A 101870-nucleotide genomic window follows, 5' to 3' on the forward strand; every position below is an offset into this window, starting at 1 on the left:
TGATGAATTTTTATTTAATCTTGCATCTTTCCCTGAAAAACAAGCAAATTTTAGCCTGGTATGCTGTCACCCTCGGCCTTTTGTCAACTCCCTAGGGATTAATCATCACTCAGAGCTCATCTTTGCCTCTTTGTATTAGCGGTAATGAGCTTGCAGAGAGCATCTGAGAAGACTGATTTTAATCGGCCACAGCAATACTACTCACAAATAATCTTGCTTATTGTTGATTGTGTTAGGTAGGTCAATGCTCAGATTGTCTGAATAAGAATAATTGTGTACATATTATATATAATATGCATGCATATTATATAATATATTATGTATACATAACCTATAACTATATAGTATTATAATATTACATATATAAGTATATCTACACATATAAATATATATGTAGTATATATATTCCTGGGTACCTATGACCCAGTGAGTCAGCATCTGTGTGTGTGTGTGTGTGTGTGTGTGTGTGTGTGTGTGTGTGTGTGTGTGTGTGCTAGAGCTTGAATCAGGGCCTTGTACTTTATTTCTGTTTTGGTCTTTTCTGTTTATGTGGTACTGAGGAATTGAACCCAGGGCTTCATGCATGCTAGGCAAGCACTCTACCACTAAGCCACATTTCCAGCCCCTTGTACTTTATTTCTTTTAGTTTGTTGAACACCAGCTCAAGGCTGGTATTCAATACCACTTGAGGCACCCCTATGAATCAGTATCTTTACAGAGAGGCTAGGGGCCTGTAATTTAATCATCTTTCTTCAGGATTCTTTTCTTTTTTTTTCTTTTTCTTTTTTTGTCTGTGAGCTTGAACTCAGCCTGAATCTGTCCCTGAGTTCTTTTCCTCAAGGCTAGCACTCTACTAGTTTGAGTCACAACTCCACCTCCGATTTTTGAGTGGTTAATTGGAGATAAGAGTCTCAGAGAGACTTTTCTGCCTGGGGTTGGCTTTGAACAGATTCTTAGATGTCAACCTACTGAGTAGCTAGGATTATAGAAATGAGCCACTGGTGCCCAGCCTCTTCCTGATTCCTAGTTACATAAATTTAACATCAAATGGATTCGAGATTTTTAGAAAGTTTTCTTTGCTTTTTATTATGAAATAATCAAGTCAGAGTCCTGCATTGTGGCTTATACTTGCAATCCTAGCTACAGTGGAGGCTGACATCTGAGTATTACTATTCAAGCTAGCCCAGGCAGAAAAGTCTATGATACTCTTATTTCGAATTAACCAGCATAGATAAATAAATAAATAAATAACAGAAATGGAGGTGTGGCTCAAGTGGAAGAGCACCAACTTTGAGTAAAAAAAGCCAAGTGAGTAAAAAATCTTGAGTTCAAGCCACAGTACTGGCACACACAAAAATGAATCAAGTCAGAAAGTCAGCAAAATCCCTGGACCAAAATATAGAAAAATTAGTAACAGAGAGAAGAGAAAGAGAAAACAACAAACAGGAATTATTTTAATATGGCCTAAGTAATTCTAAGGAGTCCAGTGACTTAGCCTTTGGTGATGACACCTCATAGTTTTCAAGCTAGTTCCGATTTCAGAGGCCATATCCTAGAGGCTAGGAGTTGGCTCACTGGTAGAGTGCTTGTCTAGCATGTGCAAGGGAATAGGTTTGGTTCCCTGCATCGCATACACAAAAAGAATTGTGTGATAGTAGCTGAGGCCATCCATCAGCAAGTATTCATGTCCTTGTTTCCATTCCTGTTTTTTTCTCTTTCTTTTCTTTTCTTTTCTTTTTTTATTGGTCATGGGCCTGAGCACTGTCTTTCAGCTCTTCAGCTCAAGGCAAGCACTCTACCACTTGAGCCACAGCGCCATTTCAGGCTTTTTCTGCTTATGTGGTACTGAGGAATGGAACCCAGGGCCTCATGCATGCAAGGCAAGCACTCTACCACTGAGCCACCTTCCTAGTCCCCCATTTCTTATCTATAATATGAAAATAGAAATTTCTGTATTGTATACTTCATAATGATTTTTGTAATGATGAATCAAATAAGATACCATATGGGAAATCAGTTTACAAATGATAAGTGCATTCTTCTTTCATTGACTTGTTCTTTTTCTGTTGTTGTTTTTTAATCAGCTACTAATTTAATATTCTCCTTTGTGAATTAGGGCCATGTTTTTGAGCTATGAGTGAACTATGTGGTGGCACCATGCATTCATTGTTCAAATGAATTAACTATGTGGTAATTCACACTGATCGAGGAGACATTCAGATAAGAGTTACTGGGGCCATCCATAACTATATAGTAGACACAGTCTAAATCCTCATCCCTCCCATCCTTCTTTCCTTACTTGTCCTTCATGTAAAATTTTCTTTTTTTTTAAATAAGTAATACAAATGTATACAAAGGAGCCGGGGTACAGGTAGCTCATGCCTGTGGTCCTATCTACTCAAAAGACTGAGATCTAAGAACTGAAGCTTGAAACCAGCCCAATAGACTCTATTTTCCCCAGCAAAAAAAATGTAGAGATGGAGATGCGGTTTAAGTGATAGAGTATCAGCTTTGAGCAAAAAAGCTAGGAACTCCAGACCCTGAGTTCAAGCCTTAGTACTGGTACACATACAGATACACACACACACACACACACACACACACACACACACACAAATGTGTACAAAGCTATCAAAGAAAACATTGTTTTCTCCCTCCCTGTTTTACCCATCCAGGTAGTTCTCATTTTCCTTTTAAAGCCCATCACTGTGATTGGTTTCATGTCCATAGTTTCAGACTTAATTTCATTTAAATACCAAAGGTATCCATGTATATCAGTATATCAGCTAGGAAATGAATCAGGGTATCATGTATGCTAGGCAAGTACTCTACTAGTGAGCTATACTCCTTTTTGTTGTTGTTGTTGGTGGTGGTCATGAGGTTTGAACTCCAGGGCTGGACACTGGCCCTGAGCAATTTTGCTGAATACTAGTGTTCTACCACTTTGAGCCACAGTACCAGTACAGTGATTAATTAGAGATAAGAGTCTCTGACTTTCCTGCCAGGGATGGCTTTGAACCATAATCCCCAGGTCTCAGCTTCCTGAGTTGCTAAGAGTACAGGTGTGAGCCACCTGAGTTCCTTTTTTTTTTTTTTTTTTTTTTTGACAGTCTCACTACGTAGTTGAAGCTTGCCTCAAACTCACTGTGATTCTCCTGCATCAGCCTCTTCAGTGCTGGGATCGTAGATGTGTACCACCACACCTAGCTCTTTCTTTACCTTTTAATATGAAGGTAGCATATTGCATACAAGTCTTGCTTGCTTCATTTAACAATGAATCTTGGAGACATCTTCTTAATAGAATGTAACATTTCCTTGATCTTTTCTTTTTGTTTCTTCTCTCTTGCTTTTGTAAAACAAGGTTTCATTGTGTAGCTCAAGATGACCTGGAACTAGCTATGGAGCCTAGACTTCTTCAGTCTCCAAAGTACTGGGGTGAGAGGTGTGCACCACCAAGTAAGGCTCCTGAATATTTTTATGCCTGCAGTGAATTCATCATATAGATAGATATGTCATCATTCATATTTGTGAATCTTAAATGGATCTGAATTCTAATCTTTTGCTATTATAAATGGTGTATAATAAACTTGAGCCTTCATTATACTCCCATATGTGCTAGTACACCTGTATGGTAAGTTACATGTGGCTTGATTTCAAGCCTTCAAATGTTTTGCATGAGGGCTGGGAAGGTAGCTCAGTGGTAGAGTGTTTGCCTTGCATGCATGAAGCCCTGGGTTCGACTCCTCAGAAAAAGCCGGAAGTGGTGCTTTGGCTCAAGTGGTAGAGGGCTAGCCTTGAGTTAAAGAGCTGAGGGACAGTGCCTATGCCCAGAGTTTAGGCCCCAGGACCAACCTCCCAAAAAACGTTTTGCATGAGTCTTTTGGACAATTCCCATTATATACATCTTTCTTTTTTTAAAAATAAGTTTTTTATTGTAAAAATATGTACAGAGGGGTTACAATCACACGAGCAAGGTAATAAGTACATTTCTTATCAAGCATTGTTGCCTCCTCCTTTGTTTTTCCCCTACCATCCCTTACATTCCTTCCCTGTCCTCCCCATACATCTTTCTTGTATTAGGAAAATGAAAATTGTGTTCAGTACTACGTGGATAATCTTCACAGGGCTGAATATAGCAGGATTGTGCTTTTGTCTTTTTGATCTTGCAAATCAGATATGTGAGAATTGTAAACATTTAAAACACAGCCTAACAGCTATTCCAGAAAATAAAGTTTATTAAAAAAATAATGACTTAACATTGCCGAAGAATATTAAATCTCTAAGCATCATGACTGCTCATTACTTTGCTGCTACTGCATTTTAGATTTCTCTTTGTTTTGAACACATGTTCTTTCTCTGGGCTTTTATCTTAATAGAAGTATTTGAGTAAGGCCAAAGCCACATAATATACAATAATGACTGCAACTATAAATAGGAAGTAGAATGGGAAAACACTATTTTAACTGTCAAGAGTGCATGGTGGCTGGACACCAGTGGCTCATACCTGCAATCTTAGCTACTCAGGAGGCTGAGATCAGAGGATGTGGTTCAAAGCCAGTCTAGGAAGAAAAATTGAGAATCTTATCTCTAAGAAGCCAGCAAAAAGCCAGAAGTGGACTCAAGCAGTAGAGCAACAGCTTTAAGGGAAAAAAACAGCCCAAGTTCAACCCCAGGTACACACACATGCACAGAAAGAATCTTCTCACTATCAGATCATGTATCTCGATTTAGTTTTAGAAATTATAGTCATCACCACACAAATACAGAATATTTGTGGCCCCAAATTTTGTAGCATATGTCAACACTTAAGGCATCAGTAACTGCTTATGAACTTCCAATTTTCCTTAATGCTAATTAATATTTAATTATTCTTATGACTTGGTAGCAGGCAGAAATAACTGCTAATTCTAAGCAATCTGAAGTATTTATAAAACATATGGTATTTGTTTTTGGGTAAGAAGTAGAACTTAGCTGGGTGCCAGTGGCTCATGCTTATAAACCAGCTACTTAGAAGGCTGAGATCTGAGGATCATGGTTCAAAGCCAGCATAGGCAAGAAAGTCTGTGAGACTTTATTTATTTATTTTTTCCAGTCCTGAGGCTTGAACTCAAGGCCTGGGCGCTGTTCTTGAACTTCTTTGGCTCAAGGCTAGTACTCTACCATTTGAGTAACAGCCACTTTTTAGTTTATTGGGATTAAGAGTCTCATGCACTCTCCTGCCCAGACTGGCTTCAAACCGCTGTCTTCAGATCTCTTGAGTAGCTAGGATTACAGTTGTGAGTCACTAGTGACCGGCTTCTGTGAGACTCTTTATCTCCAATTACCTACCAAAAAACTGGAAGTGGAGCTGAGGCTCAAGTGGCAGAGAACTAGCCTGATGAAATTAAGTTTAGGGACAGTGCCCAGGCCCTATGTTCAAGCCCTAGGCTGGTGTGCACATGCGCATGCATGTGCATGCGCACACACAGACACACACACCTTATATAACCAACCTAAATAATTTGCCTTAGTTGTCTCACTATGATTTTCTATGTGTCTTTCTTCTTCTTTTTACTCTCAAATGCCCTTTCACCAGGATTGCTCAAACTGGGCTAAACTTGAAAAAAGGCTGCACTTTCACTTCCTCAAGGGAATAGAAGGTTAGCAGGTTGAGAAACTAAGACATAGGTCTTGGACAATATAGATGGATGGCTGAGAGCTGACTTTGGTTTTTATCAGATAGTTCTGCACTTAAATTGGGGATGACACATAATGTAAGTGAGGCTAGGAAACAACAGATCTCAAGGTTGAATACCTAAGACAGTTTTGTAAAGATCTAAGCAAATTGGTGCTTATCTTTTTCTACAGAAGGCTGACAATTTATCTTGTGGATGGTAACACTAGCCTCAATTAAAATCAAGTTTTACAAAAAAAATGTTTATTTTCTTTTGTAATTTAAGAATATAGTGGCCAGGTGCTGGTGGCTCATGCTGTAATCCTAGCTACTCAGATGGCTTGAGACCTGAGGATCGTGGTTCAGAGTCAGCCCAGGCAGGAAAATCTGTGAGCCTGCTCTTTCTTTTTTTCTTTCTTTCCTTTCTGTCTGTCTGTCTGTCTTTCTTTTTTGGCAGTTGTGGGGCTAGTGCTCTACCACTTGAGCCGCAATGCCATTTATGACTTTTTCTGCATATGTGGTGCTGAGGAATTGAACCCAGGGCCTCATGCATGCAAGGCAAACACTCTACCACTGAGCCACCTTCCCAGCTCCGAGATTCTTTTTTTTTGGGGGGGGGGGGGGGGGTCCGGTCGTGGGGCCTGAACTCTGGGCCTGGGCGCTGTCCCCCAGCTCTTCAGCTCAAGGCTAGCACTCGGGCTGGGAAGGAGGCTCAGTGGTAGAGCTCTTGCCTTGCATGCTTGAGGCCTTGGGTTCGATTCCTCAGCACCACATAAGCAAAAAGCTCAAGTGGTAGAGCGCTAGCCTTGAGCTGAAGAGCTGAGGGACAGCGCCCAGGCCCAGAGTTCAGGCCCCACGACCGGACCCCCCCCCAAAAAAAAAAGACTAGCGCTCTACCACTTGAGCCACAGCGCCACTTCCAGCTTTTTTCTTTTTGCTTATGTGGTGCTGAGGAATCGAACCCCGGGCCTCTGGCTTGCAAGTCAAGCGCTCTACCACTGAGCCACCTTCCTAGCCCAGCTCTGAGATTCTTATCTCTAATCAACCACCACAAAACTGGAAGGGACACTGTGGCTCAAAGTGATAGAATACCAACTTTGGGTGAAAGAATTTAGGGACAGTGCCCAGGTCCTGAGTTCAAACCCCATGACCAATTCCCTCTGCCTGTCCCCCCCCCCCCCAACAAAAAAAAGAATATAGTGATACCAGTTGTTGGTTTTGGATATGAACATGAAAGATTTCATCCAAGAAGGGGCTCTGTGTCTTCTAATTTGACAAAAGTTAAGAGAATCACAATTTAATGATTCACTACTTGTCCCTGTGAATTTTAGTGATAAATACACGTGTACTATTGAAAAATGTACTTTGACACTTTACATTTGCAAAATGGAGTATCGATAGTGTCTGTTTCAGATTTTTTTTTTGGGGGGGGGGTCTGGTCATGGGGCCTGAACTCTGGGCCTGGGCGCTGTCCCTCAGCTCTTCAGCTCAAGGCTAGCACTCTACCACTTGAGCCACAGCGCCACTTCCGGCTTTTTTCTTTTTGCTTCTGTGGTGCTAAGAAATCGAACCCAGGGCCTCATGCATGCAAGGCAAGCACTCTACCACTGAGCCACCTTCCCAGCCCCTCAGATTTTATATCTAAAATATCTGGCTTAGATATCCAATGGTGCAGATTTTAAAGATTGTAAGAACCAATTTTGTCAAAATGAAAACTTGCTTAGTTTTGTAACCATGTGTACTTTTGAAATAAAATCAAGAAAGCAGTTTTTAAAAAAACAGATCTAAGCAAATTGACAAATAGATGAAGAAGTAGAAAGCCATTCTTTCCCTATTCTTTATTTTAATTTTTATTTTTACACAAGCGGGGGGGGGGGGGGTTGGGGGGGGGGCATGTACTACTGGGGCTTGAACTCAGGGCCTGACACTGCCCCTTAGCTTTGTATCTTAAAGCTAGTGCCCTACCACTTGAGCCCAAGTTCTACTTTCAGCTTTCTTGTGGTTAATTAGAAATGAGTCTCACAGACTTTCTTGTCCCATCTGGCTTTAAAGCACAATCCTCAGATCTCAGCCTCTTGAGTAGTTAGGATTACAAGTGTGAGCCATGGGAGTCCAACTTCTTTCCTTAGTCTTGAAGGCAGAAATCCTTAGACCTCCTAACCCAGAATTCATAAATCTGACCTCTTACATCCTGAAAGCTTCAACCTTAATCTATCTAGGGCAGCAGCCAAGAGCAAAAGATGAAAAAGAACCACCAGAAGAATAACTTTGCCTTGAAAGGATTGGTTATTATGCCATACATCAATCTTTATCACATGAAAGTGTTACAGTCTTTTTATCTGGTGATATGAACTTGATCTTGTGACAGTCAAGTAACATTCTCTCACACATATCAGTTCTCCATGAATGTGCTTTATAGTTTTCCTCTGCACTTCTATGTAAATATTCCTATCAGATTTGAAAGGTACACATATCATCAAAGAGTAATTGTAAAAATTGGTATGCAATTTGAAATTATTATATTGAACCTTCACTTTGGTCTCCCTCTTAAAATCCCTTCTTTCAAAGCAACCTGATATTTTCTTTTTTACTTTCACCTGTATTTTTCAGTATGCATCTTAAAGGGGAAAATGAAATTTTATCACTTCAACTATAACATATTGTCCCATTAACAAAAATTCTTTTTAATATTCTCTTTCCCTCTCTGTCTCTCTGTCCTCTCTCTCTCTCTTTGTTTTTTTCACTGGGCTTGAACTCAGTGCCTAGGCTCTGTCCCTGAGCTTTTTTGCTCAAGGCAAGCACTTTGAGCCACAGGACCACTCCTAGTTTTCTGGTGATTAATTGGAAATAAGAATCTCACAGACTTTCCAGCGTGGGCTGACTTCAAACCATGATCTTCAGATCTCAGACTCCTGAGTAGCTAGGATTACAGGTGTGAATTACCAGTGCCTGGTTCTTTTTCTCTTTTAAATTGTTATGATAAAGATGATGTACAGAGGAGTTAGAGTTATTTAAGTCTAGTAATGAGTAAATTTCTTTTTGGACAATGTCACCTCTTTTCTTGATCTCTCCCAGTTTTTCCCTCCTGTTCCCACCCATATTTATTTTAATTTTTATTATCTTTAAGTAGCTGTACAAAAGGGTTTCAGTTTGACATACTAATTTATAAGTACAATTCATCTTGCTCAGTGTCACCCCTTTCATCATTCTCCCCCATCTCTCCCAGCCCCACCCCTCCCCTCAAATTACCTGGTTCCGTTTTCACACATCTACATTGAATATTATGACTGTTTTCACCTACCCTTCCTCTCTCCATCCATTTACCTCCCTCCCCACTTTCATTCCCCTTCAGACAACATGTTTCACTTCCTGATATTCATGTTTTTAACTTAAGTTAGTTGTTTAAAGGAGTTAGACCATTTCAAATCTTTCCTGAGAATCACATACGTTAGACAATGTTTATTTATATGCATATGACTCTGTACTTATAATTATGTGTGTTTATAATTTAGATCTATCATCCACATATAATAGAAAACATGGGCCCTGAGGTTTTTATGTTTTTGGTTTTTTAAAAACAAAAGTTCTTAAGTTGACATCAGGTGCTGGTAACCCATGCCTGTAATTCTAACTACACAGGAGGCTGAGACCTGAGGATTATGATTCAAAGCCAACCTGAGCAGGACAGGCTGAGATCTGAGTCTCCAATTAGCCATCACAGAGCTGGAAATACATCTGTGACTCATATGGTTGAGTGCCAGTTTGATCAGAAAAGCTAAGAAACAATGCCCAGACCTTGAGTTCAAGTCTCAGTACTGGTACACACACAAAAATTTCTTTTTTTGGGGGGGGGTCCGGTCGTGGGGCCTGAACTCTGGGCCTGGGCGCTATCCCTCAGCTCTTCAGCTCAAGGCTAGCGCTGTACCACTTGAGCCACAGCACCACTTCCGGCTTTTTTTCTTTTTGCTTATGTGGTGCTGAGGAATCGAACCCAGGGCCGCAGGCATGCAAGGCAAGCACTCTACCACTGAGCCACCGTCCCAGCCCACAAAAACTTCTTAAGACAAGTTTTAACTCAATATTTTACCATGCTCATATAAATAAGTGTATGAATATCAGCACAGCACAGATGATATCAACTCTGCTTTTTAAAAAAGATCTGGAGCAAATCTAGACATTCAGAGATTAGTAATATCTGAAGTCGGGACAGTGCTGTTAGTCACTGCATGGTGATGAATGCCTTGTCTAATCTGCAACTCACTGCGAACACAGCAAAAGCCAGCTGCCTCTAGTAGGGCTGGAAAGAGCTCAAGTCTTCTGCAGCCTTCATCATATAAAATGGAACAAGGGATTTTTAAAAGCTGATGTTCAAATATGTTTCTGGACTGCTGGATGCAGAACTCTTTTTATCTCAAAATAGTACAGGCATCATCAAAAGTCCCTGCAGGGCAGGCATCCAGGGCTGTTTTGAATGCTGCTGACTGTGCTTTAAGGAGGCCAGCCAGAAAATGTGATCCGGAAAGAGTTCTCCTAAGAAATCAGGAGACACAGCCACATGAAGAGCTCTCCAGAGTTTGAAGACCTGAGGTTTAGTCATCTATAGAAGTGTTTTGCATGGAAAAGCAGAAAACATTCATTTCCAACAATAAAATATCTGGTTATGTTGAAGCAGTATGTGTCTAGATTAATGCTTAAGAGAGACTGTGTTAAAAAGAGGTAGAAAATTATTTATTCTCTCTAAGCCTCAGGGAGTTGTTCTGAATATGAAATTAAAAGTTAAATATACAGTTTCTTAAATACCTTACTATTGGGAAGAAATCCTTCAAGTAGCTACAATGACTATTCTGGTCTCCTCAAATCTTTAATTCCATTTGATGTACTCTATACAGCAATTTCTTTTGTGTTTGGCTACCCTGAGATTTTATTTTATTATTATTTTTAACTATTATTTTTTTGTGTCAGTACAGGGGCTTGAACTCAGGGCCTCAAGCTCTTCCGTGGCTATTTTGCTCAAGGCTGGTGCTCTACCACTTGGGACACAACTTCACTTCTGGCTTTTCACTGTTGAATTGGAAACCAGAGTTTCATGAAATTTTCTGCCTAGGTTGGCTTTGAATATTGAACCTCAGATATCAGCCTCCTGAGTAGCTAGAATTATAGACATAAGCCACCAGTGTCTGGCTAGCACCTTATTTATTTATTTGTTTTTTTAAATTTTATTTTCTTGTAAAAATGCTGTACAGAGAGGTTACAGCTACATCAGTAAGGTAATGAGTACATGTCTTGTCAGGCATTGTCTTTGTTTTGTGCTAGAGTCTTACTATGTTGCCCAGGGCAGCCTTCAAGAATTGGAATTATGGGCATGATACCTACTTGGCATCTTTCCCCTAATTCCTATTTGATTTGCATTTGGTTTTCCACCCTACCCCCACACTGTCCCTCCTCCAGTTCCCGAAAGGTCCTGTATGGCTTAAGTATTCAGCACTTTCACCCTCTCTTTCTACCCTTAGGCCTTGGTTATTGATTCAAGAGTTGGGGATATGATTTAAGTGGTCAGGCCACAGAATCTGAGGAGTCTTATTTCGAAGGTTACACCAAAGCTATCTTTTCTTCTGAACATTTCCTGAACAGAATAGACTAGGACTTCGAACTATATCAAAGGGCTCACTGTTAGCCTGTGGGTGGAAGTACTGCTACATCAGGAGGACCAAGAAAGTCAAGAATACATGAACTGAGGTTCTGATTGGAAGGATTATTGTTATTTAATCAGTTCAAGTAGACCTTTTGATTATATAGCCAAAAGGAAAAAAATCTAATGAGACAAAAGCTGTTTATAATTTGAATAAATTCACTGTAAATGAGTTAGGAAAATGTCCGGCTAGTAAGATGTTTTAACAAGAGTTAATTATAGTAGCCAAGTGCTTGTGGGTTTTGATTGTAGTTCTACCTACTCAAGGGACTAACATCTGAGGATTGTGGTTCAAAGCTGGCCCTGGCTGAAAAGTATGTAAGACTTTCATCTTCAATCAGCCAACAAAAAGTGGAGGTATGTCTCAACTGGTAGAACACCAGCCTTGAGTAAAAAAGTGAAGAAAGAGTAAGAGGCCCTGAGTTCAAGCCCCATTGTGAGCACAAATACGAAAAAAGGAGTTATAATTTATTATTAACACTTCCATCAAAAGTGTTAGTGTTTTAAAAATAAAGACTGTACCTATACAGGTATGGTTAATAAAATAAAGGAAAACAGTAGAAGTGAACTATGATTCCTTACATTATAAAAATAACATATATCCATGATAGAAAAATTGAAAAACACAGAACCATATTAAGAACAATTATTTAAAATATCCTCATTATCCAGAAAAAATATTATATTTTCCCCTAGTCTACTTTAAATTCATAATTGAAATTATTCTATATAGGCAAATTGCATTGTTTTTTAAAATTTGCCATATCTCAGATGCATTTTTCATCATTTGTTCTCATTTTGGATTACTTTCCTAGGATGTGGTCCTACAAATTAATAAAATGAGACTTTTAGAGTTCTTTTGAATATTGTTAGATTATTTGGACTTTGCCAGAAAATGATGTAGGCATCCAGGTACAGAGAGCAAAGAAAGGTTTATCACCGGGAAAGGGGCCAGCAAGACCCCTTCTCACAAGGGAGAAGTGAGAAGAAGCACTGCATATTGTCTGAGGTGACCTATATAACCTAGGAGGTTTAGGAGGGGCTAGATGGGGCTAGGAGGTGGAGACCCTGGTGTGGATGTGAGGGCCAGGGCTTCATTATGGCGGACTAGGATTTATGGCTGCTGTCCAAATAGTAGATGAGGGGCTTTGCAGCTGCCCAGACCTTCAGGTCACTCTAAGGGGCTCTTGCTGCCTTCTATGGTGGTAGCTGCCCCAGAGGTGTGCCATCCCAAGGTAAAGGGGGTTGGAGGCTGATTATTTACTACCTTTACTAAATGGGCCTAGTGATGCCTAGGAAGGGAGCATGCTATGGAGAGGGGAAGGAGCATACTAGGTTATGAGAAGGGAACTCATTGGGCTAACAAATATGAAATGAGATACTAGACATAAAAACAATTGAAACCACTATCCAAATACAAACTATTACTATGGTGTTGTCGTCTCTTTCCCTCCAAACTTACTCCACTACCCCAACAAATCAATCAGCTATCCAGCCAGTCAACCAACCAATCAGCCAACAAATCAACCAAGTGCTTAGTCCTATACTAAGTACTTACTACACAATACTCTGTGCTGAACTAAATACTTTCTCCCTCATTGTATTTAGCCTTTATAAGATCCCGGCTTTAAAGGGTGATATGATAGCTGGGTGCTAGTGGCTCACATCTGTAATCCTAGCTACTCAGGAGGCTGAGATCTAAGGTTAACTGTTCAAAGACAGAGCAGGCAGGAAAGTCTGTGAGACTCTTCTCTCTAACCACTAGGAAACCAGAAGTGGTGCTGTGGCTCAAAGTGATAGAGCACTAGCCTTGAGTGAAAGAGCTCAGGGACAGTGCCAAGGTGGTCCTGAGTTCAAGCACCATGACTGAAGGAAAAATTTTACAAATAGAATATTGACCGTCAGTGAAGATAAAACTACTGAAGAGCAAACAGCCAGAAATGGTAGAACAAGGACCAAACCCTTGGCCTGGTTCTGAAGCTCACACAATGTTTGCGGCTCCACTCTGCCTTCTGTATGGGCTCTAGCCATAACCCTTGCCTTTTTTCTGCATCCCTCGAACGAGGGTGTGGAGCAGTTTGTAACCTCTATGCTGCTTCACATGACTCCTGTCCTAATTCAGGCTGTCAGTGGGTTTCCCTGGATTGATGCAATTGTTCCTTGTCTGGCCCATGTTATTTGGGCCTCTAGCCAACAGAGGGATTTTTTTTTTCTTCTAAAAATGCACATCTGATTGTCATTTAGTAGCTTCCCATAGCTGTCAAAATAAATGACAAAGTCCCTCAGGTTTCCTCTTTTCTCTCCTCATTCCCATCAACGTCATGCTGTTTCATGCTCTATGTCAAGAGCCACACAGCTGCCTTTGTGCTGTTTTGGATTCCATGTTTTTAGAGGCTCATGGGTAAATTGGAAACCATACAGGGATTATAAGGATGACCAGAATCCCAGGAAACGTTATAAGCAAAATGATTACTTAAGTGAGCCTATTTACTCTAAAAATTTTGAGTGTTACCAGGCGCCGGTGGCTCACACCTGTAATCCTAGCTACTTAGGAGGCTGAGATATGAGGATCACAGTTCAAACCCAGCCCACACAGGAAAGTCCGTGAAACTTATCTCCAGTAAACCACAAGAAAACCAGAAGTGGCATTGTGGCTCAAGTGGTAGAACGCTAGCCTTAAGCTGAAGAGTTCAAGGACACCACCCAGGCCCAGAGTTCAAGCCATGACTGACAGGAAAAAAAAAAAAAAAGATTTTGAGAGTGTAGAGATGGAATAGAAAATAATGGCAAAAAAACAAAAAAGAAAGAAAGAAAATAATGTCCAACTTGATGTATGTCACAGAGATTTTTTCTATAGAAAGACAAAATATCTAGCTAAGGGAGCTCTGAGTTTCTCTCTTTTTTTTTTTTTTTTTTGGGTCCGGTAGTGGGCCTGAACTCTGGGCCTGGGCGCTGTCCCTCAGTTCTTTTTTTTTTTTTTTTGTCGGCCGTGGGGCTTGAACTCTGGGCCTGGGCGCTGTCCCTCAGCTCTTCAGCTCAAGGCGAGCACTCTACCACTTGAGCTACAGCGCCACTTCCGGTTTTCTGGTGGTTTATTGGAGATAGGAGTCTCACGGTCTCTCCTGCCCGGGCTGGCTTTGAACCGCGATCCTCAGATCTCAGCCTCCTGAGTAGCTAGGATTACAGGCGTGAGCCACCAGCGCCCGGCAGTCCCTCAGTTCTTCAGCTCAAGGCTAGCGCTCTACCACTTGAGCCACAGTACCACTTCCGGTTTTTTCCTTTTTGCTTACGTGGTGCTGGAGAATCGAACCCAGGGCCTCATGCATGCAAGGCAAGCACTCTACCACTGAGCCACCTTCCCAGCCCCGGGAGCTCTGAGTTTCTCTATTTTTTTTTTTTATTACAAGCAATATAACTTCATTTTTGTCTTTTTTTCCCACTCAGTATAGTCTCAAGTTTCTGGACTTTAGTGCTTTTCCCATCTTAGACTACTGAGTGGCTGAGGCTAGAGGTATGTATCACCAAGTCTAGCTCCATTATGGATACTACAGAAACAGCCTTCTGCACAGGTTAGAAAGGTGATTTGAATACCTTCAATTTTTTTTTATTAAGGACATCTCAAATGCAGTAATTTCACATCAGTGTACTGTATCATAATACCAAGTGCCATTATTATTCACCAAGAATAAGAGCTTAGAATGTAGGCAGTTCCTGACACCAAGGTTTTAAATGATCATTTTATGTTTCTAGCACCAAAGGTAAAAGAACTCATCCCAAGAAGGACCAAAGGAACACTGGGGGGGGGGGGGGGGGGGAAGAGGCATTACTACAGGCAGCTGAGAAAATAAGCTCAGTGAAGCAGCAGAGACAAAGCAAGTACAAAGAATGGGACAGCTTCTTTCAAGTAAGACTTGGGTACAACAGTGGCGGAAGGAAGCTAACTAGGCAGGCTCCAAATACAAAGGCAACTCCTCCACAAAACTATTTGCAGCCACAGGCAGTTTTCTACAATATTAATGAGCATTAAGCTTCATTCAGACCTAGCAATCTCACCCAAGATTGTCCTGACTAAACCTGTTTCAAGCCTGTAGACCAGTTTATCAGGAAAACAAAAAGCATATTCATACACAGTATGGATAAAAGTACACCCCCCTCCCTCCACACACACAGACCAGCATTTGATTTCAGACATAGGATGTACCTAGATTAGAATTATTATCTTTGAAAACAATACTCTAAGGCATCAGATTTGGGGGCTAACCATTGATTCTTTAGTCTACTTGACTTGTTTAATAAGTCTTTGTTTTAGTTTAGACCAGCTGGAATTAGAAGAAAGGCTTTGTAAATTGCAATCTTTAAATCTTAATTATCTATTCATGTGGGAAAGGTGTGAGTCACAGATGGAAAAACCTGTTCAGCTTCAAACAACTGTATTATTTCCCTGAGAAGTAAGGCTACCTGCTCTGCCTCAATGGTGGACAGTATGCAAGAGCCTTTTAAGCAGGAGAGAAAGATGAGAAAGCCGAATAGCTTTCTGACTCTCCGTGAGTCATCTTATTAATTAGCAATAGTCACACCTTGGGGAAACCTCACTGCTTATGACACTGCCACTGTAAAGCTATGAGTCACATTTTTTTAATGGCTTCTCTGTTTATTATTAGAAGAGTAATTGTTACAGAATATCACAAAGTCATATTGTAACACAAGCAAAAAGAATGGAGAACCACTAGTATATTTTCATGGGTCAGTTGTGTGACTTAGTAGACTATTTGTGGGAGGGGGGCAGGGGGCACGTGTCCCAGTACATGAGGCTTGAACTCAGGGCCTCTCACTCTCACCTGGCTTTCCTGCTCAAGATAGAACTCTATCACTTGAGCCACATTTCCACTTCTGGAATTTTGATGGTTAATTGGAGATAAGACTCTTGGACTTTTCTACCTGAGGCTGGTTTTGAACTGCAATCGTCATATCTCAGCCTTCTGAGTGGCTAGAATTAAGGATTGAGCTGCTGTGCTGGCGAGACTATTTTCTGATAAATCAAAAAGAAAACAGGGATAGGCTGGGAAGGTGGCTCAGTGGTAGAGCCTTGCATGCCTGAGGCCCTGGGTTCGATTCCTCAGCACCACATAAGCAAAAAGAAAAAAGCCGGAAGTGGCACTGTGGCTCAAGTGGTAGAGTACTAGCCTTAAGCTGAAGAGCTGAGGGACAGCGCCCAAGCCCAGAGTTCAGGGCCCATGACCCGACCCCCCCCCCCCTAAAAAAGAAAAAGAAAACAGGGAACATATTGGAAGAAATGGTTACTTTTGTTAGCTGAAGAGCTACTTGAACTTTCATTTAATTCAAGTAGTTTTTTTTTTTTTGTGGGGGGGGTCCCTCAGCTCTTCAGCTCAAGGCTAGCACTCTACTACTTGAGCCACAGCACCACTTCTGGCTTTTTTCTCTTTGCTTATGTGGTGCTGAGGAATCGAACCCAGGGCCTCATGCATGCAAGGCAAGCACTCTACCATTGAGCTACCTTCCCAGCTCTCAAGTAGTTTTTATCCTTACAAAGAAATTACTGATGACCAAGTTCAATGGTTCTCCCAAGTTTGTTTTTTGCCTTTGTTTTGCCAGCCCTGGGGCTTGAACTCATAGCCTGAGCACTGTCCCCAAGCTTCTTTTGCTTAAGGCTAGCACTCTACCGTGTGAGCCACAGTACAACTTCCAGCTTTTTTTGTTTATGTGGTACTGAGGAATCAAACCCAGGGCTTCATGCATGCAAGGCAAGCACTCTGCCACTAAGCCACATTTCTAGCCCCAGTGGTCTCCAAGTTTAGCAATCCTTTCTCTGTTCTCATACAACTTGACCTTTTCTAGTTTTTCTACTCTATGGTATAGTGATAAATATTGATTTGATAGAAAAAGAATATAATCTTTCTGTTTCTTTCTGCCTTTCTGGGGTAGGGCCCACTAGTTATTGTACAGGTTTAACTAGTAACCATAGGGTAGGTAACTTCTCAATCCCTTTCCTCCTTTTTCTTGTGCCAGTACTGAAGTTTGAACTCAGAGCCTTGCACTCTTTCTTAGTTGAATTTTATTCTTTTTCAAAAAATGCATTTTATTATCTTCAAGTAGTTGTACAGGAGGGTTACCATTCAACATGTCAGTTTATGAGTACAATGCATTTTGGTTAATATCATCTCTTTCATCATTCTCCTCCAGCTTTCCCAATGCCTCTCTCCCCTCAATTTTCCAATGCTTGACTTTTTTTGGGGGGGGGGGTCCAGTCGTGGGGCTTGACCTTTGGGCCTGGGCGCTGTCCCTCAGCTCTTCAGCTCAAGGCTAGCTCTCTACCACTTGAGCCACACAGCCACTTCTGGCTTTTTTCTTTTTGCTTATGTGGTGCTGAGGAATCAAACCCAGGGCCTCATGCATGCAAGGCAAACACTCTACCACTGAGCCACCTTCCCAGCTCCCCCCCCCCTCCCCTTTTTTTTTAACTTAAGGCTGGCATTCTAACACTTTAACTATGCCTCCACTTCTGGCTTTTTGGTAGTTAATTGGGAATAAGAGTCTCACAAATTTGTCTGCTGGGGCTTGCTCCAAACTGCACTCCTTAGATCTCAAACTCCTGAGAAGATAGTATTATGGCCGTGAGGTGTCAGCTAACTCCCCAAGCTTGAATTCTGATTTCAACGTTTCTCTGAGTTTCTCCTCTAAGTAATTACTAAGCATTTCATGCATAGCACTGAGATTTCACATCTTCACTTTTCCCATCACCATAGTGCTTGTCTTACTTATTTCTGCTCATAGCATCATTGCCAGCATTCTTTTAGGCACTTGTTTTGACACTTGAGGTTCTTCTTTTTCCTCCTCCTCTCTGTCTGAAGATTCTCCAGGCCAGTGACTGACCATGACAATAGATTTTACCTTTGCAGTCTCCTTCTCAATCTCACTGCACTCTCAGATCTGCCCACGTTTACTCTTTGTCCATGATCACAGCAGACTCCAAGATGCCTCCTCGCCTCCAGGCTCCAGTTCATTCCTCATATAGTTGTCACATTCATTCTTGTCAGCAAAATATCCCTAATTATGTTCTTATCTATGGCTTCTTTAGATAAACCCACCAACCATCCTACCTTAACTATGTATTACAGGCTCTGCACCCCAATTAAGTGAAATGCTCACTTATTCCTTTACCAGTTTTGTATTTTCCCAGTACTTTACCTGTATTATTTTTTTCCCTCCATATTTCTCTTGTTCTTTCCTGAAACTGCTTATACACATCCTGTAATTTATCTCTTTTATGATCTTTGCCTGGGGTCCTTAACACAGGAGGAAGAAATCTACTTCCTTCTCTTGTGTACATTGGAAAATTTTTGGTTCTCCTCTTGGGCCACTTATGACTTTCCATCTAGTACTATTCTGGGCGTGTATATGTGTGTGCATGCGCGTGCGCAAGGGCACACGCACACATGAATACATGCACACAGGTGCTGGGGCTAGAACTCAAGGTCTCAGGCTTTTGCTAGGTTCTTCCACCCCCCCCCCCTCAAAATTGGAGCTCTCTACCAATTGAGCCACACCTCCACTTCAGGCCTTTTGATTGTTAATTGGAAATAAAAATCGCAAAGACTTTTCTGCCTGGGCTGGCTTCATACCACCACCTTCAGATCTGGGTCCCTGGAGTAGCTAGGCTTACAGGCATGAGCTATCAGGACCCTGCTCTAGTATGCATGTACAAGATGTCCTCTCTGCCAGATTGTACAGCTTATTTATTTATGATGCCTTCATTCAACATGTTGTTGTTGTTGTTGTTGTTGCTGCTGCTAGAGCCTAGTGCTTCACACTTGCTAAGCATATGCTGACACCAGGGTGTTATATCCCCAACTCAGCAAATATTTTTGATTATCCACTAAATACAAGTATTGTTGTGGAAGGAGACTCCCTTCAAGGAACTTATGATACAAATATAAGAATAATATTTAGTATACAAATATTGTGATTGAGGTGTGTGCAAAATGGGAGGAAAAAAGGGTGCTCCAAATTCAGCCTGGAAGAAAGAAGAATAGAAAATTCCAATGAGCAGATGACACCTGAACAAAGTTTTATATGCTGAGTTTGTTGAAGATGAGCAGAAAAGGGGGCTGGGAAGGTGGCTCAGTGGTAGAATGCTTGCCTTGCATGCTTGAGGTCCTGGGTTCAATTCCTCAGCACCACATAAGCAAAAAGAAAAAAGCTGGAAGTGGCGCTGTGGCTCAAGTGGTAGAGCGCTAGCCTTGAGCTAAAGAGCTGAGGGACAGCACCCAGGCCCAGAGTTCAGGCCCCAAGACCGGACCCAAAAAAAAAAAAAAAAAAGGTGAGCAGAAAAAAGACAGTCTGGATTGAAGAAAACATATTTCAAGGCACATAATGGATTCACATTTATGTCCCTTATTTCAATGGTTTCAACGTCTGTGTTAAACAGAACTTTTCTAGTAGCTCTAATATCTGTATTAAGTCAAGACTTTTTCATTACAAAGTACTCACCATTTTAATTTGTTTTGAGAGGAACATGGGCAATGTAGGGAATTATTTACAAAGTTATATTGCCAGGCACCTTCACCTGTAATCCTAGCTTCTTAGAAGGCTGAGATATGAAGATTGCAGGTTCGAAGTCAATGGGGCAGACAAATCTGAGAGATTCTTTCTCTCCAACTAGCCTGCAAAAACCAGAAATAGAGGTATGACCCAAGTGGAAGAGGACCAGCCTTAAGTGGAAAAAGCCAACCAAAAGCTCTGAATTTAAGCCCCAGTACTGTCACAGAGTATAAAAAGGTACAAATCCTTTTTTTTCTTTCTTCTTCTTCAGTACTGATTTTTGAAGTCAGGGGCTTCCTGCTTGCTAGGTAGGTGCTCTATCAGTTAAGTCAGGCCCCCAACCCTTTTGGTTTTACTATATGGATTGGATTTTGAATTGAACTGAGGCCATTGAGCTTTCCCTTGTCTTTTGTTTTGGTCACAGCTGGAACTCTTCCAGTTCTGGCTTTTTGCTAGTTAATTGCAGATAAAAGTCTTGCTGATTTGTCTCTCTGGGCTAGCACATTCTCTGATCTCATTCCCAACCCTGATCATTTTAAGTTAGTTGTTCTAACTAAAAATGTTTTTTTGTAGCTGGGCACTGGTGGCTCAAGTCTGTAATCCTAGCTACTCAGGAGACTGAGATCTGAGAATTGCAGTTCAAAGCCAGCCCAGGCAGGAAAGTCTGTAAGATTCTTATCTCCAAATAACCACCAAAAAAATGGAAGTGGAGTTGTAGCTCAAAGTGGTAGAGTGCTGTCCTTGAGCAAAAAGAGCTCAGGGATAGCACCTAGGCCCATAGTTCAAGCCCCATGGCCAACCAAAAAAAAAAGTTTCTCCTGTCCATGATATTCAAGAATTAAGTAATTACTACGTTAAAGCAGTGTTTGTCAAAAGTTCTAGCTATCTGGGGTTTGAGCCAACTAGTAGAGTATTTGCCTTGTAAATATGCTCAAGGCCCTGGGTTCAATGACCAATCATACATACACACTCTCACATATGTGTGTGTGAAAGTCCTAGTGGATTAGGATTCTTTAAAGACCTTTAAAAATATACTATAATGATTCCCTTAGATAACCCCAGCCTTTAGAGATTCAAAATTCCTGAGGTTAGAGTTCTTTTTAATTCTTCCTCCTCCTCCTCCTCCTTCTCTTCCACCTCCTCCTATTCTGCCTGTGTGCGCCCACTTGGCTTTTTCACTCAATGCTGGTGCTCTATCATTTGAGCTATAGCTTCACTTCTGGTTTTTAGTTGGTTAATTGGAGAAAAGATTCTTGTGGTAGGCTGGGAAGGTGGCTCAGTGGTAGAGCGCTTGCCTTGCATGCATGAGGCCCTGGGTTCGATTCCTCAGCACCACATACACAGAAAAAGCTGGAAGTGGGTGCTATGGCTCAAGTGGTAGAGTGCTAGCCTTGAGCTGAAGAGCTCAGAACAGTGCCCAGGCCCAGAGTTCAAGCTCCACGACCAGCAAAAAAAAAAAAAAAAGATTCTTGAGGACTTTTCTGCCTGGGTTGGCTTTCAATTAGCATGCTTAGATCTCAACCTCCTGAGTAACTAGGCATTAGTGCCAAACTAGAGCTTGTGTGTGCATGCGCGCGCGCGCGTGTGTGTGTGTGTGTGTGTGGTGGGGAGGGGTCATGGGGCTTGAACTCTGGGCTGGGTGCTTGTTATCCCTGAGCTCTTCAGCTCAAGGCAAGCCCTCTACCACTTGAGCCACAGCACCACTTCTGGTTTTCTAAGTGGTTAATTGGAGATGAGAGTCTCATAGACTTTTCTGCCCAGGCTGGCTTTAAACCATGATCCTCAGATCTCAGCCTCCTAAGTAGCTAGGATTACAGGTGTAGCCACCGGTACCCGGCCAAGCTAGTGCTTTTTAAAATCAACTTTGTAGTTGATTCTGAAAAGCATCCTGACTTTGGAGCAACTATCCTAGTCAGTTTATCTCTCTATGTTATGCACAGCATTACATAAATTTGTGCAAACAAATGGAGAATGCAGCTCATATATATATAGAGAGAGGAACATGAATTTTGCTTCCCTGGAAAAAAAATAGATGCACATATGCTAAGTACACATGGAAGATAATGTTTTAGAAGTATACTTCATTCTTTTTTTGTTGTTGTTGTTGTGGGTTGTGGGGCCTGAACTCTGGGTCTAGCTCTTCTGTCCCCCAGCTCTTCAGCTGCAGACTAGTGCTCTACCACTTGAGCCTCAGCCCTACTTCTGGCTTTCTCTGCTTATGTGGTGCTGAGGAATCGAACCGAGGGCCTCATGCATGCAAGGCAAGCACTCTACCACTGAGCCACCTTCCCAGCACCTATACTTGATTCTTAAGACTGTTGTTCAGAAAGAAGATTTGTAGGGCTTTATTAATTTTAGGATAGAAAATTTACTAAAATGAACATGCCATACTTGTTTGTTTGTGTGTGTGTGTGTGTGTGGCTTGAACTCAGGACCTTGATTCTGGCCCTTAGCTTTTTCAATCAGACTAGGTGGCTTACAACAACTTGCCCCTCAGCTCCACTTAAGGGTTGTTTTTCTTTTTTCTTTCTTTCTTCTCTCTCTCTCTCTCCTTCCTTCCTTCCTTCCTTCCTTCCTTCCTTCCTTCCTTCCTTCCTTCCTTTCTTTCTTTCTTTCTTTCTTTCTTTCTTTCTTTCCTTTCTTCCTGGTGGCTTTTTGGAGTTAAGTCTCACAGATTTAGTTCCTGTCTGGGCTGGCTTCAAACTGCAATCCTCAGATCTCAGCCTGAGTAACTAGAATTATAGGCTTGAGCTACCCATGTCCAGCAGAAAATAACATTCTTTTTGTTGTTGGTGATCACGGGGCTTGAACTCAGAGTCTGGGCACTCTGGGCACTGCCTCTGAGCTCTTTTGCTCAAGGCTAGCACTTTGAGCCACAGTGCTATTTCCAGTTGTCTGGTGGTTGGAGATAAGATTCTCACAGACTTTCCTGCCTGGGCTGGCATGGAACTTTGATCCTCATATCTCAGCCTGAGTATCTAGGATTCTAGAGCCACTGGCACCTGGCTGCTTTTCACTTTTGCAAATTCACTTTTCATTAACTCATATAACTTGGTGAAATGAAATATGCTTCTATAGTCACATTTAATAGAGAAGGAAGTCCTAAGCAATGAAGAAATTCGGCTATTGTTATTAGACTGTGTTAGTCAGCTTCATTTGCTATAACAAAATACTATATATCAGGTGGTTTAAACAACAGGAATTCATTTCTCACAGTTCTGAAGGTTGGGAAATTCAAGATCAAGGTGATGCTTTGGTTGCTCAGTGATAGCAAACTATCTAGCCTGTAGACAGAAGGGAGAGAGAATGGAGAGACAGAGGAGGGAGAATGGGAGAAAGGAAGAAAAGGAAAGGAATGGGACAAAGAATACTTCTCTGGTGTTGTCTTTGTCTCTACTTATAAAGGCACTAATCTCATGATGAGCTCCAGTGTGACCTCATCTAAACCTAATTACTTCATGACATCTGTTCACAAACAAACAAAAAAAAAAATTGTGGGTGGGAGGTGTCAAAATTCAGAGCTAAACTCAAACCAGTTTCAGAACTAGGACTAACAGCCAGGACACTGAACAAACATTTGCTGAGGCCTCCACTGTGAGAGGTGCTGCAGCCTGACACACCCAAGTCTGGTCAGTGGTATAATAAGTAATAATAAAAAGGGAGGGAGTGTCACCAAGGGAAACAGCCCTCTGAGTGTTCTGAAGTGGATGGAAGGACATCTACATGAGGAGAGAACAGTGAAAATGTTTGCATAGGTAGATACTGAAGGTTGGCTCTGCAGGCATGGAACAGTATTAGGAAAGGCTGAGTGATGGAAAGGTGCCCATAGTCTCTGAGAGAATGAGGCAGAGCCAGTTTAACCACAGGGAACTGCTCACGTAGAAGCAAGGCGCAGAATATGACAGAAAAATACTGGGGCTCTTAATGTCTCGCTCGGTTCACTGAGTGGTCCATGTCAAGTTTCCTGGGGATAAAGACCCTATTCTCTTATTAGTTGAACCCAAAGAAACTAGTCCAGGTCTCTGCAGGTGTACATAAACAAGACGCTACTGAAAGGACACAAAGCCAGGGAAGCCCTCTGATGGCCAGGCACCACCCTCCGGGTGCTAGTTGTGACACGGGCAGCAGACAGCTTTCCCAATGAGTGGAAATACAGGGTAGCCAGAAAAAAAGAGAAAAAGCAGGTCTCTTTGCTAGTTATCTTAAATGGAAGAAAATAAAATCGGGATTTGTTTCCTAAAACACAGGAGGAAATGGGCCTGGTCTTTCAGCTCTGGGTCTCACACCCCTGATTTCCAGGCCTGGGTTGCGGCCAAGAACGAGTAAGGATGAAGCCTAAGGACCAGTGGTCAAGAGCGAAGGTTCAGGGACGGGGGAAGGGCGAAGCAGTTTGGGGGTGGGGAGCATCCCGTGCTGGGGTCCCCGGAGCAGAAAGGCTGCCTGATTAATCCCCCTCCTCGGTCATCGGTTCCAGGCGCCTAACCGTTTATCTTGTTTTCAATTAAGACTCGTTTTCTCCTCCTCTCCAAAAGGGCGGGACCCAAGGATTCTGAAAAAATACCCCGAAGGGGCGGGAGATCGGGGTGTGCCAGCATCTGAAGGCTGCAGGCGGGTGGTACCCGCGCCAGTCTGACAGATAACTGCGCGTGTGCGTCCGCCCCCACGGTGCCGCGGCACACCGCCCACCCCGCGCGCACCCCGCGCCTCGCGACCGCAGGGTCCAGGGCGGGGGCGGGGTCGGCGACGGCTGGGGGCGGGCCGGGAGGGGGGGCGCGCGGCAAGGCCGGCGGGCGGAGAAAGCTCTTCCATGTTCCGATTGGGCCTCGGCTGATCAATGGGCGGTGTCTTGGGACAGTTCTACGGGCCGGCATTGGGTGTCTTAGACAGAGGGCGTGGTTTTGTGAAGTCAGTTCCGGTTGGTGTAAAACCCCCGGGGCGGCGGTGAACGGGCTTCAGATGCTTCTGGGTCGCGGTGTGAGCCGCGTCTCTGCTCTCCTGTCTGTGTGTAGTGGGGTGAGCTTCGGATCCCAGCATTAGAGCGACCCAGCTAGGGATGGGGGCCACTGGGACCGCGGCCGCTGCGGCCACGGGCAAACTCCTGATCCTGCTGCTTCTCGGACTCACGGCGCCTGCTGCGGCGCTGGCGGGCTACATCGAGGTGAGGACCGGGCGGACGCCGGAGCGCCGTCTCCTCTGACCGCTGGGGCAGCGCGGCCTGCGATCCGCGGGATCTGCGGCCGGCGGGGCTGGGGGCGCGGCGCGGCGGGGTCCGGCGCTGCGGCTGGGCTAGCGCGCCCTCCCCCTCCCGCCCCTGCTTGGCGCAGTGCTAGTGCTGGAGGTCGGGCTGCCTCCGTCGCCGCAGAGGCCAAATGAAAGGCGTCGGGGGCTGCGGGCTGCGATGGGGTGCGGGGGGCGGCGGGCAGCCTCGGCCGACCCGGCCCCCAGCCCGCCCTCAGGCGCCGCCGCATCCTCCGGGGACCTCCGAGTCGCCCTGACTCCCGCCCTGCCCTCCCCGGGGACGATGCTGCCCGGTGCTCCCTGCGGCCCCGCGGGCGTTCGGGTTGCTGCCTTCCCTCCTGGGGGGTCGAGGGGAGGCCCGCCGGGACCCTCTCGCTGTCTCCCGCGGCGGCCGGGCCTTGCTTTCCGGCTTCCACCTGCCGCCGGCGATGGGGGCCAGGTGGGCCGGCGCCGGAGGGGTTGCAGCCGGAGCTCCGGCCCGCGGCGAGCCCAACGCGGCGGGGTGCCTGCCTCCCCGCCTCCGCCTGGGCCGCGGCCCGGGTCGGATGAAATGGGGAGCGGTGTCTCCGGTGCTAGCCCTTTTGGGGGAGGTGGGGTGGGGGAGGGCTCAGCCGGGAGGACAGGTATCCCCGAATCCGTCGTGAAAACTGCCTTCTCGGCCGTACTTCTTGGGCGTCCGGATCTCTGCAGCGGTGACCCCCCCCCCTTCCGCCCCCCGGTAAACATCTTTGTGCCGCGGGGTGGCGAGGTGGCCCGGCGCCCGGGCGGTTGGCGGGAGTTCAGGCGGCTGGGGAAGGCTTGGGTGGCGGGGGTCGGGCGCCAGATCGGGTCCTGCCGGGGTCGGCACCGCACTCTCCCCCGGGGGGCCTCCGGGAAGACCTGGGAAACTCTCGGGATCGTGCTTGGACTGTTGGCCCGGAATGTGTGTTTCTGGTGTAGTTCCTTTTTTGCGGCGATTCGCTCTCTTTAAACATCACTGTTGGTTTTTCTGCGTGTGGAGCCAGGTTTCAGGGAGACAGGCATCTGGATTTGATTAAATCGCCATCGCCTGACAACTTTACAATGAAAAAAAAAAATAAAGCCCAGTTTAGGATGTGTTCATTTATGCAAAATGGATAACTATTTCCACCGGTAAAATACATCTAATAAGGGAGGGAAAAACCCCCCTCAGACCAAACTCCATAAACCTTTATGATCATCCGGCTTAAAGCTGTGTGACTTGGAGAGTGCGGGTGGTGGAAGAGTTAAATTTTCAGTGGAAGTAGTTAATGTTTATATACGCGGGCTTTTAGACAGATTATTTCAGGTTCCACACAGTGGGTAGGGCTGTGTTTGTGATCCCTGGTAAGATGTCGCAGGAAAATGGCTCTGTCGGAGGGATGGGAAGGGAGGAGTGGGGTGGGGTGGGGGGGAAGGTTTTGGAAAAGGATTCTATCTGTATGATAGAACTTCATCTTCATAGATCAGACCTTACTTCATTTTCCAGTGAGGCACAGTTAATTCCTAACAAAGGACTTTTTTTAAAGAATGTGTTACTACACATGCCTACAGAAAACAATACCAGTTAGTTGTTGTGGATTAAATTTGATAGCCACACACTCTTCTGTTGAAGTCTGCTGAACAATTTAAGATGTAAACATTTCTGCAAACTGCTTTTAAGATGCTATTTTATGGTCAGTAATGCCTGTTCTTTGAAAGTATGTTTTTGTCATACAAGTTATTTTTCAAGAGCCTTTTCTTTTTCTTAGCTGGCAGAATTCACTGTATATAATTTAATTTGTTGTCAAGCAAAGGATTGCTTAAGCCTTAATTTAGATGAGAATGGCCTAAATCAGGATGTCTTTGGGAAGGCCCTTACTGAGATTAGCCAAGGGGATTCTAGCCAAATCCCTGTCAAGCTGCTTGGCACAGAATTATTGATTGGAGGATCTTTAGTGTTGTTTGGTGTTGACTAAATTAATCTCTCACACCTGTTTAAAAAGAAAACCCCACCTCTCAGGGTCACTTCCTTTCCTCTCTTCAATCCAAGGCAAGTTCTCTTGTGTGCTTGCTCCCATTTTGGAATCACAAGAATATGTGCACAAAAATCCTTCACCCTCCATAGTGGATATTAGTCTTCTGAGTCAGAACTTGAATTTGTTCTGCCACATCTGAAAGTAGGAGCCATTTGTTTGCCAATTTTCAGGAAACCCAAATTAAGTATGGCAACTGAGGCAAAGGGAGAGAAGTCTTTGTGTTCGTATTCTGAGAGATGATATGGAGATGTTTAATGTACCTGGGAGAAATACCTTGGCAGTACTTCTGTCCTGTGTTTAAAAGTCTGTTGGGGTCTGGTGCCAGTGGCTCATGCTTGTAATCATAGCTACTCAGGAAGCTGAGATATGAAGATCAAAGCTCAAAGCAAGTCTGGGCAGGCTGAGACCCTTCTCTCCAATTAATCACCAAAAAACAGGAAGTGGCACTGTGGCTCAAAGTGATAGAGTGCTAGCCTTGAGCAGAGAAAGCTCTTGGACAGTGCCTCGGCAGAGTTCAAGCCCCCACATCAAACCAAAAAAAAAAAAGTCTGTAATAGGATTAACTGAGGTGCTTTCACCCTCCCTCCCCTCAGTCCTGAGGCTTTTTGTTGAAGGCTGGTGCTCTATCACTTGAGCCAAGTCTCCACTTGTATCTTTTTGTTGGTAAATTGGAGATAAGAATCTCAGACTTTTGTGTCTGAGGTGACTTTGAACTGAGTTCTTCAGTTCTCAGCCTCCTGAGTACCTAAAATTACAGTCAATGCCTAGCCTTGAACCTACTTTTTAAACTTCGTATGAAAATTTAGCTTCTGAAGTGAGATGCAATGTAAAGTTTAAAATACATTTAGATTTTAAAGACAGATTAAAAGGTAAAATTGACATCTATTTTTTTTTTATATCTTATCTATATGTATTAGTGGGACTTAGAGCCTTCTGCTTGTTAGGCGGGTGCTCTACCACTTGAGCCAAACTCCCAACCTAGAAATCTCCATTTTTATATTGATTGCAGTGAAAAGATATTATTTTAGACATTTGACTAAATAATATGTGTGAAATCCTCCAGTTTTTTAAAGAATAAGGCTAATGTAGCTACTAGACTGTTTAACTGTGCATATGTGATGACATTATATTTCTGCTAGACAGTACTGATTTCAAGTTTTTCATGTGTTAATAACAATGCAGTTAAAAAGAAATATACAACTATATGTTTCCCAATAAAGTCTATCTCAAAGTTGGTCCAGCATGATCTTCAGTGTTTGTTGTTTTGTTTTTGTTTTTGCCAGTCCTGCGGCTTGAACTCAGGGCCTATCCCTGAACTTCATTTACTCAAGCCACAGCACCACTTCTGGCTTTTTCTGCTTATATGGTAATGAGGAATAGAACCTAGGGCTTCATGCATTCTAGGCAAGCACTTTACTACTAGGCCACATTCCTAGCCCCAATTCAGTGTTTTTTGTTTTTTTTTTTAATTAAGGAAAAAAATGTTAATTTTTCCCTGTTACTCTTAACAGTTAATTTCTATTTCTATTTCTCTCTCTCTCTCTCTCTCTCTCTCTATATATATATATATATATATATATATATATTTATTTATTTATTGGTTGTGGGGCTTGAACTCTGGAACTCTGGGCCTGAGCTCTGTCTCTCAGTTCTTCAGCTCAAGGCGAGCGCTCTACCACTAGAGCTACAGCACCACTTCCGGTTTTATAGTGGTTAAGAGTTTCACAGACTTAACTGCCCTGGCTGGCTTTGAACCACGATCCTCAGATCTCAGCCTCCTGAGTAGCTAGGATTACAGGCGTGAGCCACCGGCGCCCGACTTTCCTTTATATTTAGAAATAACAAAGCTTATAAATAATGCCAACTTTGTGTAAACAGTTCTAATAGCATTTACTCACATTCACCATTAACATTTCCCACATTCATGATTTATTTTCATAGGTTCAGGATGGCAGGGTTGGGGGAGATGGATTGGAAGATGTTGATCAATGTTACAGAGCCCTGGGTTCAGTCCCCATTACTATGCTAAAAATAAGTTGCTGTATCAGTCTCTTATCATTGTATTTTTGCTAAGGGATATAAAAGTAGGTTATGAACATTATTCCCTTTACCCTGAAAACTTTAGTAAAGACTAAAAGATACTTTCTTACACAGTCTTGTACTCTGTGTGTGTGTTTGTGTTTGAATTCAGGGCTTAACCTTTTCGATTTTTTTTCCCCCCCTTAAAGTTGACATTCTATTACTTCAGCTGACCACTTTCTCTACTTAATAGTTTTTTGCTAGCTAATTGGAGATAAGATTCTCTGGGGTTCGTTTGCCTGGTCTGGCTTTGAACCTTCAGCCTTAGATCTTAGCGGAAGTTTAACGTTGGTAAAATACTTCAGTGAAGCTCAAGTGTCCTGTCTTACATAAACATTTTTTTTTTTTTTGCCAGTCCTGGGGCTTGAACTCATGGCTTAGACACTGTCTTTGAGCTTTTTTTTGCTTAAGGCTAGCACTGTACCACTTGAGCCTCAGTGCCACTTTCAGATTTTTCTGTTTATGTGGTACTGAGGAATCCAATCCAGGGCTTTGTGCATGCTAGGCAAACACTCTACTACTAAGCCATATTCCCTGATTTTTTTTTTTTTAATGCCAGTATTGGGGCTTGTAGGACCTAGGCGCCGTCCTTTAGCTTTTTAACTCAAGGCTGGGGACTCTTTCTCTTGAGCCATACCTCCACTTCTGGCTTTTTGCTAATGGGCTTTTCCTGCTCTGCCTGGCTTGGAACTAGGATTCTCAGATCTTCTGAGTGGCTAGGATTATTAGGTGTGAGCCATTGGCACACAGGTAGCATGGGTATTAGTAAAGTTATTAAGCTATTGAATACTTAGCAGTAACATATACAAGGTTATTTCTTTATTTTTAGCATTTTTGTGGTAATTCATTTGAACTTGGGACTTCACACATGCAAGGCATGTCTCCAGCATGGTTATCTATTTTTCCTAAATACAAAAATCACATTTTTTTACTTGTTTGATATTGTTTATAGAAAAGAAGACAAGGGCTGGGAATGTGGCTTAGTGGTAGAGTGCTTGCCTAGCATGCAGGAAGTCCTATTCCATTCCTCAGTACCACATAAACAGAAAAGGCTAGAAGTGATGCTGTGGCTCAAGTGGTACAGTGCTAGCCTTGAGCACCAAGAGGCTCAAGGACAGTGCCCAGGTGCTGAGTTCAAGCCCCAGACTGGCAAGAGAAAAGAAATTGGAAACATAATTTTTCAAGATAGTTTGTATTATTCACTCTGTGAATTCTCAAGCTTTCTTATTTTTGTTTCTGAGATTCTGTCTCAAACAAACTATACTCACAGTATAGCTCAGGCTGAACTTGTGATTTTCTTGTGTCTCTTGAGTGCTGAGATTACAAGTGTGTGTCCCCATACCTGACTTGCACTTTTCATTTTAGAATAACAGAAGAAAAAGTCTGTAGGCTATGTATTCACATGGTAAGAAATTTTAAAAAATACAAACAAGTGAAAGTTAAGCCAAAGTCATATCATCTAGGGAAATATCACTATAAACATTTTCATGGTGTTCATCCTTCTAGATAGGTACAGAATTAAAATAGCACATACTAAATTAAAAAAAAATATATAGCACGTACTGCCTAGTGCCTGTGGCTCACACCTGTAACCCTAGCTACCCAAGAGACTGAGATCTGAGGATCATAGTTCAAAGCCAGCCCAGGCAGACAGATCTTAGAGACTCTTAACCTCCAATTTACCACTAAAAGTGAAGCTGTGGCTCAAGTGGTAGAGTACTAGTCTTGAGCAAAAGAGCTCAGGGGCAGCACCCAGGCCCTGTGATCAAGCCCTAGGACCAGCACACACAAAGTTGGTACTATTTTTTTTCTCCAAATATAGTGTGTGTATATATATATAATATATATTATATATATATAATATGTTTTTTTCGGGGGGGGGGGTTGGTTGTGGGACTTGAAATCTGGCCTGCTTGCTGTCCCTCAGCTCTTCAGCTTAAGGCTAGTGTTCTACCACTTGAGCCACAGCACCATTTCCAATTTTCTGAATGGTTTATTGGAGATAGGAGTCTCATAGGCTTTCCTGCCCAGGCTGGCTTTGGGCCACAATTCTAAGATCTCAGTCTCCTGAGTAGCTAGGATTACAGGCCTGAGCCACTGGCTCCCACTTCCAAATATTTCTTTATTGAGGTTAAGTGACTATATAAAGTTTCATAGTACTGTTACATAGTTATACTTTGCTAAAGTCACAAGCACATTTTAGCCTTCATAATGATCACTATCATCTTAATCTACAAAGCTTATAAACTCTCTGAACTTTAACAATAAAACTATTTCTTACAAATCAGGTGATATGTACATTTCTTTTGCTTAGTATCATCTGTTTCCTCTTACTATTTTAAATTGTCTTCAAATGAGCTATAGAGATAAAAGTACTCTTTCTTGAAGTGACAAAAGTTACAGGTAAATTTTTGTACAGTAATTGTAGTTGCTGTGGAGGGGCCAGTTAAGAGAGAATTGTAAATTGCCAGTAATTCAATTTTTGTGAGCTGTTCTTCAGTGAGATAAACTAGGTTGCTGTGAAACTTAATTATATTTGGTATACTGTACCTTGGTTTATGGCTTAAGATGGAAAGTAGACGGGGTAGCTGCATTGAGATAGGAATAGGACCCAGTTCTTTGTATCTAGTACAGGTCATAATTACTTCTACCATGGGATTTTATTTCAATTATTTTGCATGGGCCATGCACATTAATGATACAGAAGCCTTCTATCAATGAGTTATAGTTGATTTCTTTTTTAAATGAAGTCATTTAGATATAACTAATTTTTTTATGAAAAGGTTAGAAAACTCACTTTTAAAAATTTGTTATTCATACAACTAGAATTAACCTATTGTGTGGTTCTGTGCTAGACATTAAATTGTAGCAGTAAACATAATGTGGATAGTAGTACTCTACAAAGTGTTCTCACATGTGATGTTGAGTTTCAGAGGTTCCCAAGTGACTCTTAATAGGCAAGTAGAGGAAAAACAAAACAAAACTGTAGCAACAGTCTGGTAAAGTAGGCATTCTTACCCTTACCCGAAAAGGGAGTCAGCAGAGGCCAAGGGTTGAAGGTTACATGGATTGGCAAGGGTTATTTCAAGTTCTTTGCTTTTTCCTTCCTCTGTCATGGTGTTTTCTAATATTTACTGTTTGCCTGTAAATTTCTCCTCACTCTTGTTTACATTATCTTTCTCACTATTAAAAACTTGATAAGCCAGGCACTGGAGGCTCATGCCTGTAATACTAGTTATTCAGGAGGCTAAGATCTAAGGATCATGGTTTGGAGCCAGCCCAGGCAGGAAAGTCCTTGAGACTCTTTTCTCCAATAAACTACTCAACAAAACTGGATGAAGCTGGGGCTCAAGTGGTAGAGCCCAGGCCCTCAGTTAAAGCCCTAGGAGCTGCTTAAAAATAAGCTTGACATTAGGAAGTGGTGGTTGTTGCTCAAGTGATAGAGGGGAAAATGCCAAGGGAGATTGGAAGGCATTGAGTTAAAGTTCCAGTACCAGGGTGCACAGTAAATAAGCACACACAACCTAATATGAATATTTTCTTTAAAAGGAAGTAGTTTTGTGCAGAAAATAATATATGGTGAACCAATGTGTATCAAATGTGACAATGACTGTAGGGTATAACTGCAGAGACTGCCATTTTACATTTTCTACTTTTTAAAAAAGACAAAACAGCTTTTTATGCCTTTTTGTATAGTGTGCAAATTCTAAATACTAAACTTGTTTTGTCTTTGTATTCTGAGCCCCTTCTCCCTAAACATAGACATAACCTACAACCCAGCCATACCACTCTTAGGTATCTACCCTGAGCAACAGGACCCAGGGCAAGAACACCTGCACTTCTTGTTCATTGCTGCTCTGTTTACAATAGCCAAGATATAGAAACAACCCAGATACCCCACTACGGATGAATGGATCTAAAAATTGTGGTACCTATATACAATGGAATTTTACACAGCCATTAGAAAGGAAATGGATGGAACTAGAAGAACTAGAAGAAGAAATCATGTTGAGTGAGATAAGCCAAGATCAGAGAGAGAAATAACGCATGGTCTCCCTGATATGCAGATGTTAGATTCAAAATGCAATGAGATTGGACAAAGTATACAGAACTAAAGATACCCATACTCAGTGAAACCAAAAGAGGACAGTCCTGGGAGAGTAACACTAAGTTGTAATACCCAAGCACCTCTTCATATGTGCATAAAATAATATACAGACTGAAAAGTATCCTTAAGACAAGAAAACTAAGGACTTCTTAATTTATCTTATTGTTTTTAGATGACTATATTCTTTTTTTTGGGGGGGGGGTCCAGTCGTGGGGCCTGAACTCTGGGCCTGGGCACTGTCCCTCAGCTCTTCAGCTCAAGGCTAGTGTTCTACTACTTGAACCACAGCACCACTTCCGGCTTTTTTCTTTTTGCTTATGTGGTGCCGAGGAATCGAACCCAGGGCCTCATGCGTGCAAGGCAAGTGCTCTACCACTGAGCCACCTTCCCAGCCCTAGAAGACTATATCCTTTACCTCATATATGGTTTGTACATGTGCACATCTGAGAGGGAAGCTGGAAGGAGGGCACAGAATCAGTGGAAAGCGGGTGAAAAAATATAGCAGAGGGGCCCAACAGCTATACTGGACACTGATGAAAATGAACTAAGCAACTCAAGGGGAGTGATTGGGAGGGAGGGAATGAGAGAGAAGAGGAAACAGCTGATCCTAAGCAAAAGGAAAGAAAAGTACATACACCCAATTTGGAAGAAATAGTCTTATTATTAAAGTTGGTAGAGTAAGCTTTGTAGATTAAGATGATGATTATCATTATGAAGGTTAAAAAGACAAAACAGCTTTTTGTGCCTTTTTGTATAATGTGCAAATTCTCAATAGTAAACTTGTTTCATCTTTGTATTCGGAGCCCCTCCTTCCCTAAAAAAATTCAAGAGAGCCAGGTAGAGTGCCTCACGCCTGTAAATTCCAACTACTTAGGAGATATCGATAAGGAGGATCTAGGTTCAAAGGCCAACCCTCGGTAAAAGTAAGCCAGACCCATCTCAATCAAAAAGCTGAGTTGAAATGACAAAATTCTAATTCCTATTCTCAAGGGTTCAGTTAGAAGATGTTTGTAACTCATGCTGATCCATTGGTGCTTAGAGTCCATTCTTTTTTGTTGTGGGTTTTTGTCTGTTTGAGCCAGGACTAGAACTTCCACATACAGCCTCTTGCTCTTGCTTGGCTTTGTTCAATACCAGATTTGTATGACTGGAGCCTCACCTCTACTTCTGTTTTTTTGTTGCTTAATTGGAGATTACAGTGGACTTTATTTATGCTTGGTCTGACCTTGAGCCTTGGTACTCAGATCTCAGCTTCTTGAGTAGCTATGATTACAGATATGAGCCACCCAAGTTCTGCTTGAAAAGCCTGTCCTTTACCAATCATTCACATTATTTCTTGGGCATTTAGTCTTTCCTCAGATTGTTGAAGAATGGCGACTTGCTTTGTGGATATATATTTGTGTCTAATTCACTGTTACATTTTTGTGCCAGTACAGGGACTCTTGAATTCACCAGAAGTTAATTTAACTCTTGACTTTGAGGTGGAGGTGTAGCATACCCATTCATGTTTTTAAAAAACCTGCTCAGGCCGGGTGCCCGTGCCTCACACCTGGAATCCTAGCTATCCAGGAGGCTGAGACCTGAGGATCTCGATTCAAAGCCAGCCCAGCTGGGAAGTCCATGAGACTCTTACCTCCAATTAATCACCAGAAAACCAGAAGTGGCGCTGTGGCTCAAGTGGTAGAGTGCTGGCCTTGAGCTGAAGAGCTGAGGCACAGTGCTCAGGCCCAGAGTTCAAGCCCCATGAACAACAGAAAACCCTCAAACTTGCTTAGGCTTTAATTAGTTATCATAGTTTGTTTATCAATAAAGTTAATTATTTGAACATTGTGATGATTTCAGAAGATAAGGATGTGATGATATTTGAACAGTAAAGATGGTCTTTTTTTTTTTTTTTGGCTGGTCCTAGGGCTTGAACTCGAGGCCTGGGCACTGTTCCTGAGCTTCTTTTGCTCAAGGCTAGTGCTGTGCCACTTGAGCCACAGTGCCATTTCTGGCTTTATTGGTTTATTGGAGATGAGAGTCTCACAGCCTTTCCTGCCTGGTGGCTTTAAACCATGATCCTCAGATCTCAGCTAGGATTACAGGCATGAGCCACCAACGTCTGGTGAGCCTTTTACAATTTAAAATAACAAAAGAAAATAGTGTACTCTACTTGCACAATCACCAAGAATAAGAACATGGCGGTATCTTCTTTCTCTTCTCTAGAAGTAAGTATTGGCCTGACTTAAAGGAATTACTCCTTGCCTTTATAGTTTTGCCAACCAGGTTTCCTCACTTTCCTGTTTGTTTTTTTTTTCAAACTCTTGCAAATGAGATCATTCAGTATGTATTCTTAAGTATTTGATCTGTTTAACTAAGTCTGTCCCGGGGCTTGAACTCAGTGCCTGGACTTGTCCTTGGACTTTTTGCTTAAGTCTGGTGTTCTACTACTTGAGCCACAGCTCTACTTTTGGCTTTTTGGTAGTTAAGTGGAGATAAAAGTCTCATAGTCTTTCCTTCCTGGACTGGCTTCAAACTTTGCTCCTTAGATGTCAACCTCCTGAGTAGCTAAGATTGCAGGTGTGAGCCACCAGTGTCCAGTCTGAACATGTTTTTGAGAGTTGTTTGTGTTCAATATAGATGCAATTTGTTTCCATTGTTGTATTGTGAGAATAAATTACAACCTGTTTTGCCAATAGATATTTGAGTTTTTTCCAGTTTGAGGTTATTAAGATAATGTTCTCTCTGTGGGTTGTCTTTGCACTGCTTTGGCTGTTTGTTTTCTTGGATACTGAGGATTGACCCCAGGGCCTCTAGCATGCTATACACATGCATGCACTACTTAGAACCACATTCCTAACCTCTTACTCTATTTACTGATGTCTTTTGAAAATGCTGTTTGTTCTATATTGATATCCAGTCTAAACCCTTCATTATCAAGATTGTCCATTTCCCTTCTGCTTGACTCTCATAAATCAAGTACTTCTACGCATGAATCTGTGGATTTCTCTCTTATCATTCTTACATATTTTGTCTTATATTGATCTTTATGTTTGGGTCAGATAGTAAGATTTCACATTTACTAGATTTAATTCTTTTTAAATTGGTTGCATCCAGTAGTATTTTAGTTTTCCCTTCCCCTCTCCTTCCTTCTATCCCAACCCTTGACATCCCACACACACTCACACTCAGGCACACACACCCACACACCCAGCTGTAATTTCTGATACTTTTTTTCTCCTTGTAATTAATAATTTCGAACTTGCTGTATCTTTCTGAAATAAAATACTTTCCTTCTTTATTTCTAGCAATATTTTACTTAGTTTGTTACCCATATACTAGATGTATTTTTTAACTTAGTAAAATATCGTCTTTTAATTGGAATATTTGATCCACTTATACTCAATGCAATTAATATATTTGAGTTTCCTGGTCTAAATAGAAAATGAATTCATTCATTCATGAATTTGTGTGTGTGTGTGTGTGTGTGTTGTTGGTCATGGGCCCTGAACTCTGGGCCTGGGCGCTGTCCCTCAGCTCTTCAGCTCAAGGCTGGTGATCTGCCACTTGCTGCTTATGTGGTGCTGAGGAATCAAACCCAGGGCCTAATGCATGCAAGCAAGCACTCTACCACTGAGCTACCTTCCCAGCCCTGTGAGCGTGAGGGGGGTGGGTGGGGATGGGTGGGGGTGGGTGGTTAATTGGAAATTCAAGTCTCAGGGACATTCCTGCCCCAGCTGGTTTTGAGCTGTGATCTTTGGATCCCAGCCCTGAACAGCTAGGATTACAGACGGAAACCACTGGCACCCAGTTATTCGTGAATTTTTTTTACAGGCTTTGAAATGGGAATCATCCTGTCTCTGCTTCCATGCTAAGAATACAGACATGCACCACTGCCATGCTCAGTGTCAACTTTTTTTTGGGGGGGGGAGGGAGGGGCAGTCATGGGTTTGAACTCAGGGTCTGAGAGCTGTCCCTGAGCTTTTCTGCTCAAGGCTAGCACTTTACCACTTGAGCCACAGCTCCACTTCTAGTTTTTGAGTTGTTAATTGGATATAGAGTCTCACAGGGACTTTGCTGTCTGGGTTGGCTTTGAACCACGATTGTCAAATCTCAGCCTCCTGAGTAGCTATCACAGGTGTGAGCCACTGGCGTGCCCAGCTCAACTTTTTTTTTTTATTGTGAAAATACTGTACAGAGGGGTTACAATTACCTGGGCAAGATAATGAGTACATTTCTTATCAAGCATTGTAGCCTCCTCCAACTTTTTTTTTTTAATGAATGTTTATATAATAGGCTCACTGAGAGTAGTTTCTTTCATAATTTTAGAAATTATATCCTACTTTTTTTATAGTCTACTTTTTTCTGATTAATTTTGAGCTTTTTTATTGAATCTGGTTTTCAGAAATTTTATTATTATTTACTTCTATGTAAATTCTTTTTTTCCGTCTGTGTGCTTGACCTGAGGCTTTAACTTCCGGTCTTGGCATTATCCTTGAGCTTTTTAAAATTTTACTTTTGCTGAAGGCTAGCCACAGGTCCACTTTTGGCTTTTTGGTGCTTATTGGAGGTAAAAGTCTCAGATCTTCTTGCCTAGGCTGACAGATTTCTTCAAACTATGATCCTCAGATCTCACTTTCATGAGTAGTTAATATTACAGGTGAAATTCGTTGAATCTGTATTTAAATTTCTTGTATCAATTTTGGAAAGTTCCTAGACTTTAAATGTTAAAATAATTAATGTTGGTTTTGCCCAATTTTTCTTTTCTGTAGTACCCCAAAAGTCTTAACACATTGTCTCTGTATCCTCTATAATCCTCATTTAATGATTTTCTTGTGATTCATCTTTCTTACAGTTTCTTCAGCTCTGTCAATCTACCAGTCCATCAGTTGACTTTGTTGTTTTCTGTTATTGTGGTTTTGAGTTTTTTTTTCCTGGTCATAGGCTTGAACTCCCAGCCTGGGCGCTGTCCCTCAGCCCTTCAGCTCAATGCTAGTGCTCTACCACTTGAGCCACAGTGCCACCTCCAGCTTTTTCTGTTTCTGGGGTGCTGAAGAATCCAAACCAGGGCCTCATACATACGAGGCAAGCACTCTACCACTGAGCCACCTTCCCAGCCCCTACAGTTTTGAGTTTTATAATTTAAAATTGGTTTTAATTTTTGTCTAGATCTTAGCTGTAATTCTCAATCTTGTTTTTGGTGTCTTAGAACATGGTAAGAATAGCTGAAAAGTCTTGTCTAAAGTTCTGGCACCTAGGGTCTCTGTATTCCCCCTATTGTCATTTCTGCTGGTTTTTATTCATTTCATTTTTTTGGTCAGGTTTTGTGTTTGTTTTTTTTTATTGTGAAAATACTGTACAGAGGGGTTACAATTACATGGGCAAGATAGTGAGTACATTTCTTATCAAGCATTGTAGCCTCCTCCTTTGTTTACCCTTCCCAAGGTTTTGTGTTTTTTTAATTGTATGTCAGGCATTTTATATGTATGGATGTTCATATATTATTAATTCAAGGCCTAAAGCTAATTTTATGTTCTGGAGACCAATTTTTTTTTTTTTTTTTAGAACTTCAGGACACTAGTAATAAAGAATCTTATCCTAATTTGTTGGATTAGGATCACTGGAAGCTGAGCTACAGCCTCGGTGAAGTCCTGCCAATTTCTACTTTACATTTTCAGGTTCAGCTGCATTTGGTATCAAATCTTTTAAACTTTGTGTCTTTAAGCAACCTCCCTTTCTCTTTAGCCCTCTACCTCATGCCCTTTCTCTTTTAGTCCTTTTATTTTGCCAAAAGCACCAGTGAGCTCTTCCAGTCTTCTTTTTTGTTGTTGTTTTGTTTTTGTTGATCTTGGGGCTTGAACTCTGGGCTTGGGCACTGTCCCTCAGCTCTTCAGCTCAAGGCTAACACTCTACCACTTGAGTCACAGCTCCACTTCGGGCTTTTTCTGTTTATGTGGTACGGAGGAAGCTAACTCAGGGCCTCATGCAAGGCAAGCACTCTACCACTGAGCCACCTTCCTGGCCCTCTTCCATTCCAGGCTTCTAACTTCCCCAAAGAAGTAAAGTTTCATTCATCTCTCTGGGCCTCTATCTTTCCCTGTGTACTATTATGCATGGCAACCTTTGACCCTGTTTTACATTTCTACTGCTTTCATGAAAGCATTTTACCATCTAAGTAAATAATTGTTGCTTTTTTCCCCCACTCTCTTTAAGACAGGTTCCCTTATAACCCAAGCTGTCCTTAAAACATGATTCTCCTGCCTCAGCCTTCTTCATGCTGGGATTACAGGTGCTATTTTCTTTTACCAGTTTTCTTTTCTCTACATCATTATTTCTCAGAGAAACAATCCATTTTATTTATAGTGAATCACTTTCCAGGCCAAACTCATTATTGTTTATTATTATTATTATTTTTGTCAGTCCTGGGGCTTCAAGTCAGGAGCTGGGCACTGTCCCTGAGCTTCTTTTTGTACTCTACCACTTGAGCAACCACAGTGCCACTTCTGGCCTTTTCTGAGTAGTTTGTTGGAGATAAGAGTTTTATGGACTTTTCTGCCTGATCTGGCCTTGAACTGTGGTTCAGCCTTCTGAGTAGCTAGGATTACAGGCATGAGCCTGACTAACGTTACTCTTAAATCACTTCATTGTTTGGGGCTCCCCTCCCATTCCTGCCCTCCCTCTATTTTTTTCCTCCTTTTCTTTCCCCTCTTCCCTCCTCCCCCTCCTCCCTTCTCCTTTTCCTCTTCTCTTCTCCTCCTTCTCTTCCCCTTTCCTTTCTCCTCCCTTCCCTCTCCTCCTCCCATCCCCCTTCTCCTCCTCTTTTCCCCTCTCCTCCCCTCTCCTCTTCTCCCTGTCTGAGTAGCCTAGACTAGCCTTGATCTCTTGGTCCTCCAGCCTCCAACTTTCTAGTGCTGGGATTAACAGGTGTGGCCATTTCCCTCTCCCAGTCCAAGTACATCTTTGGAAATACTTGTATGTAGATATAAAGGACTGCCTAGTCTTTTTTTTTTTTTTGCTTGTTGTGGGGCTTGAACTCAGGACCTGGGCACTGTCCCTGAGCCTTTGTGCTCAAAGCTAGCTCTCTTACCACTTGACTCACAGGGCCACTTCCGGCTTTTTCTGAGTAGTTTATTGAAGAGTCTCATGGGGACTTTTCTGCCCGGGCTGGCTTTGAACCTTGATCCTCAGATCTCAGCCTCCTGAGTAGCTTGGATTACCAGCACCCGGTTCTAGTCCCCATATTGTATTTAATTCTAATTGTACATGTGTTTCTAATACTTCTCTAATATAAACAGTAGATTTTTTTTTTTTTTGGCACATGAAATTGCTTTATTAGAACAAGGACCCTGGGTCCCTCTGGGAGAACTTGTCTTCCATCTGCCCCGTGCCAGCCATGGGCACAGCCTGCAGACATTAAGGACTCACACCTGTTACAGATACACAGGGCCTCAACATGAATCTTGGCTGGATTAGGGAAGAATTAATCTGGGAAAATCAGTTTTACAGCTCCGTTAATTATAAATATTCTGTTCAGAATATTTACATCGGAAAGAGTTACCCGTTAAGACTACAACATAAAAGCAGAGGAATGAATGACTTCCAATTGGCAGGCTGGCCTGCCCTCCCCGTGGCGTGGTGGGTCCTCTGCAGCCGGGTCACCACTTACGATATCTCTGTCAGAAGCCTCAGGTACTACTGTACCTGGGTGTCAAAGTGGTTGGCTGGCCGACTGTAGGCTGTCCACAGGGGTCCTCCCACAAACAGCCACATGGCCTTCATGTAGTTCATCTCATCCAGCGTGAAGGAAGCGTGATTAGGTCACCCTTCTCCTTGGTGATCCAGATCCACGTGTCCTCCTCGTTCCTGATGTCCAAGTGTCCTCTGCCCTCCAGGATGTAGCGGATCTCCTCGTCCAGGTGCAGGTGGTCCTCATAGAACATCTTCAGCTTCTCTTCATAGTTGGGAAGTTTCTCTTTGCAAATGGTGATTATGTCCATCTAGGAATAGTTTCCTTGCTCTGTCGATCGTTCTCGTGCTTGTCAGCAGCCCGTGCAGTCGCTCCAGGCTCACTAGGTGGCTGGGCTGGCCGTGCAGAATCGTCCATGTACCAGGCCTGCACCATGGCAGCGGCGGGTTTACTGGCATCGGGGAAATAATTTTCAACTGTACTCCAGATTAACATTTGAAAGTGTCTGTGTGGTAATGGGTTCAGAAATTGAAGGTGCACCCTTTGTGAGAAAATGTATTAAAAAAAAAGCTGTCAAAGTGAGCTGCTTAAAAGTTCCTGCTTTGGTCTGATGGATCGGCCCTTGTTGATTATTCTAAGACAATATCAGCAAGTGAAAAAAGGAAAAGAGGAACTACTTTGGGATAAGGAAGGAATTTTTATTTTTATTTTTATTTTTTTGCCTATCATGTGGCTGGAACGCTGGGGCCTAGTCGCTGTCCCTGAGCTCTTTTGCTCCAGGCTAGCCCTCTACTACTTGGAGCAAGAGTGCCACTACAAGTTATGGTGATTAATTAGAGATGAGTCTCATTGACTTCGATGCCCAGCTGGCTTTAATCCAGGATCTTCAGATCTCAGCCTCTTGAGTTGCTAGAATTACAGACATGAGCCACCAGCTCCCAGCTAAGGAAAGATTTTTGAAAAGTGAGAGTTTGTCTTAACTTGGTTGTTCCTAAATGGAATTAAGACACATCTCAGACTGTTGAAGAAATAGTAAAGGGGGTGGGTTTGTTTTGAGATTGCTGTGGGCTATTAATCTTATTTCAAAGTCTTTTAATAGTTACTTTATGTAAATATATCTTACCCTCTTTAAATCATTGAGAACCTGACCTCAACCAATCCTTGTTGAGGGGCAGGGCCTGCTGTGTTAGAGATAAATAGGGAACAGCCTGCCTGCTTTGTGTGCTTGCTTGCCAGATTTTTGTTTGTTTTCTTTTCTTTTCTTTTTTTTTTTTGGCCTGGGCGCTGCCCCTCAGCTCTTCAGCTCAAGGCTAGCATTCTACCACTTGAGCCAGAGCGCCACTTCCAGCCTTTTCTTTTTGCTTATGTGGTGCTAAGGAATTGAACCCAGGGCCTAAGGCATGCAAGGCAAGCGCTCTACCACGGGAGCCACCTTCCCAGCCCTTTTGGTTGTTTTCACCCTCATCTGTAGGAGTAAATTTTGCCTTGCTGAGACAATTCTTTATTTTCATGTTTATTGTTGTGACTCTGGTGGTTCTTAGAAAGTGTGTTTATAATACTTTTGAAGTTCTTTTGAAGTGTCTCATGGTTATACTTACCGTAAACATTCATAGAATTGCGTGGAAGGCATGTAATAGAGCAGATAAACCAGTGCTGAATGTGCATATAGTTCCCAACATAAACATAGAAATTAAAGAAGCTTTTTTTGTTGTGGGCAAAGTGATAGTATTTCTCATTATTTTAACATAATGCTGATTTATATAGTTATGTCTAGATAGCTTAAATTATGTCAGCCACAAATAAAAATTCTCTAAATCCACAGACTTTTTTCTATGAAGAGTTTTTTTTTATTGTGGTAAGACTAATAGATTTCTTACTTTTTCAATAGCATAATAGGTTATTGTTAACTATATGCTCATTGTTGTACAACACACGTCTAGAACTTCTTGTATCTTGTATAGATAAAACTTTTCACCTGTTGAATATTAGTTTCCTTTTTCTCCCTCTCCCTGGAGCCACACTGTTTCTATGAATTTGGTGTTTTTTAGATAGCCCTTCTTAGTGAGGTCCTGCAGTATTTGTTTAACCTATGTGACTTATTTGCATAATGTCCTCCTGGGTTGTTCATTTACCTATAGTAAGATTTCTAGCTTTTTATTTCTCTCTTCTCTTCTACCAGAATTTGAACTCTTGGCCTCATGCTTACTCAGCTTGCTGGCTGATGCTGTATTGATTACTTGAGATCGAGTCCCACAGACTTTTGCTTTGCCTGGCTTCAAACCTATATCCTCCTGAGTATCTAAACTAGGATTATAAACTTAAGTTGCTAGTGCCTTTTTTGTTTGTTTTCTTTGAGACAGGGTCTTACTGTATAAGGTTTTTACTGTATAGCCAACTCCTTAAAAGATGGAGCAGTGTATGTGCCCCAGTGGCTCACACCTGTTATCCTAGCTACTCAGGTGGCTGAAATCTGACGATCACGGTTTGAAGCCAGCTGGAGGAGGGAAGTTTTTAAGATTCTTTTTTTTTTTTTTTTGTCGGTCATGGGGCTTGAACTCTGGGCCTGGGCGCTGTCCCTCAGCTCTTCAGCTCAAGCCGAGAGCTCTACCACTTGAGCTACAGCGCCACTTTCAGTTTTCTGGTGGTTTATTGGAGATAGGAGTCTCACGGTCTTTCCTGCTCAGGCTGGCTTTGAACCTTGATCCTCAGATCTCAGCCTCCTGAGTAGCTAGGATTACAGGTGTGAGCCACCAGCGCCCGGCTAGTTTTTAAGATTCTTATCTCCAGTTACCTACCAGTAGAGCTCTAGCCTTGAGCAAAAAAGGACAGGAGCAGTGCCCAGACCCTGAGTTCAAGCTCCAGGACCAGTAACCCCCCCCCCACCTTCCCCCCCCCCCAAAAAAAGATTGAACAGTATGCCATTTCATCTATCTACCTCCTCTCTGTCCTCCCAGTACCATTTATTGAAGCATCTTTTTTCTGATTGTAAGGTATTGACAACTGTGTCAAAAACTAGCTGGCCATGTATTAAGGTTTATTTCTGGACTATCTGCTGTATATGTCTTTATTTATTTTTACTGGATTTTTTTTGGGGGGGCAGGGTCCAGTCCTGGATTTGCACTCAGAGCCTAGGTACTGTCCCTGAGCTGCTTTTGCTCAAGACTAGCAGCATTCTACTACAGCGCCATTTCTGGCCTTTTTTGTGTATATGGTACTGAGGAATGGAATCCAGGGCTTCATGCATGCTAGGCAAGCACTCTACCACTAACCCACATTCCCAGCTCAGTCTTTTTTTTTTTTTTTTTTTTGGCTTTTTGAGATAGGCCCTTCGTAGCCCAGACTGGCCTAGAACTCTCAGTCTTCCTGTCTAAATCTCTGGAGTTGTGGGATCATAGGCAGGCAGTATACAGTTTTGATTGCTGCAGTGAAGAAGTATGAGTCTTTGTTCCTGTGTCTCAGGATTGTGAGATACTATGTATGCATATGAAATGTGATACCCTTTTCTGTTTCTGTAAAAAACTTTACTGGGATTCTGGTGGGGATTTAATTGAACCTTTAGGTTTCATTGAATAGTATTACCATCTTAACAGTACTAAATCTTCCAATCCTCAAATGCCAAGATTTTTTTTTCTTTTTTCTTTTGGTTTTGAGGATCTATAGGGCCTTGTACATACTAAACACACATTCTACTCTTGAACTGCGTCCCTAGTGTAGATACCAAGATCTTTAAAGTATAATTATTGTAATAAATTCATTAATAGAATAGTCTTTTTTAATTCTACACTTTTGAGGTGTGTTTGAATTTTTTTTTCTTTTAGATTAACTGCCCATCCTCTTCCAGTACACTTTTTTTTTTAATCAGCCTTGGGGCTTGAACCCGGGGCCTGGGCAATGTCTCTGAGCTCTTTTGCCCAAGGCTAGCTAGCACTCTACCACTTTGAGCCATAGTCTACTTCTGGTTTTCTGGTGGTTAATTGGAGATAAGAGTTTCACATACTTTTCCTGACCCACTTGGCTTTGAATTATGTTCCCCAGATTTCAGGCTCTTGAGTAGCTAGGATTACAGGCATGGAGCTACCAAGCACCTGGCTATAATTACACAATCTTCTTCACTGAGATACATAGTACATAATGTAAAGTTGGGGGAGAAAATTTACAGCTTTCAAACTGAATGTGACTTGTCCCTTTTATTTTATTGTCACTTCATTGTGTTTTAAATTCAAAGTACATAGTTTTGTATCCAAATACCACAAGTTTTAATAGAAAAATTGCTCTTCAGGCTTTGAAGAGATGGGAAGCCGTGACAGCAGGGGTTCCTTTTATTTTATTTATTTATTTTTTGTCAGTCGTGGGGCCTGAATTCTGGACCTGGGAGCCCACTTGAGCCACAGTGCCACTTATGGCTTTTTCTCCTTATGTGGTGCTGAGGAATCAAACCCAGGGCCTCTTGCATGCAGACCAAGCACTCTACCACTGAGCCACCATCCCAGTCCCTGGGGGCTCCTTTTAGTTGATAAAATACCTGCAGGAGGCTGACTATGGATTGCCACTCTGGTAGCATTTTCCTTATAGTTAGCCTTTTTCCCTCCTCTTGTATTGGAGCTTTAAAAAATTATTTGAGGCTTAGGAGACTCAGGATCTATATTAATAAATATCCTTCTGGGTTATTGTTTTCAAAGATTAATTTTGTGAACTGATACAAGTCCTAGAAACTGAATGCTGGTTAGTGTTTTTAAAACAATAGGAATAATATTCAGGACAGATTAAAATCAGATTAAATTATTTTAAGTATTGCTTTTAAAAGATTAAATACAAAGCACAGACCCAAATCTAATAAACTCTTAGCCAAAGAGTCATTAGGTGTAATCTTATGTCTAGTACATGTTTGTATCTCGTGTGTAGAGGGTGAAGAACCTAGCCCTCAGGAATGGATGAATGAAGCATGTTGTAGATTGTCTAGTGCCCATCCTTTTAAAATTTTATTTTAAAGGTGTGATACAGAGGGGTTACAGTTACATCAATAAGGCAATAGTACATTTCTTGTCGAATATTGTTACCCCCTCTTGTTTTTCTCCCACTCTCCCTCCTCCCCGTCTCCCCAAGTTGTAAAGTTTATTTCCAACATAGTGTCTTGTGAGTATCACTGTTGTGTTGGTTCACCCTTTGTCCTTTGTCTTACCATTTTGTTATTTCCCTTCCCTTCCCCAAAAGGTAAACATATATACAAGACACAGGGTACCAAAGTAAAAAAAAGTGACATCAGGGGATAAACCAAAGGAAAAGGAAAAAAAAGGGAAAAAAGAAATTACTTTGCACAGTACATTAAGAACAACAACGGAAAAAAAAGCTCTTGTTTTGGAGTTCATTTTGATTAGCATTATTTCATATGGTCATATGTACATAGGTATTGAGCTATTGAGATCCTCTTCTAGGATTATCCTAGATATATACTAATTATTTTTGTAATAATTAGGAAACCTTGGAGGCTATGTTTCTTTGGGTCTGGCTTACTTCATTTAATATGATTTTTTTCCAAGTCTTTCCTTATGAATGGAGCGTTGTCATTCTTTCTGATGGAAGCATAGAATTCCATTGTGACACACAGTTTTTAGTTTCCTTTTTTTGTGGTGTGAGGGTCAAAGTGCACCCTGGTTGAAATTTTAAAATACCAAGGAAGAAAGGTCAGATATAGCTCTGAACAAAGATTTAGGAATCAGATTGGCTTTAGATTTATTAACAACTGAACTAGAAGCTAGAATTGAGTGAGTGTGCAAAATTACCAATAAAAGTGTGTGCCCCAAGAGAAATCCTTTTGAGATCTGTCATGGTTGAAATTATCACTCATAACACCCTTCCTGAGGAAGCTATGAACCACTGAATCCAGAAGGAAGGAAGTTTAAAAAAAAAAAAAAAAAGGAAACCAGAGGAATCCAAAGGAAAGAGGATTGGGATTTTCAGGACAGATGACTTCAAGCACAGAGAATTATCAGTTCAGATGAAGCTAGAGGTAGAAGGCTAGAACAGGTTGTTTTCAGGAAAGAAGGAAATAAAATCCTTACTGTATCTGTACTGTGGGTGTTTTGACAATTTCATGGAGTTTGTTAACTCCATGGACATGGAGTTTGTTAACCATGGACATGTGATACCTAGTACATGTGATACCTAGCAAGGAGAGAAAAGATACAATTACTTATTCTTAGAGGGAATTGCCTGCTTAAGGAAGGAATTGTAAGTACAGTGCACTTGTATGTGTAATAAGAAATAGGGAGTATTGATTTGGCCAGCAGGACAGGTAATGGCTGTAGGTGTCCCTAAGAGTTGAAGCCTTTTTTAATTTAAAAAAAAAAAAAAAAAAAAAAAGCCATTTTTACACAGAAAGTTGGTTGATAATGTCTGGACTAAAAAATAGAGAGAAATACCCAATGTTCAAAAGTATCGAGGTAAACAGCAGCTGGAAGGCCTATTAGCATGGAAGTGCTGCCCCTGAGGGAAAACTGCTGTATGGGAGGACCTGACTCTTGTTTTGGGGCTGTGTTGGCACACAGTTCCTGCCTTGCATTGGGTGGCTTTTCAGACTGTGTGCATCTGGAGTCCTTTGGCAAAGATGGACATTTGAAAAATTGAGACATTCGATTCTGCTGAATGTCTTTTTCTTGTTTTTGTTTTTTGGTGCCAGGTCCACAGAGCCTGGGAGCTGTCTCTGTGCTTTTTTTGCACAAAGCTAACATTTTACATGAGCCACAGCTCTACTTCCAGCTTTTTGGTAGTTTAGTGAATCTCCTGGGCTTTCCTACCTGTACTGGCTTTGAGCCACAATCCTCAGATCTCAGCCTCCTGAGAAGATAAGATTATACATAGGTCTGAGCCACTGGTGCCTGGCCTTATTTACCATTTTTTGTAGATCTGTTTATATGTGGTAGGTGCCCATACAATGTTGATTTAGAAATCACTGTTGATTTTAGTAATGTCTTTAAAAAAAAAAAAAAAACAAAACTAAGAGCTCAGACTTAACTGTATCCTGGGTGCTATTGCTAAGTGTGGAGGTTAGAAAGTTGTGAGCTTAACATTCTAATGGTGAGTCAGACACTGCAGAGAAATGAGCAAGTTAGTTTCAGATTGCTGGAATGTGTCTAGGGGCCCTGAAGGATAGGGTCTTTAGGTTCTGCCCACTAGAGTATAAGCCCTGAAGGGAGAGAATACACCTGCATAGGAGCTGTAGGAATTGTGGACGGAGAGCCTGGAGGATGGGTGACTTGATTTGGGATGTTGGAGTCAGGCAGGAACTACCCCCACGATGGGCCTCCTAGGCCATGTAATCACTTTGAATCCTGGGGAAAGGAAGCCTAATGCATCTGACAGTGGTGACTCATCATGCTGGGTGGAGTCTGGATTCTGATGGTCAAGAGCGGATGGGGTGCATCCGGTGGGAGTTTTTTGGTTTGTTTATGAGGGGCACCTGATGAATTCAAATGCTGTTATGCTTTCCATGGTGTGGAGGTGTTCACACATGTTTACATCTTTTTTTTTTTAACTTGAGAGTAGCTTCTTCTGCTGTCCTTTATGCACTTACTTAGTAGGTGGCTTAAACCCAGGAAAGCTAATTAATGGCCAGTACAGCAAGCAGTAAACATTCTGACTTGTGGAGTACACTAACTTTATTACTTAAAAAAAACTGCTGATAATTACAATAATGCACATGGGCATGAGTCCAAGACAGGAAGAATTATTATTGTCTGAAAGCAAATCTGGTGCAGGCTGATAATGCAGTATATTTACTTTAAAATTTAAAATGACATAAATCATAGGAAAGATGTCTTTTGAGTTGCTTTGAACCTAAAAAAGGTGGAGTACTGTCATTGTTTCCATATTTTTATAATTTTAATGGGCATTAGAAGTTAAAATGATTTGCTACATTAAGTTTGGTATCTGAATATTGTGAGAAAAAACCTTTTCTGTCAGCATGTGCTTATAAGTTCTGCTTTGGCTTGGTGGCTTGGCTCTTATTAAGTAAAAGAGGAACTGCTTTGGGAGTAAGGTTTCGTCTTAAACTGGTTTTTTTTCAAGATGGAATTAAGACACACCTCAGGTTGTTCTAGAAATACCTAGAAATTATTCAGGTACTGTGGATCTTATCTCAAAGTCACCTTATGTAAATCCATTTACCTGATAAACTAGCCAATTTCCTGCTGATTATGAATTTGAGCACTACAATCTGAAGCCTGGGGGCAAGGCCTGCGGCCTTCGGTATGAATGGAGGGGCAGCCTGCCTGCTTGCTCTGTGAGTGCTTGTGTTTCAGTTTTTTTTTTTTAACTGTACTTCTTTTTTGGCTTTTCTTTTTTTGGTACTGGGGATCGAACCCAGGATGTTGCACTTGCTAGGCAAGTGATTTGCCACCGAGCTACATCCCAGCCCATGTGTTAGATTTTTGGCTGATGCTGTGGCACCTTTCTGCAGAAGTAAATTGTGCCTTCCTGAAACAGTTCTTTATTTTTTGTGTCTATATTGTTGTGATTCTAATGGTTCTTAGAGAGCATATTTATAACAATATGCTTAGCAGAATAACTGTGGCTCATCTGTGGCTTCCAAAGTTTGATTTTCAGAGAATAGTAGAACTATAAAGAGATAGAAGGAAAACAGTCTTAGAAGTCAGGATAGTCATTTTCCAGAAAGATAATGGAATCTATACCCTTCTTTATCATCATTTGTTTTTACCACCCAGGAGATCAAACCCAGGGTCTCATGTGCAAGGCCAGCTCCCTACTGTTGAGTTATACCACCAGTCCCAGCCTTTTTTTTTTTTTTTGCTAATCCTGGGTCTTAAACTCAGGGACTGGATGCTGTCCCTGAGCTTCTTTTGCTCAAGGCTAACACACTACCACTTGAGCCACAGGGCCACTCTGGCTTTTTTTATTTATGTGGTACTGGGGAATCGAACCCAGGGCTTCATACATGCTAGGCAAGCACTCCATCACTAAGCCACATTCCTAGCCCCGCAGCTTTCTTAAATTTCTTGTTTTTCAGGTTGCCACCCAAAACTTGTAGACTGTATTAGTCATCTTATTAGCAGGAAACATTAGTAAAAATCATCCTAGAGCTGGGAATCAATGGCTCACATGTTTAATCCTAGCTCTTCGGGAGGCCGAGATCTGAGGGTCGAGGTTTGAAGCCAGCCTGGGCTGAAAAGTCTCTTCAATTCTTTTTTTTTTTGGGGGGGGGGGGGCGGGTCTCGTCGGGCCTGAACTCTGGGCTTGGGCGCTGTCCCTCAGCTCCTCAGCTCAAGGCTGGTGCTCTATCACCTGAGCCACAGCACCACTTCTGGCTTTTTTCTTTTTGCTTATGTGGTGCTGAGGAATCGAACCCAGGGCCTCATGCATGCAAGGCAAGCACTCTACCACTGAGCCACCTTCCCAGGCGTCTCTTCAATTCTTAATCTCCAATTAACCAGCAAAAGCCAGAAGTGGAGATATGTATCAAGTGGATAGAGCACCAGCCTTGAGTGAAGTTAAGGGACAGAGCCCAGGTGCTGAGTTTGAGGCCACGAAAAAATAAAAACAAAAAGAAAAAAAATCACTTAAAATGTGAAATTGTGTTTCATGGATTTGTTTTCTTACTTCTCTGAGCTATCTTAAAGGAAAAGAGATCCAGTGGAATAAGTTTCAAATCTCAGATGCTCATGGTTTTTAATCTCTTGAAGTCAGTTATACAGTATTTCAGCCAAGCCTAACATATTAGTAAAATTCTTAAATTAAGTATTTTTTACTTTTAGTAAAAATAGTCTGCCTAAAGAATAGAATATTTTTCTAGGTATCAGTGGCTCACAACTGTAAAAAAAACTCCTCAGGGGGAAAAAAAAAAACTACTCAGGATGCTGAGATGAGGATTGTAGTTCAAAGTCAGCCCAGCCAGGAAAGTTTGTGAGAAACTCTTATCTCCAATTAAAAAAGCGCAATTTGAGCTGTGGCTCAACTGGTAGAGCACTAGCGTTGAGCAAAAAAAAAATTAAGCCTCAAAACTGGTACCAATAAATAGAAAAAATATTTTGAGAATAACTCTGATAAAAGTACATGAAATACTCAAAATATGCTTAAAATGACTTAAATTGACTTTTTCCTAATATTGTATATAAACAAATGATCATAGAGTATCATATTGCCCAGAAGGGTGCATGGATATGTTGTAGACACTTTCCATCATTTGTTATATTTCTGTCATCTGTGAATCAATAAGAATGATTTGAGTCGGGTGCTGGTGGCTCACACCTGTAATCATAGCTACTCAGGAGGCTGAGCTCTGAGGATCACTTTTCAAAGCCAGCCTGGGCAGGAAAGTCTGTGAGCCTCCTATCTCCAGTTAACCACCAGAAAACTGCAATTGGTGCTGTGGCCCAAGTGGTAGAACTCGCCCTGAGCTAAAGAGTTCAGGTGTTGTAAGGTAAATGATCCCAGAAGCCACATTTTAAAACAGAGAATATTGTAGTCTTTAATACAGTTAACAGGCTGCCGGCTGCCAGTTGTTACAAAGGCCTGCAGCATGCAAATACATACATCACAGCTAGGAAACATGCTAAAGAGGAAAGAAATAGCAAAAACAATACCAACAAGTCAATTCAGCTCCAATGGAGAGCTGAATTGGGACTCCATGATGACTGGAGACGAGCCAGGACACAGGATACAATCACAGCCGCTAGGCTGGTCCGGGCCTAAATAGGTCTGCACAGCGGGCAGATCCTCAGGAAATTCCCAGTCCCAGGCACTAGACGGACAGATTTAGTAACCTATCAGCCAAGTGCCTGCTCCTGCCTCCAGGGATCCGAGTAGGCCCATTACCTGGGAGGCAGGTGATTGGGGGGGGGGGGGTTTCCTCCCCCCCCCCCCCCCCCCCAGCTTGAAAACAAGATGCCAGACCTACCATCCACCATGTGGCCAACATGGCGCCGGCAAGACCTGGCCTCCTTACTTCACAGGGACAGTGTGCAGGCCCAGAGTTCAAGCCCCATGAATGACAAAAAAAAAAAAAAAATTGAGATTAACCTCATTATGAATTTTTAATAAGTAGAACTTTCTAGGTGTTACTTGGAAGTCCTTTCACTCTTTTAAGGTTTAGGCAAATGTAGTCTTGTGCCTTTTTGATACTCTGTCTGTGTTATTAAAATAGCAAACTTAAATAACTACCTAAGTAATATTGGGCAATGAGTTCAAAGGTTAGGCACAAATTAACACCATTGAGATTGTTTTATATACTAACATACGATAAAAGACTGCTTTGCTATGGAATCATAGTGAAATATAACTTAGTGAGAAAGCTCCCTTCCTTGTAATAAGCTAAAATTAGGTATTTAATGTCGCACAAAAGTAAAAACTATGGTAGAGCACTGAAATAACTTCCACAAGGTTGTTCTATAACTAGTGAGTAGATGGGATGTCCATCAGGAAAATGGATTTAGAGCAATAATGTATACAGTGCTTTTTTGAACACAGAAGTGTCTCAGTTACCAACTGCAAATTCATCTTGACCTCACTTCTGGGCCAGCTGGAAGGTGGACCAGAGAGCCAGTACGCCTGCAAACTGGCGATTTTCTTTTAAATGGTAGGACTACATTTAATTGTTAATGTAAATATGTGATAACTGAATTCCCACCAAATGAAATATGGAACATTGAAGAGCTGAGGGACAGTGGCCAGGCCCAGAGTTCAGGCCCCACGACCCATTAAAAAAATTTAAAAAAAGAAATATGGAACATTAATGCCACCTGCTTTATCTTTGTCCGGATTTAATAGATAAAGAAGGAATGCAGTCTTTTAAAGTCTTTTCATGCTATACTGCATTTGGAAAGATGGCCGATCTTCCCTGAGTGCTCCTAATTTAAGCACAGTTCTGTGTAATTGCAGTCAGAGAGAATTAAATCTTTAGGAGCAAGGCATTGCACTTAGTGCTTCTGTGCGTTATTTTAATTTAATCCCCACAACAGGCCCGAGAGGAGGAGGTATATTAGTAGCTCTTTTCACATGGGTGTAAATTTAAAACACCAGCATTGAGGTAGGAGCTCCTTCTATGTGACAAGCAGTGTCTGAAACTCTGTCATTTTAATAGAGGAATGAAGTCATGCTTTAAAGCCATGTTCTTAGCCACCCCCATCTCTTTACATTCATCTGGAACAAAGAATGCAATGAGAAGGCTGAAGGGTGGTCAACACAAATCCCTAGAGCTCCCTTACCCCTGGAAATCAGTTTCTTAGACTCCCTATTTTATAATGGCATTTACGAAGAAACCTAGGAACCAGGAAAGAACTATTTGTGAGAATTTTAGTAAGCACTTCCTTTATAAAAGACTCAGTTCTCATCTCACACATAGTGAATGATAGATCTCTATTAAAATCATAGTGCTTGGATTATCACCTTTGTCATCCAGATGGACAAGTTATCATGTTCCTATAAAAGTCTCAGACAAGCTAAACCATTTTCAATTTGTGAAATGATATCTCATTTATACTTTAATATTTAATGCTCTAATGAAAGCAGTTGTTTGTATACATTATGGCCTCTGAAAATAATGCCTAACAGCTGGTGTACATCAGTGTAAGAATAATGGCCTTTAACACTTGGGAGTTATTCCCTACAACTAATTTACAAGTTTCTAATTAGAGTTAAGTTCAACTATAAAGGATAAGAATTTTCGTTTGGTATAATAAAAACTCATTTTTAAAGAGCAAATATTCTTCATATTGTCACTCAAACTAGAACACCTTTAATAAGAATCCTGCTATGTTTTCAAGTAGTAGGTTGAATCATTAGAAGCATGGTGTTTTTTAAAGTGTTCAAAGCTTTGCTTCACTGATGCTGAACAGGGTTCCAAACTGTAGCCTTTGACAGCAACCAAAGTGGAATTTCAGTATGTTAGCTCTGGGTCAGAACTGTAATGGCCCTCTCATTGCAGGAAGATAAAATTTAATATGTGTGCACCTAGTATCTTACTACATCCTAATTTATGCCTGTGTATTCAGAATAAATAATATGCTTTTTCAAATATTGAGCCTTTTCTGATTATTCTTTTTTTTTAAATTGTTATTGTAAGGGTGATATACAGAGAGGTTACAATTGTATAAGTCAGATAAAGAGTACTTGTTTTTGTTTTTGTTTTTGGTTGGTTGGTTGTGGGGGCTTGAGCTCGGTTGCTTGGACTCTGTCCTTGAGTTTTTTTGTTCAAGGTTAGCGCTGTACCACTTGGAGCCACAGCTTCACGTGCAGTTTTCTTTGAGCCTCTGATTCACCTCAGGTTTTCTGGTGGTTTAGCAACCAGAAATAAGAATCTTTGGATCCTTGGATCCCAGCCTCCAGAGTAGCTAGGATTTCAAGCATGAACCAACCTCTAGTGCCCAGCAAGAGTACTTTTCTTTTTGAACAATGTCATCCCTTCCCTTGCTCTGTTATTTCCCTCCAGTCCCCGCAAGTTTGTTTGTTTTGTTGGTTGTGGGGCTTGAACTCTGAGCCTGGGTGCTGTCCGTGAGCTCTTCAGCTCAAGGCAAGTGCTCTACCACTTGAGCCATAGTTCCACCTCTGTTTCTCTGGTGGATGATTGGAGATAAGAGTCTCACGGACTTTACTGCCTGGGCTGGCTTTGAACTGTGATCCTCAAATCTCCTTAGTAGCTAGGATTACTAGAGTGAGCCATGGTGCCCAGTTTTTTTTTGTTTTTTTTTTTGCCAGTCTTGGGGCTTGAACTCAGGGCCTGAGCACTGTCCCTGAGCTGCTTTTGCTCAAGGGTAGCACTCTATCATTTGAGCCACAGTGCCATTTCTGGCATTTTCTGTTTATGTGGTGCTGAGGAATGGAACCCTTTATCACTAAGCCACATTCCCAGCCTTGTGATTATTCTTTTTTTTGTTGTCGGTTCATGGGGCTTGAACTCTAGGCCTGGGCGCTGTCCCTGAGCTCTTAGCTCAAGGCAAATGCTCTACCGCTTGCACCACAGCTCCACTTCCGGTTTTCTAGTGGTTTATTGGAGATAAGAGTCTCACGGACTTTCCTGCCGGGCTGGCTTTGAACTGGGATTCTCAGATCTCAGCCTCTGAGTAGCTAGGATTATAGTTGTGAGCCACCGGTGCCCGGCTCCTCTGATTATTCTTAACAAATTGCAACATAAAAATGAACTCCTTTTCCTCTCCCATTCTCTCCCATTCCCTCCCTCCCTCCCTCTTTCTTTCTCTTTCTCTGTCTCTCTCTCTCTCTTTCCCTCCCTCCCTCTTCCTCCCTCTCTCGCTCCCCCTCCCGCTCTACCTGTGGCCTTAAACTCTTGGGTTCAAGTAAATCTTCTTGCTTCATCCTCAGTAGCTGCTGGGACTACAAGTGTGTACCACCAGGCCCAGCTTGTCATCCTTTTTTTTGAGTCTCTTGAGATTGGAACATGGCCTCCAGAGTGAAATCCAGGCTAGTAATGAACACAGTTGAAAACAAAGACATTTCCTCTACCCCCCACCCCTGCTTTGTCCACTTCCTGGTGGTTGTTTTTTTTTTGTTGTTGTTGTGTTTTAGAGGTTTGGGGGTGCTTAATTGGAGACAAATGAGTCTCACAGCTTTGGGCTGGCTTTGAGCCATGAAGCTCAGATCTCAGCTGCTTGAGTAGCTAGGCTTTTATAGGTGTGAGCATGGCCCTGAAAAACACTTCCTTTTTTATGGTGCTGGAGCTTGAACCCAGGGTTTCCTTCACACGAGGCAAGCTGTATACCACTGAGCTACGTCAGCCACCAAAACCAAGTTTATTTTGAATTAATTTTAGGCTTTTAATAAAGTTGCAAAAATATTGAGATCCACTATATCTTCCAGAACTGTTAATCCTTAAAAGCAGTCATCAAAACCTGAAGATTCACATTGGCACTGTTTATACAAATAATTGCTTCAGTTTTTGCTTCCTTGCTCCAGGATCTGGTCTAGCCTCCCCCCTACTACTTAGTTTACTTGTCATTCCTATTTAACCATTTCTAATCAGTAACCATCTCTCTTTTTCCTGATCAGTATTAAGTCTTATTTGGCTGGTGTCTTAGATGTCTCGACTCTTAAAGTAATCCTCTCTCTTTTTTGTTAGATAATAAATACCTTGAGTAGCCTAAGAACAAGATTTTTTTCAGTTAAGTAAATCTTTCGTGAAGGTTTGTGAGCACTGATGTAAGCCATTTTATAAGTTAAAAATCATGAAGTGTCATTCAGCATTTGAACAAACAAGAAAATGACATAGAGCTCCTTCAAAAATTTTAATTGTCATTTTACTGGCTTTATCCTTGGGGGGGGGGGGGGAGATGTTGAAGTAAATCATGTCTTTTGCTGTAATAGCCACCAGGTGGTAACTAGATGCTGCAGATGCCTGATACAAATTCAATGTAGCTACATTCTGTGTCTGTTAAAAGTAGAACTGTGTTGACTTTGCCTTCCCACTCTGGGACATGGTTACAACCTAGGACCTTTCAGTCTGAGGAAATGTGATTTCCAGAAGTAGGACAAATCCCGGCCTTGGGGAAAATGCTACTTCTAGCAGGCACTGATACAACCCTAGGAGCCAGGCTTGATTGTGCTTTAGCGAGGAAAGAACTAACTGAACTTATGTACTAGCTTTGGGGTAGGAGGGTTGGGTTGGTCCTGAGCAGCTTTGTGAAGGTGTATAGGGTACTGGTTGTCCAGGAGTTGTGAATCTTGAACTTAGTGATTAAAGGACTTTATTTAACATATGTTCAGATTTATTATATTTATGAATTTATTGCTTTATGCTATTTCAGAGTTTGAACCGTTATTAGAAACACTTTTTTTTAACCAAGTTGAATTTCTTTCCTTGGATAGCTAAACTCTTCCTTGAGCCAAATTAATAAAATGGAATTTCTTATTAAGGATGAATTATTAAGTGAAGTGGAAGCTAGGAAAGCAATTGATGCAGTTTGTTTTTAAAGCCTTAAAAGTGCTGCAATGTGCATAGATCACAAGGCCTGGCTTAAGTGCCAGAACATGGGGCATTAATTTTCTTTCATAGAGGATTCCAGGTTCACAGGATATCGGAAGTGCTGACTTGGCAGTGAAATCCCATTTGTAACAAGTTAGATTAGGAAACAGGATTGATTTATATGTTGATGTAATGGATCCAGGCACGATCTATGTATAAGGAAATGGAGAGCACATTGAATAAGAACATTTTCAAAGTGAAGAAGTAAGAACATTTTAGAAGACGTGACCCTATCATGCACTAGGTGAGCTTTGGGGCTATCTTTGATTAGTTGATTCCAAGACATGGTCCACAGAGGCTTTTTATATTTCAGATGATACCTTCTTGAGAGTCTCTCATGACCACAAGGATTAATCTTTCTGAACTCAGAAGTGAATCACTATAGCCTATTAGCTGTCTGGATTGATTCCAGTTACTCTCCTTTTTCTTGGTGGTAACTGCTATGAGGATCTGTTGCTGCTTCACTCCTCTTCCTGTTGCTTTAACCTCTGGTGTTTTAGATTCTCTTTAGGGAAGGGAAGGTTGACCATCTCAGCACAGAAATCAAATGCACTTACACTGATGTGGTGACCTCTGTGGTTGACTCATAAACTGAGCGTTTATACAGTTGGAACTCTTGTGGTCTTTTAGCCAACAGTAGTGATAATGAGTAACACATGAAACATTGGTGCTGATGAATGGCTACTTGCCCTAGAATTGACCTAGAATTGACCACTCCAGTGTTGGAGCTGTCCTGGATTACTGGCTTTTCTTTGTTTATTTCTATGTAGGCTTTTGAGGTAAGAAGCAAAGATTTGGGAAGAATGCTCATTTCTGTACATATACGTACACACATCACTGCCTCTGGGTTTTCTCTACCTATGGAAGTATAACTTGAAAGTATAGCAGCTGACACTAAGCAAAAGGAAAGAAATGTACATATCACCCGATGTGGAAGAAATAACTGTATTGTCAATTCTCATAGAACTCAAACTTTATAGACCATGATAAAGACTGTTTGCTCCATGAAGGTTAAGAATGTGTTTGTGACTTTTAAGTATCATTATCTCACAATACTGTGATATTTATGTAATCGCTTAATCACAATTTAAAAATAACAAAAAAACCCCCAAAAAACCTAATTAATTGTACACAGAAATTATGGACATAATTCTGTATTTTTGTGATTCATACTTGTAAAATTCAGATTTTTTTATTTGTTAAAAAAAAAAAAGAAAGTATAACTTAGGCTGGGAATGTGACTTAGTAGTAGGGTGCTTGCCTAGCATGTATGAAGGCCAAGGTTTGATTCCTCAGTACCACATAAACATAAAAGTCCAGAAGTGGTGCTCTGGCTCCAGTGGTAGAGTGCTAGCCTTGAGCAGAAGAAGCTCAGGGACAATGACTAGGCCCTGAGTTCAAGCCCCAGGACTGGCAAAAAAAAAAAGAAAAAATTAAAAAATAATAAAGTATAATTTGTTTTCCTCTGTATTATAATCCAAATTTCTAGCCACAGTCCTTAGATACCAGTCACAAAAGAGTTTTTTTGGTATGCATTTTGAGCTTTAGTATGAAAATTAAGCACATTTGTCTTGTGCACACAATTTGTTTGAATTAGTTATCATTAGATTATTACTTATAAATAAGTATGTAATCCTTTCACCAAATATCTTGGAGGAGTTGGGAATTTACATAGGTCTGTGGCTTCATAGTCCGTTTACCTGAAGGCACAACCTTTCTCTTTTAAAATGATTATTTCTCACAGCAGGACTACATTCAGTTTTAGTTGATAAAAGTGCTGATTGTTTGTTGGATCTAATTGAGGTGTTTTCCAGCAGTGATAGGTATTGACAACATTTTAATTTCAAATTAACCTCCAGCCATATAACAAATGTTTATGTGTCTCTTGTACCAGTAGAAAATTATTTCACTAAGCACGATCCTAATTATTAAGTTATTGGTGTTTATTTCTTATTTTGTCTAATGTATAAATTAAATTTTATTATATGTCTTGGAATGTGGCTTAGTGGTAGAGTGTTTGCCTCACATGCTTGAAGCCCTGGGTTCAATTCCTTAGTACCACATACATTGAAAAATCCAGAAGTGGCGCTGTGGTTCAAGTGGTAGAGTGCTGGCCTTGAGCAAAAGAGGCTCAAGACAGTGCCCAGGCCCTGAGTTCAAGTCCCAGCACTGGCAAAAAATAAAAAAAGATAAAAATATATCTTGTCTTATGAATGTGTAGGAAAAATATGTATTGGGTTCACATATATCTGTGGCCTCACAGATGAAGGACAATTAGATGCACACATACCTGTGTGCTTCCAAAACAGTGCTTCATAGAAGTCTTACTACTGTAATTCCTTTTTTTTGTTGTTGGTTATGGGGCTTGAACTCTGGGCTTGGGCACTGTCCCTCAGCTCTTCAGCTCAAGGCAAGCGCTCTACCACTTGAGCCACAGCGCCACTTCCAGTTTTCAAGTGGTTTATTGGAGATAGGAGTCTCACAGTCTTTCCTGCCCAGGCTGGCTTTGAACCATGATCCTCAGATCTCAGCCTCCTGAGTAGCTAGGATTACAGGCGTGAACCACTGGTGCCCAGCTTACTACTGTAATTCTTGCCTGCTTTATATCACCACCTGAATTTCTTTTTTAAAAATTCTTATTAAAAAGGTGATGTATAGAGTCAGATAATGAGTACATTTCTTTTTGGATGTCACTCCTTCCCTTGCTCTCACCTAAAATTCTCAAAACAATAGGATACTGACCAAACAATGACTTCATAGAATAGTTAATATTTTTGTTTAATTTTGTTTTTTGGTTGGTCTTGGGATTGAACTCTGGGCCTGGGTGCTACACCTTAGCTCTTCAGCTCAAGGCCAACACTCTTACCATTTGAGCCACAGCACCACTTCTGGTTATCTGGTGGTTAATTGGAGATAAGAGTCTCACAGGCTTTCCTGCCAGGGTTGGCTTTAAACCACAATCCTCAGATCTCAGCCTCCTGAGTAGCTAGGATTACAAGTGTGAGCCACTGGCGCCTGGCTATAGTTGATTATTTTTATCCAGCACAAGCTAAAACATTGTGTCCCCACCATCCTTCCTTCCTCTCTGTTCCAGCGCTAGGGGTTCCATCTTTCTGAGCCATTTTATTTTCCTGGGCACACCCTTGTGTCCTTTCAGTACATTCTTAGAGACCAGAAAAAATATCAGAATTGCATCTTGAAAATGGTATTGTGGCCGGGTGCTGGTGGCTTATGCCTGTAATCCTAGCTACTCAGAAGAGGCTGAGATTAGAGGGTCATGGTTCAAAGCCAGCCCGGGCAGGAAAGTCCAATCCGTGAGACTCATATCTCCAAAGTAACCACCAGAAAACAGGAAGTGGTACTGTGGCTCAAGTGGTAGAGCACTTACCATGAGCTGAAGAGCTCAGGGATAGAGTCCAGGCCCAGACTTCAAGCCCCACGACTGATCTGAAAAACAAAAACAAAAAGGTATTGTGCATAAATCTCTGAAAACATCCAGTGGTAAACTAAAATTCTTTCTTTTGGTCTACAATCTGGGTGTCTCTCCATCTTTTCTCTATCTCATTTTCTACATTCTGTATCCACAGTAAGCCCAAGGCTCAACTCAAGGATCATTCTCTTCAAGAAACTTCCTTATCTTTCTACACAAGCTCTGTTAGATTCCTTTTTATGTATTTTCTCAGTACTGTATTCTTTTTATCCTTAGAACTGTGAATGTGATCAGATACTTGGATTTTGATTTGGCATTGGACTGGAATCCTGGGATTATAGGGCCATGGTATTTTCCTTGTGTTTTAGGCACTTAGCTCATTGCTTGGCAAAACAGCTACTAGATAAAATTTTGTTGTTGGTGGTGTGTGAGTGAATTAAGAATGAGTATCGATATTTGAAAGAAAGAGTAGAATGGAGATTGTCAAGTTAAAAGTTCTGTCACAAACTATTGAATGACTATTACCCTGCCAGCTTTGTTGGAATAAACCTAGAATGTTTTTCCTTTGGTAGGCTCTTGCCGCCAATGCTGGAACAGGATTTGCTGTAGCTGAGCCTCAGATTGCAATGTTTTGTGGGAAGTTAAATATGCATGTGAACATTCAGACTGGGAAATGGGAACCAGACCCAACAGGCACCAAGAGCTGCTTTGGAACAAAAGAAGAAGTTCTTCAGTACTGTCAGGAGGTAAGATTGTTGCCAGGAAACTAAAACCTTTTTTTTTTTTCTGGACCAGAGTTGCATCTGCATACTTTGGAAATAGATATTCTATCATTCTGTTCCCTTGACCCTAAGACCAGGGTGCTAATAATGGTGCCTGGGCCTTTTGTTTCTCAGTATGTCAGATGATTAAGATCCCTCATTCAGTTCCAGAAGGAATACTCCAGCAATTTGGAAAAAGTGGCTATAGATTCCAAGTTTGATTCTTTTGTTTTCTCACTTGACTTGAAAAAGAGAAAAGCAAAATCTGTCCTGTATATTTATTTATTTATTTTTATTTTTTTATTTTTTTGCTAGTCCTGGGCCTTGAGTTCAGGGCCTGTGTGATGTCCTTGAGCTGCTTTTGCTCAAGGCTGGCACTCTACATACAACTTGAGTCACAGCTCCACTTCCAACTTTTTAAAAAAATAGTTTATTGGAGATAAAGAGTCTCACAGATTTGCTGCCTAGCCTGCAACTGCGATCCTCAGATCTCAGCCTCCTGAGTAATCAGTATTACAGATGTGAGCCACCAGCACCTGGCTGGCCTTTATATATTCTTGTGTTTTCTAAAAGCCATCAGGATTTTAAGTGATCACCTCCTATCTGATTCAACTTATCTAGTTCGAAACCAAGGAATAGAGGATGTTTTAGCTTCTTACCAGGATTAAGATATAGGGCCAATATCGAACATTGAAGTATTTTATTCTGTTATTTCACTAACTGAAACTCTCATAGGCTTTTCTCCTAGATATTTCACTTTATGAATTTAGCAGTTTACACAAAACCTTAAGCAAACTGGATACCCAATCGGATTTGCTTGGGTTTGAAAGCCTGCTACTTTAGTTTGCTGTTAGGTACAGATTTCTTTTTAAAATAGAATGCACAGAAGCAAGCCGGGTGTCAGTGGCTCACGCCTGTAATCCTAGCTACTCAGAAGGCTGAGATCTGAGGATCATAGTTCAAAGCCCCCTGGAGAAGGACCGGAAGTGGTGCTGTGGCTCAAGCGGTAGAGCACTCGCCTTGAGCTGAAGAGCGCAGGGACAGCGCCTAAGCCCAGCGTTCAAGCCCCACAACTGACCCCTCCCCCACCTAAAAAAAGAATGCACAGAAGCAGTCAGAAGTCTAACCTGTCAAAAGAAAACCCATAGTTTAATGTCTTTCTTACTTGATGAGTACAGTTGGAACCAGGGGTAGCAGAGTAGGAGTTAAGATTTATATGGGATAAGAAGGGAGGTTGAGTAAATGTAGATAATTATTCTTTCGTGAAAGTTCATGTCCATGGGTTGATTCAGTGTGTATGGCTGTTTTCTCTCACAGATGTATCCAGACCTACAGATCACAAATGTGATGGAAGCAAACCAGCGAGTCAATATTGATAGTTGGTGTCGCAGGGATAAAAAACAATGCAAGAGTCACTTCGTTATACCTTTCAAGTGTCTAGGTGAGTGGACTGGGTTGCTTTTCAGGAAGTGCTTCTCCCCCTCCCTGTTAAAGTACATCTGTTAAGCTGAATTAATTAAGGGAATATCTTCTGTGACTATTTAATGCTTTCTTGCGTCAATGGTGAATACTTACTTAGTATTACTAATTCTGTTACGAATGTCTTGTAGGATGAGTGTCCTGAGGACAAGTTTTTTCTGCCCACAGAGCCATCTAGTTTTGTCCTCACATGAGCAGTTTGAAGTTAATGTTGACCGGAATCGTAGAGAAGAAACACTAAAGAAAGCAGCCTAAAGGAAAGGGTTTTCTGTTCCTGTCGTTCATTCCACACACATTTGCATTGTTAGTCAAGCTGCTCGAAGTGTTCAGAAGTGACTCACAGAAGTGTGTGGACAGGTGCCAGGACCAGATGCTGTGGGACCTGCCATTATGAGTGTCTTGGAGCTTACCCAGGTGTTAGGACTCTATTGTTGGTGTTAACATTTAGAGGCCAACTTGAAGAAAACTGACAATGTATTACTCAGAAATAGGCCTGTTGCTTAGTGAATAAAATCATCCCCACTATTCTTTAGCTGACGCATTTTAATAATACATGTCTGGAGTCTGGATGATTCAGGAACAGATTTGGTCACAGATGCTTAAAGGGACAAAACAATCAATTTTAGATAACCTAAAGCACAATTAACATAAACATCCTGAGTAGTTCTGTAGCTCTGTGTGATACTTGTTGTCATCTAAACTTATTCCCCTCCCTCTCTTCACTAAAACCTTTTCTTAATCTTACTTGGAGCAGGGAAAGATGGCTAAAGAACAATACGGAAAACATGCATCAATTAACTTTGCCTTAAAAACATTTGGCAGTTGTGAAGGTTAAAATGTGTTAACGACTTTAAGTATCAGTATTCCACAATACTGTGAAATAGGTGAAATTTATGTAATCACCTAATCTCAATTAAAAAAAAAAAAAAGGGATGGGTTAGGAGCGATGGGTGACAATGTTATCAGACACCTTGTATTCGTATACTGTTTTGTTGAATGGGAACTTCTTTGTACAACTACTTAAAGATAATAATATTAATAATAATAAACGTTTTTCAGGGGAAAGGAGGGACATTGTATGTACTCAACACTGTTCACTTTTAAAAGTTCTGTCTGTGACATTCGCTATAAAATTCTTAAACTGTAAGTGAAATGGGATCTGCCCCCTTGACATTGCTAAGTGTTGAATCCAGGACCTCCCACCTGCCTACTGAGCATGCTCTTTATCACTGAGCTACATTCTCAGCCCAAAAGATTGTTTTTGAACTTTTTTTGACAATAAATCAGAAGTACTTAAAGTTGTTCCCTTTTCATCCATCCACCTAAATGCTTCACAGTCTGATCTTTCTCCTTCTGTTTATTCTGGTCACTTTCAAGCTCATCTACGCATGTACACATTTCAGTGGTATGTGGGAAGTCCCTGTGGTTCTTCTATTATTTTGTATCTCTCCACATTTACTTTCATGTCAGCCTAATTTTTACTTTTTAGACAAGGTTTGTATCTATGATTCACACATTGTGCACTTAAGCAACCCAGGGTGTTGGAAACTTGACAGGCATCATGGGATATATATTATTTGCAAAAGGAACATAGTAACAATCTGTCAAATGTTCTACTAACTTGTATCTGGAGGTGGTTTGTAGTGTTAGCATTCTGTACCTTTCAGTGTCCTCCTGTGAAGCTCTTTTCAGTGATTCTATGATTAAAAGCAAATATCCTGTAGAAGAAATAATGAAATAATGAAGGTGATGTTCAGTCTGATTGTGGTGTGGAGATACTTGTGTGTGCACAAAGGTGATAGGGCACATATATGAAGTTGTTGCACTCAGCTTCTTAGGTTATGTTCACCCCCTAGAGGGTGCTAAAAAAATTGAGTCACTCCAAGTGTTGTGAAAAATTGCATATATCCTTCTCTATTAGATTCCCACCACTATCAGTCAGCCCCTTATTATCTCGACTGTACAGCAGTATCCATGCATATTTTTCAAGTCTGTTGTCTAATCTGTAGCCCTTTGGTAATCTAAAGTAAAAATAAAATTATATATCTTATGCATAAAATTCTTTAGTATCTCTTAATTCACCTAAAATAAAGGAATATATGTGGATGTATTTAGTGCATGTTGAATATGTGTCAGAACTGGGGCTTTAAGTTAGGGCATGGTGCATTCCCTTAGCTTTTTTTGCTCAAGGCTAGCACTTTACCACTTGAGCCATAGTTCTACTTTCCAGTGTTCTGCTGAATAATTGGAGATAAAGAGTCTCATAGATTTTTCTCCCCAGTCTGGCTTTAACCGTGATCCTCAGATCTCAGCCTCCTGATTACAGATAAGAGCCATTGTGTCTGGCTTATAAAGTAAAATCCTTAGCCTGGCTTAAAAATTCCATAATCAGACCCTTAGTTCACCCTGCCCTGTAACCTGCTGTCATCCTTGGCTCCATGCTTCAGACTTACCAGTGTTAAACACCTTGAATTTATTTCTTCTTTTTTTGTTCATGCAATTTGGGGAGTGTTACCTCAGAAATTTACATTGCATTAGGAGTTGTGTCAAGTCAGCTTCTGTTAACTTCACCAACTGGCTAAGATGTTATCTACATTCATTTCATTATGTATTTATTGTCTAGAGTTCACCACTGGGAACTTTTTAGTGTTGACTCTGGTGTCCTTTCAACATGTCCCTTTCATTCTTCTAAGGATTTGCTTTTTAGAAGAATAGGTACTCCAGATCCACCCTATATTTTTCCTATACCAGCCCTGAAATCAGTCATTTCTCCAAGAGGCTTTATTTTCTTTGAGAAACCAAGATCTGGATGTTATATGTGCTTATTCCTAATGAGGGCATTATTGCTTGTAGATGTACTCAGTAATCAGAGCTAAGAAATCTGTATTATAGGTATACATAAATCTTCATTTCATTATTTATCTGTGTGTAAATTAAGAAGTGCTATCTCCAGTTCTAGTATTTCCAATATATTTACTTGATACTGATTATAAATAATCAGTCTCTGCATAAAAAATTTGAAGAGATATAATTGGCTTACTATACAATTTGCCCCCCCACTTTTTTTTTGCCCCTTGAGTCTTCTTTATGTAACATTTGACAAACGTTAGCAAACAAATGCTAAAAATCTAGAGTAGTAGCAAAGTTATTACATGATTTGAAAAAGCCATGAAACATTTTGTTTTCTTTCAGAATACTTGCAATGTGGTTGTGACTCCTAAAACCATAACCCCACTGCACTAATCTCCGTGGAGACAAAGCACTAGAATAGACAGATACATACTCTAGATACTATCAAAAAACCCAGGCTCTTCAAAAACCTGCCTGATTCAGAAAGAAAAATAAAGCTAATTTGCTTTACTGTTAATAATTCACTTTTCCATACCTAGGTAAAATCACTAACAAGACTGTCAGTCGTGGCACCTGAGCTCTGGGCCTGGGCGCTGTCCCTCAGCTCTTCAGCTCAAGGCTAGCACTCGCTCTACCATTTGAGCCACAGCACCACCTCCAGCTTATTTTGCTTATGTGGTGCTGAGGAATTGAACCCAGGGCCTCATGCATGCAAGGCAAGCACTCTACCACTGAGCCACCTTCCCAGGTCCAATTTGCCCATTTTAAAATGTGTAATTAAAAATTTATAATAATTCACTTTGTTAATGGACCCCACAGGTAATTCTTTTTAACATATATACTGCACTAAAAAGTAACCACAAAAACCTTTTATCTATATTAAGATGAATAATTACATTATTAGGGCAAAGAGATAGTACTAGTGTGTCTGTAGCTCTGAAACCTCCTTCAAGATATTACTGCAGGGGCTGGGAATGTGGCCTAGTGGTAGAGTGCTTGCCTAGAATGCATGAAGCCCTGCTTCAATTCCTCAGTACCAGATAAACATAAAAAACTAGAAGCAGCACTGTAGCTCAAGTGGTAGAGTGCTAGCCTTGAGCAAATGAAGCTCAGGGACAGTTCCCACCACTGAGTTCAAGCCCCAGGACTAGCAAAAAAAAAAAAAAGGGAAATGGCTCTGTGGCTCAAGTGCTAGTAGAGCGCTCACCTTGAGCTGAAGAGCTAAGGGACAGTGCCCAGGCCCAAAGTTCAAGCCACACTACCATCCAAAAAAAAGAAAAAAGAATACTGCATACTGAACCCAAATTATAGGCCAGCCAGAGGAAGGGAAAAGAGATGAAAAATAGGTTATGTATATGTTGATAGGTGCCTTATAATTTGGTTTGGATGTCCCAGAGTTTTTACCTTTGTCCTTGGGCATTATTGTTGTTCTTTTTTTTTTTTTCCCCAGGGGACTGTGTGTGTGTGTGGGGGGAGGGTAAGAGTTTAATGTGCCTTGGAATTCACATCATTCAAGAGGCCAGAGGTGGGACACATGGGCTCCTGGGTCATCATCCAGCTGAATAAGGAGATGTCACTGGCTGCATGCTCCTGATGTAACTATGTTTTTTGTTACTGGTGCTGCTAGGTTGAGGACAAGGGTAATATCTTGATCACAAATCGAGTGTTAGTTGTTAGTGGTAGTTCATCAAGTCTAGTATTGCATTGTCCATAGATGTCTGTGTTCATCCTGCCCATCTATGTGTCTCTTTTAAATGGCATTTGTATATTTGTTGAAAAGATGTAGTCCAGTCTACTCCTTCTTCTAAATGAACCCTTGTATCTTAGATTACCATTGCTTCCTGTAAAATGTGTGTGTGTGTGTGTGTGTGTGTATACACACATAGTAAATGGTGACCAAGTAGGGCAGAAATGGTGATAATGTGAAGACAACACAAAACAGGTATTTAAGGACAAGCATTTAGTAATCTCTGACATTTATAATGTAGACTGCCTTCATACTAAAGAAGAAGCATTATGGGTCTTTGACTGATTTTTGTTTTTAGTCATCTTGAGATGGAGATTCTGTTTTGGACAGGAAGTATTATTGTAATGAGAAAACTACCAAAAGGTGGCTCAGTGGTAGAGCACTTGCCTTGCATGCCTGAGGCCCTGGGTTCAATTCCTCAGCACCACATACGCAAAAAGAAAAAAAGCCGGAAGTGGCGCTGTGGCTCAAGTGGTAGAGTGCTAGCCTTGAGCTGAAGAGCTGAGGGATAGCGCCCAGGCCCAGAGTTCAGGCCCCACGACCGTACCAAAAAAAAACAAGTCTAAGTCACATCTAGTCTCAGGCTTTAAGATACAGTCATCAGCAGTTGTGGATTGGTATATTATTGAAACAGCTTGCTTACATTACAGGCATTCTAGCCTCGGAATTCATAGTCACTCTTCTGACAGTATAGACTCATTCAGCGTGAATGTTCTGCTCACTCGTTTTGCTAAATCGTTGACTTCTCAGGACCTTGTTTACCTCAGTTAGGGATGGCTACTAGATTGCACTGCTGTAGGCTGTTTTTTTTTTTTTTTTTTAAATTTTATTTTATTGTAAAGCTACTATACAGAGGGTTACAGTTACATGAGTGAGGTAATGAGTACACTTCCTCTTGAACATTGTTACCCCCTCCATTGTTTTCCCCCTACCATCCCCTCCCTCCCTCCCTTCCCCGAGGTTCTTTTTTTTTTTGATTGTGATTAAATGATTACATAATTTCAAAGTCACAAGTTCATTCTAACTTCCCTGGAGCAAATTGTCTACCACAGTCTGTAATATATAACAGTGTTCACATGTTATATACCATGTTTGTGATCTGTAGGCTGTTTTATACCCTCAAAAGCCCCATAAATGACTTGGTGTTCTTGTTTGCAGCTGTGGCAGCACTTTTGTCAGTAGTTTTATTTATATGTATGGGTATATGACATTGGGGCCTTCCCAAATTGATAAGTGGCTTTTGTTAACTCTGAAAGGAATTTAAACAACTCTAAAAAGACTTTAAAACCTATAAGGCTGGCGATATGAAAGGTATGGAATCTCAGGGAATTTATACAGGTGGGTGATAAACTGAAGCTGATCTGGAATCCTGTAGGTTAGGTTTGCTGTATTCCGTAGCAAAACAATGCAGCTTGATGTTTGTTCAATAATGTAGGAAATTATGGCAGTCATACTGTAGTTTGGTTAAAAATTGAGGATTGTCATTACAAACTTGGATATAAACTTTAAAAGGGAGGTCAAACCATTTTCAGTGTTCTGTAAAGCTGAAAAATATGGATTTGGCCTTTTATACATGTTTTCCATAAACTCTCCGATAAATAAAGGCAAAACAGAGCAATGGAATGACCAAAAGAGCAATTAGATGACTGACCCAGCAGATGCTGATTCCAATGTGCTTCCTCTTTAGTTTACTTTTTGGGAAAAGGTTTATTTTTCTGTGAAAGAACTTTGCAGTGGAGCCAGGTAGTAAAATGAGTCCATTTCTAGTTTCTACATTTAGTTAACTCTGGTTAGGTAACATTTTGTATATATGAGAATATTTTTCTTTGATAACATGTGGAAATGTGTATACTTTTTTTCTTTTCTAAATGGGATCATTCTGATAGTGTGTGTGTGTGTGTGTGTGTGTGCGCGTGTGCACCTGTCTGTCTGTCATGGGGCTTGGACTACAGGCCTGGGCACTGTCCCTCAGCTCTTCAGCACAAGGCTGGTGCTCTAACACTTGAGCCACAGCCCCACTTCCAGTTTTCTGGGTGATTTTAATTGGAGATAAGAGTCTCACAGGCTTTCCTGCCCAGGCTGGCTTTAAACCGTGATCCTCAGATCTCAACCTCCTGAGTAGCTAGAATTACAGGCATGAGCCACCAGCGCCTGGCTGATACTTTTTTATTAAAAACAAGATAAAAGGGGCTGGGAAGGTGGCTCAGTGGTAGAGCACTTGCCTTGCATGCTCGAGGCCCTGGGTTCAATTCCTCAGCACCACATAAGAAAAAAGCCGGAAGTGGCGCTGTGTGGCTTTTAGCCTTGAGCTAAAGAGCTGAGGGACAGTGCCCAGGCCCAGAGTTCAGACCCCACGACTGGACCCCAAAAAAAAAAACAAACAAGATAAAAGGTTGAGCTAAGTGTCATTGGCTCATACCTATAATCCAATCCTAGCTACTCAAGAAACTGAGGGTTGTGTTAGAAGTTAGCCCAAGCAGGAAAAAACTGAGACTTTTGTCTCCAGTTGACCTCCAAAAAAACCTGGAGGTGGAGCTGTGACTCAAGTGGTAAAGTGCTAGCCTTGGGGGGGGGGGGGGGGGGGGAATACCTTAGGGACAGTGCTCAGACCGTCCAGGCCTGAGAGACAAACTGAACTTTTTAGCTGTGCTGAGGGCTAGTGTAGTAGTCCTAGCTACTCAGGATTCTGAGATCTGAGTATCTTTGGAGCTACCCTGGGCAGGAAAGTCCATTAGACTCTTATCCATTTAGCCACCAAAAGGAAGTAGAGGTGTGACTCAAGTGGTAGAACACCAGTCTTGAGTGAAAAAGGTGAAGAACAGTGCCTAGGCCCTGAGGTCAAGCCCAGTACAGGTACAAAAGACAACACAACAAGAAACAGCCCAAAAGAGAAGGACTTAGGAATATAAAGAGTATGTCTATTACTTTCGTTTCATTGAAAATTCATGTTGTAGAAAATTAAACGTGATAGATAATTTAACAATTAAACCCGATGTCCTTGTTGCCCAACTGTTTAACACTCATCAATTCAGGAGTCACTTTACCACGGCACCTGCACCCCATCCCCATCCTCATGCATCCCTGATGGCCCGGATACCTCTTCTTTCTTGGAAAATTTTAGGCTTAAAGAAAAACTATATTGCCAGGCGCTGATAGTTCACACCTGTAATTCTAACTGCTCAGGAGGCTGAAATGTAAGGACTGTGGTTTGAAGCGAGCCTGGGCAGAAAGGTCCATGAAACTTTTTTTAGGTGGTTGAGGAAGAGCTTCTCAAAATATAATTTAAAACTATTGTGTACCAGTATAATATATTAATTTTACAAATGTAAAATTTTATAAGCTGTTAAAAGCATTTGTACAACAACATATTCTACTTCAGCTTTATTGCACAATATCTATAAAAATATTAAATTTTAAATTAGAAAACATGATTTCAATGAAGCCGGGTACAAGTCGCTCATGCCTGTAATTCTTGCTACTCAGGAGGCTGAGATCTGAGGATCATGGTTCAAAGCCAGCCCAGACAGAAAAGTCCGTGAGACTCCTATCTCCAATTAACCATGATAAAACTGCAAGTGGTGCTGTTGCTTAAGTGGTAGAGCACTCACCTTGAGCTGAAGAGCTGAGAGACAGTGCCCAGGCACAGCCCTATGGCTGACCCTTCTCCCCTCCAAAAAAATGCTTTCAATATAGAAGAGATGATCTGATTTTAAAGACAATATAAGAATGTCTACCCAGAAAATAAACTTCTACAGGATACCAAGAGCTGGACAGATGCTCCAGCAAATCTGGTACAAAGCTCTGTTTAAAACCAGTCCAAGATACTTATGGGTCATAAATAGTCATTAAAAAACAGGTGCCAGAGATAGCAAGGATGAGGGAAATAACTGTAAGATGGCTATGAAGTTGTGTTGTTTTTTTAGGTAGGAGATACTCAGAATGCCCACACTGAAACATGCTTCAACTTTTTCCAAGTGTAAGAAACTACAGTAAGTGGTATCTAGATTTCTAATGAAGACTGTTAACCCTAAAAAACTACTCAGAAAAAGCTGCAAGTGATGCTGTGGCCCAAGTGGTAGAGCACTGGCCTTGAACACAGTGTCTCAGGAACAGCACCCAGGTCCAGAGTTCAAGCCCCAGGACAGGCAAAAAAAGAAAAGAAAAGAAAAGAAAAAGACATATATAGAGAGAACTGGATGCTGGTGGCTCACACCTAGCTACTTAGGAGCCTTGAGATCTGAGAACCACAATTCAAAGCCAGGCTAGGTAGGAAAATCTGTGAAATTAGTACCTTCAGTTAACCACCAGAAAACCACAAGTGGCTCAAAGTGGTAGAGTGCTAGCTTTGAGCACAAAATCTCAAGGACAGTACCCAGGCCCTGAGTTTAAGCATCACAACTGACCCCCCCCCCCCAAAAAAAAAAATTTTTTTTGAAAGAAAAGAAAAAAATAAAGTAGTACATCTATATTCTTCTCTCTCCCTGCCCCTTAACTCCACCCCTTATATGGGGGTAAGGAGGAACTTGTTAAACCATCCATCTAGGAGTAGTAACAATCTCCTATATAATAATTATGACACTTAAATATCCCTAGAGCCAGACGCTGGTGGCTTATGCCTGTAATCCTAGCTACTCAGGCGGCTGAGATCTGATGATCACGGTTTAAAGCCAGCCTGGGAAGGAAGCCTGTGAGACTCTTATCTCCAATTAATCACCCAGAAAACTGGAAGTAATACTGTGGCTTAAGTGGTAGAGCACCAGCCTTGAGCTGAAGAGTTGAGGGACAGTGCCCATGCCCAGAGTTCAAGCCCCACAACCAATATGTATGTGTGTATGTATGTATCCCTAAATGTTCAAATAATGATGTTTATAGCTCCCTTCTAAAATGGATTATGTATTACATTTGGTCTAGAATAGCTCCATTTTTTTTTTTTTAATCTCTAAGTAGTTGTATGAAGGGGTTTCAGTTCAACACATGAGTTTTTATTAGTACAGTGCTTCTCGATCCTTGTTAACCTTTCCATTGTTCACCCCTATCTTTCCCAATCCCACCTATACCCTCAAGTTTAGGGGTTCCATTTTCACATGTGTACATTGAATATAATGACTATTTACCCACCCATCCTCTCTCCATTTGCCTTAATCCCTCTCCAAAAACATGCTTCAGCATCCTGGTATTCATTTTGTTAAACTGTTCCCAAGTTTTTTAATGATGGGTTTTAAGGGTTCAGGCCATTTGTTTAACAGATTATTCCTTACTTTGGATTTTTCTTACTACTTTATCATGATTAGACTCAAATGATTCATTTGGCAAACACTGTAAAATGATATTGACATGAGCTTTTTAGCACATTGCATGTGTCAGCTTTCCCATTATCATGATATTAATTTGGTTACCTAATAGGATAGTTTTTCTAGAGTTTCCCATTGAAAACACACCTTTGCCCCCTTTGCAATTAATCACTGATTGATGATTCTTACTGGAATCCATTGCAATAATATTAGTTTCCTGGGCATTTTGTTATTGGAACATGTGTGGGCAAATAGGGAAGAGGCTAGGACTCTTACTCATGTGAGTTCAGTGGCTGTTTGAGGTGGTCATGAAGAGGGGTATCCTATTCATGATACCCAAGAAAGTAAGAAAGTTAGTTTCTGACTTACGTCCTTGACAGAATGAGTTTATGTGACAATCATTTTACCTATTGGCATTAGAGACTGTTTTATACACTTGGATATATAACTGCCATTATTCTACAAGTTTTTGTTGTTGTTGGGTCGTGGGGCTTAAACTCTGGGCCTGGGCGCTGTCCCTGAGCTCTTCAGCTCAAGGCTAGTACTCTACCACTTGAGCCACAGCTCCACTTCTGGCTTTTTCTGTTTATGTGGTGCTGAGGAATCAAAACCAGGGCCTCATGCATGTGAGGCAAGCACTCTACCACTGAGCCACCTTCCCAGCCCTATTCTGCAGTTTAAAAAGTTGTTTTCACCTTTAATCCTAATCAGATTTGCTTTTGACAAAGATTCTTTTTATTTTCCCCCAGTGGGTGAATTTGTAAGTGATGTTCTGCTAGTTCCAGAAAAATGCCAGTTTTTCCACAAAGAACGGATGGATGTGTGTGAGAATCACCAGCACTGGCATACTGTAGTCAAAGAGGTAAGAATATGGACCAGGAAAAGCTGAACAATGTTGCATCTTTAAGAAGAGAAAATAGCACTGGTCTCCAGTCTTACCACACTTTCCATTAGCTTCACTTACTTATATCTTTGGAATAGATGTTTTTGTAGGGAAAGTACAGCATAGGCAACCCGCCCCCTCAAGTTAAAGCTGTTAGAGGTAGCCAGGGATCTTGCTCAGTGGAAGTGGTCTTGAGTAACATCCTCATCTCTTGACTCTCACTCAAACAACATCCTCCCCACCAAGAAGAAAGAAAACTTCAGTGGCATTTCCTTCTTATTTGAGTTGGGTTGTTTGCCTAGTGTATATGAGTTTGATCAGAATTTTTAAAAAAAGATATTATACCAATACTGCAGCCCCCCTGTACCCCAAATAAAGGAGAAACTAAAACAAAGGAAAGTGAAACATCTGTATACTGTCAATAGGACTCTCTAGACTCTCTAGAACAAACTCAAGTGGGAATAGCCAACTTGAGAAAACTTGGGCCTGGACTTGTACGCAGGCAGGCTTGGTGGAGAAGAACACCTTTTCTTACACTTGTTGTCCATGATTAGATTGGTTTTCTGGTCAGTATTTTTTTTGGCCAAATTTTGAAGTAATGACTGTATGCGTGATAACAGAAATTAGCATTAACCATCTTTAACTGATGTTGATACTTCTTGGAAGAAACTCCCTCTTGTCTCTTTTTCCACGTTGGGCTGGTAATGTTTTTGACCTCATACAGTGTTGTAAGTTAAATAAAATGTACAAATCTTAATAGTATCCTAACTTTTTAAACAGAAAAATGGTTATGTCCGTAAGAAAAGGGCGTTATGTAGTAATTTCATAGTTTGATTTTTTTGTTGTTTTTGGTTTTTTGTTTGTTTTTTAAAATAAAGCCATGACTCGGAGGGTGTTAATGGATTGTGTTGTGATGTGAGCTGTGGATCTCTTACAGGCATGTCTAACTCAGGGGATGACCTTATATAGCTACGGCATGCTGCTGCCCTGTGGTGTAGACCAGTTTCATGGCACAGAATATGTATGCTGCCCTCAGACAAAGATAAGTGACTCTGTTGATTCTACTGTGTCCAAAGAAGAGGAAGAGGCAGAGGAGGATGAGGAGGAAGATGAGGAGGAAGACTATGATGTTTATAAAAGGTAAACTCTTTGCAGAACTCTGAAACCACTGAACCTATTTTGTTAGCCCTTCTGGAAAGTGGCTGTTGGTAATTGGCCCCTCACTGCTGGGTAAGATAGGCTTCCCCTGATTATGCTGCTCTGTAGCCTTCATTTCATTCTGGCCATACCTGATCATATGAGAACGTGGGACTTTGGGCTTTCCATTGTTCTTGGCTACATTGTTTTTGTTTGTTTGTTTTTGCCAGTCCTAGGGACTGAACTCAGGGCCCGAACACCGTTCCTGAGCTTCCTTTTGCTAAAGGCTAGCACTCTTACCACTTGAGCCACAGCACTACTTCCAGCCTTTTCTGTTTGTGTGGTTCAGAGGAATTGAACCCAGGGCTTTGTGCATGCTAGGCAAGCACTACCACTAAGCCACATTCCCAGTCCCAGCTACATTGTTTTCTGTAGGTTAACACAGTCTATGCTCAATAACTTCCCTTTTGCTGATACAGCTGGACTAAGGGCTTTAGTGGCACTATTTAGTGTAACTATTTCCTGTCTTTGTGTTTCAAAGTAATGAAGGGAGCAATTGTTGGGCTTTGTGCAAAGGAATTAGTATTAACCTTTCTTATTTTTTTTTTTTTTTTGTATGATCTTTAGTGAATTTCCTACTGAAACAGATTTGGAAGACTTCACAGAAGCAGCTGTGGATGAAGATGATGATGATGATGACGATGACGACGATGAGGAGGAGGAAGAAGGAGAGGAAGTGGTAGAAGACCGAGATTACTACTATGACACCTTTAAAGGAGATGACTATGATGAGGAGAACCCAACTGAACCTAGCAGCGAGGGCTCTATTTCAGACAAGGAAATTGTTCACGATGTTAAAGGTAACCAGTGATAAAACATGGCTTTAAAACTCCACATGTTAATTATTTACTTAGAATTTGTACTGCTTTCATCATTCATCACAGGTAAGTGTTAGAAAGAAAGGTGGTGTCTGCACTGAAAGAGAGAATCCAACTCTCCTGGGTGGTGGTGGAGCCATATTAGCAGTGAGCAGGCAGGCACCAGGAGACATGCATAGCTAAGCCAGAGAAATAATTTGCATTAGAGAATAAATAGTCTGCTCTTAAAACAGGATTCTTCCATATCTTTAGGTGCTGGTTTTTTTTAGAATGGAGTAAGTTTTTCTTTCCCTGAGTATGTTCCAGTTTATAGGCTACCTTATCTTTCCTGGTGTTTGTAGCTGGCAAGGTGAAGTTGGATAATCTTGCCCGTTTAAGATCATTAAATTGTGATGGTTGCATAGCCATTACACATAGCATCTGCTGAAACCAACAAAGATTAAAAAAATCTGAAGAATTGGGGCTGGGAAGGTGGCTCAGTGGTAGAGCGCTTGCCTTGCATACATGAGGCTCTGGGTTCGATTCCTCAGCTCCACATAAGCAAAAAGAAAAAAGCCAGAAGTGGCGTTGTGGCTCAAGTGGTAGAGCACTAGCCTTGAGCTGAAGAGCTGAGGGATAGCGTCTAGGCCCAGAGTTCAGGCCCCACGACCGGACCCAAAAAACAAAACAAAAAATCTGAAGAATTACTTAGCACCCAACTGGGGTGAAATTATTTGCTGTGGGGAACATGAAAATAAGAACACTTCTCCTTTCCAGGTACAAAGTCTTTGCTACAGTTATCACCTTTTTTTTTTTTTTTTTTTTTTTAGGTCCAGTCGTGGGGCCTGAACTCTGGGCCTGGGCCTGGGCGTTGTCCCTCAGCCCTTCAGCTCAAGGCTAGCGCTCTACCACTTGAGCCACAGCGCCACTTCTGGCTTTTTTTCTTTTTGCTTATGTGGTGCTAGGGAATCGAACCCAGGGCCTCATGCATGCAAGGCAAGCGCTCTACCGCTGAGCCACCTTCCCAGCCCCCAGTTATCACCATTTTAAATGTCCTTCCTACCAACATTGATGCCTTTGGTCCTTGAAACCATGAAAATAGGCAAATGAGGCCACTATCTTCACTATACAGATCAGAAATGTGGGGAGCTATAACACAAGAAATTCCTGTCACCCTACAATCAATTTAGACTTGAAAAAAAAATTAAGAATTCCATTTGCTGTGTATTGGTAGCTCACTGCCTGTAATCCTAGCTACTTGGGAGTCTGAGATTTGAGGGTCACAGTTCAAAGCCAGAAAAGTCCATGACACTCTTATCTCCAGTTAAGTACCAAAAAGCTAGAAATAGAGATGTGGGTCAAGTGGTAGAACACTAACATTGAGTATAAAAGGTTAAGGATAGTACCCAGACCCTTGGTTCAAGCTCCAGGACTGGCACACACAAAAAAAAAAAGAAAAAAATTCCCTAAATACCTTCATCATGTAGAATGTGACTGTTCATACCACACACCTGACCTGTGTTAGTGAGTTAGATTAGTGAAGCCTTTGGGTCCAGTCATGGTCCCTGCCCCACCCCAGCTGGCCTGTTGTAGCACTGTGAAGAAGCATTTGAAGCTCTGCCTCTGCCCTGCTGACACTCTGACCATTTTCACACAGCTGTCTGCTCCCAGGAGGCGATGACGGGGCCCTGCCGGGCTGTGATGCCTCGTTGGTACTTCGACCTCTCCAAGGGAAAGTGCGTGCGCTTTATATATGGCGGCTGCGGCGGCAACAGGAACAATTTTGAGTCTGAGGATTATTGTATGGCTGTGTGTAAAGCGATGAGTAAGTCCCGCCTTGTGCTGGCCCCTCGAAGCAGCGCTGTCCTGTCCAGCGTTCTGTCTTTCCCAGCTGTCCTTGTGACCGCATCTGTGTCATGTTTCTGCTGGCTCAGGTGTTTGCTGTCAGTCGTTTTCCCCTCATCTTTGTGCTTTCTAGAGTGAGGCTTTGCTTCCCTTCTGGCAGTCTGAGTTCAGTTTTCCATGTCCCCTGCTTCCCATGTGTCTGCTGGTTGATTGTTGGTAGTGGTATGTATCTTCCCTGTTTGCAGTGGGTGGCACACCCAAGGGCTTCTTCTTTCTCATTGGCCTTCAGGTCCTTCAGTTCCCCGGATGCTGCAATCAGTGTTGGTTGGGAAGGGATGTGAACCCTTGGCTATCTAGTTGGAAAGCACCAGTAGGTAACTGGATAGCCCTGTGTTCTATACATGCTTGTACCTTAGGCTTCACTTCTGCTCCTTTTTTGGATGGGAGGGGTAGGGAGGGTGTCAATCATGGGGCTTGAACTTTTGGTCTGGGCTCTGTCCCTGAGTCCTTTTGTGAAAGGCTAGTGCTCTACCACTTTGAGCCACAGTGCCACTTCCGGTTTTCTGGTGGTTGATTAGAGAGAAGAGTATCACCGACTTTCCTGCCCAGGCTGGTTTTGAACCATAATCCTCAGATCTCAGCCTCCTGAGTAGCTGTGATTACAAGCATGAGCCACTGTGCCTAACTTATCCTGCTCTTCTTTCCACTTAACCCTGTTACTCACTACTGTGCTGTATGCCACCTTTTGGGATGCTTGCTCTTGAAAGGACTGACAATAGAAATACTTGTGAGATTCCAGAATATTGGAATAACTTGCATTATAGACTCCAAGGAGAGAGCTCTGCAATCCTAAGAGGTCATGGCTGTTCTCTGGTGTTTGGGCAAAGCTCCAAGGACTAATGAGAATTCAGTCTGTGTATTGTTTTGGTATCAGACAAGGTACAGTGCCTTATTTGAGTTGGTTTTATGTTAACATAGGTAGGAAAAAGTTTTCTCCATTCCTTTTTTATGACCCTGTCTATTCTTGGTGAACTGTGTTTAGAAAATCCTCAGGCTCGGCATATTTCCTTGCTCCTGGTTCTGGAATTCATCAGAGTAATGAGCATTATTGCCTCTTTGTAATTACTGTATTGGTATTTGGCTATTGCTTCTGATGTTTTTTCACTGAATGAAATACTTTGAAAATCCCTCTTCTTCCTCTTCCCAAAGAGGCTTAAAATCTTAATCTAATGCAGCACGCTATCAATGCTTCTTCCCCAGCTGCTGCTCTAGGGACAGGCTATGTGAGTGGGGGTGGGAGGGGTTGTTGTTTTGTTTTGTTTTTGTGCTGGTACTGGACTTAAACTCAGGGTCAGGGCCTGGGTCCTGTCCCTTAAGGTTTTCTCTCAAGGCTGGTGCTTTGCCACTTGAGCCACAGCTGTGTTTCTTGCTTTTTGGTGGTTACTTGGAGATATAAGTCTCATATTCTTACCTTCCCAGACTGGCTTTGAACCATGATCCTCAGATTTCCTCTAGCATTATAGTTATGAACCACTGGCACCTAGCAGGAAAAGCTGTTTTTGATAGACTTGGTAAGGTGTAAGACACAATAATCCCTAGGGATCTTTGGTGTATAAACTTTTGTTCATTCAGGAAAGATTTAGAGATAACAGTTATTGTGATACTTATTACTTTGTCAAACAAAGGATCAGCAAAAACAGTTTTGGATTAAAGCTGGAGAAATTATGGTCCTTTAAAGGTCTCACTGAAAACAGAGGTGGCAGTCTCTACCGAAAATCTCAGATACATAGTGCTCTGAGACATGATGTACTGCTGGAATTACAGGATTGTTTCCTATAGCTTTGAGGAGATTGGCTGAAGAGAAACAAGTAGTTCAATACTTGAAGGGCCTTCAAATTCTGCAAGTGACATTTCCAATGGTCACACACGCTTGTGTCCCTCCTCAAAAGGGAGAGAGGCAACTTCATGAGCCTGTCATGGATTCTGCTGAGTTCATCACAGCTTTAGACATCCTATTTTTTTCCTCTTTTGTCCCCATGTGGAAGCATGTTTTGCATAATCTGTTTGGCCCATGGATAGGCACCTTTCATGGCACCTAAGTTTTTATATTGCAGACACGTATTGTTGATCCTGTGCATACTGGCGCTGATGAAGTTGAAATTCTCCCTTACTGAACTTTGAGTTTCTTAGAGAATGTGATTTTGCTAAATGATACCATCTAATTCAATTAATCTGAAAGAAAGTTGGATATCAAGAGCCTTATAAACTGACATAGGACTCAAACACTCTTAACAAGATTTTAGTTGTAGCCTTTAAGTCAATCAAATGAAAGGGAACAAAGCGAAAGTCTTCTGATAGAGAAACTGGAGTGGCTGGTTAATTTCTACCTATATTTATCAGTTATATAATTATTAAATGGATTAAAAATGTACCGTTCTGGAAATTAGATGAATTTGTTTCTGGGTTTAAATATAGTTGAATCTTGGTGTTTGCTTTCTGCTTAGCTCCAAAATTGTCTCTATACACTGAGTAAGTTTCACATCATTCCTCCCCTGTTTGGGAAATCTCCAGTGACTCAAATTATGGATAAGCATCTCTATGGGTATTTCTTGAGGGATGTCTGAGTTAACTTGCTCTGTCTTTGTCCTTTCCTTTAGGAGGTAGATTCCAGTGTGTTGATACTTAATTGCCAGGGGCCAATAAGAGCTATATCTGATCAGCAATGAGGTGAGGGCTGTCTGTTCTAATGGACTATTCTCTATGGAGAATAATATCTGGAGAGGCCCCTCCAACAGTGTCACAAATCAGCTAAGCCCAAGGTGTCTTTACATAAGTGGAAAGATAAAAACTCAGTTTTACCTTCATTAGCTCTTATTGCAGGGGGAGTATGTGAATCTTTGAATGATGTTGAAGACTCAAAATTATAGAGTGAATTTTGTTTCTATCTGGCCCACATGCAAAGAATATTTAATGAACTAGTTTTCCAGAGTAAATTTAAGACCTAAAGATTGTAGAAGAAAGGGACTCAAGTGTCAAGTTGCTTATAAAGTGGACACTTTGTGGAAGTGCCTTCTCAGGGTCTAAATTCAGCCTCGTTTAGATGCTATTAGTAACAGAACAGTAGAGTAGTTATATTTAGGCTTTTAGATTTTTAAGCACTGAAGGGAAGGAAGGTATAGAAGCAGGTATTTCTTTTTTCTGCTTAAGTGGAGATGCCTCTTGGGTGTTGAAGATACTGGAGGTTGAGCTACCAATAAATTGCTGTATTAGCATGGACTGACATGGTTGATGAATATTATGTAAAGAAGATTGCCCATTGTAATCCAACAGAGTGAAGTCTTGGCAGACAGCAATACCCTGCCCTTTTAGCAAGCTACAAGACAAATTGAGTCCATCCTGCAGGTCCTGAACTGAGTTTTCTTCCTAGAACACTTTTAATATTATGCCTGAACCAAAAAGACAAATTAATTCTCTGTAATTTTGTTTCAGTTCCCCCAACACCTCTGCCAACCAATGATGTTGATGTGTATTTTGAGACGTCAGCAGATGATAATGAGCATGCTCGCTTCCAGAAGGCTAAGGAACAATTGGAAATTCGGCACCGCAACCGAATGGACAGGGTAAACTTGCCTACTTCCTATCTTCATGGTGTTCAGCATCTAGTAGTCTGGTAGTTTTTAATGTATGGTGGTAGAGATCCAACCCTGGGCCTTTACATCACTGTTATTTACAAATAGATGAAAATTATTAGCCATGAGAAAAGGTAACCGTAAAAACATCTTAGATGGGGCTGGTAATGTGTGGCTTAGTGGTAGAATGCTTGCCTAGCATGCATGAGGCCCTGGGTTTCATTCCTTGGTACCATATAAACAGAAAGCCGGAAGTGGCGCTGTGCTGAAGCAGTACAGTGCTAGCCTTGAACAAAAGAAGCTCAGGGACAGTGCCCAAGCCCTGAGTTCAAGTCTTAAGACTGGCCAAAAATCCCCATCAAAAATGTTAGATGAAGCTAACATATTAAAACATTCTACTATATACCATTGGGAGTAGAAGGTGATTCTATGACTTGAGAAGAACAGTCTTTTTTTTTTTTTTTTGGTTGATCCTGGGGCTTGAACTCTGGGCCTGAGCATTGTCCCTCAGCTCTTCAGCTCAAGACGAGCGCTCTACCACTTGAGCTACATTGAGCGCCTCTTCCGTTTTCCTGGTGGTTTATTGGAGATAAAAGTCTCATGGACTTTTCCTGCCCGGGCTGGCGTTGAACCAGGATCCTCAGATCTCAGCCTCCTGAGAGCCACCAGCACCTGGCGGAAGAATAGTCTTAAGTGTTGGAGCAGTGGCTATGCAGAGTGCAGCTTCCCTCTTGACTCACTCTGGATTGAAAGGAAGTTGACAAAGGAATCCTTCCCTACGTCTGAGCTCCACCAGACAATGTGCGCTGGACATATCAGTTCTGAGAACGAGGCATGACCATCATTTTTCTTTTATTTATTTTATAAGAGGACAAAGGCACAGAGACTTTTAAATAACTTGCCCAAGGTTATGTAACAAGGAGGTCAGAGAATTGAGGCTTTCATCTAGGGATAGCCAAGGTCTAGAATCCTCTGGGTTAACAGCTCTGAGCCTCACAAGGGATCATATGATCGGTTTCCATTTGCACAGTTTCCGCCGACATTGGATTCAGCGCCTGGCTGTATTTTTAGAAAATGAGGAAGTTGTTTCAGAGAATCATTCTGTGGTGGGTGTTTTTGACCTTTGTAGGTAAAGAAGGAATGGGAAGAGGCAGAGCTTCAAGCCAAGAATCTCCCCAAAGCAGAGAGACAGACCCTTATTCAGGTAAGATGTGTTCCCCAGGGACAAGAGACAAAGCATCCAGTCTGGCCAGTTGAAATTATGGTTAGAGTCAAACTCCCAGCAAATTTGAATTTGACACCTCCTTTGAGTCAAGAGCTTAAGTTACAAGGAAGTTGTAGCTGACCTATTTTTTCTTTTTCACCTCTAGTATTGCTCACCTATGGCAGAAGGAAACGAAACCCTCTCCCAGAGCACACCCAATTCATGCCAGGAAGTAACCTTAGCTCAGCTGCCGTTTGTTAATTCTGGTCCTGGCAAAAGTTCTCTGTCATCTTTGTTCTTGGGCTGTGACTTGTTTTTCATCAGTACTGGTTTTTTTTTCCCCCAGACTAAATCAAAAGTACAAAAAGCATTTCTAATTCCAGTTCATCTATGACTTCATAAGAATACAACATTAAAATCATAGCAACAGAGTATGTTTCTCTTCTGTAGGAGAGATTGCTAGATACATGGATAGCAAATCATACGATTGATTTTGGAAAATGGTTAACTATCCCTCCGTCCCTCCTTCCCAGAATTATTGCACTTAGTTTTTCATGGAAATACTATTTCTTGCCGGTGCTGGTGCCTCATGCCTGTAATCTTAACTACTTAGAAGGCTGAGATCGGAGGATGACAGTTCAAAGCAGAAAAGTCCCTGTGAGACTGTTACATCCAATTAACCACTCAAAGACTGGAAGTAGAGCTGTGGCTCAAAGTGGTAGAGCACTAAGCCTTGATCAAAAGAGCTTAGGGACAACACTCAAAGCCCTGAGTTCAGGCTCTACGACTGACAAAAAAAAGAAAAGCAAGAATACTAATTCTGTAGAAGACCTTTTCTTTATTGGTCACCTAAAAAAATCTGAATTTTAATTTATGCACAAGCTAATGGACCTTGTCAAGGAAATTTACTTCTTTTTTGTTGTTGTTGTTTTTTTGGGTCCGGGCGTGGGGCCTGAACTCTGGGCCTGGGCGCTGTCCCTCAGCTCTTCAGCTCAAGACTAGCGCTCTACCACTTGAGCCACAGTGCCACTTCCGGCTTTTTTCTTTTTGCTTATGTGGTGCTGAGGAATCGAACCCAGGGCCTCATGCATGCAAGGCAAGAGCTCTACCACTGAGTCACCTTCCCAGCCCAAGGAAATTTAATTCACTATCACTAGTCCTTAAGCTCTACCTCATAAGTTACTTGCCCTTTACCACTTACATTATATTGTTATATTTTAATTTTTTAGTTCTAGAAATTGAACTCAGGGCCCGAGTTTACTTGGTCAACACCAGCACTTTTACCATTTTGTACTATGCCCTGTCCTGTGGCTTTTTAATTTGTCAGGGTCTTTCATTAACTCTGGGGTTGTATCAAACTGAATTTTTCTACCTCTAGCTTTGAATAGCTGGGACCATAGACTTTTTTTTGAGATAGGATTTCAATAACCTTAGCTTTGACTGGTCTCAAACCACAATCCTGTCTGTGCCTCCTCAATAAGAGTCTCACGGACTTTCCTGCCCCGGCTGGCTTTGAACCGTGATCCTTAGATCTCAGCCTCCTGAGTAGCTAGGATTACAGGTGTGAGCCACCAGCGCCCTGCTGAAAATTACTTTTATATACATAATAGAAAATATTTTTCCTGAACAATGCAATTGGCTGATGTGATTGACATGGAGTTACTGGAAAATTCTTTTTTCTTTGGTGATACTAGACATTGAACTGCTCTGTGACTTGAACCAACAACTCTAATCCTTTGCTTTTAGTCTGTTTTTCAGATGTCTCTCAATTTTGCCCTCTACCTCTACTTCTTTAGTAACTGGCACTAGCTTGCTTCCCCCCCCCCCCCCCCCCCCACACACACACACACACACATTTTCCTCTGATTCTATGTCCTCCTAGCTTCCCTCTTATGTACAAATATATATACCATATGTGGGGTCAAGAATATAGAGTCATCTAAAAATGATGCGACAAATTAAGAAGAGGTCCTGTTTACTTTGTCATATCTTGTTGCCTTTTGAATTTAACATCCGCATATCAAGGAGACTATATACCATTTGTTTCTCTGATCTTGGCTTATTTCACTCAACATGATTTCTAATAGTTCCATCCATTTCCCTGCAAATGCCATTATTTTGTCCTTTTTAATGGCTGTGTAATACTCTGTTGTATATAGGTACCTCAGTTTGAGATCCATACATGTGTAGTGGGGCATCTGGGTTGTTTCCATTTTTGGCTGGTGTGCATGCAGGTGCATGTCTCCTTGTATCCTGGTTCCTGTTGTTCAGGGTAGATGCCTAGGGAAGGTCTATCTTTAGTTTTCTGAGGAACCTCCAGCCTGCTTTCCAAAGTGGTTGAATTAGTTTATATTTCCACCAGCAGTGCAGTAGGATTCCTCTTCCTCTGCATCTCTGCCAACATTTGTCATCTGAATTTAGGTTGTAGGCCATTCTAACGGGTAAGGTGGTATCTCAGGGTTGTTTTTATTTGCATTTCCTTTATAGCCAGAGCTAATGAAAACTTCCTCATGTTTTTCTTTGCCATTTTTATCTAGACCATCACAACTTTTAACACGATTCAGTGTAACCTACCACATTTGACCTGATTGTGTTTCAATATACCTCATCTATTGGCCACTTATTTCAGGGCTGGCACGTTGTTATAACATGGAAAGGACAGTATTTCTTTTACTATAGTGCTATAGTGTACATTGAAAACCCAGGCAATTGAGCTTGACACACTAGTAATTTTCAGTTGGGGAAATGCTGAACAGTTCTTTTCACACTGAAATGTGACTGGTTTTTCTAATGTAAGGAAGTACTGATCCTGGTGGAAATTACGTAAAGCACACCTTCATCCTACCCTGTTTGATTCTCTGACCGTGTTCCTGCCTTGGATAGGCACTGGACAAAGAAGGGTGCTTACTTAGATTACCCCCTCCAGCTACTACAAATTAGCGTTTTTCTTCCTTTCTGGATGTAGCATTTCCAAGCTATGGTTAAAGCTTTAGAGAAGGAGGCTGCCAGTGAGAAGCAGCAGCTGGTGGAAACCCACCTGGCTCGAGTGGAAGCCATGCTGAATGACCGCCGACGGATGGCTCTGGAGAATTACCTGGCTGCCCTGCAGTCTGACCCACCTCGGGTGAGTTGCAATCTGAGCTGTACCTTGGTTAGTCTTCTTCAGTGTTGCCTCCCCTAAGGTAGCATACTTAATGGAATCTCAACGAATGGCACACACAGGTTGGTAAAAACTTTTTCTTTTTCTTTTTGCCAGTCCTAGGGCTTGAACTCGGGGCCTGGGCACTGTCCATGAGCTACTTCTTTTGTTCAAGGCTAGCACTCTACCACTTGAGCCACAGTGCCACTTCTGGCTTTTTCTGTTTATGTAGTACAGAAGAATTGAAGCCAGTGCTTCATACATGCTAGGCAAGCACTCTACCACTAAGTCACATTCCCAGCCCCTTAAAAACTTTGTTTTTATGACAAGATTGAAGGTAATATTTTATTGAGAAAGATAGTTTCTTGTTACTTGGTAGCCTAAAAAAGCTTTCAGGAATACAGTTTTCATAGCTAACTTTGCTTTTTCTTCACTTTTGGTGCTGGTCCTAGGGCTTGAACCAAAGGCCTTCGCTACTTTCCCTGAGCTTGTTTGCTCAAGGCTGGTACTCTACCACTGGAGCCATAGCTCTACTTCTGGCTTGTTTGGTAGTTAATTAGAGATAAGAGTATCCAAGGCTTTCCTGCCTTGGCTGGCTTTGAACCATGATCCTCAGGCATGACTCACTAGTGCCTGGCTAAACTTTACATTTTTTTTTTTTAATGATTTTATTGTTATTAAGGTGTTATTACAGCAGGGTTATGAGGTAATGAGGATTATCAGGTAATGAATACATGTTTTTCTGAACAACTTAAAAAATATTTTTATTGTTAGTATTATGGTGATATACAAAGGGGTTACAGTTACATACGTAAAGAGTACATTTCTTTTTCTTCACCCCTTCCTTTGCTTTGCCCTGGTTTCCCTCTCTTGAGTGAACTGTTCAGCTTTTGTTTTCCTTACCTATTGGAATTCTCTGGGTGTCAAACAACTGTTGTTCTCTCCTGCAGCCTCATCGCATTCTCCAAGCCTTGCGGCGTTACGTCCGTGCTGAGAACAAAGATCGCTTGCATACCATTCGTCATTATCAGCACGTGTTGGCTGTTGACCCAGAAAAGGCAGCACAGATGAAATCCCAGGTACGCTGGACACAGAACTTGCCACCTCCAGAGTATTTCCACAGGGAACATGTGCCTGTGCTCATGATGCAGGAGCACTGTTACTTGTGTTTGTTATTATCCCTGAACATGGTTTTTGGTTTCCAAAGATATTTGGTACATGATTTTTGAATTAAAAATTTTTTTAAAATTTATTGTACTTTACATTAAGTAGTTGGTATTTAAACAGGTGCTGAAAAATTGAGAATTATGATTGTATTGAAAAGGAAGAGTCCTGAAGTATCTTTAGGAAGACAGCTAGAAAAATGGGTCTTGTCAGGAACTAGTTAGGCTTTTCAAGTCTTCTTGATTAAAAATGACTAAACAAAACTTGTATATCCCCTTAATAATAACAATAAAAAACACCGGTGGCTCATGCCTATAATCCTAGCTACTCAGGAGGCTGAGATTTGAGGATAATGGTTCGAACCCCAGCTGGGCAGAAAAATCTGTGAGACTCTTAGCTCCAATAAACTACTCCAAAAACTTGAAAGTAGTGTTGTAGCTCAACTGGTGAGGTGCTAGCTTTGAGCACAGAGGCTTAGGGACAGAGCCCAGTCGCTGAGTTCAAACCCAGGACTGGCAAAAATAAAGAAAAAGTAAACCAAAAAAAAAAATCACATTTTCTTATCTTTTTGTTAGTAAATTAGACTATTGTGTTATATTTAAGGAAACATAGCCAATGAGAATAGACTAGGAAACCAGTGTGTGTGTGTTGATTTTTGCTTGTTTGTGGGTTTGTTGTATTGGGGATCAAACCCAAGATTTCATTCAGGCTAAAGAAGTGCTCTGTAATTGAACTTTCCTCTACATCCCTGGCCCTGATTAATATATTAAACAAATGATTAGGGAATATCTGAGATCAAACTACCATACCAAGTGAAGTGGGAGTAAAAAGGTCTACCACTGTAGAAATCTCAGAAGAGACCCAACTCTCCTGTGAGCTATCTGCTGTCAACCTCTAATTCTAGCAGAGCAGGGCCACTGAGTTATTTTTTTTTAATTTTTTATTTTTTGGCTATTTCCTGTTCTGTGACTTGAACACTAGGAAGAACTAAGATGCTCTATTATAACTTGAATATCCCTTATCCAAAATGTTTGAGACTGTAGTCTTGTAAGTATCTGAATTAGGATCTTCTTTCAATATACTATATACATAGCAAGATATCCTGAGGTAAGACCCAAGTCTAGACGTCATTTTATGTTATACACATAGCCTAAAAGTAATTTTTTTGCAGCATTTTTGGTGTGCTTGTACTTTGACTCTGACCTTCACAAGTAATCAGATGTGTAATTTTCCACTGCATCATGTCCAGGACTGAATGAATGTTACAGATTTGGGGACATTTCTGATTTTGGATTATAGGTTATCAGCCTGTATACCTTTGGCCATATTTGCTTGGCTGAATATGAGTGAAACATTGCTTTTATTCGTCATGCTCTGTAGTTACTGTAAAGGCTGCATTTTCCAATATTCCACCTTTCCTCAGTGGGTGTATGAAGCACCTGCTCTTAAGCTTTTTAATTCATCTGAGGAAGTATAACACATACTGAGACTGTGGGTAGTTCCATTTGCATTTTTCTTTCCCCTAAGGCATTCACTCTTGTGCTTTTCCATCAATTTACTTGATTGACAGAATGGCAAATATAAAATTAAATTGCTTTCATCCTTGCTTTTAAAGGTCAGAGCCATATCAATCTACAGTAAAAGCCTCTTTACATTCAACTTTTTTTTTCTTTCATTTTGACCCTTCTCTGTAATGGCTTTCAGCCCATCCAATTAGTCCATTGGCTTTAAGCACCCTCTTTAGGAGAGGCTCAGTAATTGCAAGTCACCAGGCAGAGAACTTAACTTAGAGTGAACTGAAGAGCTTTAGCTTGTGTGGACTACAGCATGCCTTGCTGTGTCCTTGGGGCAAGTCAGTTTCAGTTCCACCCTAACTGATCTTGTGGGAAGAATAGTCTGGACCTTTTTCTTTCAGAAAAGACAAAGTGGTCTCTAGTAGATAATTCTTTTAACATTCCCTTCACATCAGTTTCTTGTTGGCTTATTCATACAATCCTGCTACTTGGATGGCAAAGACTGAGGATCACACACAGTTCAAGGCCAACACTAGTACAAATTTTTGTCCTGGGGTGGGAGAGTGGGGGGGGGAATCTCAACCAAATGCTGGGCATGGAAACACTTGCTTGCAATTCTGGCTGTATAGGAGATTGAGATTGGGAAGATTATGATTCTAGGCTAGCCTAGGCAAAAAAAAAAATCCTTGAAACTTTATCTCAACAGAAGCTGGACACAGTGGTGATGAATCATCCCAGCTATGATAGAATCCACCTATTTTAGGTGGATCATGGTCCAGGAACCATGCCCAGGCAAGAAAGCCAGGCCCTACTTATCTATCAACTTCAAAAATAAACAGTGCAAAAAAAAGACTGAAAACATGGCTTATTGTTAGAGCCACCTCCCTAGGAAGCTCAGGTCTCTTGAGTTTAAAAACCCACTACCACCAAAAGAAACATATCAGATTGATACCTCAGCATGAGGTATTTTTTTTGTGTGTGAGTAGTAATTTGGCTAAAAAGAAATAAACTAGTTCTGCTCTCACTGTCCATTTTAAGCAGTTGCTTCACTAAGCAAAATGCGTAAATGGTTTTGTCTTCCCACATAATTTTCAGCTAGTGATTTGGGTCTGTTTTTAACCCCATATAATCTAATAGGTGGCAAAAACTGACATTTTCAGTCAGCAGAACCTTATAGAATGTGCTGCATTGTACAAATGACGGCTTTCAGTTTAGTGTATTAATTGATGGCAAGTGCTTTGTGTGAAAAGCCAGTAGCTGGTGAGGAAATATTTTTAAAATTTTTCTTTTTTTTCCTCAGTTGATATTTTTCAGATATTGTTATTAGGGTGATGTACAGAGGGGTTACTGTTTCATAAGTGATCAAATGAGTATTTTACTTAGGGGCATTATATGCTGCATGACCATATTCTTAAAGTTCAGTGGTCAGTACATTTAGCATTATGGATATATTTCTAGCAACTCTGCTTGTCTCTGTAAAGTGTACAACCCTGATGTAGTCTTTGTGGAAATGTGTGAGGCTGTCCCTCCAGGGAGTTTCTGTCTAGCTTGGTTGTTCCCAGTGACATGGCTTTCCACCATATTGTGCTTTCAGGTGATGACACATCTCCATGTGATTGAAGAAAGAAGGAATCAAAGCCTCTCTCTGCTCTATAAAGTTCCCTTTGTAGCCCAAGAAATTCAGGAGGAAATTGGTGGGTACTAACTATATCAAGGCCTGGTAGGACTCCTTGCTGAAGCTCAGGTGTGATGGCTGGGGCAAGATGAGAGAAACAGGAGCCAACCAGGCCAATGAGGTGTGGGGCATGCCGTGGTTTCTGAGATCTACAATCTACTGGAGCTTACATGAATGACAGGGTTACAGAGTCACTAAGGACAATTGTACTGGCCGGAAACCACAGAAACCGTTGGTTTATTGACTTTCACTCTTGTTAACAGAAGAATCTAGGATATGATATTGTAGGAGCCTGGAAAGTTCACTGTTAGCATTCCACCCTGTAATTGCTGGTATTTCTACAAATTCCCACCTCATCTCCCTCTCCCACTCTTCTTAGTTTATTCAGCAAGATTTATTATGTCTATCACTAGGTGTCCCAGAGTAAAATGCAACAGAACGGGCAGTATGTGCTAGAGTTCCCACAGAAGAGAGCCAGATAGGAAAGCAGCTGGGTATAAGTGCTTGGAGCTCTACAGTCAGGGTACGATGCTGGGGAGTTAAAGTCAAGCAGTGTTTCTGAGTGTCTCAGTATAGCTAGAACACAGCAAGGAGAAAGGAGATCATAGGAGAAAGGCAGAGTCCAAATCAAGAAAACGGTACTTGGTTAAGTAAAATCAAGGAGTCAGATAATGGAATTCTCAGATAATGGGGAATAATGGCATAATTCTCAGATAATGGGAAATTGGTAGAAGGCTTTAAGCTTGGGATTTTACTTTAAAAACAAACAGAACTTGAAAGAAGTTCTGCTACATGGAGAGCTGATTAAAGTTATAAACTAGCTTGGGAGTGATTATAAAATCCAGGAGAAAGGTAGATGTTGAGTGCTATGACTATAAAAGAAGAGATCAGAGATGTCTTTGGGATGTGATCAAGAGGACTAGGGCAAGGGAATGGGCGATTGAGGGAAAAACACCAAGGAATGACATGGATGGCTTTGCCACAGTGTTTACTAAAGTAGGAAGTTCTGCTGAACATCATGCAAGAGATCTAAGGAAGGCTGTTAGATGAAGCAATGTTTGGATAGTTGCCATAGGATACATTTGAGAATCATGGTAAACGGGTATTTTTTGGGGGGGCAGGGGAGGGAGGGACCAGTCGTGGGGCCTGAACTCTGGGCCTGGGTGCTGTCCCTCAGCTCTTCAGCTCAAGGCTAGCGCTCTACCACTTGAGCCACAGTGCCACTTCCGGCTTTTTCTTTTTGCTTTATGTGGTGGTGAGGAATCGAACAAGTACCGTATTAACCATAGTTAGGCTACAGTTAATATTGTAAGCTAAAATATGCTGGGGAATGTAGATTTTAAGTATTCACATGAATAAAAAGAAATTACTTTGAGCTGGGCGCTGGTGGCTCACGCCTGTAATCCTAGCTACTCAGGAGGCTGAGATCTGAGGATCGCGGTTCAAAGCCAGCCCGGGCAGGAGAGACCGTGAGACTCCTATCCCCAATAAACCACCAGAAAACCGGAAGTGGCGCTGTAGCTCAAGTGGTAGAGCGCTCGCCTTGAGCTGAAGAGCTGAGGGACAGCGCCCAGGCCCAGAGTTCAAGCCCCACGACCCACAAAAAAGAAATTACTTTGAAAGGTGTTGGGCACCTTTAATCATTTTATAATGCAAATCAAAACATCATAAAAAGAATGGTCTTTCAGCCAGGTGCTGGTAGCTTATGCTTATCATTGAAACTAGTCAGAAGGCTGAGATCTGAGGATCATAGGGAAGTCCATGAGACTGTTACCTTCAATTAACCACCAAAAAGCTGGGAATGGAGCTAAGGCTCAGGAACAGCACCCAAGCCGAGTTCAAGCCCCAGGACTAGCACCAGAAAACGAATGGAGTTAAGAATGGTCTAATGGACACTCAGCAGATCTCTGGAATGACAGGCTGCTACTCTTGTGCAGAGATACCACATCCTCCTGAAACCTATTTTCTGTCCCTTGCCCTGTCTTTTGTCAGACGAGCTCCTTCAGGAACAGCGAGCAGACATGGACCAGTTCACTGCCTCCATCTCAGAGAGCCCTGTGGATGTTCGGGTGAGCTCTGAGGAGAGTGACGAGATCCCGCCGTTCCACCCCTTCCATCCCTTCCTGCCCTTACCTGAGAACGAAGGTGTGTATGGTCTTTAGTAGAACTTCTTGGCAGTGGGGTAAGGTAGAATGGAATTAAGTCAGGTTGGGCTGGGGAGGTTGGGTTCCTGCAAGAGGCAGGGGAGACTACATTTTCTTAAGCGTCTGCTCTATCCTGAGTCTTAGCCGGTAGGAGACTTCACTATCACGGGAAGTTCCTCCCATTTTTTTTTAAATGGATTGCTTCAAGGCCATTGCTCTTCCTGCTTGTGTGATGGCCCTTACACATGGGAGTCACATTGCAGGTTAAATAGGACCTTTGTGTTGTGCTATGCTTTTATCTTTAAATAATAGTCTTAGGAGGTAGATAGCTAATGAAGGGACTGAAGAGGTGCCTGGTCTGGCTCAGGCTCACATCTCTGATGTAGTGAGGCACTGTGTCCTTTGGTCCCCAATCAGGCATGCTTTCCTCTGTTCTCTTGCTGGTTCAGTGTCTAAAAGTATCTCTAAAAACCATGAGATCACACTAGAAATAAACAAGCTGATTCCCTGAAAACAGCATGTGTAATCAGATTCTATTTACTGCTGCTGTTGCTATTGCTGGTGATGATAAAAATTGCCCACATGCCAGGTGCTGGCAGCTCACACCTGTAATCCTACCTACTTAGGAGGCTGAGATCTGAGGATCATGGTTCGAAGCCATCTTGGTCAGAAAAATCCCTGTGAGACTTTTATATCCAATTAAGCACTCAAAAACTGGAAGTGGTGCTATAGCTCAAGTGGTATAGTACTAGACTTGAGCAGAAAGGCCCAGGGACAGGGCCCTGAGTTCAAGCCCCAGAACTGACCAAAAAAAGAAAAAAGAAGCAAAGGCCCACAGCTATGGAGGAAGCCCTGACTATGTGCCAGCTTTAGTGAAGCATTCAGTTAGTCTTCACAATAACTCTAAGGTAGATACCTAGTGAGTCTTGAATTTAAACCAGTTACCTACTTGCATAGGGCATATATCCTTAGTTTGTAGGTGGAGAGCCAGTGTTTGAACTCAAGCCGACAGTGTCCTGAAGTCTTTGGGATGCTCTCTCACACCTGTGACCAGAGATAGCCTAGGGCCGTGTGCATTAGCTTTTGGACTTTATAGAAATGTCTTAATAGCTGGGCACTGGTAGCTCATGCCTGTTACCCTAGCTACTCAGGAGGCTGAGATCTGAGATTTGAGATTAGAAGCTAGCCCGGGCAGGAAAGTCTTTGAGACGCTTACCTCCAATTAATCACTGCAAAAACCCAGAAGTGGCACTGTTGCTCAAGTGGTAGAGTGCTACTCTTGAGCAGAAAGGAGCCCGAGGACTGGCAAGAAAAGAAAAAAAATGTTTCCAAACTGGCACAAGACTCAGTGCAGTGAGTGACCTTGCAGTAATAAACAGGAACGGAGAGAGCAGTGGGTAAAGAGCTGTCACCCCATTCCTAATCCTGATCTTATAAATCTCAGCCTCTCGGGGGCTGGAAGGTGGCCATGCATGAACAACTCTATGCTTGTTTGGATCAGAACATTTCAAGCATAGCTCAACTAGGTCCTTGTTGGTCTATTAGCAAACCACAATCAATACTAACTTCCTTTTGTACTATTTTCTAAGAAAAATAATTTTGTGAGCTAAGCTGAATAATTTCTCTTCAAAGGCCCAAATGAGATCTACTACTTTTCTCCACCAAGGATACTTTCTATAATATGCTCTGCCTCTTATGCTAGTTTGTTTATGGGACAGTTCAGGCATGGTTTTTAAGGGGGGGAAATGCCACATTCACACTGTAGATGAATTCTAAGTCAAGAATTTTCAAAGAAGCTATCTTCTTTCTTAATCTACTTTTGTGCTGTTTTGTTTTTTTTTTTTTAATTGTTTTCCTTTCTGCTTAGACACCCAGCCGGAATTGTACCACCCAATGAAAAAAGGTTGGTTTGTCAAAGATGTTCCCTTCAAGTCCTCCATTCCTTTTCACTTCCCAGTGCGTTAGAAGTTTCCATTTTCTGTTTCATACCATCATCTGACCTTTCCACTTCATGTCTTCAGCCACGGCTTGGAGTAGTCAGAGTAGTACTGCCTCTGTGTTGCTGATGAGCTCACCTGGCTGCTCTACCCTCAGTAGTATTGGTTACAGTGTGGCCATCCTAAGCTATCCTCTTGGAATGTCCAAATCTAAACAGATGAGTTCTTAAACCTTTGTAAAATACATACAATATATATATTCCATTTAACTGATTGATTGTAGAATTGCTAGTTGGTAAAAGAACGTGCCTAATTTATAGCCACGTGGTAAGTCTTTTCCTATTCATTTTTCTCTGCTGTTCTCACTCACCTCTTTTCCCTTTAGCTGTCCTTGCCCTCTGTGCCTTTGGTCTCAAGACCCCTGAGTTGTAGCATTCTTGAAATATGTGAGGCTGATGGATGGATTATGGGTGAACTCTTGGTGTAGTAGTCTCCAGTTTTCAAAGACAGTGCCTGTGTGCTATCAAAAGTTCTGTGCGCTGAGTATGTTCTGTGCAATTCTGTGTAGCCCATTGAACATCCTGTAAGGCAGGGCTTTTACACAATTTCATAGATTAGGGAGTTGAAAAATCCTCAAATTATACGACTTCTTTCTTTGTGAGTTTAAGAAGTATAGTACCAGGGATCTGAATTCAGGTTTCTGCTTAAGGATCTATGTGATTTTATCCCATGGAATGCCCAAAGTAGATAGGCAGTCCTGTCTCTTGGGTCATTTTTCTCTCTTTTTTGGTGCGCGCACACATGCTGTTCTTGGGACTTAAACTCAGGACCTGGATACTGTCTCTGAGCTTTTTTTGTTCAAGGCTAGCACTCACTCTACCACTTAAGCCACAATATTGATTCCACTTCTGGCTTTTTGATGGTTAATTGAAGAAAGAGTCTCATGAACTTTGCTACCTTGGCTGGCTTCAAACTTTGATCCTCAGGTCTCAGCATCCTGAGTAGCAAGGATTACAGGTATGAGCCACTGGCACCTGGCTAGTACATATTGTCAGTGTACTTTAGGACCCACCCTTTTGGTTTTGACACATTGAATATGGATAGATCAAGTTGTGTTCCCTGGCTTAGAATTTGGTTTATGCTACAGTTCCTTCTCAAAATACAAAAGTGATTTAAACCTTACTTCCTTGATTGCTTTGTTTTGTTCTCCTTGGGTGTGCCTCTGCTTGTAGATCACTGTGCTCACTTTCCTCTCTCCCAGCACATCTTAGATTTACACTTAATGCTGAAATTTATAGCTCAGGTTATAGCTCAGAGGTAGAACATTTATTTGCCTCACACGTGCATACCTCACCACCACCACCAAAAAAAGTTCCTACAAGTTTAACTGACTTTTGCTTTCATATTTAGTTGTTATGTATCAGGACAATTTAGTAGTTATGAATTTTTAGTCTGTCAGTCATCTTTTTATGTGCTTAAAGCACTAAAGTGGATTTGATCACTGTTTTTGACACATGTAGGTTATACAACCAAAAATGTATTAGAACAGCCTGGGTAATGATGATGAAGGGAGAAAGGTAGAAGTAGCTCAGGATTGGAACTTCTTGGTCTTGGTCATAAGCATCCTTGCAGAGGTAATGCCCTTCCAGATTCTTCTTTCTCAAATAGTATTCAAGATCGCTGTTTCATTGGAATGGAGAGCAAAAGCCTGCTCTCACTTAACTAGAATCAAACCATGCAGTTCTTTTTTTTTTTAAATAAGTTTTTTATTGTGAAAATAACATACAGAGGGGTTACAATTACACGAGCAAGGTAATGAGTACATTTCTTATCCAGCATTGTTGCCTCCTCCTTTGTTTTTCCCCTACCATCCCTGCCCTCCCATCTCCACAACTACACTCCCCCCACTCTCCCCCCACCCCACCCCCGCCCCACTCCCTCTTGCTCCCTGCCAAAGTTGTAAAGTTTGTTTTTCGACATAGCATCTTGTACATCTCATTGTTGCAATGGGTCCACCTGTAATTCTTTTAAAAGTGAAAGCGTTTAAAAAAAAAAAAAAAAAAAAAAAAAGTGAAAGCGTTTGAGAAAATTGCATCATTTTTGGCTGCAGTGTCATGAGTTAATGAATTGGTTGGCCTGCAAGCTCAGCAACTGTGAAGCTGTTATTAATTGCTTTGTTGCTCTTTGTTGAGAACGAGCATAGTTATGAGCTGGAAAGCTTTTTCTGTGGTGAAGTCTAGTGTCAGTACCTTCCACGACAATCCAGGGACAGTAGTGCTTTGGGATCTCCCTTGCAGGTTAACTTACATGAGATTCTAAGGCTTAGGATGTAGAGTAGCTTATCAAATTGAGCTATTTTATCTATAAAAAGGTCAAGTCGTAGATGGTGTAGGGAACTGTGTAAGGAACTTAGGATAGCAAGATAGATGTCAGGAGACAACCATGAAGTTCAGGCAGAAGAGAGTTTATTGGGAGAACCAAACCACTGGCCTGCACCAGATGTAGGTGTGCAGCAAGCAGTTGTGTAGCATGTCATGTGTAGTGTGTAGCATGTAGCAGCCTGACAGGTGGCAGAGAGAGATCATGTAGGGAAAAGCCAGGAGATAAGGCGTCAGTGGATGCAGAAGTGACTGCAGAGCCTAGGTTCCTTTTGCTGACTCAGCTGAATCCTGGTTTGGGGAAGGTGATTTCTGTTAAGGCTATGCTGTCCTTGGGGCAGAGGGATAGTCTCCCAGGTAGACCTAACAAATATCACATGCTTTGAACCTAAAAATAAAGAGGCTTGCCCCTCCTTTCTCTTTGCTGGGTCCATTCACAGTGAGTATTTGGACACTTATCATTCCAAGTGTCACACACTAGTGATGCTGACTTAGTCCATATCTGACTCTAGAAAAAGGAGAAGTTGGCCAGGCCTTGGTGGCTCATGCTACTCAAGAAGCTGAGAATCTGAAGATAAATCTGGGCAGCCAAGTCAGTGAGACTCTTACCTCCAGTTAATCACCAGAAAACCAGAAGTGGAGCTGTGGCTCAAAGTGGTAGAGCACTAGCCTTGATCAGAAAAGCTCAGAGACAGTGCTCAAGCCCCGAGTCCTAGCCCCAGTACTGACAAAAAAAGAAGAAGAAGAAAAGCAGAAGTGCTATTCTTGCTCCATGTAGGGAAAAGAACCCTCTACCCTGGTATTAGAATTCTCCTGTTGATGAACTAGTTTCCTGCTGCGCATTCTAGCCTAGTCTCTTAGGATGTGAGTATCAGGGATCTGAGTTCTAAGAGGGGTATGGACCAATGGGAGACAAGAGAAAGACTATTACAAACTGACTTAAGTGCTACATCCTGGGAGTGTCTGAGAGGAGCCCAGGTTTAAGAGATAATTTATCTCTTAAAGGAGGACTTAAGGTTGGAGGAGATATTTGAGCCAGAAAGAATTGCCTATGGTAAACTATAATATATAAAATATAATATTCACATCTACAGCATTGCTGAGATGTACATCCATGTGGGAGGACCTGGGTACTGGAGAATTGGGCTGTGGAATAGCAAGTGCTCAGTAGGACTTTTAAACAGACACACACACACACACACACACACACACATACATACACACACACACATACATAAATACACATACATGCATGCATGCATACACACATACATACACACACATACATACATACATATGGGTGCTTTGTGGTTTTCATACCACAGCGCCCATAGACTCAGCTTCTGTATGTCTTACAATAAACAGTTCTCCCCAAGGCTTACCTTGCATTTTTTCCTAGTGGGTGACAAGTCAGCATTCTCTCCTCCATTATACTCATCAGCCCTTGGCAATGTCTGTGTCATTGATCTTGTAGAGCAGCGCATAAGTACATCTGCCAACCTGGGAACACAATGGCAATAGTGAGTTGTGGGGAGGGATTCAGTGAGGGGCTTTCTAGCCCCTCTTCAAGCAGGAGTTTACTGTTTCTGTGAACTCGGCCTAAGGTGGGCTGTCAGGAAACCTAGCTGTGATCTCTATCCATACAGGGTCTGGAGTGGGTGAACAAGACGGGGGACTGATTGGTGCGGAGGAGAAAGTGATTAACAGTAAGAATAAAGTGGACGAAAATATGGTGAGCCCATTCTTTCTTCTGCACAGTACAGTTTGTTTTGAGACTCACCAGACTGAATGCCTGGTGCTTCTAGGAGCACATCTGCCCGTTTCCTATTCTGGGTGCATGTCTTGTGTGCCCATTTCCTGTATGGTAGAGAAAGAACTCCCCTTGTTCCCACACACTGGCTGTAAGGCTTAGCATCTGCAGATGACAGGGACAAATGAAGTCTTTTTCTATAGAAGTATTGATCTCCAGCCATACAGCAGGAAAATACATTTGGAAATGAAATGAATCACATAAAGCCATTTTCAGGTGAAACAAAATAGAATCAAAGTTCGGTGTTGTTTTTTTTTTTTTTTCTCAAATCCTCTTGAAATCTAAACTTGTTTTCTATCACTTAATTTGTGGCCTCTTGCTATTCTGTTGAGCCACATCTCCACAAGCTACCTAAAGGAGAATGCAGGTGGAAACGCAGCTTAGACCGGTGTTTTTTTTTTTTTCTTGGCATTTGCCTTTCTTTCCCTTTAGAGGTTTGGTGAGTGTATTTGGATGCATGTGATAGAACTGACTGGTTAGTGGGTGTCCATCAGGTATCAGTTCCCAACCACCAGTGTAGTAGAGAAGAAATGATGGTATTTAAAATGAATTTCCCCTCCCACACAGTTGCCGACATTTTTGTGACTGTTTCAGGTCATTGATGAGACTCTCGATGTTAAGGAAATGATTTTCAATGCTGAAAGAGTTGGAAGCCTTGAGGAAGAGCCGGTAGGTGTTTAGTTCCAGAACCTAATGCTTGTTTTCATGTCAGTTTCACTGTTTCTAACCTTCAAGTAGAAAGTGAGAGGTATCTGCTGTTCTCTATTAACAAAGGCTCCCTCATTTCTACTTTCCCATACTGCTGGGTGAGAAAGCTGAAATGAAAATCTCCATGGAGACCAGAAAAAGTGGCTTCTTCCTTATATAGATAGTTATCTGCAAAGCAAGGTAGAGTGCTACCTTGGATTGTAGAGACCCGACTTTGAAGGTGCATGCCCATCCTTGGTCGCCTGTCTCACAGTTGCAAGGTGGTCACTGAAACTTTGTTCCCTGTCTGCTTTGTGATTTTAGGAATCTGTAGGACCTCTGCGGGAGGACTTCAGTCTGAGCAGCAGTGCCCTTATTGGCCTGCTGGTTATTGCAGTGGCCATTGCCACGGTCATTGTCATCAGCCTGGTGATGCTGAGGAAGAGGCAGTATGGCACCATCAGTCACGGGATTGTGGAGGTGAGGAGGGACTTTATTCTGCCTTGGCCCACAGTAGTGAAGGCTGAGGGTTTTCTCTGCACTGTCAGCCCCTGGGGTAGTGGGGAATGATAATGGAATCCAAAGATCTTAATTTCTCTAATACTGGACATGTGGCCATCATTGATAACATGACTTACTGTATTATCAGATCATATTTTTGATAGTCACCAAAAACTAAATATACTGAATCTGTGTCAAGCAAGGGGCTGTTGCCAACTTTCTGTATTTATTTGTGTTTTGACTTATAAATATCAGAAAGTTATAATAACATGCTTCAGAAAATAAAGCAGTTTTCTCAGAGCAGCTCTGTAGTATATCCTCCATTTTATAGATATTTAATAATGAAGGACTGCCACTCCTCCGTGTGTGTGTGGGGGGGGGGGGGTGTGGGTGTGGGTGTGTCTGTCTGTGTCTGTGTCTGTTGGTATTGTGCTCTACCACTGAACTATCCCAGCCGCTCCCCTCTTTGGTGGGGGTAAAAAGCAACCAGAAATTTAGAGTCAAAGCAGGGAATTTCTGATCTTTTGCTGATTTGTAATTGGGATGTTTTGCCCCACTCATTTTTAGAGGGCAGTGAGAAATGTCCAGTCTCTTGATTCTAGAATATGAATACAATTCCTTACTGGTTTGGTTTTCTCTCCTGCTGGAACCTGGCTTCCCTGTAGAGCCTCAGAGCTGGAAAAGACCAGAAATGATAGCACAACATGGCTCCAACATGACTCACTGCTGCCATCCCCAAAACTACACACCAGAACTGCGATTTTCTTGTTGCTGAGGCATTAGGAAAATCCACTAGGCTGTTTTCTCCCTTGACCAAGCTTTCAAAACTCGTGTTTCAGAAAGCAGCATTGCTCCTTGAGCCCATCTTTTCTCTCTCTCCTGGAATGTCCTCGATACCACAGCTATTGTTTGATTTCCCAGGGAAATGAGGATGCTGGGCTGCGTTGGGTCCTCAGGGCATTGTGTGGCACATGGCTTGGTCTTCGGATACACCACTGTGACCTGCGATCTTTGTTTCTCCAGGTTGACCCCATGCTAACCCCAGAAGAGCGTCACCTGAACAAGATGCAGAACCATGGTTATGAAAACCCAACCTACAAGTACCTGGAGCAGATGCAGATTTAAGTCCTGGAAGTGTGTGACACCTGGCTGCAGAGTGCTGCAGGTGGGCCAGAGGAGGTCCAGCATTTTGGATCAACTGCTGACCACTAGCTGCTGCCAGTAGGTCTCATCTTACATCCTGACCTTCTGGATTAAGACTATAAAGTACTACTGTAGGGTTGCAATTTCCATTCTTTTAAATGGGTTAAAAAATTAATATAACAATATATGATATATAAACCTTAAGTGAAATGAAAAAAAGATCTATTGCAGATATCTGACGGATGTAGTTTTCTTTTTTAAATTAATCAGAAACCCCACTTCTATTGTATTGTCTCACACATACATGCTCTATATAAATGGAAAATGTTGATTTTCAATGATAGATTGTATATGCAGGCTGTTTGTTCCAGTTATATTGTATAAGTCAACTCTTTAAGCTCATTCACTGTTCCAATTTTTATTAAAAAAAAAAAAAAGTAAAAAAAAGAAGGCAGTATTTCCTTTTAACTTGTAGAAAGTTGCTGAAAAAGTTTAGTGGACAGGGAACTGTCATTTCTGCTGTAGCACACCATGCTACACTTGTTAAATGATTTTAGAGGACCAGCTTCTTGGAAGTCTGGGGTTTCCAGTGCTGGGTACCTTGGTGTCTCTGTACAAGCCCTGTCACCAAAGGGGCTAACACCTTTTCCTTCTCACATCTTCCAGAGAGCCTAATGCATACAGGTGAGCGTGTTTGCTGCTGCGTTCCTTCTAAATCCAGTTCTTCCATAGCAACTAGCCTGTAGTTTGTATATGATGTTTTTCAGCCATTTTTGTGGTTATTTACTGTAGCCTTTTCTTCTCCATGTTCCTTTCTGAAGTATGTCCACATGCGCAGCCTCTTCCTCTGGATGTCTCCTGCACTCCTTACCTTTACTTGGGTCCACTCTCCTTTCCCGGCCTCTTGTTCACTCAGACCACAGGAAGTAGCTGAGAGCCCAGGGGAGAGCAGAGAGAGCCTGTTCATGTGAAAGGCAAATGTTCTGGGTTGCACGTGAAACTGGATCTTAGACCTTGTGGAAAGCTTTGAAGACTTCCTTCACCTGCGTCTTTGTAATGCTTGTATAGTTGATGTTGATGCTCACAGCTTTCTTATTTCTTTTCCTTTAATCTGGAGGTTCTGGTAACCTGTGATGTATTTCATTTTTTCCCTGTAACTGTTTAGTTTTCTTTTCTCTTCTTCCTCTCCTTTGGCTCTGTCTTTCACACTATGCACACATAAAACTTCACTTACAGACTCCTTAATATGATCTGTGGAGAATGTACAGAGTTTAAACACATCAATAAATACTTTAACTTCCACCAAAAGAAACGCCTTGTTTTATTGACTACCATTGCTTAGTAAGGTTGGTTTTTATTTCTGTGCCTTGAGTGATGGACCTGCAACACTAGGGCTCAAATTCCTGGGTTTTCTTTTTTCTTTTTCCCCTAGTGCCAGTGCCAGGGCTTGATGGGGCCTTCACAGTCCTACTCAGCATTTTTGTTCTGGCTGGTGCTCCAGTCCTGCCATTTTGCTAGTTAATTGGAGGTAGTCTCTCCAACTTTTCTGACCAGGCTGGCTTCAAACCATAATTCTTGAAGTTTCAGCCTCCTGAGTAGCTAGGATTACAGATGGAATCACTGGTGCTCAGCTAAATTCCCTTTTCCCTTTTTTTTTTTTAAGGAGCCAGGCG

General features: G+C 41.6%; 1 protein-coding gene and 1 pseudogene across 7 annotated transcripts; one reads left to right on the forward strand and one right to left on the reverse strand.

Moving 5' to 3' along the window:
• The first annotated feature begins 440 nt into the window (after positions 1-440).
• Positions 441-101509, forward strand: Aplp2 (amyloid beta precursor like protein 2). Of its 7 annotated transcripts, none has more exons than XM_042696183.1 (19): positions 441-476; positions 24911-25059; positions 60995-61168; positions 62501-62624; positions 73300-73412; positions 74371-74573; positions 75198-75430; positions 77085-77252; positions 80762-80892; positions 82031-82105; positions 85071-85229; positions 86195-86323; positions 89517-89616; positions 91590-91742; positions 93609-93644; positions 97703-97788; positions 98461-98535; positions 98878-99033; positions 100078-101509. In XM_042696183.1, the coding sequence occupies exons 2-19, from the start codon at positions 24955-24957 to the stop codon at positions 100177-100179; spliced, it is 2322 nt and encodes a 773-aa protein (XP_042552117.1). In that variant the 5' UTR covers positions 441-476; positions 24911-24954; the 3' UTR covers positions 100180-101509. The 7 variants fall into 7 exon arrangements, with proteins under 7 accessions (XP_042552117.1, XP_042552120.1, XP_042552122.1 ...); XM_042696185.1 differs by lacking the exon at positions 441-476 and adding an exon at positions 22293-22314; XM_042696186.1 differs by lacking the exon at positions 93609-93644.
• Positions 41016-41445, reverse strand: LOC122122020 (annotated as a pseudogene).
• Positions 101510-101870: the final 361 nt, after the last annotated feature.

The sequence above is a fragment of the Dipodomys spectabilis genome, unplaced genomic scaffold, assembly GCF_019054845.1.
Source record: "Dipodomys spectabilis isolate Male_0828 unplaced genomic scaffold, ASM1905484v1 ptg000201l, whole genome shotgun sequence".
Lineage (NCBI taxonomy): Eukaryota > Metazoa > Chordata > Mammalia > Rodentia > Heteromyidae > Dipodomys > Dipodomys spectabilis.

Excerpts from the sequence above, each read along its gene's own strand:
- Aplp2 (XM_042696183.1), top strand. The coding sequence starts at position 24,955 with ATGGGGGCCACTGGGACCGCGGCCGCTGCGGCCACGGGCAAACTCCTG. Across the intron at positions 82,106-85,070 it reads AGAGACAGACCCTTATTCAG|CATTTCCAAGCTATGGTTAA; the intron begins GTAAGATGTGTT and ends TTCTGGATGTAG. Across the intron at positions 86,324-89,516 it reads CAGCACAGATGAAATCCCAG|GTGATGACACATCTCCATGT; the intron begins GTACGCTGGACA and ends TTGTGCTTTCAG.